Genomic DNA, 144179 nt, shown 5'->3' with positions numbered 1-144179 from the left:
ATTAGAAAATGTAGTCGTCCAGAGTAAAATCAAGGTGTATAAATATAGAAGGTGACTTTATGTCGCTTTGGAAGGGGTGCCATATTTGAGAAGAGTTGTGTCAAAAGCCCAATCCTTTTCCGATGCCCCCCCTCAAAACCCTCGTGAATACCTCAGAAGTGTAATGTCAAGTCATGAAATGTCATTTTACACTGGACGACTTCACCTTCTATTTTATACACCTTGGAGTAAAATGACATTTCATGACTTGACGTAACACTGCTGTTGGTATTGTTGTGAGTTTTGAAGGAGTATTGGAGAAGGTTTGAGCTTATGACATATCATTACTCAAATATGGCACACCTGCTAAAGCGAATTAAAGTCACCTTCAATATTTATGCACCTTGGGCTTGAGAGCCAAAAAAATGTGAAATAGAGACATTACAGAGTAAGAAGGAGCAAGTGGGAGAGGAAGTCAGAGAGACTGGGCGAGCGGGAATGAGAAAGAAAGAGAGTGAGAGAGAGAGAGAGGGGGAGAGAGAGAGAGAGGGAGAGACAGAGAGAGAGAGGGAGAGACAGAGAGAGAGAGAGAAAGAGAGAGAGAGAGAGAGAGGGAGAGAGAGAGAGAGAGAGAGAGAGAAAGATAGAAAGAAAGAGAGTGAAAGAAAGAGAAAGAGAGAGAAAAGGGCTGGGAAGCGTGTGAGATAGTGAGAGAGAGTGAGAGGGGGGAGGCGTGCGAGAGAAAGTAAGAGATGTTAGAGGAGGCAGCCTAAGAGGGGGAGAGGGAACCGTGCGCATTAGAAATTTGGTAGCAACGTGGTCAGTTAATTGGAACGCGCATCTACATGCATCCGCAAAACGAACAACGGAGATACATCCTTCCGAGAAACAAAGATAGCAAGCGTCGCAGTGTTCCGGCCTTCGAGCTGATACTGCGCCATTGACGAATTTTCACATATCCAGAAGGATCCTGCAAGATAGTATGGAGAGATACGGATGTACACCGGAAGTATCATCAATGTGTGCTCTTTACTTCTCTTAATTTTTGTCTCCCTTTTCGGAGAGGGTTTAATCAATGACCGATACAATGTGGCAATCGCATCGCAATCATGTGGATTATCATGCGTAGCAGGAGTTAAAAACCCGGCACTTTCAAAAGTAGAGTTGCAATGTGTTGTAACTTGGCTTGGCAATGAAGAAACCTCCTGCTGAATTAACCGAAAGGTATGGTAAACGTGATTTCATGAGCCATCGGTGATATTTGTATTTAAATTATAACCCCCATTTGACACAAAAGACCTTCTACAGAAAGAACTAGAAAATGTAACGGGGACGACATGAAACCTTCCATGGGATGGTAGGGGATCCAGGAGTTACCGACGGGCCAGGTACCTGGCCTCCAAAAAACTAGTCAAACATACTAATGATGTGTAACATTAAACTTATCAAAATGAATCGGGAAACAAAATAAATAATGAAACGACCGTTGAATGAATGAATGATAAACCAACACACGGTTGAAAACATTAAAATGAAGGTCTTCTGATTGCAGATCTGAGGCGTTCAACGAGCTTAAAATACATCCATTTTGGTCGTTGGTAGCATACATGGTAGATTTTTCATTGATTTTATTTGATTATCTGAGCCCAACGCTAGCAACCAGGCTTTTGAAATATGGTATTCTATTAAAATTAAAAAATATATATATTTCTATTTGATGTTGCCAGTTTGGTTGAGGTTTTTTAAAATGAACATACTAGAAATGAATATTGAAAACTTGCTCTTTTACTTCCTCTCATTACGGTTTATTTAGCGAATAATTATTCAATAATACAAAAAATAATAAAACCTAACCTAATTAGACTATACCTTTGGAAGTTTTTAAGAACCCAAAATGATTGTATATTTCGTAACCCCATTCGGATGATTTACATAAATTTGGTATCGATGAAGATAACGATAACGCACGGAGCTCCAGCGAAAGGTGAAGAAGGTATCAGTAGGCTCATATGCTGTCCAGAATTAGCACAAACCGCATGGCAAACCCGCTGGTTTACCTAAACTCAGCAGTGAAAGGCACCCCACATATGCTCCCACGGTTGCGCCGGTATCGCAACTGATTTGTAGAATTTGCATGCAAACCAAAAGGCAATATCGAGCCGATTGTCGGTTTTCCCACCAACCGCGGGCGGCTCATTTGCATTTCAAATGAACCAAATCAAAAAGGGTTTACTGCCAGAATTCTTTTCGCTGGAATAAATTAAATCGTGCACACGTTTATCTCCGCCGAGCCAGATCACGCTAAACACATCCCAGGTGCAATCACTTCCAGTGCTTAGGTGTATTTGATAATCATTATGGGTGAAATTTGCAGTTTCCTTCGATGGGCGTGTGCGTTGTCCAAATTTATTTCGAAGGAGAATTGAGACAACGTAGTGCCCACCGAATTCATCCTTTTGGGCGTCGCGTTACTCACTAATGAATTCGCGTTGTGTATCCGAAGATTTATCGTATCCAAAGTTTGAATGCATTATGCTGGCAGATTAAAAATGCAACTCACAAAGCAAACAAGGAAATGAAACGATGCTCATTTTGGCAGGATTAAAATTGCCAATGCAAAACTTACTGTCAATGAAGACAATTATGCATGCTTCCGATAAGTTTGTTGATCAACAGTAAAAAAAATTAGAAACGCCACAAATCTGAAGTTCCTCCGCATTACCACATTTCGTCGGTATGCGGGAGGGTCGGTAAACCAGAAGTTGGAACAGCTTAATGCCTTGCACCATAACATTTATTCTAGGTGTTATTTACATGACTGCCACCGCAGTCATAAGTTTCGGTAGATCTCATCGCTTTGTTTCCCACCATTTTCCCCGGGGTGTAGAGTTGTCAAAACATGGCAAGCAAACGGTAAGCATACTCTTACTGGTTGTTGAAGAAATGTTCATTATCGCGGACCGCATTTACCGTTCTGATACTCAGGATATGTTAATGCAAGCATGGGCCGGGGAAGAGTAAATGCAAGCTGCCGACACACTGGAGTGGAGTATGTTTCATCCAAATGAGTGTGCTATGGTACTTACAAGCATCTGGTAGTCGACATTACTTGTATTCTGGATAATTTACCAAAAGGAAGCAAGCATCGACCAAAGTGGTAATAATGCGGTAGTAGCTGAAGGGCGGGAGCGAAGGGACGAATATTCAATTCATTTTCTTGTAACGCTGTTCAATTGCAATAAGATTGAATTCGGTTTTGCAATCGATAACTCCTTGACTGACAAATGATTCAGTAAAATGTGCTCAATGTATAATTGATCCATCCAAAAATATCATTCATCCGAAACAACATTTGATAATGTGTTTTAGAATATAGTCCACCACATCGCATACACTTGCACCTTTCGTTGCGAGCATACTTTTAGATTAAATTTGTTTTCTTCAAAGCTTCAAAGGTTTTTGTCTATTCTTTTATCGATGCACAGAAGTCTTTTAATCTATAAAATGTCTTTTTATTTTCTTTAAACATACATTGTTTTCTACCTATGTGAAAACTGTGTACAGAAACATACATACATTACAATACATTGTAAAATCTTAAAGTTAAGTAGCTACAAAGTTAACACAGTAAGATTTTCCACAATACCAATTAACAGAGTGTACTTCATTTGCAACATAATTGTAGGTTATTCTTGAAAAACGGTAATGTTTAATTGTGCTCATTTGCGATTGCCATGTTCAAGTAGTCCATTTTAGTCATTCGTGATATGATCAAATAATTAAAATCAGTTCATTACAAAGGCAATTTCCCATGGAAAACCTCAGCCTCTTTTATGAGAACAGCCTGTCATTTTCAACGAGGATGGTCCCATGACGCTCCTTTCGGTGAATCCTTCCTACACTTCTAAAGGTACTCCAGCACGGCGTGCGTGTACCCCTTAGGTGAGTTTGATTTTATTTTGAACATCACTGTTTTGCGAGCGTTTTTCTCTTATTCGTATTTTTGTTTCTCTCTGTCACTTTTATACTCTGTGTTATGGTTGGCTCTTGTGTCTCTTTCCCGGTTGAACCTTTCAGCCACCTATCAGCAGCAACACGTACCCAACGACTGCTCTTTGACACGTTTTATCTAACGAAACCTGATGAAGGATGGAAATGTTGCGCTCCGTGAACCGTCGTAGGTCATTTATTTCGACATTTTCCACCACCTCGGCTTTCGTCCTTTGACATCAGCGCTTAGGGGTATAGGAAGCCCAGGGGATTTGGCGGAGTTTTCACTACAGCCGGCCAGCGCGTTCACGTCGCAATCGCAAATGAGGTACTCTGGCCATAGCTAAAAGTAGCATGTAAACGGAAAAGCGGAAACACAACCGGCCAACGCAACCGTAAGGTCAGATTTTATGTATTCACGACGCTTCCTAGCGAGAAGACATCAAAAAGAGAACATTAGTGCGACTTTTATTAGTGTCGTAAAAACACTTTCGGAGTAATTATTTCACCCTTGAGATTATGAGGGTGCACAAGATTCGGGGTTTGCGTTTACCGTGGAAAGCTGTCCCCCGGGAGATGGCCGGGGACATGAGTTGTTGAATTATAATGGGAAAAGTCTGGAGGGCGTGAGTGTGGAATAGGCCCTACACAAGGTTATGAGATGTGATATTGTGTTGTTTTATTTTTTGAGCCTATATTTTTAGTAAACAAGGACACCCCAGCGTTCCTGCAAGTTGTTGTACAGCTTATGATGGGCATCGCTGTCCAGACCCCGGACCTAATCTGTCCAGAAGATCTGGCAGGCTCCCTACGGGTAGCCTTTCTATTTCAACCTCCCCAGCGTAAGAACATGGCTGGTGAACGAATAAATAATCACTTGCCGCTACGGCTCGTAGATCGGTACTGGTGAGGCTCGAGAAGCAGTCATTTGCGGCTGGCAGGATTGTGGTCAACATAGGCCCGTTTATTTTGTTTTGACTAGGGACTTGATGTCACTTTCATTAAAGTTTGTCGAGAGTACTTAAGGGCATGGGACAACGCTATGAAACGTCCGGTTTTGTTGCGGCGGAAAAGAGCTGCAGCTTAAAAAGTAATTGTCCATTGTCTTTTGGAAGAATTTTAGGGTATGACAGTAAACTGCACGTTGATTACGTATGAAGCATGAAATTTTGCCTGGATATTGCTCAAACATTTGTGAAGCTTCCATTTGTTTATCACTTTAATTCAACAATAGTATAAATTAAAAAAGTTTTTAATACGATTTAATACACGAAACAATTTTCATATGATAAAAAATATTATTACTAGGGTAACTGTACCAATAGTGGTGCACTTAGTAATGTAAATACCAATTAGGTGTAATTTATGAGTGTTAAGAATGTTGAATAAATTTTGACTATAACTTATTTTTGAAGCATATTTCAAACAAAACGGTAAAATACTCCTTGACCAATGCGTTGTCATTGAAAACACTGTATTGTTTTACCGAAATATGTCCAATTTTAATTCATAAAAAATGCTCTGAATATTACAGCTAAAGCTATAGTATATGCTTTATAGCGTATCCTTCGCCCGCTTTCTTTTTACTTTTCTCTGCTTCTTCTGCTGAGCCTTTTCTTCAGTTCCGCTTTGTTTATTTTGTAGAAACAGAATAAAATCTCTAAATTTACCTGATTGTATTGGCCAAAACTGGAATAAAACTAAAATATACTTGTGAAAAAATCTATGGCTACTATAGGAACAACTTGGGTTTTTGTGCCTATAGTGGCACTATAGTAAAAACTATAAATATATAATAAAGTTATGCTAAAATGCACTTATTTCGTATAAATCAATTATATTGGGGTATATCAGTAGCGAAATCATATAGTTTTAATGATTTTGCAGTGATTTATAGCCTTAAAGAAATCATGATATTCGTTATAGATTCTTAAGGAATGCAGCATGTTGGGACAACCTGTTTAGAAAATATGAATTTTGGAACTTCTATATTACGGAATGAGATGGTTCATCTTTTTAACACTCCGCAGATGATCAAAGAACATTTCATAGAAGAACAAATAACTCCATTGTATATATATCGGCGTAGAGCTAGGATTTTATTCCACTACAACCACTATTGGTACTAGCTCCACTATGGGTGCACTTACCCTATCCAAAGATATAATGTTGTTGATAATCATTTCATAGTTTATAAAAATACTTGTCAGTTTCCATTATCCAAAGAATGAAAAAAATGTTTTAAAATATAACATGAGTAACATAACATAACTAGTACGAGTACCAGGAAGAGTGTGTGTTGCCTTTTGTAATTCTCCTTCTTAGTTTCTTCTTAGTTCCGCTCATGAATAGTGCCAATTAAAAATTAAAAGTTTTTTGTTAGAAGTACCTGACATGGTCCACATTATTCTCAACGGTCGGCCGGTATATCTATTCTTGCTTCATTCACTCTCCAGCATGAGAGCGAGCATTGAAATTATGGGAACCCATCATCAAAAAATTTCACCAAGCTGCGGCATAACACTAAACATCAACCTATTCCCGGAAGTGCACCATTGCAAACGTTGCAAAACTTCACGTAGTTCAGCGTCTAATTTCAATTGAAAACAAAGACAAACAACGGCAACTATTTGTGTTGCGCTGTGCATCAACCACTCGCTGCATCGGCACGAACTTTGGCTTTTGGAATAAAAAGTAAAACATACCAACTGACCACGCTATCACCGAGCAGGTATGCTTTTCACAAAGTCATAAATTGTATCTCTAGTGTTCTGTTTACGCCTTGCTTTGGCTGCTGCCAGAAAACAATAGAAGAATGAAGCTGCATTTCTCGAAAGCATTTCTGCTCGAAATATGTGCAACATCCCAGCCCAATAGCATACAGCTCTTTCTTACCAGAGTGCTTTACCATGGCTGGTTCAATTTGGCGAAAAACGTATTTTCCGTATATAACTGGCGCTGTACGGTGGTTTTCCTTCAGTCATTCTCAAACCAGAAGTTTGCGTGAAGTTTTGGAGCTAATTTTTTAAAACCCATATTTGTGCTGGAATGTTGTTTTATTGCGTTGTTGACATTATGTCTTCCATAAGCGTCTTCTATTTTTGAAACGAGACTCCTGTAATGTTATGCCAATTTTTTAACGGTATTCACGACTGGACACGAAGATAAGCATGTGTAGCTTAACAGTATAACATACTCAACTGTGGTAAATTGATGAAAATGTCAACATTATGAAGTTGAACTGAAAATATGAGAAAATTCATATATATTTATAGTTCACTAAAGTTTCTAGAAGTGAGAGATGTATATTTATGGAAGAACTTATTCAATCAATAAAAGTAATGGAACTTTAGCTGCACATTGGTATGAGCAAATGCCATCCCAAATCTGTTGTTGACTGATGCAGGTGAACGTGCATCGTCCTTCGTTCAGTCTATATTTGATCGGTATGTTAAGTTTTTTTTCGTTGACCTAATACTGCCCAAATCTGGAAAGGTCACCAAGTAAAAAGAGAACATTCTTTTACCAGACGGCCTTGGAGTGAGCAACCATGCGGCGTGTCTAACTGGTGCGATATAAAACTGAACTAATGCAGCTACACTAAATGTCTTCGGTGGCTACGGTTAGCCCTACATTTCCGGTTTCAGTCCTACCTCAGAGCATGTTCCAGTAATAAGCAGGTCTATGAGATGAAAATGAACGAGCGCTGAAGTATGGGACTCGGTTGGACGGACGGTTTCGCATCCACTTCCGGATCGGCGGAGAGCATGATACCCAACGGTCTTCGGACGGTAAGATGCAGTTGTAGCTGGTTAAACAAGCCCACCTCACTTACCCATTTGTGTCCATCCTTGGAAAGTCACGTTGTGGAGATTTTTCATTAAGCGTGTTTGCCTTTACCGATGAGTGGAGGCACGGGCTCAGGTCGTTGTTTCTTACTCTGAATTTTTCACACTAGTTGAGAGTGTATCTGTGTGTTTGCGCTGTGTGTTGCTGAAAGGCTTTTCCCACTTTCGTTTACTCTCTGGTGTTCTTCTGTACCTCACGGCTTCGTTCGCTTGATCAACAAATCTTTGTACGTTGTTTTCCGCTGCACGTCCATCTCCTTCCCAGCCGGTTCGTTTGCCGTGAGGAAAAGCAAAGAGTGAAAAAAGAACAACACCGCTACCGTAACGTACACCTCCGGGCAACACACGCGGTAATCGGGTAGGTCGCTCGGCACCTCGGCACCAATGGCCCCGCTAACCCTTTGACCCTCAATTTAAGACGGTTGTAGCGATACCAGTTTCACCAGTGCACCCTTATCAAACGGAAACGCTTGCTTCCCTTTCCGGTGGAGGTGGAAAGGGTGACGAGATTTTGTTGGATAAAAAGAAGTGCAAAGTAAACCCTCTGCTCTTTGCCCCTGCTATGAATGATTGTTGGCGTTAGTCATTTGGGTACTGCGGCATCGTTTATCCTTAGCGCCAGGAAGCAAGTGTTTCGAGAAAGGGAGAAAAGGAAACACCATTTTTCACCATTTGCAGATGATCCACAATTATCAAACAAAAAAGGTAACGTCCCACTTGGCCGCAGGGTGTGGATGAGTGTTTTGGTTGAATTAGGATTGTCTTTTGTGCTGTGTAATCGTTTTAATTCGGCGCTGTAACCGACGTGTAATAGGGCTGCAATTAAAGAACTTTTAGAAGAGTGCAGAACATGCATATCCCAAGCATATCTGAATCATCAGTACCGTTTCGTATGCTATTCTAACGCCGCCAACATTAACAAATCTTTGTGGATTGGAATTGTAAATAACCATTATATTATGGTGATACCATGCAATAATTTGGAGGTGAGAAAAACGGACAAAATTAATTTAAATCTTATTTTATGCGGTATATGATATTTGTTTTGACACTTCGTTAGTCTAAAAAATCAATTCTAAAGTGTAAATTAAAATAGAGCATCCCGGAATCGATTGATTCTTAATAAAGGTAGATAATAGCAGGATTACAATACGAGTTTTTTTTTCCTTGGATACATCGTTTATTCCAGCTTGCATTACGTTAAATATAGAAAAGGTAGATTTTACCCTTTTCCCCGTTTTGCAGACCATCAGAGAGAAAATCGACCGTACCGAACAATGTGGGATTTACATTTGTGTGCGATTTTACACGGAACGGTGAGAAAAGCTTCATAGAAGCAGTATCGAACCACGCAGTGAATGGTCTAATTTTGGTACTCTGGTCACGAACCTTTTAGTAAGCTTAATAATAAATGGCAAGCGCTTTGGATCGGGGTGTTTTTTGAGTCGTAGCGATAGATGGTGTGCAGTGACAGAACATTTGGGGAACCGAACAAAGTCCCACCGAAGACGCGTTACACAGTGTGTTGAGAGTGGCAATGGCTTGAAATGTTCTATCTAGAGGGATGTAGGGTAAAAAGCTCCAATTGGTAGTGTGAAGATAGATAAGATTGACTGAATCTTGTTCTGCATCGATAGCTCAAATTCCCATAAAATTTAAAACAATTGTTTCAATGAGCTGTATTCTGTTTATTTGTCTTAGTTTAAGCAATTTGCTCCTTACATATTGTTAATAATTTGTTGAAATGAACTCAGTCTTGTTGCACAAAAGAAAAGGTATAACTTTCATCCGCTAACAAATAAACCCTTAGCCGAAGCGTTAATAAATCATTCTCTTCGGCTTAGCTGAATGCTAGGCTTTATCTAGATGACCGTCTCGTCTTTTCGTTGGGGGCTTCGAAAAGTAGAATGAATGTTTGAAAAATTGCGTTGGTTGGTATGCGTGACCTAACAAGCACCATTTGTCTCATAAGAATGAACATTCAGATGGGTTAAATGGAGGCTTAGGAGAACAACAACAGATAAGAAAATCGAGGCTGGAAAGAAAGCAGACTAGAGAAAATTTGAATCAGTACACATGTATTTTAACAAATTTCTTTTGCCGAAGATATGGCTATCGCATGAGTTGGTTTGACTTGTATGAAAAGTATTTACTATTGTTTCATATGCATGAATAAAATGGATAAACTGATAGCGGAGGACAATCTCTTGTAAAGATGTTTCTCACACTTGGCTAACTTGGTCTGGATATTCTTAGCTCAACAATTCACGAGTTTTTACTCAAAAAAAATGGTTATCTTGCCTTCCTCAATCATACAACTATGCCAAAAACATGTATGTGTGGTTACATGGCAACAGATATGTAATGCCAACGCTGAGGTGATACCCGTTTTCAACTACCGGAAATAGTCTTCTGAAGCATTCGAGCGTACGTTTCTAGAGCTCAAATGAAATGTAAATACGAAATGAAAAAAGATAATTTCATCATCATCATGTTGGTGAAAGTGAAAAACAAAGAAAGTTTTATCATCGCAGTACTCATTACGGATTCGAAGTTCCAGCACATGGAAAGAGTGATCATTTGAGAAAGCAGCAGTATTTCAAACAAATTTCGTTTTTATATTCCTTACAAAACCGCTGCTCCGAGAATTGCGCGGATGCAACGTATTGTTGGTATGTCCAGTTGAGATTCATAATTATGGTTACAGGAATAACATCCAGCAGTGCGAAGCCGAACACATTGCACACAACAGGAAGGTACTTACCAACATTTCAACTATTTTACCTGGCACGTAATCTCTTTTGATCTCCCAAGGCACCCAAGGATTTTCTGTGAGTACAATTCGGCATAAGAGGCTTGCACACGTTCAGATAAGTCAACGTGGATGCAATAATTATATATGGAGAATGGAAAATTGACAATGAAGGTAGGATACTAACAACACGATGTAATTTATAATTGTAATGAACACAATATTTAACATGTTCGTACAAATTATGATCGAAACGCCGTTAATCTTTAAAAAATATCAATTTTACCATACTAGAAAGAAATCGTTAAATGCAGAAAAAAACTGAAACTGAAATTTAGTTTTGAAAAAAAGCAATTGAAATGACTGTGATGCTTTTCCGTTCTAGTTAAAAAATATGGAGAAATTTATAGGCTTAAACAAATTATAGCATTCCTTATAAATCCTTAAGCAATCCGGTTTTTGGTAAAACTTCGTAGAAGATCAAAGAATATTTCATACTTGTACAAGTACCTTTAGTTTATTTATTTATTCATAGAGCAAAAATTTTATTCCACTAAAACTACTATTGGCACTAGCACCTCCAAAAGATCACTTATCCAAGTTCTCTTATTGGATCGAAAAAAAAACAATAAAGAATTATTCATCGACCCATTATACATGTACAGGGTGTAGCAAAAAGTCCAGACGACTTGAACGGGCGCTATAGGCTTATTTAAATGAATGGTTTCCAAAATGTTGTTATAACATAAACCACATATGTTCGAACCAACCATCCTTTTAATCAAAAAAATTAATTAATTATGCATTCAAAAAAATGCTAAGGGTAGGTTTATTGGACATTTTTTATTTCGTCACCGATTCATTCATTTCATTCCAGCCTCAGTTGAAATCGACAGCTCTGGGTTGGAGCAATAAATCTCCCAGAACAGCACTTTATCCCCAGTTTATCTTTCATTTTCTACCGTTTTACTCCAAGCACGACAGCAGAGCTATGGTGTGATATAAATTTACTCAAGTAATTTCCTAGGTAAAACTTAGAGGCCCCGGAACGAGGAACATGTCTGTTCAAATAGTACGGATTATAAGCCAGGCTACGAAAGGAACTTTCAGAGTAAGATAAGACGGATTGAAAAAAGAACAGAAAAAGAACAGGACAAAGCGAAGGAAATTGTTCCCATGCTTCAAAGTGATTGAAAATTTATGGTCCTATAAATTCCAGCATGTCCTTGCCGGGTGGGAGACAAATTTTGTACATCCAGTTTGGGTTCGATTTTCTGCAACATGGTGCAAGCCTAACGTAGCATCGTATGCATGCACTGGATCATGGTCACTGGCCAAGGGCACTAGGGAGGATGCATTTGGTTGAATTCGATTGCCGAGACGTAGCGTTGCATTCGTCTTAGAGTCTCCATCTTCGACACCATGAAATATATTGATATTTGCAGAATATATGCAGCAAACAATGGTTGAAGGTAGTAACCAACGGTATGAAGAGACTTAGGTTTTCTTGTTAAAAAACGTGCTTGGGTTTTGTCAAGTGTTGAAACAGCTATCTTAAATCTAATTTCAATTCCAAATCCATCATGAAAGTGTTAAAAGTACTAGATTACATTGAAATGGCTAACTCTTCGGATTCAAAAGAAGGGCAGTTATCATTTCATTGTTATGCAGGATTTTTTAAATTCCGTCTATTGACTGCTTCGTTACACTCTTTTTGATCCCTTTGTGAGAAATTGGACCTTGAGAGAGGCTTACCTGTATAGAAAATGCAGTAAAGCAGTAAATTTATCCTACGTTAGATTCCAATATTTATCAAACAAATGTAAGAACTATCAATGCTGCACAAAGGCTTAACACAAGTTTCAATGCTCCACCAAATATGTTCATATCAAATAGAAAATTAACAGCATAATCATTAAAACATTGGGTTCGGAACAACAGTTTCGCTGTCTTGCCAGTGGCATCAAAAGATACCGCTGTCCAATCAGGCGTGAAATGCGGTAGGAAGCACCATTTCCATATGATTGCAGCATTATTAGGTGAATTTCGGTACAAGTAAGTATAGGTCTCTCAAATAGGGCACCCAATTACAGCAAATTGGTACCAGCCAGCAATGCATGGTTCAGATTATGCAAATAAAAATACTTAAAAAATTTATTAGACGGCGAAGTGAAATTCTCTCACTTTGCTTATAACTGTGAGATTTAAGTACTTCAGTACTTTATATAACAGTGTAGTTTTATTCGTTTACCATCCTTTGTTTGATCCAAACCAATAGATTGCTTCACATTGACGCATCCTCTTAACCACCATTTTGTGTCAGCTGAATTCTTAACGGCAACACTAATGACACCTTCTAGCACATCAAAGAGCAATATTTTGATTTATAATATAAATCAGCCTCAACAATAGTTACGTGTTCCTTCTGAGATTTGTTTCGGTAGGGTTAATTGTCGTCCTTCGTTGCATGAAGCGTTACAATTTCCACTACGATTAGACATTCCCTTGTGGGTGATGACGTGGAGCGCTTTATGCGGAACTGGTCATTTCCACTCGTGGATGCAAACGACGACAGTGAACGAGAGTTGCAAAAGTTTTGTCGATAGTATTGATGTGGGAAATAGGTTCGTGCAAACGAGCGTACCCAATCAAACACCACTGCGTGGAGGGCCCGACTTTACCGTGTGGGTGGTTCAGCACTGAAACTTACCACCGGAAAATGTGAAATTTTGATTTTTCCTAACCGACTTAACCAACGCCAAATGTCGAGCGTCTTCATCTCAAGGGGAGAAAACTTTGTTTACTTGGATGACGTGACTAAAGAATGGGTACCAACACAATCAAAAGTAATAAATGTAAGAATTATGCCATATCCGCAATCGACTTATGGATCGCACAATATAACTTACCCATGACAGAAACGATATAACAGGATGGCGAAGACGATCGATTTTCTCCCGAAGCTTTTCTTTTATTTTCGGAATACCATTTGATTAATTGTTCGTGCTCACGTGCAAATCTCTCTGTTGCTATTGTTCAAGGGTGTTTCTGAAGGTCCTGTGTTGTGGACGAAATCAAAGGTGATGTCGTCATGTCCGTGACCCGCTGTTGCCTGTAGGACAAATAAGACAAGTAAAAAGTTACAAAAAGGGAGGAAAGCCGAAGAAAACTTGTGCAGCCAAAATGTAATAACATTATCGCTTCCCTTTCAGCCTGTCTTGTTACTTTCTTTGGTTTTCCATTTCAATAGATTATCCATATTTAATGAGTTGGTTATGTTGCTTTGAAAAGTAAACTACTTAATCAGATGCTTTCAAGTTGATTAAAATATCTGCTTGTCTCTTAATTTCCCAAATTTCCAGTGCTAAACCAATTTGATTGTGAAAATTTAGCATTATTGTTAGAATTTGTTGTGTACAACAGAACCGTGTTTTGCGTTTGGGTTTAACAGAAAATTCTTCTTCACAAGTTACCAGCTGTTATCGCTTACAATTTGAAAATTGTCATGATAATAAATATCAAATATAAATCGTAAGAGAATTTTCCATGATTGCATGTAAGATTTAAAATGGACGGTATGACTGTACCTAATTTTAAAAAATTGGAAATTTAAATAGCGTTTACTTATTGTGTGATCCTTTACTGCAAAGTTTTCCAGACATACCATTCCAAATTTATAAAGAAGAAGATGTTTGAAAGGTGCATCGTTAAGTGAAAGTCGTTGTATCATGATCGTTAAGTAAAAGAACAAACAGTATCGTATTGAATATTTCACAAGCACTTGAAGGCTTTCAAGCCTTGCAACGATAGCATACCATGTCCCGTGTGGATTGGAAGGATTTCAATGGTAATAGAAACAGATAGAGATCTTCCACAAACGGCTTCGGTAGCGTTGCTTTTTACAACGCGATTTCGTGCAAACTGCTGCTACTCACATGTTGGCAACCTGGCAGCACGAGTCATTTCCGCATTTTCATCACTGCAAACACGTGTCGTAAAAAGAAATTCGCGTAATTATTATAACGCGTTCTGGTACGGTGCAGCGTCTGCCGAGAAGCGTAAGAACTGGTGCAGACGTTTGCTCTTCAAACATTGTTGGAGCGGAGAGCAACGAAAATATCATAAGAGCTGGCTCAAGCACAAAACCCAGCATTACAGCGTCAGAAGAAAATATAGAGAAGTGGAACGACAACGGCGTTACCATTCATAACAACAATTATCACAATGATTTGGCTGATGACGATGAGGCGCTAGATGAAGTTTGATGCTGACGACCGTTGAAAGAGAAACATTTCAACTATTTTAGAACCTTGAAAGTGGGTTTGCATTTTCAGTTTTTATGGCGACCACCAGAGAAGGATGTAACGTTGCACCGTTCAGTTTTTGCGTAGGAACTGTAGATATCGCAGTGCATTGGAAATGGATGACATCAAAGAACTTTCCACCAACGTTGCCGTTATACTAGCAGAAGGATATTTGATCGTGTGACCATTCACATATTATGTACGCAGATAGAGTATGGGAAAAATTGAGTAACACGACTGGTTGGATATTGTTTGCAGCATAGCGCATATATTTTTGATCGCTACTTTTTCGTCCTATAAATGACAAATGAAAGCTTTTTATAGAATTCATACAATTCCAATATAAAGATTGGTTTATGTTTACAACGTTGCATTCTACAAGCATGAACTTATTTTAAAAAAACACTTCAACTTAGTTTTTCGTTTGTTTGTAATCAAATTTGGTAGCACAACTTTGTTTGACAACACCGACCCTTTTTTAATTAACACGTTCACGGGAGGTATTGGGATGTTTTGCGACGTTCTGCTATTGAAAAAGCGTCCCCATCAAGCCCTTTTGTCCATCTTTTGAAAGCTCCCCACATTTATTCATTTGGGTAAGTTTTCGGAACTACAACGCGCGTAATGAAAAGCAAACATGCAATTAATTCAGGTGGTTTGTGGCGATGGGGACACAAACACAAAAGTTTGCTCCCCATCGCACCGAATTAGGTAGGATGACAGCGGCCCGAGGAAGACAAAAGTATATGTGTTTTACGAAAATGGCCCCGGGTTACGAGTAATAATGTTATGTGGTACTCGGGCCCAGCCTTTCAAGAGGGTTTAAATAAAGGCTTACGGTTTTATTATACAAATTTGTCATCAGTTGAACTTCTCTTCATTTGTCATAACTCACAAGGTGTGTCTGTTAATTTTCATTTGATATTTCTAAACATTGCTAAATATCGACGGGATAGGATCGTATTAGCTTGGGTACTTCATGTGATCCTGACATTCACCGAAGTCATATTCCATGGGCTTAAACACACGCCCACCACGCGGAATACGAAAATAATTTCATGAATAGTTGGACAACTGTTCCCACACGCACCAACAATAGTTGGATAACTGTTCCCACACGCACCAACTATCGTACTGTGCAGCAGATGAAAGGACGTTGAATTGTAAGCTCCACCGACCCAGCCGGGCATTGCGCGCGTTTTCCCACGACCCTCGTGACAAGCATTTTCAAACTTGCATAACACATGACCCCTGCTTCGGTCACGTTGGGACTGAAGAATTTACAACCCCACAGAGCCGAGGATAACAATCTTGATAGGCGGAAGTTATGCTCGAATTTCGACTGCAGTTTTTAACTTGCGTAGCCAGTTTTTCTAGTTGGACTCTATGTTTTCTGTACTCTGTATTTCCCCTCCAAGTGCTTATTTAGGTTATACACGTAACCGTTTATGCAGCTGCATAAAATGGTACATTTTGTGTGAACTGTTTCTTGCCCCGGGTGACCATTCTTGAATAATGACTGCATACCACATAGGCACACTCTGTCGTACAAATGCTGATGGTGTTGCAGCGACCTCTTGTTTATGATTTATTCGGACGTCTGGGACTTTAATCCTACGTACAGCTTTTGTTGAAGTAAGCGAGCTTCATTATGCTTGACTAGATCAACGATAAGAAAACGAGGTCGGCTACCGAATGACAGGAAATGAGCACAAATTCAGCTAAAAGTTACGTTGATTACAAAAAGTAGTCCAGAAAATTTTCAAATTAGTGTTTTCTTCCATAGAATATATCTGATTCTGTGGTATCACTGGCCCATTTTTTAGGCATCGCAAAAGATGTCCTGTTTAAACATTGTAAAAAGTAAATTTCAAAATTGAAAAAGCTTATATTGCAAGCGTATTTAAAAAGTATTTTACTTTTTTTTATCCCTAGAGGGCAATAAACATAAACTTTACATTGAAAAAAAAAACTCCTGATTGATCCGTCCTCCATCAGCAACTGAAAAGCTTATTTTGCCTGCTTATACTCTTCGTTGGCCACCTACTGCACACTCCACACGCCGTTTGTTGCGGTGCAAAGTTTGCCGCAAGCGACATAAATTTGAATTTCAATAAATGCAATGTCTCGTGACCAGCGTAAGAACTTCGACGAGCCATCGCTGATCGTAAGGCCAGGGTAAAATATTATGCCTCATGGACCAATCTGCTAATGTCATAAAAGTTATCCACACTTTCCATCAGCTGATAGCATTTGACCTACACGCCTGCGTTCGTTTGCGTGGGTAGTAGTAAACTTTATCTGTTTACTTGAATCATTTTGGCATTTATATTTCATAAAATTATGATATTACTTTACCAGCGCTCATCGTTTGCACCAAGAAAACCATTTGTTTACTTTAGAAGTAGCGAAGTAGAGCCTTTGAAGAATTTTATTAGGTTGAACGAGCGGCAAAAAGTGTCAATGTAAGTTGTGTTTAAAAACACTCAAACATTAAGATTAGTATTGGATGCTTCGATGACGCTACCGAATTTGGTTCTTTGTAAATTTTAAAATAGAGATTATTTGAATACAAAAGTTCTATTTTCTTCATATAAAAGAATCTATTTTGAGCTTTATTTTATATAGATACAACTATATTCTTTCCGATATAGATACAACTATATTCCTAGGGGGTGCCCATGGCGCAGCGGTAGCGCGAGGAAACACCACACCACAGGTGTGGGATCGAATCTCGAGTCTGGCACCCTCCGGTATTACGAACGGCTGACCACCGATCTATAATATACCGTCTTCCGGTCACACAAACTCTCTTCGGAGAGAGGCCTTGTCCCACTAGGGGATGTCGTGCCACAAAAAAAAAAAAAAAAAAAATATTCTTTCCGATAATGTTTTTTGTTCTATATGGTAGCATAAAAAGCACAGCATGATAATTTTATATATCTTAGCATAAATGGTGTTTTGAGCTGGACCAACAATATAAAATAAAAGCGAAAGGACGAGAATTTCACAAAGAAATCCACAAAATGGTATTTTACAGGGTTTAGTATTTAGGTCACTTACGAGTTCCAAATTTTTGCAAAGTTTTGTACCTTTCAATTCAGCGATAAACGCAGGGTTAATGCACCGCAAAATAACATAACACTTTTTCATGGACGGTGTACATAGGTAATCAATGCGTACGTCATATAGTTCTTCTTCTTCTTCTTGGCGTAACGACTTTGTTGGTCATGCCTACCCGTTAAGGGCTTACGAGACTTGTTGCCCTGTTGAACGTGGATAGTCAGTCCTCTCGTACAGGGGAGGGTCCGGTCTCGGTTGGGATTCGAACCCACGCCGTCGAGGTGGTGAGCCCCGGCGCTCATGGGCCGATTTTCGAACCGTTGCTACCGCTCGGCTGTCGCGGACCCCCAATATAGTTAATGGAAGTAATACGTCATATAGTTAAAGAAAGTAATATTGAGTAAAATAAGAAACTGAAATCTCCCATCTCCCATCGTGAGTTCTCTAAAAATCTCTTTTGTCAACAAATATCTTACTGTGCTGACGGTAGAGTTCTCATTTTAATAAACCATTTTACTAATGACAGGCAAAGCAGTTTTGCCTGACGCATTCGCAAAATGGAGCACGAGTATCTAAGATGAGTGTTGCATTTTTTTTACCGGAAACTTCATTAAAAATTCAATCCTCTTCATCCTGCATCGCTTTGAAAGTTTTGTCGCAAGCGCACTCGATGGGGTTTCTTGTCTTGTTGTTAAAAAAATACGGAGAATAAAAATTAAGGACGAAAGCTGCAAAATGCAAAAGAGAATGCTGCAGGCTAAACGAGAACATCTCGCATAGCCGCGCTATATGAAACTATTTTTATAACTAAGACTATGTGTCTAGTGTATAACGTCGACTAAGTACATTCAATTTGACACCACATCTATGGTAATTTAATAGTACACTTTATTTATTTGGAAAACCATTTTTGTGTTGGTTTTGTGAACGTTGTCTTCCATCGAGTGCACATAAGAATGATTTATTTTTGAATGTAAAATCAGAATGAATATGTTTTTTTGCTGAATTTTCTCTCACAGTTTCTTTGCTGAACTCACAGTTTTAGCAGGGGATGCGTGTTTAGCAAAACAGAATATTAGTGAATAAGTAAACATATTTTAAAATGTGGCTAAATATTTTTCTAGCTGTTGGAGAAGAGTGCAGAGTTGATGAATTTAACTTTTTAAGTTTTCTAATTAATTGATTTTAACTCACTTAAAATATTAAAAAATGATTAAAAATGTTAAAAAATCATCAAAATGATGCTAGACATCAAGTTAAAATAAATATCAAAGTTACTTCTGAAATCCATCAATTGCTATTCCATTTGTCAATCCTTTTGAACAGCACAAGCAATAATAGCTTGTTGGGACTGAAACAAACAAGACCAAAGTTCGTGCTCAAATTATTGACCCTGCTACCGCTGGCAACCCACTTTTCCATTCTTTCGGCGAGCTTTAGGTTAACAGTACGGATAGAATAAAATTACAATTATTCAACTTCTGAAAAGAGGCTCGAAATTTACCACTTCCGGTGCATACTATTAAATGAAGCCTAAGTGGAGACGAAGGAAAAGGTAAACCGTACTTCCTGTCATCCGCCCGTCTGCTAAGCAACATTTCGGCAAATCTACGTTGAGCTTTCTCCTGTTGGCTCCAACATGAGCGTTCCGACGAGTTCAAGTACCGCCCCTCGTTCCTATTTACGTACCGGTAAGTTTAATTTCGTATTCAAATTGGCCACTTTGTTATTTACCGGATGGGGCCTTCTCGGTTTTGGATGCCCCGCAACAACCAGCCCCTCACACTGCTGGCACTGGATTCTGTATATGTACACCAAGGGAAAGTCCGATGAGAATTTTCCGTCGCCCTACGCGACCACGGGTTCATTGTTCGAAGAAAATTTCGTAATTATTTCAATGTCGTTTAAACTTTTTCCCTCATTCTTTCGTTATTGTATTCTACCCGACCCGATTGGGCGCCTTAATTCTGGGCCTACGAAGAGATGGGTCACTCTTCATGTGTGTTTCGAGAACACATCGACCTACATGAACCTCGAGCTACAGCTTCCGCACTATTGTTTTCAATTGTGGTTGGGTGTTGGAGACTGAAAATCCGTGGATGATTTTTTCTTTTACCGTTAAGGGTCAGGTATTCATTTTCTAGGTCTAAAGTTGATGAAACATCAGTTTACCTTGATCAAACCTTGAAGACCTCGAGTATAGATTGAATATTTCTTTATAGCAAATCAAAATTTCTTGTTGATCTTCTGTGAAATGAATGTACAACATAAGTCAATCTTTACCGGCATCGCAATTCACTATTCTTTGTTGGATTTTCAGTACAAAATCTACTAAGTTCATTTCATTGCAATTTTGATCATTTAAATTGCAATTTTGTTTTCACATTTTATCATTATGACCAACATTTCGTATGTGCTCAAACGCTGCTGGGATTGTAAATGAGACTAAAGAAACCGATAAAAGATGTCAATATTATACACTTCGGTTGCAACCAATGGGAAAAGGCAACTGAAAAACTAGAGATTGCCACTAATAATGTCGTTAAAAGTCCTCTTTTTGCCTTCGGCCGAAGTTCTTCCGTGTACGTATTGCGTAGGTTTCGATGATGCTTTCACAATGGTCGACACAGGGTTCGGATCAAAAGTGAGTCGAAAAACTGAAACAAAGTGCACATTTTGCTGTCCAGTTTAGTGGGCAATAAAAAGCACAGAAAAAAACAAATCATCAGTAATATCATCGTGATCCGCTTCACGACTCCATTTTTGAGGCTTGACCGGTAGGACATGCAGCAGTATCCCGGCTTCCGGCGCTTGGATAATGCTGAGGGAAGATAAAAAGTGGCTTCCGTTGGCAACTTTTCTCGTTCATTGCTGGTTAAGCCGGACTAATACCAGCCCAGCGGGGGAAAAAAGGTTAATACACCCTGCTGGACGGAGGAACTATCGTTGGCGTTGAAAAAAATAAAATGGTCCACAAACCAACCATCGTTAAGCTCACGAGAAGATCCGGCATGATCTGTAGCGTCGTATTTTGTTCTGTTGCATTTTTTTTCCGGCTCACTGGAAGTTTTCCGGCTACCGGATTTAGATCCGAATTCGAATGACTGTAGCTGTTTGGAATTTAACGAAAGTATCTTTTACTATCGATCTACCATCAGAACATTGTGCCAAAGCACCGGTATTGACTGTTGATGACCGTTTGAAGTTTGATTGAGTGTCGATTTTGCTCACAAAGTGGGAACGGGAGTTTGCGCAATCCGTAGAAAGTGTTTGTTTCGATGAGTGCAATTGGTTGACAACGGTATGCAGAGAGCAGTGAACGATGTGGAGGCCGGAACCTAAATGGAAGCCGTTAGAACTACAATTTCTTGCACAGGAGATATGTCGATTCCTCAATGTTCCTGTTCTTTCAAATATATGCTACATGTATCATGTGCAACATTCGGTTTGACAATTTTCTACTGACGTTATATTCTAATTGTTGATTAAAAATCTAGGAAGGCAATTTGAGACTCTCTGGGGTTCATTAATCCTAGATGTTAGACTACCTTTTCAAGTAGTAAATTTGTTGGTACCATGAATAATTTGTCAATCACTTATACTTCCTTTTTTGGCTACAGATGATTTACCAATCAAAATAATCTAAACAAAAACAGATGGAAGCATCACGAGATACTTTACCCGGTGTAAACCATAAACAAAATCAATCAGTCTCAGTGAGACGCTGTTCCTACCAGACCCGAGCAAGGCCACAGATTGGTGGCAGCATGATTTGAACTTAATTGAATTTGATACGGTATTTTAACAGCACTGGTCCGTGTGGTATAACCAGGACGCTACGCGCCATTCTCCGGAGCTTCTCTCTCAATAAGGGAGATTCTACGAAGTCGGCAATTCAGTAGGTCCGAGCCAAGTTGATTCCGTTTTCAGATGCAGTGCACGTTCACGGGACAAGGGAAGCTGTTGCAGAAACCATAAAATTGTAATCTAAAATCTAATATATTCTGTAATGAGTATTTGCCGGGGATAACCTAAGTGGTCCTGGTCCATGCTCCCTCTTCCCACCGAAGGCCAACGAAATTACAGCAGGTGACGCTGTCGCAGTGCCGCAGTGTATCAAATTACCGGATGAGTAGAAATGGCTTCAAATGGCTAATGGCTTAAAAGGCTTGGCTCGAATATAGGAGTGCTAAATTGGATCGTTTTCTCTTTCCTCTTGAATATTTTGAAGCTAGGCTGGTGAACGCTACCTGTGGCCAGAAGGAATTTATGAGATGTCTTTTAAAAGAGAATGTCTGTCAGCGTGTGAGGTAACGCGAAAGATTGGCGAAACGTTGCAGCTGGCATCGAAACGCGCTTGTTTGTACTTGAAACGGTTTTCTATGTGAGATTGGATGGGATGTAATGATGCGACAATTTTAAACCAAACAGAATTCTCAGTGACAAAGCCTTAAATTTACATTGTTAAAAGCAAGAAACCTTTTTCATGGTGAAGCTCAAAATTACTTAAAAGCACAATGGGAATGTGTTTGATTTGATTGAATGAAAAGAATTAAGGGAAGGTTCAGTTCAGCGATGGTTTTGTAGTTAGCAACGTGTTTCCAACAAGCAGAAAGACAAAAAATAAATTCTAGCTTCCTTTTTGCTTTTTATCCTCCCAAATCACTCAACCACGACAAGATTTATGACCCGAGTTACCAGTTCGCAAGCATCTATAAATTCAATGGTTCTTGTTCAAAGATTATTGTCTTCATTCAAACACGATTAACATTCATAACTATATTACATTGAACATGCCATGGTATTGACCACCTGGTTTTTTAAATAAAGAAAACAAACATTTAGTAATTTTCGTTTACAAAACCCTGGTTTCTTCTACTGTTGACCATCGGCAAACCTCGTTTGGGCGCATTTGTAAGCTGTCCTTATCCGCACGGGTGACAAATAATAGCGCTTATTCTCAGATAATAAATTGTTCCGGTCACCCCTTTATTTTACCTTCGTAATTTGCAACGGAAAAGCACTTTCCAGTACATCCGCGCCATAGCTGTCCCTTCCCGAATCGATGCACGTCCGCTCGGCTCGAGTGAGTGTTTGAAAAATTTCTTCGTTAAGTTCCGCTCTAACAAGCTTCATTTATCACTTACCAGTTTGACCCCATGCGAACTAGCGGAGGGTTGCTGGGTTTTGTATAGGTTTTTTCGCCTTGCCGGGTCTTAGTTTCGTAGATGGTGTGCTAGGGTTCATATACTCAAAGCTGACGTGCGTGACGCTCCAGCTGTTAAGCATTCGATCACTTTGACAGGATGATTGTCGTTTGTGGTCACTATATTGGACTATTCGGGTTAGCCGTGCCAAAGAACTTCGAATTCAGATGCAAAGCAGCACGTATCTTTGTTGAAACAATATCCGAAATATAGTTTAACAGAGCTTCTGCAGGTAAGACGGAACGCATAAAAAGTTGGCCGATGAAAGCAGTGGATGGTCAAAGTTTGTTGAATGGTTGATCAATAATGGCGTGAGACAACATGTTTGACGGTTCAACATGATTATAAATTGATTTAAAGTTCGTTTGTTTAAAGTTTAAAATTCTACCGATTCATTACAAGCGGAAGGAAAACGAGTTTTGTTTGAATGAATATCGTTTGCACCCCATAAGTTGACGGTTTCGTGTCATACTCAAACCAAACCATGCATCTCTAACGTGGTGTGATCACATTTTAATCGCAAACAATGTCCGGACTGTTGAACATTGTCAATTTGGTCGCATTGTCTTACGGAGTTTTCCATACGGCTTTCATTCTCTGGTCGCAAATATTTCCGTTGTTGCATGTGATTGTCGCGTTGAAATGCATGTTTTCCCACCCCCACCGGCGGATCGATACTTTTCTCATTTATTTTCCTTTATCAGGAGATAATCCAACCGGAGCCGGGGTGCTTTTTGCTTTTTACTTGCACTCCACTGTGGAGCCACCGAGGGAAACTACATAAACTGCCGTTGTTTCATCCTGCATGGGCGTTTTTGCTTGGCACTTTTCACCAAAAGCGTCTTTTATTTCCATCCACGGAATGCTCCGACGACGATGAAATTCATCTCATGAATATTAAAATGGGTAAAAGTAGGACTATCCACCATTGGAGGAGAAACATGAAATGTTAAAAAAAAAATTTAAAGGCACCACCGCGTGTTCGTGCATACCAACAAATTCTCACACACAGCGCCATACAGCCCGATGATGTACATGCTACGGTGCCAATGACAAGAAGCTATCCATGGTAGCAGATCCGGAAAATAAGGAAGAGGTTGCAAAGTGACATTTGCTTCTGGTTTCTTTTTTCCTACGTTTACAAACAACACCCCTGGCAGTACTCCTGACAGCTCGGCAGTAGTGTGTTGAAATCTGCGAACAATGGAAAACTACTTTCTACTAAACTAGAGCGGGTGGATGTGCGTTGATGGTTTTCTTGAGCTTTTCCACCGGAATTTGTTGGAAGCAGATGCAAAAACAACTGCTCGTTGAACTCGAGCTTATATATTTGACTGCAATATTACCAGACTTTGTCGAGGCGCCTCACTATATTCAAATTTTCCGATGTGCCCTAGGCGAGAACACCAGCCGAATGCTAAGGATATTTCATTCAATGATAATTCGTGACGCCTACCTTAAGCCGGTGACAGTTGATCCCTAACTGTTAAAATCTAATATTAATAAAAAAAAATGTATGTGTGTTTCAAATAAGTATAAATTATACTTGAATGAGAATATAACCATATGGATTCCAAAAAAAGAATTTAAAAAATATAACATCATTATTTTAGTCTAATTGGCCATCGGATTTTCTTTGAACCAAGCTAGCGTATACCTGCCGAAAAACGAAAAGTTCAGTGACGGAAACGCACTACTGCTTTCCACATACCTGGAACAATGTTTTTCTTACCTTTCTGTTCCGTGTCAGCAGGCAAAAAAGCAACAGTCAGCAAGCATCGATAACATTGCATCGGCGTTGCAACATGTAGGCAGGGCAACCCAATGTGCAACGGTGAAACATTGTTTTACGAATGCATGCTGCATTCGGCGGTGGTGCAGCCAAAGAACATCGAAACATGAAAACAACGATCTATCGTTTCGAATATTCTCGTTCGATTGCCTATTACAGCTTGTGGAAAATCCGTTTTTAAAATGGGAGTCCTACGCATCGTAGCTATTCGGTGAAAGTAATCCAAGTCACCAGATAGAACGGCTGCATTGTGGTTGAAATTCGCTTTAGTTATCCACTATGTGAACAGTATGATGCAAGTAGAATGGATCGAACGTTTTCTCTTGTAGCAAAATTGTGAACTTTGTAGTTACTTGAATTTCTAAAAGGGAGTATCACACTGTCGGGATTTTTTCATGTGTAAGACACGTTGTTTGTTTTTAATTATGAAAGTTTTGTAGTCCACTATGCTGAGGCCCACTATTTTAAATGATTGATGGAATTGATTCGTCAAACAGATTATTCTCGTGAAAACTCAATTGATAATATTACCAATGCACTTGATCTTTAGGTGAATTTACTATTGCGGTATATACTTTTCTATATTTCAAGTAAAACATCTTATACAACGGGGCATTCGTAAGCGAGCGAGTTTGAATATTTATATGATTTATCCTCTAATTCTAGATTTATTATCTTGTTTTAGATGGATACATAATCAAATCAAATGTCAAGTCAATCAAAAACAACATGTAATTTTTAAAATTAAAACAAAACGAAAATGCAGTGACTCGAAAACCCTCTAACTTTTTAAAGTGATGCTTGATATAAACGACATAGATGCGTGTACCGTCGTCGTTGTCTTTGTGTTTTGCGATTAACATAAAGACTCGAATTTTTAGTTGAATTTGTGTTTAAATATTTACTGATGGTTAAAGTTTTTTAAAAATCATGTTGTAGAAAATTCAAAAAAATCAATATAGTTGTCATATTGAATGGACAGCGGTAGATGTTTTAAGTTACAATGCAAAACATAGATTCTTTTATTTTGACACAAATCTCTAACTCTAATTACCATGAGCACCTAGTCAAACAAGCCAATGTCGACGAACCTTTGGAATGACGAAGGTGCGGAAATGCCTTCCGGTATGGCACAAGTGTCTGTCACCATAAACAAGGAGCTCCGCGGAAAATGCGTGCAAGTGCCTTGTTGGACCGGAAACGACGGAGGCAGCAGGATTTCTGAACATCGAGAACCAAATTTATACTGGCGGAGGCCCTCACGTAAAATCGTTTGGCCGCGAGCAATAAAACGGATGCGCCTACATAAATAGATGGAATGGTGAGGAAAACGATAAGGATATAAACCAGCGATGCAGTGCTTTGCACAATTGTAAACATTGTGGTGCTGAATATCGGATATCTCTTTGACCAAATAAAAATCGACATAAACATAAAACACCATCATCGTAAAAGTGGTGAAACTCAACGCAGCAATGTTTCATGAATAATATGTATAGCATTCTATTTTCTTTTGCAGCAATTTAAGATAGCATTCTATTTTCAACTTTCTTGTGCAGCATTTTAAGCACCGTAAGACTCATCTTTAATGTTTGGAGGACCAAAATTCGTCTATTTTGTTCCACTTTTTCAAAAAGCTGGACCCGTAAGACTTCGGAGTCATTTTGTTCTCTATGGCGGGCTGGTCCTTTAGCCGTTTGGTCAATATTTTATGTCATTAGTTACAAGCGAAGCAAGCTTCTACCGTGTGTTTTGATCTTCTCGACTGTTTGCACCGTAAACGGTGGAGAAAAGCACTGAATCCACTGGGGAAATTATGTACCGACTAGGCGAAAGAGCAAGCGATCTAGAAATGGCGCTCTGAAAATGCTTAATTTGAAATCTGTTTACAAGCGGTTCGACTAGGGAAACAATCTGCTAAATTATGTATGCACTTCTTATTTGTATCCTTGCAGCGTGTGAGACGGCATGGTCAGTTGTCGGAGAACCAGGCCGTAGCCATCCCGTGACCCATACATAAATCTTTTGAACAGGCGCTTGCCTAGTAGGATGGATCGCTAATGTCCCCAAATTTATTTCACCTCGTAGAAAGATCCATAAATTTACACGAATAATGGCGGACGCGGTCGGTGTTGCTCAATCGTGCTTGTTTATGTTCTTGTAGACTGCTTTGAGGATAGCATTCATCCAAGGTGTTGTTACAGCATCTTGGAATCATCAAGAATTTGAAAGTTGCTTAGCAGATCTGAAGAGTGTCCATTGTATCTACCTTCTTATCGATGTCGAATGAATATAACAGAAAAAAACATTGAACAAAAGATTATTCAATGTTTGAAAACTAACAATGAGACAGAAAACAACCTTGCTGCAATTTTGCACGAAGATGTGATGTAAAGAACCATCTAAAGTCAGACAAGTCATATTTAACAAACCTCCATTACTTCCGCAGCTTTTGCAACAACTCCTATTATTTTCAGGTGCATTAATAAAGCAGGTTTAGCTTAAGAGGATCGATAGCTTGAAGTTTTCATCGTTCGAATTATGAAATCCCCCAATATTTTATATATTTTTCAAATGATGACATCACTTCTATTGTACGATGCTCATTCAATCCACCGAATACGATTCATTCCGTATCGAATAATCCACCGAATACGAAGCCGTGGATCGAATAATTCTGTTTTCCTCACACATAACCTCTCTCTCTCTATTTCGTTTGAAAACACCTCTCTTGGATCAAGGTTTGTCCTTAGATCCCAACCAGCTGTAAAAACCGTTGATGACTCAATTTTTAACTATACTATTTTGGGGGAATGGAAAGATGGTTCATTAACTACAACATCCAACGACAGGGCTATTGTGGTGAAACGTGCCAAGGTTTCACTCGTTAAGGTTGAGAGCTTACCGGTAGGCTCTAGTGTGCGATATGGCCGGCCCCCTTTTTCCCTACAGCACTCAAGCCGAACGCTGTCCCTGGAAACGATCAATAGTTTCACTTCACGGAGGAAGCTCTTAGCTCCTCGGCCTTACGAAAACCCTTAGCAGTGGCATCTGGATTACTCCTTCTCACCTACCGTAAACGTGAAAAAAGCTTGTCGCCGTCATAATGTGCCGCACAGGTAGAGATGCGACAACAATCCACCGTAAAAGGCCTGAACGAAAATTACCAACCTCACTCACGGTCTCAGCTTCCGGCCCTTTTCAATGGTTTTCCCAATGATTCGGCCCAAGATCCAGCCCAAACCGATTTGAATAGGCAACAAAAGGATAACGAAAATGGTTACATCCGGTCGTGAGTACATAAAAAGCCCCTCCACTTTGCGTGGAAAGGAGTGTGTATGTTAAAGTGGGACGGTCCAAATTTCCCCATGCTACTTTGCCTCCGGCTCATGCCCAACAGCGAACGTGCGTTCTGAAGTGGCGATGGTCTTTGAGAGGCTGCCATCAAATATTAGAGTGAAGCTGGTGCGCCACTTAGCATTTTCCGCCCCTACCGGACGGGAACCTTACACGTAATAATCTTAATATGACAAATGATAATTTCGCCCGTTTTGCCTTCACTCGTCGGTTCGGTAGCCCTTCCAACACCGTAAGCTTTCAGAGAAACGCGTTATATCTTCACAGTCCAGGTACTTTGCGTGCTTCCGATGTGTCTCCTTTTTTTCTTCAACGAACCAGCAAGCCACAGTGAATTATTTAAAAGAGGAGATTTCGTATTTTTCTGCTTCACATTTTCCGCTAATTCGTAATTTTAATTTGTCATCGTTTGCGCGCCAGCCGGAAGCGAACCGAACCAGTCTTCAACGCGAACGAACACTAGGTACATGGATGTCCTGGTGCGGATGGACGCTAATTCCACCAGAAAGGTTATTGGGCGCCATAAATCAAGGGAATCATGCTAGCGCCACACCGGACATTTCGCAATGCCGTGGTGGAACACCGTTAATATACGTCGCGTTCTGCCAGCAAAAGAACGGTAATTTAGTTGGCCTACGAGAAGGTATTTGATCCTTTTGTATTCTGGAAGCAGAAAAGAACAAATAAACAACTGATTTATTAAAGTGTTAATGGTGAAGGTTTAGCACATTAAAGTGTCCGTGGTCAGAGTGATTAGTTTTTGGGAAGACCTGAATATATCAAATTTGCATTTTTCATTTATGCTTATGTTAAACCTGTAGAATTTTGGTTATGGAAAATGATGAGGCTAAAGGTTAAAGACTGGATATATGAAACCAATTTGATTTAGAAATTCGTCCTGAGCTTTTAAAGCTGTTGTATGTGTCGTTCATAGCTGTAACATCATAAGATCAATGTTGGGACGACAACAACAGTTAATAAAAGTTTGCAGAAACAAAGCAAGCGGGAGAAATAATTAATTCGAAGATCACAAAAAAAAAAACCTTTAATCTTTTGTAGGTCTGTAATTTCACAGGTATTAAACAATTTTCCACACAAGTTATAGTCATTAAACTTAAGACAGTAAATTCAATTCAATACTCTTAACAAAAACATAGATGAAATCATTTTAATAACTTCATCTGATTTAAATAATTATAAGTCTGATTATTTTTCTCAATTAGTTTCATTACAAGTGCAAACATTTCTCGTGTTCCTCCTTGGTGAAATGGTGAGTTTACCATATTGTCGTTACATGTCGCAATTTACCATCACTCTATTCGTGTTGGGCTTGCTTCCGTCGATCTTCCTTCCGACGCCTGATTACAAATCGTCGCCTCACTGCAACAGCAAAGAAGCAGTGCAGTGCTCGCCGGTGTAATTATTTGCCCGTCGTGAGCCTGTTTTCTGCATTTACTTGAAGCCCATACGTCTTCCAATGGTGCCGATAGGATCTGTACCACCCTACTGTCGCATCATTTTAGCTCGGTGGAAATGCCCAATGCGAAGGGTGGAGGATGGTTGGTGGGTGCTTGGTAGCAATTCCTGCTTTGGTACATCAAGCTAAGGAGCACCATATGCAAACTGGCCCGACAAAGGTAAACAGTTCTAATGAAAAATACTATTTCCTGTGCACGGTGCATAAAGTGCACCTGCGGGCATATGTATGTGTGCATGGGTGATAAAATTGTTCGTTGGAGGTCGGGGTTAGTGTTGGTAATTTTATCCGACGTTTGTCTGCACCAAAGTTCAAGGATGGGACTGCTCAAGGTTCGAGAAGTAACCGACGTGCCTGGAGCCAACGGTTGCTCACTCTCCGGGACTCCGAGCGATGGTCTTACTTTTCTTCTATTATCCTCCTCGTCTTATATAGTGAGTTTGCGAACTAACCATGCATCTCGCATATTTTGCGAGATATTTTTTTTATTTTGGTACAAAAATGAGCAAATTCATATGCTTTTGCTCCTAGGTTTTCCTTTTACCACTTGGACCGTCAATAAACACAACGCGAAAATCGCCCTACGCGAACGAATAGCCCAGTTTCAGCAAGAAAATTCAGCGAAAATGAACTAGTTTTCCTCATCTGTCATAGTGGTATATGAGCAGTTTGTTCACGTTATTGTTACCGGCTATCCCGGGCTATGTACGAAAAAAATATAAAGTGAAGAAATATTATTTTCTTCTGGGGCAAAACAAATTAATGAAATATCCCAAAATATATAGTTGGTGATATAAAAACTTTCGTTAAAACTGACCAATTTCGTCCGACGGCACACAATTGTAGTTTCGCTGTTTATAAAAACAGCGCGAACAAAATTGAAATTTGTTTTTCACACGGTTTTCCACGTCGGGCTACGCAAGTCGCGCTGCCAGGAGCAATTTTCACGCTGTGTTTAGTGACCGCCTTGTCTACCTGTTTCCCGAAATACTGGGGAGACCAACTCATGAAAAGAAACCATGCAGTGTCAACAGAAGCAGACCACGTGAATATGGTGACGCTCGAATAACACCTACTGTACAGAAATTTGGCATCCTGCTAGCAAATTGCGGAACGCTTATCGTTTAAGCGGAGTAGAATAGCCTTCCAAGCAAAATCAGATTGCTTAGACATTTATGCAAATCATAAGAGGTAAAAATAACTCATAATTTCTGGCGGACTTAGTGAGTAAAACTAAATTTTACATAGCCTACCAAAAGTTTTTGATAGGGATAGATCATGGATTTGAATACAACAAATTTAATGAAATGAAAATAAAATAAGTTTTATGTTACTATGCAACAGTTAATCAAATGAATTAAAGGTCAGCGGTGCGCTTATAGCGGGTAAACACTTTTACAGCAATTTTATATGTGCTCTTAGCTTTGAATTAAAACCTTAAATTCATTTGCTGGAAACCGGATACCAATTTAGGACTACAATTGTCAAATGACTGCACGAGTGCCAATTTAATCCGAACTCTTTGTTACGATTAGACACACCTGATATCTTAAATTTAATCCATTTATTCGCATCAAACTCGTGCAATCAGCCATTTGTATTATTTATAGAGGATTTAATTTGCATTTAGTATCGTGACCAAACTTGTTCAAACCCTCTTTCCGGTAACGAATGTGTCAGATGAACGATTGCCGATAGATGGTACGAAATTAATCATCCCCGTCTAACATTGGCTAGAGGGAGAGTAAGGGTGGGCAAGAATCCCAAAGTCGAGCTGTACAAAATGCAGTTCCAGGAAAGTGTTTGAATTTTTTCCTTCCTCTTAACCAAAGTTGTAATTTGTTTGAGTGTCGTATTAATTAAAAAATACGTATAATAGCCGAAATGAACTGTGAGGCACACTGTTAGGATGGGATGTTAGTCTTGAAAGGGTTGAGTAGCTGGTATGGATGTTCACATGAGATAGTTATCCAATGTAATTAAAACCACCCTTTATCCCTGGTTGCGATTTAGGAATGCAGGTATTCACGTAGCTCTGCATTCTGACACGACGTGTGGTGCTATAATAATTATGCACCATTTAATTGGCTAGCATCATCTGGACTGTTGAATTTTACAAATGACGTCAAGCACGCAACCGTATTGCGAGGTTGCGGTTCAAATGAGCATTGTAGAATTTTGCACTTTGAAGTACAACAGATAATTAAGGAAAAATGTAACGTGCATATATATAGAATTGTTATTACTCTTTTACGATAAAATTTTAGCATACCCTAGAAAAGATGTCATAGTTTACGTACTATGTATTGGTCATTATTTGGAAAACAATATAACTGTAACAAACTCTCTCTGGTGTATTAAGTTAAAAGAATTGTAAGGAATGACGGGCTGAGTTAAAAAATATGTTTTTCTTTCTTTTTTTGTAAATTCAAAAATATATTATATTTCTTGATGCTTGTAACCGAGTATATAGCTTTTGCTTGTAATATTTAAAAAAACCCCCCCAATATGGGGTTTTACCCCGTTCTACCTATTTTTTGTTTCTAACTTTAATCTCGTTCTTTTAACCTTTAACAGGTGCTGTTAGAGCGAGTGTAAACTCTCGGTTACGGACTGTGTCCAACAGTAACAATGGTTCGTTAAAGCAACGCGCTGCCGTGACTATGAAAAATTCGACTATTCGAAAACTTTTTATTCTTTACAGTACCATTCATTAAGGATATTTATTTTACATTGGTATAACTCCAACAAAAGCGTTTTCGAAAACAAATAAATCCTAATCAGCCACATGTTCGTGCTCTTCAAGGAATACACAGTTATGTCAATTTATCATTGTTTAATTTATTCAAATTTCATATCAACTGGCGTGTTGCGTTTCTCAAAATTGCGGTAGAAATTTAGTTATTCATTTTCTTCGACTATTTACATCGATTGCGTGCAAGACTGGAAACACTTCAACATATTTTCCAACACGACAATCAATCATAATGAAGACCGACATATCGCGTTTCCGTTCGATGCCATGTTCTAAGGTATTTTTCAAATAATTGCCAAGGTACGTTACCAGTAAGACGTAACGGAATTCAAAGGAGTTTCATTCACATGCAAGATGATACTCTTTTCATGTAAGAAAATAAGCCTCTTTTGGCATTGTTTGTTTCTTTTTGAAAATTTTCCTGGTTCCTTGCTCCCCATCGTTTTAATGGGGCCACATGTATGTTTTTAGTTTTATTTCTCTTCGAAATGTTCACGGTCTACACACGTGCCTTCCATTGGTTTTGTTGTCGGTTACCAAAAACTTACTAACGGCACAAGTTTCCAAGAGAAGAAAACGCAGATCAAAGTAAGTTCTTGAGAACTATGAAAACGGCAGCATTTTTAATAGACTAGAACTAGAAATAAATAAAATTTAATGGAAATAATTTTGTGATCTATTTAGAGCAATATAACATTTTTATTACTCTACCAACATGCCTTTGTTATTCAAATCTAATGCTAGCTTAATTTAAAGTTAAACGCATGTTTGTTGGGATTCCGTTAGTCATTTAATTTAACCTTGTTCTTATTCCTATTGTATCACTCTTGTGAAAGAACATTAGGAAAGGATTAGTAGCTTTAAAACTGAACACTGAACACGCTTCCAAAACTAGTTTCCATCATTGGTCTCCTGTGCAAGAGTATAAAGCTAGTGAAAGTTACTTATTTGGCATTTTTCGCGAGGCCAGATCCCTTGGGAGCTATTACATTTTTGACTGTGATCAAAACTGATTCTACACTTAACGAGCCAGGACTGGGCGAGCATGGTTGGGCTTTTGATATTGTAAAGCCCAGCAGCGCGTTATGTAAAGAATGGATCGAGAAAAAAAAGGCTTCCACTGAATTTACGGCCTCATCTTTCGTAAATTGAATATAACAATCGATCTTATCTCTTTCGAATAACCGGCCACTTGGATGGTCTTTCTTGCTGAGTTGTAATAGAATCCAATGTTTACGAGTGTTCGAGTGCAAAGAACTTTGCGCAGAGAAAGTGTATTGACTTATTTTCAAAAGATGTATGCAGCCAAACTTAGTACATCGTCACGAGCCGGTTTGCACGGCCGTTTGTTAGTTTTGTCCATTTTATTTTAAAAGGAAGTTGACTGAGTTTTTTTTAACGGATCATCTCAATCAAAGAATATCATCACTTAAGTGGATGAATTTATTTCATTTTAAGAAATTATCAGTTATATCCACGCGTGATGGTAGGACTCGGGTAGGCTTTATACAGGTTTTATACATCGTCCCTACCACCTCCCTTGAATAAGGTCTCCAATCGTCAAGGAAACTTTCACAGAATCATGTCCTTGCTCTGACCCTCACGTGACAGATGAAAAAGAAAACGCGCAGGTTGTTGATGACAACCCAGCCCGTCACAAGTACCAACAGAGGTATCACCTTCCCCGGGGTCATAATTAATGATACGTTTATTACCTATCAGGACAGATGTCTCCTAAAGCTCTCCATCCTCCGTGGAAAATATTTTGACACCAACCAGATAGGGTGAATGATTGATGCCATCGGGTCAACCTTTTCGTTGCTTCGGTATACAAGCAACAGGCAATGACAGGCTGTATCCGTGTTCGTCTGCTATTGTCCATTTAACGATACTATTAGCTGCAATCCAGCTAAATAGAAATATCTCCCTCTGTAAGGATCGCCGTTCGACAGCATACCGAGTACTGCTAGAAAGACAACATGGCAACAAAAGACCTTTCATTCTTCGGCCGTGCTCATGCCACTTTTGCTTTCATTTAGCAGCACCTCCAGATAATTAAGCATTGCTTTGTCATCCGCTTACAAGGGTTAAAGGAGGGCAAGCTTTTTCAATCAGTTTTTCAATCAGTTTTTCATCTAGACCACCAACAATTCATTTTCCTCTCAAACCCCCGGAGGGTTGAACTTCAAAGGAGAACATATTTTCCTGGTGTTTTGCTTCGAGAGAGTGCTGATGAAATTTCTAAGAAGATTTTTGCAAGCGGCTTTTCTGTTGGAAAAAGGTTTTTGTATTCTTCTTTGCTTACGTAATTTAGCTCTAGTAGGCCCGAATTGCTTCAACCAACCGAATCTAACCAAAGATGAATGTGCGTGTGATGATAATCGATAGCATGGAAGCAGCTAGCCTGATTTGGTTTTGCACAACATGTATAAAAGCGCGTTTTCAAGCGTGCTCATCGTTCGCCACTGTCTGGGCACAGAACTCGAGCTGCCGGCACGAACTTGAGCATGTTAATTTAATCTAGCTTAACCACAATCCAGTGCAGTCGAGGCAATAATTTGCTAGCAAAGTGCTATGCATAAGTGGTTGAGCACATCATCTTAATTCTCTAATGGATGATGAAAATTCGTTATCGAAGAGGGATTAATTAAACATCGTTCCTCCGTTCGTTGATTCAACGGCTCCGTCACTATGGAAAAGTAAGTTCAGGTGGCATGTCCGCATGCTGTCGATGTTGCTTCCAACGACATCCCATGAAAAACGAAGACAAATTAATTGCATTACATGGTCTAGCGGTTGCCGGGGTAATGTTTCTTCGGCGGAGCAATTGCACAGCGAAATGGCAAGACAAGTTTTCGCTTCCACAGCTGGAGTGGAGGTAAATTGATAACAAAAATGATATTATGCAAATAACTAGCCAAAACAATACTGTTGCAGTCAAAAAAGAATTGTTTGACTAGCTAATTTGTTTGTGTGAGAATGTTAATAACAAAAAAAGAGATTAGTTTTTTTTAAATGATCTTTTCAGTGTATTGTACACCATACGTACACCAAAGAATAAAGGCTTACAAACGAAATGACATTGAACTAATTTTATTTGCGTTAATTCAAGCATGTAGCGTCCAACATGAAACACACATGCAGATTCGATTGGGTTTTGTTAACTTCTTTAGCCGTCAACAAACGTCATACTGGCTTGTAACATTAGCTCGACCTCTCAAGAATTCCCGTTAAACTTATTGATATGTTTTTATTTGATGAAGCCCCGACATAATGATGTTATGCACAGAGGCCATTGCTTATCAAAAGAACAAATTGATCGGTTGCAGATATGACTACAAACTACGAGTACCTTCGTTCCTAGATTCTGAAATAGAGAAGGGAAGTAGAATCGTAAAATATCAAAACTACCTCAACAATGTTCTTTTCAGAAAAGTCTCCTGATCGCATACTTTCTGCAATAAATTATATTTCAAACAATTTCTATTTTTCTGATGTTAATTTCTTGCATATATTGGATATGTGTTGAATCCCAATTGGAAAACAAATTGAATCATCGGCAAACCATCGGATAAAATCAATACATACGGTCCAAGTATCGTATGCAATATTATTCCACACAAACGAGCAATTTCAACTTGGTTTCCACAGCTCCTTCATATGGGTATCCATCCGGTGGATGCATCGATCTACCCAGTCGTGTTATGTCACTGCGATGCGCCTGTTTTCCTTTGCGTCAAGAAAATGGCCATAGTTCGAGACACTTTCTTTCGGCACCCGGGGTCGGATTCCGTTCGTCCGGGGATGCCTCTTGACAAACGTATTTACCCTTACGCCTTGACAGCAGTCGCAACATAATGCTCGGCGTAACGAGTCTCGAGACAGACAGTCAGACGGAGCTATTTTCAGCAAATTCCAACCAACCTCCTGTCTGGGAGACTAAACGACAGAGCCATCTTTCTTTGAGTGTCTATTGTTTCACTTCTCCATTGCTACGTTGGCACATTGCACTGTGCATTGATATGGAAAATACAGCCAGGTGGTGGTGCCATTTGTATTTTGGTTTTCAACGTTTCATTGATTTTCACTATCAATGTGCATATGTAAATTCGCGTGGTTTCCCGATCATATTACAAAGGATAGGGTTTTTCCAATGTCAAATCACACGTGAAAATATTGAAACTATTGCCTCGTTTATCACCAGCATGCAAATTCATCTATTGGTAGAGCATTGTTTGTTTTATTATGAATAGAGCTGATTGACTGAATTGATAAAGTTTTGAGATGAATTAAGGCTGATCAGTGAGATGTATCCAAGTTTCAGCTGTACATAAAATGTGTACGTTACAATTCTATTGCGCATATGTTGGTGAGCTGCATCTGCTCACTAATATTGTGGCTTCGTTCTAAAGACGAAAACATCGAATGAATTTGCTTATTCAACATCACCACCAAAATGCGTAGTTGCTCAAGTTTTGTTTTTTCAAATGTCAGTTGTGTCTAGTTCTCAAGTAAAATGATTTGAATTCAAAAAACACTTTTTTCATATAAATATTTGGTTATAGTGTTTTTTGCTTCAAACTGGATTGTAAAAAGTTTTTCATATGTCTTCAAAATGCACAATGTTTTGTTTCATCTTAAATGTTCGCTTCTACTTATATGAACTGTAATTTATTTGGTTTTTTATGCAAACACTTGTTGTTTCAAGTTCAAGTCATTTCCACATTCAAAACATGCCAACAAAATAAATAAAGAGCCTCTTTCCTCAAAACCGTCAAATCGTTACTAGCTGAAAGATTATTCCGATCCACCGAATCACATAATTCAACTACGATCGCGCAAATGTTCGCAACGAGACGGTATGATGAATAACATAATCGATTAAGACACGTTGACATATGCAGCAGTATTACATAGCCTTTTTTCCTTCTCCCAATGTTACCAAACCAAATGACACAGTGTGGGAAGGTACTCTTGCAACGAAAACCCTCAATCCAACGAAAAGACTCCTTGGTGTAAAAGTTTCACTGCTTAGTTAGAAAGTCGGTAAAGAACACAACACAATCATAAATCATGCTCATTTTCGACAAAAGGTGGCAGAAGATTTGTAGAACAACCGAAATCAAATCCAAAATTTAGTGTCTCATAAAAACGGTAAGTCACACTGTACACCGTTGCAAACAGTCGCCACATTTGAATTTCTGATGCTTAAGAGTTTATCTACTATGTCTTTCGGTAAGTTTAGAAGAGAACACGCAACAATAAGCCCGTGGAAAACTCCTTAATGGTGGTAAAAACCCAGATACTTTCATCAGCCTCTGGGTAATTTGTATGCGAGTACTTTTACAGCACTCCCACAGTGTGCATCACCCTCTGGATTGTCATTCGCTTATGACCAAGTTTTATTTTAGCTCTAACAGTTTGATTGAGTTTTCACTGCACCGGGTGATGGCGGAAAACGTCTTGAAAAATTTAACTGACCCTACCCAACCGCCTACGAGGCCGTGTTTGAACAGCTTGAGACCTCTGACGACTTTTCCATGGGAAAAAGACATCAGGTCATGAACAATTTATGGCGAGAATCGGAGTAAATAATAAAATAATCTCCCGCACTGGCGCTGTTTGGTTCAGGAAAAGTTAAGTAAAACTTAAACCGTTTCCACTGACCCTAGTAACGGCCGGTAATGATATAATTTCACTGTACTGTAATTTCACTGTGTTTGCTTATGCCTCGTATGAAAGTCTTTCACCTGAATAAATTCAAATAAGAAAAGTTAATTCGCCATCGTGAAGTAATAAATGCAACCAGTTCATAAAAAACTAAATTTTAGAGGTGATATTCTTGTCCCATCAAACAGAAAAAATAATTTACAATTTTTCTTTCATAACTATTCAAACATTTAAATTCAATAACCAAGATTCACCATTTAAATATTAACGTTTGTTGCACTTTTTATTCCGAACAACCTGTGATGTGCAATTGTTCACATGCTTCTCTGCGGCTTCGTTTGTATCGTCCATTTATTCCATTTATATTTGAATAACTCCTTGCCACCGCTATGAGCATACAATTCGCAACGTTTTATCGATGTTAGTGTATTTGTTTTTATTGGGTGCTTTTTCAGTTTTTAACGTGAATTTTTGCTTTTCGACATTGTTGCTCCAACCAACCACGCTTCGTTTACTCCATGTATCGTTACAATAGTTTAGCTCATTAGGGATTCCGAATTATGTACAGGATTAAAACAAATACTTCTGCTACCCATTGATCTGCTGGTCGTTTCTCCTATGTTCTACCTACTTGCCAAGATGATTTGCTTTCATGTACCACGTGTTGCGCACCTGGCTTGCGACAAGATTTGGGAGAAGAAGGTTGTTCGCATCGCACGGAAGATGAATTGTTGGTAGCTTACACTAACCTCAACCCTGGGCTTCCACTATTTCTATTTTGTTACATTCGAATTTTCTTGCTTGCATGGAATCTGTTTGATCGACGACACACAGTGGCAATTATTTCCTGTTTCTATCAATGATCTGTTTTAAAACATCCTTAGCTCAAAAACGCAGCTTTTGAGTTATGGAAAACCTAGCGTACAAACCTGGCAACGAAAAAGGACAACGCAAGAAATCACTCGAATGTTCAATAGAGGAAACACCTAACACGAACATGTTTTAACTGACCTTGGCAAGAGCTAACCTCACCAATCAATTTCTCCATATACCGCGTGGTAGCTTCGCTAGGTTAGGTTAAGTTTCCATTTATATTGTACACTACACAACGATTGTTCTTTCACTAGATTCCTCCCCGAGGCAGAAGAAGTGCCTTTAGAAATGTCAGTCTTTAGAAAATTCTATTAAAATCAAATCGATCATATTCAACAAAGATAAAATCTGTCCCCGACAACACACGAAACATTGCTTTGGTTTGCTTTACTCTGTCGTCGGTTTAGTTTTTAACGATACTTTTACTCGGTTGTCGTTCGACTTGCGTGTTCACAATTCTCTTACGGTGTTACTTTCTTCCTTGTTTCACGACTTACAAACATGCATGAAAGAAAGCATGATAAGAACATTACTAGCCTGTGGAACGCAGGGGGCGAGTGAAATTTCTCAACTGTGCTTTCCGTCCACAATTTTGTTTCCAGACAATTTCCAGCACACTTTCTTCCAATTCATCATTAAACCTTATGGTAATTTTGAAATTAAATTTGAACGCCTTTTTTATTTGACCACACGCAGGTGATTGTGTTTCTCCACATTTTATAGTTTTTTTTCTCATTTGTTAAAATGTTTTGGAAGGTTGATTTCCCTAAAAAACGAAACCAAAAACTCAACCAAAAATATTCCATCAACACTGAGCGAAATAAAAGCGTTAAAAAAACGGATGAAATAACTCGACCAGCATAATGTACTTACAGTACGACTTTCTTTAATAAACCTGTTATGCTGGTGGAATTATTTATCGCGGTTGGTTTCCATTCATTCCGTATTATTATTGCGTACTGGTTGTTCTTTATCCTGCCCGGGTCCGGAGGGTGGAGGGTTAAGAAACGTGTCGGAAACACATAGAAAATTCCATCGCAACTCACGAATCACAGAAATATGCTTTTGCCACATCCACCAAGCGTCAGTCAGGAATAATGAGATCGGAAAGAGAGGTCACAAAAGGAGAAAAAAACGCGAATGAAAAGGAAACCTTTAAATCGCATTCCAACCCCTTATCTGGCTCGTTATGCCGGCTTATCGAATACTTAATCAAAGATACAACAGGCCGGGAAATGTGCTTTCCCGTACCGGTTTCTTGCCTCTCGCCATTCCCAGCGTGCAAAATCGTCATGCTATCTCGTTTTGTTGTTAACAATTGTCAATTAGACAGAACGAGAAAGCACGATGATTTTGCGCACTGGGTTGGCTTCCATCCTTTTTCGCCCCGACGGTGCGAAGGGCAGAAAAAGGGCTGGTGGGGGCGTTTTGTGTGTGCTGCGGTGTTCGATGATGGTGATGTTCGGTGCCGTTTTGCTCCAGTTTGCTGCCGCCCGGTTTTCGGGAAGGAGTTTATTATGTACAAAGAGATTTTTATTGTTATTGTTATTATTTCCTAGAATTTATGACGCCGTCGCTTGGTCCTATATTCAAACAATAGAGCATTAGTTCTGTCCACAAGAACGAGCTGGTGATGGCGAGGTTGGTGAGCGTGCGAGGATTAAGCGATGGGTCTCTCGGTCGGAGATGCAAGGTAATGAACTGAGACCGGAAAAGCAAACCCCCGCTCCTTCCCGGTAATACTATCAATCATTTGCGGGAGGACAATGGGGGTGGAACAAATAAATTGCCTGGTCAAACAGTGAAAACACGAGAAAACTCCTGAAACAGCAAACGATCATAACCAAGGTGAATAGCATGAAACAGAATAAAAAGAAATCACCCTGGGATACAACCGCTCGAAGATAGAGGGAACAGACAAGCGACACAAATAATCTGCAACAAAAGGATTTCCGTTTTTCGCCGTTTGGTTTCTTCGCTGACAAACATCCTACCGGAGAAGGTAAAGTATTTTAACGACGTTTGAACCGACGGAGTTGCTTCCTGCTTTTGGCCGCCGTTTGGCAAACCGGTCGCTGCCATGGCTGCTAATAGAAACTGTCAACGGCAAAGCAAACTGAAAGGCGGAGAGAAATTTAAAATATTTTCCAATTAACCAAACCCTCCTGTTGGGCGAAATGCTTGAATCATTAATTGAAATCTTGGAAACCCAACCCGGGCGCGTGATTCGAGGAATGGGTGGATGGATTGATGGATGGATGAAGTACCATCTCTTTCCAATAAATACAGGTTTGAGCTTGGCAAGCGGAAGGTGACCTTTGACTTGTACCAGCTCCTTCCAATTAACAATTCTTCGAGCTTTGGTAGGACGAATAATTTAACTCCGGAAGTGTCACTGATAAATCATAACCGAAAAATCGTTTGATGCTTGATGAAGGCGTTGTCAGAAATGTAAAGTTAATGTGTTAATGTTTCCATCCAATCCTCTTCCGATGCCAGGATACCAGAAAAAATGGTAGATCGCCCACCAACGCCCACCAATCTCATCGCCGTTCTTGATTAATTACACCTGCTGCTGCTGGCAGCCGAAAATTAAAGCACGATTCCCACCGACGGCCCAAGTTAGCCCGAGGACCCACTTGAGCCGATTTTTCCGCTTTTCCAAGCCATCGCCATTCTGCCCGTCTGGGGCATAATTTTTGCTAATTATTCATAACCTATTGAAATTCATCATTAGCGTCCGCTCTCTCGGGTCGGACCGGTTGCAGCCGCTGAGTCTGTGCCCCTAAGTGGGGTACAAAAAGTGTCACCGCCGTGGGATTTGCGGGATTTGACAAGATCCGATTTAGTCCGAATGCTAGCGACGCGGCACGTCTACAGTGCGGTCGTAGCGCCCTCTAGCGACAGCGCAACCAAACCCTGCTCCCGGCCAGCGGCCATCCCCAGCGGGGCGCCCACAACGCACGGTCCCGTTCGGTCCTCGAGAGCGAACGACACTTAACGTCACACGCGCAGCTCATCCATGGTGACGTTTTGCGACGGATGCTGGCCGCCGACGCCCATCCCGGTCGAGTTGAGGTTCGACTTGACGCAGCTCTTCTTCGTCAGCGTCCCGCAGTTGCTGCCGATCAGCTGGAGTGCGGGTGCCGGCAGCATTCCGCCCCCACCCTCACCGCCCGTCGGGACGGACTTCAGGTGCTTCGGTGGTGGGGGAGCGCGCTGCGGCAGATCGGCAAACTCCGGCGGAGGCATCTGATGGTGCTGCAGGGCCGGATGATGGTGGCCCAAGATGGTGGCCGGATCGCCACTCTTCGCGTGGATGGTCAGACTCTCCAGCTCGCCGCAGATGTTGTTCGGCATCTGGCCGTTCTCGTTGCGCTTCTTGAGCGTCCCATGGCCCACACTGCCGACGCCCCCGTGGCCACCGCTTCGCGGTTCGTTCAAGCGCGTCTTGTCCCGCTGGTAGTACACGCCGGCGAAGATGAGTACGTTCAAGATCAACAGACTGCACCCGATCGCTATCGTGACGCTGAGGGCCGTGCTGTACGCGGCAAAGCCGTCCTCGCTGGAAGAAGAGATGCCACCGGTGCCACCCGCTCCGCCCTGGCCCGTGCCATCATCGTCACCACCCTCGGAAGACTCGGCCGTCACCGGGAGTACGGGCCGCGCTGGATGATGGCGGGTACCGTTCGGGAAGACACTGCCGTAGGAAGAGAAGTTGAGCAGCGAGAAGACCTGCGTGGTGAACAGCGAGAAGTTGCCATTCGCTGTGGAAGGGTCCCGCTGGGGTGGATTGAGCGGTTTCACCGTAGGCATGATGGGCGCCGGTTCCTCGTCGTCCGCCTCCAGCTCGTGATGCGCACTCGGGACGTCGTCGTTGCCCGGTTTGTGCAGATCCGGCACCAGGTTCAACCAGAACGACAACCGATGCGCCCGGTAGTGGTTTTTCAGCTTTGGCTTCGTGTCTAGCGGAGAATCAACGGTAAAACACCATCATTGACTTTGTGAGATGCTTCACAACAAATAAGGAGAGACAATCAGGAGCCTCCAAGGACAAAGCTAGCACGGTAAAGAGATAACTTTGCATCGGAACTGGATTGTTTTCTAATCTACCCACAACATTTCCCATAGCCACCTGCAATCGCAGCGGCACTCGACACTGATTGACCCATGCCTCCAAAAAGATGATAAAACTAAATCCAACAGAAACGAAAAAACTCATATGGAAAAGCTCTCCGTAAAGGATGAGTCTATTTGGTAACGTATTCGGTAAGTGTACGGTACGAGGCTGCCGTTTTCCTTAGGGACATCCCCAAATGTCTTCCTTTGTACGATATCCAGTTCCGATGTGACCACCGTGCGTGCTCTGGATCAAACGCAAAACTCGCCAATGACATCGTGTTTGAACGAACATCAGCAAGTTGAACTTTCGTCCGCGTTCTCATATCCCCTTTGTCACTTGGGTTGGTTCCTTTTTTGCTAATGTTCCAAAATCTTTCCGAATTTCCTTGACACATCTTGAGGTTCTACTTACCGAGATTGAGAAATTTTTTGTGGACGCTTTCGTACGGCGTCCATTCGATATTCTTGAACCGCGTCCGGTCCCGCACGTGGTCGTTTTCCAGTTGCTCATTTGGATTGCTAGCGTTCGGCCAGGGAAAAAAAACGAAATCAATATTTCCAAAAGTCAGACACAAAACACGTTCTGCAAGGCTGTGTTACTGGGAAATGGACACGTGCTAAAATGATCCTAAAACAACTACCCGAAACGAAGTTCCAGCTAATTCCACGTGAATTCGTTCGCAACGCGTGGGAGTTAGGATTTGTGCGTACATTTGTTTCTTCCGTCTCCTTCTGCACGTGATTTAAGCTGAAAGGAGAGATCGAAAACGCGCACAATGGTACCTACCCGGTGCGGATAAAGTTCGACCAGTAGATCATAACGGCCTCCGAGAGGGCGATTTCAGACTTGGTGTAGTTTCGCGTGAAATGATTGAACCCTCCGACCAGCGGTGCTCCGAACAGATACGGGAGATCCTCGCCATGGATACAGCCTTGTCGCTGGCGGCCGAGATATTTGCGAACGGGCGAGGCGACATAGATGAAGCAGGACGAAAAGAAGGAGAAGTAAAAGAAAAAAAATATTAGTGTTTCAGGGCAATGTGATAACAACATGGGTTCGACTTATGTTTCGAACAGCGTTTGCAGTTGATGTGCTTTTTTTCGGTCACTTTCCCGCACAAACGCCCACCGTTCACCAGGTTCGTTTTATCAGTGAGTTTGACTTCGAAAAAGGCGAGTCGAATTCTGAGAGAGCACCTCAGCCTGCCAACAACCAAAAACACGTTCAGACAGTTGTATGTGGTATGTTGATGGTTTTCCTGACCGGATTGTGCCGTGGCAACCACTCCAGAGGGACTTGCCCGCAGCTTAACCACAACGGTCCGAGGGATGGAATGTGATACGGCAAATCATCACATGAAATAAAGGAAACAAAACGCGTTCGCAAACGAGCGAGTTTGTGCTTATTCCCCCCGCGAATGGAATGATGTTGCCAAGCGCTGGGAAAACCTGAAAAAACTGGGGAACCAAAACCGAGCACGCGAATTCTACGAGAGTTAATGGGTAGATGTGTGAGTACAAAAAATAAACCGAAGTTGAGAATAGAATGAAAAAATCGAGGTCAAGAACGTCTGTCGTTGGAGGTGAAACGGCTTTCGGTGTGAGGCTGAATGAAAAAATGGCAGAAGTCGAAAGGCGCGGTTTCCATGCAAGGATTGTCTCCATTGGAAACGGATTATGAGGTTTAGGCCAACAGACCCAACGTTTGGCACGTGCCATTTGTGGTAATCACCACTTCCTTCGGTTTTGTTGATCTCGAAGGATTTTGTTTTTTCACAGTTCCTCATGTTTTGTTCTTCGAAGGAGCTAGAAAAGCATGGATTGACTGTAATAAACAAAATTTTTGTTTCATTTTTGTAGAATAATTCGATCGTAGGGAATATGAATATCAAGAGATTATAATCAAGTAGGAATAATGGGCAAGTGGGAATATAAACACTTTTTTGAAAGTGTTCGCCGATGGAAAATATTAAAATCAAACAGTGAAAAATAAAACAAACGCACCGAAAAAATGGCTAAACACACTATAAAGACTACATTTCAAGGAAACACATAATTTAAAGCTCTCAATGGAAAATCTGTTGATAATATAGAACGATAAATATAATTTCGACTCAAAAGGCAATAATAATTCAGTTCATGATGGAGAATAAGGCTCGGAACAATGGAAGCAGGTCATTTGACAAAAAAAGAGAAGCACAATGGCTAACCGGTAACTCGGTATCCGATTGCGGCCGATGGCGCCTCCGGCGAGACGTTGACAAGGTCTTAAAGTGTTCGCCACAACAGGATATTTAATCTTTTGGCCCTTTGACCATCGTACGGGTCGACCGAGAACGGGCGTTTGGTTTAGAGTTCGTTCCAGCGCAGATCAGACGTTGGACAGATTCGGTGTAATAATTTATTGAAACAGTTGCCTACCGTTTGCCTTCGGGAGGGGGTAATATAATCCGCTGGGAGAACTGTTACGTTACTCGGTGGCTAGTGAAGGAATTTCAATTTCAGGCAACCCACGACGGACGAAGAATTTGTGGCCAACGTTCTATTGTTTTACCCCGGGGGTTATATACAGGTTCGTGCATTTCTTGTTTTATTAATAACGAGTATTACATTTAGTTTTTTTTTGCAATTTTCAACAACGATGGAAGGTTTAAAATCTCTTACAATTAATATTCGTAACCAATAATTTAAATATTGAATGGTATTGAAGAACACCAGCCTAAACCACTAAGCTGCAAATAATTATCAATTGCAATTGATGGTTGAAAATATTTTACTTATACTATGTTGCTGATTTAAACTCTATTGCATCCAATGCAGAAAATATTTAAAATTGCTAGTAGAAGATTTGAGTTTATGTATGAGAAAAATTTATAGCAACCGTGAATAATATCGTTCTTATTAGTTATAGACAGCAACAATTCACTCGATAATAAGAAGATATAAGGAAAAGTGGTAAACCGTAATCGTATGCCAAGTCATGCAAGTAAATCATCTCTCTGCTAATACCAATGAAATGTGTCCACAGAAAAAACACCAGAAAACACATATATTTCAAAGTAATCTCACCAGAGTGATTTGATAAATAAATTTGAGTACAAGAAAAATAACGCATTGCATGTTGTGAAAATGTCCATCTTTTGATGGAATAAACACCATCTGCCCAGCGTTTCATGTTTGATAAAGTATTCCAGCGCAGCCATTTCACGACCTTCAGTTGACATCCAGGAGAGATTTTTCTTTTTTACACGGTCAGCTCAAAATCGTTTGTAATGGTTGTCGTCTAGTATCTGCTATAAACTTTTCAAAATGCGGGCTTCGATTGCATAAACTGCTGAGGTCAACAACATCAATCAGAATGCCCCCATTGGAACCATGGAAACTTCCAATTACTGTTCAAAACCAACCGTGTGAATGCGAAAAAGTGTTCCCCACTAGCAACGCAAAAAAAAAAGCAAATTTATCACCCATCATGCACGTATGTCGCCCTCCGCTTACCTGAGGAAAATCGCCGAACTTGGTCTGGTAGTCGAACACGTACAGGAACGAGTTGCGATGGTCAGCGGAATGTAGGTCAGCCGTTTGGACGGCCGGTGCGACGATCCGGGCATCACTGAGGGCCTCCAGCGTTTCATCTCTGCACAGAAGAGTAGAAGGCGAAAGTCGCACACGAAACAAATGGCACAAATTAGGGAGAAAAATGTGAGCAAATTTAGGCTGAACAAATGGAATCGAAGAACGGCCATTTTAGTATCGGACCTACCGTATATTGATAGGATGCTGCACCGGGCGCTCCCAGTCCGTGTACTCGTTCACGATCGTGGCGAGGATCTCGTTGAGGTGGAAGCTGTACGTGCTCCGCACGTAGTTCTTGAGGATCTTCGCCCTCCGGTCCGCCTCTATGCCGTACTGAACGTCCTCCGAGTTGAAGGCAAAGTACGCTTCCGCCCTCGTGACGCCCACGAGAAGGTCGTACCTGAACGCGAGCGAGAGAAGGCGATACTTGACACGGGCTAACGAGAAGTCTATAACGTCTTACCTGGACAATTTGTTAATAGCTAGTTTGCGCAACAGTATCGCGTTGATAGTGTTGAGCGTGTTGTGGATATGAGCGGATGGTTTCGTTGCCGACGGAATGCCATTGTAGTCGCTGTAGTGCGTCCCGTCCATCTGCTGGATCTCGCCGGTGTCTGAAGGACGAAGGTGAAGCGACACGTGTCGACAAATCATTCGAAGGTTCTCCCGACGGAGGTGAATAACTTACCTATAACAACACCGTCAACACTGGGCCCGAACGCGTTGCCAAAGTCTGGGGCACGCACGCTGGTGGACAGGATGTCCTCGAGCGGTTTGTCCCGCAAGCACTTCAGCAGCAGCTGATGAGGTAGGTCGGGCGAGCAGTTTACGTGGTGCGAGACGTACGCCGCAAACTTGGCCGGCTCCCCGACCAGCGACCACGGTGCCAGTCCCGATCCGGACATCATGATGGCCCGATGGAACAGTAATCCTAGTGAGAGCAGGAACGACAATCGGTTGGTACTAAATATTCCAATAATATAAACTATACCAATTACAATTCCTTTGGACGAAAGTGCAGAAACGCGTCCTTGAATGTGGCGCATTAACGCACTTCGATGTCCATTCACGCGTTTGCAATCCAACTCGATGCAACGCTTTCATTAAATACTGGCCATTGAAAACAGACTCCAAAGGGTCCCAGGAGTGCGTTGGATAAAAGGCCAAATTGGACCCCCGATGGCAACAGTTGAGGCCCTCGTGTAACGAACATGAAATGAAAATTGAAACGTCACTCAAGTGTGCGTCCGGAGAGCTTCCATTAATGGCGCCACTCTGCGCGCGAGTCCCACGTGTGGCTGCGGTTGAGTAGGGCTGCGATACTACTTCAAAACCGGACCCGGACGTAGCCAAACGTCCGTTTTACAATAATTACGCTCCATTTCGCAGAAGAGTTTTTTGCCAGGCCCTCGCTTCCGTTTTTTATCGATGTGCGCTCGTTAAAAGCACCTTTGATGCGTACGAAATGCGCTCGTGCGTCGGAAAAACGGCAATTGCAAATGCTTCCAGTAAGCACTTTTTTGTTGGGTTTTTCATATAAATTGTTTAAAAAAACTTGCAATAAACCAGAACTGCGCTCACGTGGGTGCGCAACATTTGCATAACGAGGCTAACGGCTGCCTCCGGCGTAAGTTAAAATCAACAATTCACGCATCAAGAAATGTTGTTAATTATGAGCTAATGGTGGATTTTCCTTTTGTTTCCGTGTACTTTTATTTCATTTTTTAAATTAGCTTTTTATGTTGCTTTAGCCACATTTGAAGTGGTATGGAAACATAAGCCAGGAGCATAAAATGGCATAATTGTCCAGATGGTTGATTGTTGTTTTACGTTGTGCAAATGACGGATCGGAGTGAAAAGCGGTACTTGAAAAAGAATCGGAAACATTTTCTAAACAAACAAACATGCCCCTTGAACTGTTTTTATAATTTTTCAATAGCTTTAATTTAGGTTTTTCTAATGATACATCAACACCGTGTGTTATTTAAAACAGGAACAGGTTTTTTAATTTACTGATGGAACTGAAAACTTCACAGCGACGGAGTGATGGATTAATTTATTTGATTTCCGATCATTGGTAGCATTGGATGGGAAATGTTTGCACAGCAATTGATTATTTTCAAACAAACTGATTATCCCCATCATAATAATAAGCGCGAATAAGCGACAGGAATTGAGATAAAGGAGCAGAATATTTTTATTACCATCTTTTTGCACATGTTCAACGTGCGCACGTGCAATTTATTGTACGTAAAACTTCATTAATAAATTTTAACTTCTTTCTACATCTTCCATTTTGAAATTGAACGAAGCAATTTGAAAAAAGTTTTTGACAAAGTGAAACTACATTGGGGTTAATACTTTTTATGCCTCGCTTACCTTCCGGAACGGCTGCGGAAGCAATCAGAAAATGCACACACGCCGCTCCAGTACCATGCCCCGCAAGGGTAACGCTTTTCGGATCCCCACCAAAGGCATCGATGTTCTCCTGTATCCAGTGCAGGGCAGCGATGATATCCATCAGGCCGTAGTTGGCCGGCGCTTTCGAGAACCGGTCAACGTTGGCATTTAAAAATCCTGCAGCAAAAGAATGAGAATAATTAATTAATTAGTAATTGTAAACAGTAATCGAAGCTTTAGCTATAATATTTTATGACTCTTCGGATTTTTTCTTCATCATACGAGACGGACGGTTAAACATCCAATATGTCCATTTGTTAAATGATTAATTTCATAAAAAGTTACAATCATGCTAGCTCAACAAATGAAATGTCCTCTAATTAGTTAGGGCCATGCACTTTCTTAATTTGAAAGAAATTTGTTCCATTTGGTGAATAAGAACTTTTGAGCAATCGTCTGCTCTGTTCGCAACGATATTGAAAATTTAATACGAAACAACCATAATGTATTCTATCTAATACGCTCTGGCAATTTAAATCAACTCAACTTACCAGTTCTATTGAAATGTACCTACCTAAAATTCCTAAACGATAATTGATTGTAACTACTAAAATTTGTCCATAGCTGGCTAAAACGGATCCATCGTATGGATTGCCGCTGTTCCACTCGTATGACTCGCCGTGGACGAACACCATCACAGCAAACTTTTGCGAGTTTGAACTCTCACGAGATCCGGCTGCAACGGGAAAAAGAAGCGTTTATTCTTCGAATTACCTCTATCGGCTGCGGCCCACACGTTTGCAAAGGTAGCGGAAGTGGTTGCCTCTTTTGATGTTATAAAGAACTGCCATTATTAGCTGTCATTTTGAAAGTGTCTTAATGGAAATTCGATGAAGTTACGAAATCATGCGAATCATCTTGAGTATGTTGAACGAATTTCTACGAAAAAAACCAAACAAACCACCGAAGCAAGTTGCTTTACGATTGGATCCCGTGTTGTGTCAACGTGCTGTTTGTTTGTTACGTGCCCAATGGTATATGTATATCCTGCGTGCAAATCCGAACCGAAGAGTTTGCTCCAAACCGGTAAAAGGATACTCATATTTGTGCAATCTCTGTTGCTTGTTTTGACAGGTGAATGAGCATAAATCACACTTGTGACGGATGAAGGGGGACATAAACAACAAGAGGACATCATGGAAGACACATCCGATTCGCGTATGTATGCCAGGATACGAATCGTTTCGTTCGTCGGCCCATGGCAGGAAGCATAGAAGCACTACGCATTTTTCCTTCGTCCCATCCCCTATTTACTCTCTCTCTCCGCATCCAAACTTTTACAAATTGAATTTTGTGTAATACTTATCGAGTACCTGCGTGCCACTTTTCCTGTGTGAGTGTTTTCGAGTACGCCGAGTCCACGCTTTGGGACAATTTTGGTTTCGCAATAAGAAAGAGACAATGTTTTCCTTAATCTATGGGATACCTCCCTGCGTTCGATGGGAAAGTAGACGAGCTAGTATATTTTACCTTGAGTTCGCTTAGGGAAGTTCGCAGAAACACTCTTTTTTGTACCGAATTTTCCCGGAACAGCATATAATTCGCTTATTTGTTCAGATACATTATGGTTTGAGCATATTTTTTCTTGCAAAAAACGCCATGCGACACGAAAACCTCATTTTCCGAAACATAAAATAACCAATCGTAGCGATTTTTATATTTTTTAAGGATAAATTATGCTTTGAAAAAACTGATGTTGCAATGTGCTTATTGTTTTTGAAACACATTGTATAAAATAGCCAAAAGCATGGTTTGTGGTCTTTGGATCGACGAGACCAGTTAATTTTCATACATTTTAAACAGCTTACCATTTGGACTCCATATCCCTTAACACAGTCAAACTTTAGACAATGTCTCGTTCAGATTGTTTTCTTAAAAATCAGACCCGAGGGCCGAAGCTCCGGCATTGAAATGTTTGTTGTTATGGAATTGCTATAGTCTACGGTCCTAGTCCACGTGTGTCGAAACAGTCGCACGCAGTTATGCTCTAAATGAGCTATTTTTTCCGTCAACAGATATTGTAGAGAACGGGTATGTCTATGTTTCTGAAGACCAGTTATTTGAAAGCCAAAAATAGTAAAATAAATGGCACTATCTGTAATAGAAGACCTGCAGATATGAAAGTCCTTAGTAAACCTCTAATTTTATGCTTATGTCATATTCTAATTTTCGCTCGCCGTCTTGCTTCATCGACAGAGGATTTGCTACACGTTTAATCCATTAGAAGCCTCCTTTGTGGTCATGAAATGTGGCTCGGTGGACGATCGCTTTTTGTTGCTTGTATCCGGATTTCTCGACACCAGCTTTTCCGGTATTTCCCCTGTCGAAATTTGATACCCCTACGCGCTGTCAGGGAGAGGGATTTCTGTCGTCGACAGAAAAGATGTTGAGCCGACGAAAAGACAGGGAGAGTTGTTCAATGTAACAATGCTTATCACTTGAATGGAATGCCAAGCTTTCGTATGGCTTTGCTTCGATCGTTTATGGGTTTGAATTATGATTCAGTTTCCTACCAAACTCGAACGAACGACCGGAAAAGTCATTTGGTGTTCGAGTGTCTCCTCGGTTGGTCTATTAAGGCATCGATTAGGCAAAAGAGGAAGTAGTCTTTCACTTTGGCAACAGCTTTTTAAGTGGCGATTGCGAACAGCACTTGTTCATATGTCACCCGTTGAGTGCAAGATAATCGTTCCGGATGGGTTGCGATATGTTGTAATGCCGACGGAAAACAGAGCTGTATCAATTACTCTTGTTCTCTCTCTTTCGATGCCGAAGGATCTTAACCAATCAGCCGGTGTTGAGATTTATTTAATTGATTTGCCCGTGGTAATCCAATAATGAAATCGAGCGTAGTGAAAGATGCTAAAGATTATCACAATGTATAAACAATTGCTGTTATACGCACAAAGAATCTATCTAGACTCAACACTGAACAAATCAAACCAGATTGATAGTGCTTTTTATTTGTGTGTATTTGTACGAGTCACAAATGTTAAAAAAATCTGCGCCTCTTCATGATGGGGCAGAACTTGGCATTAAGCCTACCAACACTTCACACATTTTTTTTCTTTCTTCACGCATTTATGAACTAATCCACAATTCCATCGCATAAATCTCTTCCACGAGGATTTGTACTGTATTTGTTCAATAAATTTCAATATGTCGCCCATATTTTTCCCACTTCACCCGCAGCGAAACAGCCCCATCAAAAGTCCCCAAAAAGTAGCCCTCAGGATTTGTTTCGCGTCAAAATAAGCTAGCCAACAAAAATCGTAAGACTTTCAGAAAGTATTCCAAAAACGGAACTTTGGAATCGACGCCACTGTCGAGTTTCTTCGCGAGGTTTCCTCCCCCATAGAAAAAAAAAATGGCAGGAAACGGGAAAAATTTATGATTGGCATGGCCGGACCTACTGAAAGAGCCACCGTACTTCACCGTACGGTGAATCAGAATTCGGTGGAAAATAGTAGCGCTTTTTCTTTTCCTCCCCTCGGTTGTTCAAATTCAATTTATCTCAATCCAAGTGCGTCTTTTTGTGGACCATATTGAGGCCAAGCGCTCCCACTTGAACCATCCACACACACACAAATACAAACTTTGGGGTGCCTCGTCGGGCTTTTAATTCGTTTTTCTACAAGTCTACTGGAAAGGACAGTTCGAATATGACCATTCGATAGCATTTTTGGCATGGTTTTATTTTTCAAAGTATTGGCAAACCTTGTCGTAATCAGAATTCATCTTTATTAAATTGCGCTATTAATAAGATATTCCACTAGGCCGAATTCAATATTGGTTGCTGTCAACTTTTTTTCAAAGGCATAGGAAAATGCTTGCTGAGGGATCAAAACGCTGCGGCTTATCTGAAATAATCGAACCAAAAGGCGAACCTCGGTGGACGTTCGGTCCTTTCGGCAGATCCTATGAACCACGATTTTGTTCCGTGTACCGTGAAGTCGTGAAGGGTCATCGGTTTGAGAGCAATCGAAAAACTTAATGGAAAAGAGTTCACCAGTTCACCCGTGACGTTCTGCACGACTAAATGTTTCTTGAGCAAATGTGTCCCTAGAAATTCGGTCCCCAAATTGAATACCTTCAGTGGGCACTATTTAGTTGGCAAGTTTTATCGGTTGTTGCAATGTTCAGCCAAGTAGATCGGTATGAATTAGACGACATTCATAAGCACGCAAGGATTTGTAGGCACCACCTTATCAGTTTCAGTTCCTACCGGTGCTTACACCATCGTTTAAATGTGGAATGATGATTTCAGAAGTCGATAACATACATACAGATGTCGACACCAGGATTTTAAGTAAATAAGGTTTTGCTCGGATAAAAAAACAGAAGGAATTGCATTCAAATGATATATTTGATATGATGCCTCGAAATGTACTCAGAACTGGTTGCAAAAACGACTAACAGTTTTGGCCAACAACAAGACAACAACAATTATAAACTTCATCCAACTACAGCAAGCCTCGAATAACCTTTAACCCGCACTTGGAGGGAAATTGATTGAAGCTTGGCAACAAATGACCTTTGGATAAATTTTTAGTATCGTTAAAGACTGTGAAAAACATAAAAAAGAAATATCAAAAACAAAACCATAGAAATTTGTTTAAATCGTTACATCACTGAATGGCGCAAACATTATCACGCGTATGGCATTTGGGAAATATTCTAGGCAACGACAAGAAGCGTCCTCTTTGGTCCACATTAATGAACAGTTGTACATGGAAAAATAGACATTTACTATTTAGGAAAATATGCCCTCTTCCCCGATTTCGTACTGGCATGTCAATAGCTAGGTATATCCCATACTAGAAGGTTTGATTATTAGTAACAATTCTTCTTATTTTTACCGCATTTACCAAAAGAACTTAAAGCGGATGTCAGTGCCAAGGGACAAATATGCAGAAAATAAGTGGGCAGATTAGAAAGCGGCCATTTATTTTGTTTTGTATGGATGATTTCCGTGCGCTGTGATTGCAATGCTTTCCCGTCGTTTTTGTAAAGAGCAGCTTTTATTAAATACCGTCAACAAGTGCAATCGTTTAGAAGTTTCTAACCATCACCACATCAAAAGTCCACAGAATGATTTAGAACAATACTAAAAAATATGGATAATGCTTTTCTTTTCTATGTTACAGTTGTTATTTTTGTATACTAGTTTATTTATGCGATGCTACTTTGTTTCTGTTTTCAGTACAGAATTCCAGATATTCCGTCATTTAAATTAAATTTTAAAACGATCCGCGGCAAAATAAAATAAAAACCCTCCACAAGTTTCCCAGTTCAAATGGAAATGGCCATTTGCCTACCTGTGGCAAATTGGGGACAACACGCACACCCTGTTTTGAAGCCCTTAAAGTCCTGGAAATACCATGACGTGATAACCCGCCATGAGCGATTGAGCAAACCGATCCGGGTAGAAGTGTATAGCCAATATCCTACACCTAAACCGAAACCGAACGAATCAATCAAAGTCAGCCTTTTGCGGCTTCGACTCTCCGACCAGTCGTCCCTCATGGCGCAACACAGATCGGTCGCTTCGAACGAAATTTATCGCTCCGGGTAACCCTATCTAGGGCGCACAGAATGCACAGACCGCCAGCCGTTTCGGTTGCGGTTGGAAAATATGTAAACTATGCCCATTTTTCGAGAATGCCATCGACGCACCCCGTCAGCGACGCTCATCCATCATGCATTTTCCGAATGTTGGCTCTGAAGTGCGTGCGTACGTCGTCAACGCGTGGAAGTGTGGGCGGAAGTTGTGAAACATTCAGCCCACAGTCAATACAGGGCTTCAACCCATCACCAGCTTTCTACGTTGTGGTGGGGTTGGAAAAGTTGGAAAATTTCCGGAAGTGTCAAGTCACGGGTGCAAAACAAGCCGGCGCCTTCCTGTCCCGTGTTGAACTGAACTCCCACTATTTCGCTGAATTGTCTATTGTTTTCTTGCACAGCTTTTATTTGTCTATGTGCTCCAGGACGTGCAATGCTGGACACGATATGTTGTGTGTATTTTCTATGCAAAGAACCGTCGCAAATTAGTATGTATTACCGTTACGCTGGATCTAAACTGGGCCGCACGCGTGGAAATGATAAGGTACACGAGTCAACATCTGAATCCTACGACCAATCCCAATCCCCTCGCCCGTCGTCGGTCGTCCACCAATCGAGTACCCGACCGGGCCAAAGTATGGAGAAGATTTATTGATCAATCAAACAAATGATTAATTGTTGGTGGAAACTGTCAGTTACGGGTAAATGCGTTTTCGCTTGTCCTCGTCATCGAACGGCACACTACGACGAGAAAAGTTGTAGCCACCCAGCGAATGCTTCGGTCTGGCGTCGTGGAAATTTAATTTATGTTAGCTAATAAGATGAGACGTCACATTCTAACCCTACTCGGGTATCCTTTCAAAATACAGGCGGTGCGTTGAAAAAGAGGCTTCAAACATAGCAGAATCTCGTATCCTCGGCGGATGGCATGTGTGTATTTATGTACGCCGGATTACTCGCCCAGTATCCGAAAGATTTGGGACTCATAAAACCCCAAGTTAACTACCACAGCATGATGTGTATAATTAATGACAGGTTTTATGGGTGTTACAATACTGACGCTCGTCTCGTGGCGCGACCGTCCTGGAGCGTAATTGGAGAAGGAAGACTGGAAAAGAAAGGACAACCATTGCGTACGTTATGGTGAGCATGATCATATTGTTTATTCCTGCTCAACGGATTGCCTCTTGAGCATGAAGGAAGCGTGTGTTATTGAAGACGATTGGAAGAAGCAGGATGACCTTGCTTTTGTTCAATGGTGCTTGAAAGTAAAATTTATTCCATTTCTAGTATACTATTAAAGTTAGAATGTTATTATGTATTTTCATGACGAAAAGGTATCATAGTAGTTAAGTGAGCAAAATACAATATTTGGCATATGTAATTCTGTGTTCTATTCGATTAAACTGCGCCATACTACATTGGAAACATTTTTTTCAGCATTAAAGCAACAAAATGTACAAACTGTAAATACTGGTCTTGATATTTTGAATGACTTGTTGAACTCAATGAAAAACACACGTGCTTACACTTGGACGTTTTAGGCAAGAAGAGAGATTTATTTGACACTTCATCAGTGTTGCCAGTAATTCATAATGTGAGCTCTCAAGTTTGACAGCTCCTGTTCTATTCGACTGTTGCGTGTTGTAGACTGGTCTAACACTCCTCCTCAACGCGGAATGGTCGGATGCCGATCGTTTCCCTCAGTTGTTGCAGTCTTACGGCTTGCAGTGGTTTTGTAAGCAAATCCGCTTCCATATTTTCGGTTGGGCAATATTTGACCTCTATTATGCCTTCCCGAACCATATCTTTAACAAAATTGTACTTCGTTTCGATATGCTTCGATTTCCGTTCCGATCGGTCACCTCTTGTCAAAGCTATGCAGCTTTGGTTGTCCTCGTTTACCAGGATGGGGAGAGCCAGTTGCACATTGACATCTTTCATCAACTTTTGTAACCATTTTAGTTCTTGAAGACACTCTGCAAGAGCTACATATTCTGCTTCGGTGCTCGATAATGCCACACAGTTTTGTTTGTGGCACCCCCATTCAATGAGACCACCGCCAAACTTAAAGAGGAAACCTGAATTTGATTTGCGATCGCTAGCGTCGCCCGCCCAATCTGCGTCCACAAAACACTCAAGCGTCTTTCCTAAGCTTCCTAGGTACAATACTGAGTCCTTTGTATACTTTAGGTACCGTAGGATACGTTTGGCCTCTGTCCAATCGGACAAGGATGGCTCCTTCATCCGTCTGCCCAGAATCGATGTAGCAATGGCAATGTCAGGTCTGGTGGTAACTGCGACGTACAACAAAGCCCCGATTAGACTTTGGTAAGCTTCCGGTGAATCCAAACGTCTATCATTCTCCTCCTTTTGTTGTAGGAATCCAGGATCCATTGGGTACTTAGACGGTTTTGCATCGTGCATATGAAACCTTTCCAATAGTCGTTCCATATAAGCTTGCTGGTCAATGCAGTACTGCCCGTTGACTAACCTAACACGCATACCAAGGAAAAACCGCAGATTTCCCATGACGCTAATCGTAAAGTGTTGCTGCAGTCCACCGACTACCTCAGCAAATTCTTCTTCCATGTCACAAATTACAATCACGTCGTCAACGTAAATAAGTACGAACATGCACTTATCTGATCTCTCCCGAATGTATAGGCATGGGTCCGCCAGTGACTGTGCGAACTCCATCTGCTTTAGAACTTCGTTAATTTTAATGTTCCAGACGCGTGCTGCCTGTTTCAATCCGTATATACTTCGTTGCAACAAACAAACTTCACCGTCGACGCCACTTTCATATCCCGGAGGTTGGCGCATAAAAATCTCCTCCTGTAACTGTCCGTGAAGATACGCAGTTTTTATATCGACGTGCTTAGTCATCATATTCCGCTGGCTTGCAACGGTCAACATTGTCCGGAATGTGACCTGCTTTACTACAGGAGCAAATACAAGGTCGTAGTCCGTACCGAACTTTTGGCAGAATCCCTGCGCCACTAACCGTGCTTTGAACCGCACGAGGTTGCCTTCCTCATCAGACTTGCACTTATAAATCCATTTTGAACCAATGGCTTTTCTTCCTGGAGGCAATTTCGTTAGTTTCCATGTGCCATTATCGTGATGTGATTGCATTTCGTCATCCATCGCTTCTTTCCATTTGGCACACTCCAGACTGGACACTGCTTCATTGTACGATCTTGGCTCAGTCACAATCTGTTTCGCCAAATTCACTCCTCCGGAGTACCTGGCTGGTGGAACACCTGCCGTTTTCCGGTGTGATCTGCGAATTTCTGTCGCGTTGTTAGAAGTAGGATCACCTTCATTGTCATTAAGTGACAATCCTTTCAGCCAGTCATCTTCGTTACAGTCATAGAAGTCATTCTCGGAATTTACATCACACTCCTCATTTTGAATCTTCCATTCATTAAGTGTCCACTCAATTTCACTGTTTGCGCTACCAAGATTCCGCTCGCTTTCGATTCCAACACGTTTCTCCTTAGATCCATCTCCAAGTTCTATGAAGCGAACATCTCTACTGATACTAATCTGTCCCGTACGCATATCGAGCATCCTGTACGCTTTGTGTTCCGCTGAATAACCCACAAATGTCATTTTTACTGCTTTGACATCTAGCTTGCTCCTTTTTGCCGATGGAATCAGTACATAGCCCGAGCACCCGAAAAGTCGTAGATGATTCAGTTCTGGTTTCCTGCCATACCACATCTCGAATGGTGTACGCCCTAGTGCTGCAGATGGTAAACGGTTCTGCAGATAGCAAGCGGTATTAGTTGCTTCCGCCCAATATCTCTTATGCATTCCTGCATCAACGAGCATGCAGCGGCTCATTTCGCATATGGATCTATTCTTTCGCTCCGCGACACCGTTTTGTTGAGGCGAGTAGGCTGTGGTATACTCTGCCTTTATGCCCTCGTCCGCATAAAATTTCCTCAACGATTTGCTGGAGTACTCTCCTCCTTGATCGGAACGAATTGCCTGTGGCTTGCGACCGAACTGGGTTTCAACCATTCTGACGTATTCCCGAATGCGATCTTCAACGTCAGATTTCTTCTTCAAGAAGTATACTTGGGTGTACCGGCTATGATCATCAATTAGAGTCATAAAATAACGGCACCCACCCGGGGTTGTCTCCTCCATTGGGCCGCACACGTCACTATGGATGATGTCGAGTACCTTGGTCGATGTTTTCTCGGCCACTTTCGGGAAAGAGGGTCGAGCCATTTTACATTCGATACAGCACTCACATGTCCAGCGAATTCCACAGTCTACAATTTCTAAACCGGTTGCCAAATCTTTTTTCTTAATCTCATTGAGAACTTCTGGATCCCGATGTCCGAAACGCCTGTGCCAAGTGTGCTGACATTTAGTGTTGTGCTGCTGGGTGGTCGTTTTCATCACTTTTTCTCCGGCAAGTCGAAGCCAATACATGTCACTTCTCTTGTCCGCTATGGCTAGCGTTGTTTTTTCAAATACCAATTTGCAGCCTTTCTCATCGAAAACTGTATTAACACCCTTTTCAGCAAGCTTTCCAACAGAAATCATATTGCCTTGCAAAGTAGGAACATACAGAACCTCTGTTAATGTAAGGTTAATTGTTTTCCCGTTCTCACTTGCACACTTTATCAAACAATTACCGACGCCTTCAACTCGATTTTCATTGCCATCAGCTACGGCGACACTCAAACAGCCTCCTAGCTTTAGGCCCGTGAACGCGTTCCTGTCACTACACATGTGTGACGTGGCACCCGAGTCAATCAGCCATGTATTGGTGCTATTTGCTGTTCCACACGTACGCACCATAAACGTGAACGATCTTGCATCATTTTCACGAACTAGTTTTACTCGATGATTACCGTTTGGTTTCCGCTGATTTTTCGGCATTCCTCCTCCATTCTTGCGAGCCAAGAATTCCTTACACTGTTGCTTCTTATGCCCGGGCTGATGGCAAAAGAAACATACCATGTGTCTGGCCTCGCTTTTTAGGACCCGCTCTTCCTGAGCATTGTTGCCGTACAGCTTTTCACTCTCATCGATCAATTTTGCTCGAACTAAAGTGATCGTCAGCTCCGTGTCAGATCTGCTTTCCAGAGCAGTTGTTAGAGAGTCAAACGCTTTCGGTAGGCTCCTCAGGATCATCGCCACTTGCATGTATTCCGACAGCCTCTCACCGGCATCTTCTAGCCGAGAATACAGCTCCTCCATGGCGTAAAGAAACTCCTCCATGCTTTCACCTTCCCGGTAGTTTGTGCTGCAAATTTCCTTAAGCAGCGAAACTTTACCGGTCAGGGTTTGCTTTGAGTGATGCGCTTTCAGCGTATCCCAAGTTTCTTTTGCTGTGGCCTTGTTGATGATGAGGTTGTGTTGGCTGTCCTCCACCAACAGCGCAATCGTGGCACGTGCTTTTGAGTCCCCTTCCGTCCAAGCCGGAGTCACCGGGTTAGGAGCACTACCCTCCACAAAACACCACGTACCTTCTCTCATCAGCAGCATCTGCACCTTAAACGCCCACGCACGGTAGTTTTTACCGTTTAGCCGCATCACGCTGATCTTGGCCAAATCCATTTTTGTTTTTAGATATCCACGAATTTCCTTCGCAAAGGCGCTGGGCACATAACCTGTTGAACTCAATGAAAAACACACGTGCTTACACTTGGACGTTTTAGGCAAGAAGAGAGATTTATTTGACACTTCATCAGTGTTGCCAGTAATTCATAATGTGAGCTCTCAAGTTTGACAGCTCCTGTTCTATTCGACTGTTGCGTGTTGTAGACTGGTCTAACATGACTTAGCTAAAATTATGTTTTACGCGTATTTTAGTATTTCAGATTTTGCTGTTTATTAGCTAAACTACGCCGCGTTATAATTAAACCACAGGTATTTATCTGATATTCCATTACCATTTCAATACGTGACAAGTTCAATTAGCCATCACATGTATTACGTGCTTGTTTTACAGGGTTTATTTACAACCGTGATAGTATCTAAACGTATTAAAACAGGTCATTATATAGTCGTTGTTACTAAACTTTATCTCGAAAGTAAGTTATCAGCTTCTGTCTCTCACGCATCTGAGTTTGGGTCTAGTTCATCGGCATTTGTTTTTTGACGAAACCATTTTAAGTATATTTTTGTTTTTTTTTCGAGTACAAAAGATGAATTTTGGGGATGTAAACTTATTTTTACAGCTGCTAAACTTTATTAGTTTTGTTTGTTTGGTCAGAAAAACTCCATTATTTGTTAATTATTATGTCTTATTTCCTTTTTGTATAAAATCCGGCGTTTTGCAATTCCTTACGTCCAATTCACTTCTGACCAGAGAAATCGAACGTATATAGCAAAAGATCAGTAAAATTTTATAGGTAGCGGTAGACATAACCGAATATGTTTATTGACATTAGAGAAGCAATCGATGCGCATGGTTAGTTCTAATACTCTCTAAAGCACTGCACCTTTCAAAACACTAAAACGACTTAGATTTTACATTTATCGAAATTAGATTTTCACGGGAACAACGTAGTACCAAAATCAAAGCAACCCGAACGAAACCTGCTTGAATTTTCTCACCGTTTATCGGTGGATAGGTCGAGATCAAAGAATTTCCGGGGTTTCCTCTCTATATCACATCACCTACGACTGGTTTATCCGTAAGAAATTTTTCCTATCGACCCCTCCATTCCGGTGTACCTTCGATCGGACCTTCGCTCCGGTAGAATTTCCAATGTCCCGTGCCTTATCCGTGCTGTGGGTTGGAATTCGTGAGTTGATTAAGAATCAGCCAGTATTTTAATGGAGACTGGAGAATGTGGCCACCAGAGGCAGACTACCTTTGCCAGCCAGTCGAGGAAGCCATCGGTCAGGAGTTCGTCAATGACATAAAATACCGTGGTCTACTGTTCGCACCCATTTGCCTCCTCTCTCTCTTTGTTCGGAACTAGATTATGATTTCATCGAATGCTTCGAAGGATGAGAAGCCATAAAAAAGCTACACAACACGAACATAAGCCGATGGTCGTCTGGTTCTTGGTGTCTGTGAGGCGTTTTTTCGTTTAACTTTTTTCCTATCTTTATTACGTCCTTCTGTGTCCTGCGCGTAGAGCATAAAAGCGGTCAACTCATCGACTAGGCAGCCGACCCTTCCTCTGTTGTCCAATTGTCCCAACAGAGGGAAAGACGCGCCTTGCTAAACCTTCGCTTACAAAACCCGTGCACCGACCGTAGGAGTTGACGAGTGAAGGATTTCCCAACGAAGAAAAAACACCCTCGGACCAAAAATCCCTCTCGATCCTCTGCCCTGGCTGGATATGTTCACCTTTTTCGGCTCTTTTTCAACATCGTTTTTTTTATCTTCTTTTCCGAGCCTCCTCGACGATGTGGGGAAAAGCCTTAACTCCAACGATACTCTGTCCACGGGTTTGGCACGTCGTCGTCTTCACCAACGATCGAGGGGAAGAAAAGTGTCCCGGTTTTTTTTATTTCATTTTGATGTCACAAAATCGATACTTAGCGGTGCTGCTGTATGTGTTGAGGAGATATTAAAATATAATCTCACATTCTTCGCTCACCATTCTGACGCCTGGGAGAAAAAGGCTCGAGAGAGAAAGCATGGCTGAGTGAAAGGATTTTTTAAGGGTAGGAATATATAAAATTCCCACCACCTCGTCCTTAGGGCCGGAGGAAATGTCTACGCCCACCCCTATCCCACCCCGGAGCAAAATCGACGGATTTATGTTTGGCGACCTCAGCTTACGGGTGGAAAGGATATTCTAAATCTCATAAAATCTCTCGCTTTCCACTCTTTGGTTCGTTTGAAGGTTTTTTTTTGCCAACCAATCTTTTCGTGCCCCTTTTCTCCCCGTGGGTTTTTCTTTGTTCCCTCCGGTAGGATATTGTTTGCTTGCATATTTTTCCTTCCTATGAAAATCCAAAATGACACTTACAGTGGCAGCCAGTGGGGTGTTTGTTTTTATTTTGTTTGTCTCCCTTTTAAGCTAGCAGGGAAGAGCGGTGTCCTTTGCCTTTGGCGCCTCGGATAAAAACGGCTTATTTTTATGAGGGCGTTTGATTGTTTTTCCGCTACCCGTTCAAGCGTTTTACGGCGCGGCGATAGTCTGTGGTCTGTTTGGAAGGGGCTATGGTTTTCGCTTTGTTTTCTGTTATGCAAACCTTGAGTCGGCACGTAGATGTTGAGATAGAGACAGTCCTCCGATTGGTTGCGCAGGTACGGTAGAAGCCGCCGCAAATACTCCAGCCGGCCGCGGGGCATCCGTTCCAGGGCGGCCGTTTCGTTGTAGATGTCGGGCAGCCGCTGCGGGCAGACGGGACTGAATCTATGGAGGAAATGGGGATTATGATGGGAAAACAAAAACACGAAAAAAGGCGTCACTCTAGCCCTCAGAAAAATCAGTTCGAGGACGGTTCAGTGAAGGTTCTGCACGAGAAAGCCCCGGAATTAAAGGAATCTCCCGGAAAACCCTTGCCGAAAACACGCCAACTAAACATCTTCGTCTTGCGATTGCGAACCCTTTTGCTTCATAAGCCCCCCAGAGAGACTCCAATGCTAACCTGTCTGCCTTTTTCACACCCGACCAGAGGGCCCCGGTCACCGGGGGCATGAAGCGCAGGTTGCCCACGGGCGGTGACGCGTACGGTATACCACGAAACGCCTCCACCGGATCCAGGTGGCGCCCGTCCAGGTGCTCGATCGTGCCGGAAACGGAACCGTACTTCGTGTGCACGATCCGCGAGCTGGTGGCTTTCTTGAGCGTTTCGTTCTCATCCATGCTGTTGCTATTACTATTGCTGCTGCTGCTGCTGCTGCTACTGCTGCTGCTTCCGGATCCGGCGGCACTAGTCGGAGGAATCACCAGCAAGACGGCGAAAACAACCACAACAATAATCACCGTTGCTGGCAGCATGGTTACTTTATTCGAGTCGATTCGGCTGCTGCGGCTGCCACATCGCTAGCGCAAATTTATACATAACACATATTGCACTACACGGTTTTGCCACCGCGATCACGTTGTAATCGGCTGTTCCACGCCGAAAGCACGAACCAGGTTACACCGCATGGATTCCAATGAACACAGGCATTTGCGTATGAGAGCCTTCAATAATCACCATTTTTCTGAGCACAGCATGAAACGGAGCTCTATATTTGATTTCACCGTATTATTTATCTTTCCTTTTGCTTATTTTTATGAACAACTTCGGTTTTCTATTACCACACTTTACATAACCACTGCTCCTACAACACACACTGCCGAACGGTATTCAACACTCACTTCTTAACCTCGTTTCAAACTGCTCAAAACCACTATTCTTATCCCCATCGACTAAATGCACACATTTACACTCCGTTGCACAAATTCTGTAAGCGAAATCCAATCCCTTTCGCTTCGACGAGACCGACACATGTTTAATCCTTTTGTGCTTCTTCTAGCCACACAGTTGGATGCTACCAAGATAGTGCTTCACTTTTCAAGCCGTTTTCCTCCCCAAAGAATCGTTGATGCATCGACCACGGGCTCTCTTCAGCACGAACTGAGAGTGCATCCTCAGAACGGAATTCTGCGATGCTGCGTTTTCGTGACACCTTGGCCACAAGCTTTTCTTTTCTTCTTTGCTTCACTATCGCACGCTCTCGCCCACTGTTTCACATGCACAACCAAACACGAACACAGAAATCCTTTCCATCTGAACACATTTAACCGTTGGTGGATGGAGCAGCGTGTGTTTTGCTGCCTTGTAATATTTTTATTTAATTTTCGTTTACTTGCATCATCCTAACATTATTCGTCACTTAACCACATTCGCACGGTTCTGTATTCATGCAAGGGATAGGCAACATTTTTCCCTCGAGTGCTAGAGAAAAAGCAAACCACAATCAACATCACCATACACTCAGCCAGAAGATTCTCGACAGTAATGACATGGCGTACACTTAATCCAACGTTTGATGTTCAGTAACGACGGCGACCGAACACTATCCATAGCCTTGGGCCTGTATCCAGCGGATGCCTCCCGGTGCTATATCCATTGCACCTTGCGACGGCAGCGACAAACGGGGAACGTTCTGCAAACGAAATAATCACACCCGTATGCCTCACGCGTAACACCCAGCGGAACTGCCCCCCTTTAGCAACGTAAAAGGCGTTTACGGACGATACCGTAATTACGAACGGGTCCTCAATAGCGCCATGCACCAGCGCAAGCCTATCTCGCACTTTGGCAACGCTTGACTAGCATGCGAGAAATTCACCAACCACACTGTGCACATTGAAATGGAAACGGGTACACAAAAAACGATACCAGCGCCCGATGGAGGCGCCTGGCCTTGCACGACCGAGCGGATTTAATTTGCCTGGCTGCAACGCGTCACGAGCACGAGCCTTTCGCCTGCTACGGACGGGCGGACGCACTTAGCACTCGCGACGTACGCGACATCACACGGCCGATTAACTCCATTGAAACCCTGCCCTCAAGCACGACGGACGGACACCCGTGTTTGCTGATGATTAGCGCGTCCTGTCGTCGAGCGGGCTGCAGATGATGCCGCTCGCGTACGATGGCCACCGATGGCGACGGATAACGGACGGACACACGCGGAACAGTGGCCCGAAGAACGAAGGGAACCAAAAGGGCTTATGTCGAACGGCGAACGGAACGGCATGGAACCGTGTTTCACTCAGCGTTGTCTCGTGTCCCAACTCCAACTGACCGTGGTGTGTGTGTTCCAGGTTTGCCGTCGTGCTGCGAAGGGTTTGGCCTGTCTGACGGATGGTTAGTGCGCTCTGGTGGCCGATAACTGAAGTAGGGTGGTTGAAGTGCGCATGACAACCAGCACCGCACAAGGCTGAGACGGTGGAAAAGTCCCCGCGGTGGATTGAGGATGGGAAACTGAGTGGTTTTCAGCTGTTTGATGAGTGCAACTGTGATAAAATATACGTTTGCCATAATCGTCAGGGTTGTATCAAACGCCAGAGTTTGGTTTTGTAACGGAAATCACTTTTTGAGGATATATAAATTATGACATTGATGTATCACTCAAGGAAATAATGAATAGATCATGGTGAAAAATTTTTGTATTTTAGTTTTGTTACTGTGTTATAAAGAAAATTAACTATGAAAAGTTTATTTCTTTTGAAACAATATATAAATTATTTATGAACGTTCAACGTGCCTATTTCGAAGTATGTTGAAGTATAAAAATCCAAAATAAAAAATCATGACATGTTAGACTACATTCTATACACTATATCAATCTTCCCTTCCTAATGTTTACAAATAAGTTGATGAACAAAGTTAATAGATTTTAATTTAATAAACGTTGAAGTTTATTTCAAAAAGTTTTTGTTTGGAGATCAAAGCACATCGCTTTCTTATTGAGATGTTTTGTGTTACACCTTCAGGATTCTTTTCTGTTTTGACAGTATAAATCTAATTAATCATTAAATACGATTGAGATTCTGTAAAACTGTCGTAAAAGAAACGTGTGAGTAAGTCAGTCCTTTAAGAAGATTCTGTTATGAAAAATTTTAAAGAGAAAATAAGCTCATTTTTAAAATTAGTCTGGGGCAAAAGGTTACATAGCACGAACTTATTAAAATTGTGTAAAATTTAGCTTAGTTGTGTACATTTTCATAAACCTCCCCAACTACCGGGGTTTTAGGGCTAGCCGCGCTTGTTGCTCGTAAACTGTTTTTTGTTAGCTCTTGGACTGCTTTATTACACAGTTGAACAAAATAAAGTTGTATTTAATAAAAGAATATTTAAGACAGCATATTTACAAAAACAGACAAAAAAACACTATAGACAACATATTTACAAGAACATTTTAAAATAAAACTCTAAGATACACGTAGTGATCACTCTAAACGTCCCACATGGGGCACCCTGTGCGTACGGGAATGTTTAAATTTGTCACCGATCGTGCCTGTCACCAGATGAATGCGATCGCGTCTCATCGGACTGTCGCGAGTGCGCGCATCCCTCGCGCAAAGTCAGTCTCCGATCGGTCGTCGCGTCGTCAACACGCGGCTCAAGATCAGCAGCTGGGTGCTGTGGCTTCCTGTTCCTACGATTGGCCAAAGCGCGCGCTACGTCCGTCATCGGCGGGAGAGGAAAACAAAAAAAAACATTCAACACACACAAAAACGCACCGACAATTCGAAAGTGAAAAATAAAACCGCTCAAAAGTATTCTTACTGTGGCAGCATAAATCTGTCCATATTAAGTCCTTACTCGCGAGACGACATTCGAAAACAAAAAGCGAACGAAAATCAAATCTCGTGTCTCGGATTCGATGGCGTCGCGTGCAAGATTCCTTGACGACCGAATTCCAAAGATTGAAGTGATGAAAAAAAGGCGAAACGATCGAGGCCACTGAGGATTCCCGAATGTGTTAAGTGTTTTGTGGTGAAGAATGCATAAATCATAAGAATGGTGGTGGTGTAAGTGTGTACATGTAAGAAAACAACTTATCTTCATTTGTGACCTTTGGTACATCTTTGCATTTCTAAACAGTCGATTGTGCGTGTCCTACATATTCAACTATGCAAAACATTGTGACGGACTCTACAAGTCGTCCCCAATTGATCCGCCTGAAGGTGGATAAAGAAAAGCACGACAAAACGGAGCGTATGGTGGGGAGGACCTAGATTTGACCAGTTGGAGGTGAGATTGATTAAGTTCAGTCACCTGGTGGAAAGGAATGTTATTGTGCGTGAGTTTTTTTTCTATTTGTTTTTGTGCCTATGTACACAATTTCGTAAAGAAAACTGCACCAGAGACCGCATGTCTTGGGTGCACCATACCCAGCATAAGCAAGCGATTTCGGTAACGAGAGCGTGCACGGCAAAACAAGATCACGTAGCTTCTTCCTTTCGAGCGTTTTATAAATAACGCCGCTCGATGCCCGATATGTGTGCTCGTGTGTGTGTGTGTGTGTGTGTGTGTGTGCGTGTATGTGTGAATGTTTTGAAGCCCTTCTATCCTTCCCTTCACTATCTGCCGAAGGAAAAGTGCTTCGTTTAGTGACGCGCGTGCATTAAGCCAACATTAGCTTGCGCAGCTGGCCAAAAGGCGCTGCCGAAACGTCGCCTTTTCCGCCTTTCCTCGCCGGATTTGAAAGACGCGCGTTCTGGTTATGGAGGGTTGGTGACGAGGAGGCGGCTGCAGAGCGCTAATGTGAGCGTGTGTCCGAATTGCTTCCCCCAAAAGAGGCTCGAACGTTCGCCTCGGCGCGGCTTAGGTGCGCTAAATTTATAAAGTGTCACGACGCGAGAAGATCGCGCTCTCGTGTGAGGAAAAGGGAAAATGTGCGTGCGTGTGTGTGGCGGAAGAGAAACAACAACATTGTGCCACAGCAGAACATTCTAACAGCTTCCGTGCGCGGGAAGGAGCGCGATGCCGGGGATGGACGCGAAAAAGTGGATCCCGAAGTGGATACGGTACGTCCAACCGGCGCAATGACACTAGATGGTGACACTAGGAAGTGGATTTAGGGGCACAATCTTCGTGCGGGCATGACATTCCTGCAAGCGACCCATACCAAACGTGGTAAGAAGCATCGGACACGCCGTACGCGCTGTAGAGCGTTGCGTATCCTCGGTTGGAACGAAATCAACAGTATAAAATATTCTGCGAGGGTGTTCGGAGTGCGGAACCATGTCCCAAAAAAAAAAACGGCACACCACGAAGAGCCTTTATCAAAGGTCAATTTTATGCGCGCCATGATTGTTACCATTTGTGCGAAATCCGTCACGCGTCAGACTGTAATCACGAGGACGAACGCGCCAACAATGTACCGCGCTGAGTTATGTGCTTGTTGTTTTCCACCCTGACCTTTCTCTGAACGCAACCCGTTTTCGCCCCCGCGCGCTAGAGAGGGAAACTCACTTTCTAGCGGTGTATTTCGAGAACTTGCTTGCCCTTCCCAGCCACCATCCAACCTCTCTTCCACTCCTCAGCGTTTCGTGATAATTATTTTTAGTTATCAACTACAAACTCTCCGCGTTGCAACGTTGATGTTTAAACGCCATTAGTAGATCCACCCCGTTCGCGTCCGTCCGCCGCCGGTTGACGGAAGGTTTTAGCGCTTCCCTTTTGTTTTCAACTATAAAAATACGTTCAACGAAACTCCCAGATGGTCCCGATCCGGTTTCCATCCTCGGCCCGCTGTGTACCATTTGCAGCGTGCAGCTCATCATCGGTTCGTTTGGTTGGCTTGAGGGCCGGATCCGGATGAAACGGGTGTGCGTGAGGGTTACGTGGATTACGCTATGCTACATTTACTGCCCCCGCGTTACCCTTTTCGCATTGGTTTATTTTTTGCCGCCTGCTTAAGTTGATAGTAAAATGCTCTGAAAGGGATAAAAACACATAACGAGCACAACATGTGCTGCAAGGCGTCCGAGGGGTTCTAGTTCTTGTTTTGGGTTTTTTTGGTTGGTGCTGAATCGTTCGGCTGGTGAGTCAGCAGGCAAAGCCTGGTTGGGCTGAGCGAGAATTAACTATCATCACATTGCAGAAGTCAGCATAGCCAGCTGCTAGTTGAATGCCGGGTGCAACCCAACGTCAAATTAAGCGTCACGCGCTCGAAAGAGGGAAAAATCTCCATATCACAATTTGCCATGTTCATCGCATCCGGAATTGTTGTACGAATTTGGCGGAGTTGGAGCATGAGTAAAGCAGCTGGGTATAATGTTGCCGAGGGCACTGGGAAAGAACGATAAGGATTAATATTGGAATGAGAAAAAGTTACTGTTTTTCCATTTCGCGAAATAATACATATTTGGAATGGGACAAATGGAACAAATCATTTTTTTAAATAGTGTATTCCATAAATACGAAGTTGATATAACTGAAATCAATTAATTTGAAGACGTTCATAAAGATATGAAAAGGGTTTGTAAAATAAAAAGATAGGAGGCTTATGTTAGTTGATGAGACTTTAATATCAATTAGAATAATCAGTTTAAAGTAGCAGTATGTGCAATTCCGATTCAGATTCATTAATTTGAGTGACTGTATCATTTCCAAGATTCATGAATCTTTTAACGAGAGTTTCTTGAATTCCTAGGATCCATTAATGTAAAAAAGACATAAAAGTGAAGCCTTGAACAATGATAAGAAACCTTTGTTTTTTTTGTCGCTTAATCCACGCCAACAAAAGAAACTTGAAAATTCGTAAAAGATTCATAAAAGATTTATGAAGATTCATTTCGATTTCGACAGATTCAACAATGTTTTGAGATTTGAATCCCAAACGATGAATAATTAATATGAATGAATCTTAGGTGAGGGCTTCATAGGAATGAATCTCGCCTAAAGATCCATAAGACAAAACGCTAGTTCAAAGTTGGTTAAATTTCTTGGTTATTAATTAACTACTAGTCTAACCATATCGTACGAATATGGCATATAACCTACTAGAGAAATACATTGTTTTAAAGTTGACTCAACTAAAACAGGAAATTTATCACTTTCAGGATTAAATCCAGGCGTGCCAACAGTTTACGTGATCCATTTAATTATAGCCTTGGATCAATCACAAAATTTAGGTTCGTTTGTTCAAACATGCCTTCGATTCGAACGGTCTTCTAAAGGATACTTAGCATCCCCGTGGTGTCTTTCCAGGATGCTTCGGACGATACGTTAGCTCCTTCCGGCCGTACGCATGTTTTCCCTCCTTTTTTCGTAGCGTTAATTTTAGGTCATCAAATATCCCCCCAGGGAACAGTCGGAACTACACGGAATCCCATAAATGTGGACGAACCGAAACCGAAACCTCTACTCTCCGCTCCCGTTCTGGGCCGGTGCCGGCCACACTTTACCTATCGTTTGTGGCTGAATGCGAACACATTTTCCCCGGTGGTGATACGAGTGCACCAAACGGGATGGCAAATGGATTTTACCGGAAAAGAGAACGACAAACATTGGGTGAAACAGAGAACGCGAGCGAACGAGTGAACGAAACCGACGACGACGACGACGACGACGACGAAAGACTGGCCATTATTTTTACATTTCTCGTACTTCCGACAAATAGACGGCACCGACCAGATGTTGGCATTCTCAGCATCATCAGCCCGTCCCCCTCCTGCTCCCCATGGAACGCAGAACGGGGAAGGAAAAGTTAAACCCAATCATGGGAGTTTCGGATTTCCGCCCGGGCGGCAAAAGGCAAAGGCAGCCGCACGCCCCGAGGAATGCACCCGAACTTCCTGTGCCGATCGAGGAACGGTGGGTCGAGGTTGCTGAGGTTTGCCTCAATTTCGATTAGTTCAACGAGGCATTAAGGGGGGGGCTCGAGGGCCGCAAACTACCTTTGCGCCGAAAAGGTTACCGAAAATTAATGATCACCTAATGGCTGGCGTAGTGTAGCGAGCCTTCAGCCAGGACTCGTTGGAACACGAGGAACTCGTTGCTTCCGTCTTCGGCGTCGATTCCGTTAAAAGATTTAGGTTCCCTTAACGCAGCAAGATACCGACCGGCATGATGCTGATGATGATAGGGCACGAATTAATTAGTAGTCTAGCCGAAGATGGTGTACCACCTTGTTTTGGAAGACCAGGAAGTCTAAAACCCGCAGAGCAGCTTGTGGTTGGAAAAGTGACAATCTTCAAAATATTAGCTTAGTGATTGCATTCCTCGGACAGGTGCATGAATGCATTTTATCTCGTGTCTGCCCGTGTTCGTTGTGTGCACTACGGTGTGAGGGTTGGTAAGGGTTGGCAGGCCGGTGTCTCTGGCACCATCTGGGCCTTTCCGGGACCTCGGGAAGGCTGGTTGAGAACAGTTTTTCAACAGTGCTTCTTATTGCCCACTCTCCCCTTTTTCCAGTGCTTGCTCATAGAAGAGAAGTAAATCAATCTTCCTCCACCAGCATCACCCCCTCTAGCCCCATCTTGTGCACTTTCCTTATGCTTCCCCGACGCTGTTTTCGTTTTGCTCTTCCGGGACATTTGCGTTGGGTTTTCCCTTTTTCGCCTCCGGCTACCGCAATTGACACACCCGGGTGCCGGTGATGATGAATGCTGCACGTGCCCACAGCTGCGTTAGCGTGTCGGTGTGCCTGTATGTGTGCTTTGCCTTCGAATCGGTACACATATGGTACGGAGTGCATTCCCTTTTCGCGAGGGTTCCGTTCGGTCACGGATTTGGTTGCCATTTTGCCCCGGACGAAGACGTACGAAACATGAGCGGTTATTGCTGCACTCGAAAGATGATGCATGCTAACGCAGAAACGCGAACGGGAGAAACCTACAACCTTTTCCTGTTTTTTTTATCCCCCCCCCCCCCCCCCCCCCGGCCCCCTCCACACGACGCATCCGACTGCGGATGGAGCGCCCTTTTTCGTAATTAAAGGAACAACGCAGCGCAGGACGTAGTACCACGGGGGGCGGAGGTAGGACTTTCCACCTGCGGTACCCTGTTCATGGCTGCGAAGGCAATAACGGTCGGTGCTATCATTCCATCCCAAGAACTGGCTGGTAGTTTGCAGCTCGAAACCCGTTTATTACCGTCAGGAGAAAACCTGGCAACCCGGTTTGAGCTCCAGTGGTTTGACTGAAGGAGGGACCATGCAGGGGTAGCGGCTCTAGCACGAGCCAAACCAAGGCTGGCGGGAACAGATGTTCCAAGGATGGCAGACGACGCCCAAGCACGGCTGGGCACCCGTACGAAGCGCATCGCAGCGGATTTGGAAATGATGGACTTTGACATCGAAAAAAAAGGAAAGCAAGAAAGAAGGAAAACGCATATTTCCTCGTGCCGTACCCCATCGTCCTCCTCATGGTTCACATGTCTTTGACTCGTCGATGCACTCGGGAAGAAAATTCCGTCCTTCCCGAGGGAACTATAAACGGGAAACGCATCCAACGCAACGGGAAAGCCTGGTTTAATTTTAGTTCAGTCACATCGACGAGACTACGAGCATCGGCTCCACGCCAAGGCACGAACCAAACGGATCCCTTAGTACCAACCTCGGTGGAACCTGGTGTGCTGGTGCGGATACTGACCGGATCAATGGGTCGGTCGTAGTTTTCGGGACGGAGAGCGTTACCGAAGTGGACGAACTTTAATTAATTGCTTTCGACGGCCATTGCCGTCACGAGATTCACGAGCGGCCAAGGAACGACCTCATGTGCACAGGGTCCCTATTCAAAAGAGTTGTTAAACGAATGCTATTTTGATCACCGGTGAAATATATTACCGTTTCGACAACGTTTCCTTCGCTTGGCCCAGCGCTCGTGATGAAGAGATGACATTTTTGCTGGTCCACTGCTCGTGCACGCATTCGCCGAAACCATTCGCTGGACACCCTCTGGGTCTGGTCATCTCAGGGCACGAAGATCCCGGCCCCCTAGCCCCGGAAGTCTGTGGCAAATTCGTTGACGTTTCATCTACGTTTTTTTTTTGCTCTGGTCCTTTCACATCGTATCGGTCGAGTTTCCTTAATTAATAAAGTTTCCTCCCAGCGCCCGATGGTAGAAAGTGGTCAAAGGCATCCGGTGGTTAGCGTTTTCCTCTTCTCGCTTTTTTTTTGTTTTTGGTATATGATCTCTGTTTCCATGACGGCAAAAGTGATGCCTGCAGCACACGTACATCAGCTCGATCAGTGGTGGTCAAGAGGCAACCGAGGAAATCGCTTATTTTTCGGCTCCGTCATAAGAGCAGAAAAAAGTAGAGGAGCACCTTTTTTTCCTTCTCCAACGGCTGCGGACCATTTCCTCTAGCAGAGATGGCCGCGGACTCAGCTGGAAAAGCACCGGTGGATTATTTTTTTCCCCCGACCCGACCAATAAAACTTGCCAACATTCATCAAGAAGTTATGTGCCCCTTTGAGTAATTTCCTCCGTGCGTTTCATCCCGTGGCCAGTTCCGCGTGTGTGTTGCCGGTTTACGGGGCACAAACACGTACCAACACAGGCGAAGGTGCACGCACCCGCGCTCGTAACAACACCGTTGGTGCGTTTGGTGCCATTGGGCGGAAGAGAAGGTGTTTCTATTTATATGGGGCGTCCGTTGATTGCCACCAACGGCACCAAAAGTAATGGCTCGCTGAAGATCATGCGAATTGTTAGTGGGAAATCGTCCAACGACGTGCTAGAAGTGTGTTAATTATTGTTTCAGACAACTGAATATGGTTATGAGTAAAAGATATGGCGTTGTAACGTACGCATGCGGCTTATCTACGCTAAATTTGCTGCAATATGAATATTGTGAGATTTTATTGCAATATCACTGGAAGAATTGGTTTTATTAATTATATAAGAATTATTTCATGTATGCATTTATAATATATTCTTGTTTGTGTTTGAGAGGTGGGTAAGAAAACCGTATGAAATGTTGATTTCTAACATTAGATACGTAGTTTTTTTATTTGAAATAATGAATGGTAAATTTTGAGATTATACTGATTCAACTCTAATGAAATTCTAAAAAGTGTCGGTGACAAAACCCCTGGCTATTATTAATGATGTTATTAATGAAATGTGAATTTGATAACAAGACTAGTATGTACGGAGATGGCTTTATTTAAATTAAACCAGTAGAAATGTATATTGAACTGAGCTGACATTGTGAGTATCGTTAAGTTTATTGTCAACCAATAAAATGTTTGCTTTGTTTGCTAAACATAAGAGTCAGCTACTTAAATGATTAGTAAATATCATAAACAGTGACCAAATGATTGAAAAGCCAGTTGAATGATGGATAATTTGACAAAGAAACTAGGACATAAACTGACGAAGTGTTTGACAATTATTGGTCCCTTCTGTTTATGTGGTAATGCCATAGCTTTACGATGAACTATTTAAATGCTATGAAATTGTTATTAGATTGCCATATGAACATTTTCCAGTTAATTATTGTCTAGCCCACAGGACGTAAAATGTACTGATTTTACGCCCATTTTCGGAACCCATCCCTTGTCCAAACCGATGATAACAAATTTGTATTGTGATATGATTGTTCGGGTGTGCCAAACACTTGTGCGTCCCACACTTCACCGAGCGGTCTGTGGGAAGCGTGGCAAACATGTAATTAAATTTCACCTCGACGTGTTGATTTTCTCGCCGTAAAACAAATGGCTCAATCAACGGCAGATGGTTCGCTAGAGCCCTCGGGTGATGGGTTGGAAATTATGACTAAATCATGGTTCCGTCGAAAAACACGCTTGCTCAAATGTTCCCAAATTACGCCGGGAGGTTGCTGGTTGCCTCAGCGCGAAGGAATGTTAACATGTGTCGACACAAGCAGAGATGCGAGTACAGTTACCGAGGAGACATTTTTGGTGCGGACACAACAAGCTCGGCTGAACTCATTACGGGGGCATGCGAAAGCGGATGCGTTTCTCGTGAATTGTTTATTGATTTATTCCATCAACAGCATGTGTGTGCGTATGCTGTGGCTTGTGTGTGTGTGTTTGCTACAATATAACTACGTTGTTGCTGCTGGTTTGTCAGAAATGATATTTCTCAATGAGCACGCGGTCCATTCAAGTCGGTAAAAACAACCTCCGACATCAAAACTGCTGCCCCTGGACGACGGACATGGTTTTCAAGTTTATTGATAAATCATAAACCATCATGGTGGCGATCGAATTCGACACACCCGAGTGATCCTTATGGAGTGTCGGTGTGTTTTGATGTAAACGAGCTGTTCCTACGAGCGGGCGATTCGGTTCACTACGCCATTAACTGATGAGACCGGCTTTTCTACTCTTCAAAGGAAGACGTAGGATCATTAAAAGAAGGTCGATTCGTTGAAATCGAATGATTTTACCTTACGTTTCGTCAGAATTTCTCCTATGCTTGACTGTTCTGAATAGTATTTTCCTTTTCATAGGAATTATTTTCCCTCATGAATTCAAGAGCACGATAACACCCATTTTTCACACAATCACGCACTCAATCTATCTCGTAGCATGTTGAAAGCGAGCGAAGACCTCTCGTCTTTTAGGATGCTCAAGACGCACTCCACGGAATCGTGGGGACAGGGGGACATCGGTGTGCTTAAAAATAGACCCGCACTAGATGGGCGGTGGGTTTATTTTTCTCTTATGTTTTTCCTCTTGATGTTCATTTTTAGTTCCACCTCTTGTCCGCACTTCTCTCCTGCGTAATCCTTTCCCCTGTACGACGATCGCATCCACCGGTTTGTGTGTGTGTGTGTTTTTTTTGTTTGCCTTTTTCATTTTCTCTTCTTCTTTCCACTGTCCAAATGCCAAACATCAGCACGCCATCAACCGACGGACCTCACTTAAAACCGGTTCGCGTTTCATCCCGTAGCGTAAACATCTGATTAGTTTGTTGCTCGTTGAGGGCCGGAGGGTCAGTTGCGGGGAAGAAGATATGTTTTTTTCTTCATCAGTCAACCCCTCCGAAGATCCTTCCCCCCAACCGTAAAACGCTGGGTGTACGTGAGGCAAGCGAGAAACAAGAAAAAAAAAACCATGCGGTGGATTATCACGTTGTGTCATCTGTGCCACCTTCGAACCCCCGAGGGATCCTCCGAGGACTCCGCACGTGCGGAATTTCCTTCGTCATTCTTGAACCATTTCGTTGCCGTTTCGCGCCGTTTCGGTTTACTATACAACGCGTCGGTCATGCGCCGCACCCTTCACCGTGCCACATTTCCCTGCCACCAAAAAACCGCCCGATCGATTGTTATTGCCGCGGCGTGCCTTATGTATATATGTAGTTGCCCTTTCAGTTTTGTAGGTCGCCCCAGCTACCGGGCATTGGGATCGTCATTGTTATGGCTCTATCTCTTTCGCAGGATCGTTCCGTGACGCAGAAGCACGGGCACTCCGCTCGCAAAGATCAACGCCGCTGAACCGAGCGAGTCTGAAGGATCGGTGAGTTTCCGAGTGATTAGTGAAACCGTGCGTGACGCTTGATGAAACGAGTAATGGTAGCGGAACCAACTGTCGAAGCGAATGTACGCCCGAGTGTTGGCAAGCGACGAAGAAATAGCTCGATCTTGGAAGATCATCTGTGCCCGGGCGTGTGATGGTGGCGTACGTAACGGTGTTTTACGTTTGAGTGCAAGCAGAAAGAACAAAAACAGCTGCTCGGAAAGTGTTGTGAAAATTCCATGTTCAAGTGCTCGCCAAAACAACGCGGTCCTTTTTGTGGAACTAACCGCAGTCGTGGATTATGATGAGTCTGTATGAGGTGATGTTGAAGAAGGTGCTTAGTGTTAGAAAAACACCCGTTCTATGTTGACAAGTAGTATATTTTCGTGCTGTAAAAAAGTTCACCCCACACAAAAGTCGCGAAGTGAGTGTGTACGCATACAAACAGTAAATTTATGCGTTCCGCTAGTCCAACGATAGCACGGCAAGCGAAATGGCGAAGCATATGCTAATGCTCCTGTTGAACCTGGTGTTTTCGCTGCGTGTGGTCCTCGCGCAAGTGGAAACCATCCTCGACAGCAGTGAGTACGACGATCTGGGACTGCCGGCGACAACGGTACGCAAGCCACAGATCGCCGGATTTCTCGCGAGTGACGGAACCGACCTCTACCCATCGATGTCGATGTCCAACGATGGTCCTTCCTCCTCCTCCTATCAACGTCCAGCGATGGCGAATTACGAAAGCAATCCGTTCATCGCACGGGCTGAGCTCTACCGAAAGGCTGCCGGTGCTCCACGACCACAAAGCCCTGTCCAGGGACAGCAGCAGCAACAACAGCAGCAGCAACAGGGCTATGATCCGCGCGACGGAACGCCCTACACGCGGGACATCGCCGTCAAGCAGGGCATCCTGCGGGGCTCTGTGCGCGTTATGCACCCACAGTCCGGCCTGAAGAACGTCGACCGGTATTTGGGCATACCGTATGCGGAGGCACCGGTCGGGTCCCGACGGTTCATGCCTCCCAGTGCTCCCATTCCCTGGAGTGGGTTGAAGATGGCGACAAAGCTGTCACCGGTCTGCCCGCAGAACCTGCCGAGTCTGACCAACGCGAACAACAACTACTCCAAGGGCCGGTACGACCAGATCAAGCGACTACTGCCCTTCCTGAAGTCGGAAAACGAGGACTGTCTCTACCTGAACCTGTACGTCCCGAGCTATGGTGAGTTTTGCTTGCGAAGAATTTTTGTCCGTTTCCTCTGATCCGGTTGCGTTCGACGTTGGTGGCCAATTGACGTCAAGTTGAACGAAATGTTGGAAACTTATGTTGACATGAAATGGCGAAAAAAACCCACACACAAATGACTTGAACCAAGAAAAAACAAACCACAACCCCCTACGAAGAATACCGCGCCCACCGCGCTGGGTGGGAAACACTCAATCATAAACCCAACGATCTCCCGCTTCCTACCCGGCGTCACCAGCGGACACCATTGGGCAAACGAACGATCGATTTAGAGCGTGTGCGAGCGCGCGCGAACGAAGAGCAAAGTCCTTGAAATGGGAGCACACCGAACAGCGCGCATAGAAAAGTGGCGCCAAGCACTTCTCCCCGCACGAGCTAGAGGAAGGCGAAGAGAGTCCCATCGCTTGGTGACATCCTTTCGAGCTGGCGGGGCTGAAGGGAAAGCCGAAAGGGAAAAAAAGATATGTGGGTCGCAAGAAGGCCAAATCGCTTCTGGTCCACTGTTTTCCTGCGATCGGCCGCGTTTGTTGGATCGGGGCCATATTCTTTGCTCCGCAATTCGGGATTTTAATTGGCCTCGGGCAGCGCCAATCGCAATCGCTTTTTATTTATTTTCCAACGTGCTAGGAGTGGAATTGAAGGAGGAATTTCTTGCTCGGGCTTAAGACGCATTTTTCCGAGCGCACCTTTCTCATCACCTCTGTTGCCTAGCTGAAGCATATTATGATGCTTGAGAAAACATTTCGGCGGGTAAATTTTCATAGTTTCGTAGACTACGTTGGTATGTACAAACAACACAACAAAAATAGTAAACTTTATGGTAATAAACCAGAAAACGAAAACATGAATGTATAGTCAAGTCATATAATCACATCTATAATTTGTGTAGTACTTTTATGCGAGCCGATTCCACTAAACCTATAACAAGTATTTTTGAAACTTGAACATATCTTTGAAAAAATCATGAAGAAAATCGATGACATCAATAGAAGAAATCAAAGTCAGACAAGTCTAAATGTCTCTATTTGATTTTTTGCTACATGCAATTATTTCCAATTTACTTGATTGTATATTGATCGATCGAATTAAAATAACATGCATATTATATTCTTTAAAGTAGCATTGATCAGAAGAATCTTAGTTGGTCTTAATGAAAAAGTACCAAGAACAATTTTCTATATTCTGCAATAGGAATCATTGAACGTGACACTTAAAGTTTTAAAGCACATTTTCGTTGAACCAATCGTTTGTCAGATTCAACTTTAAAACTACGCTGATGTGAAACATCTTTCGCTCAGTAAAAACTTTTCTCTGTTAAAGAAAATAAGAAAACTATCGCAACGTTAAAAAAACTGCGGCAAATGTGAGGCTTTAAAGGTCGACAATTTTCCCATTCACCTGCTCCCGTGATCCGGAAAAGCTTCCCAACGTTGGTCGTCAACACCGTTAGCGTGAAGTTCCTGGTCCAGCTTGTCACTGGCATAACAACAACCCCTCCTCTCCCGTTCCGGAGAATTCCTGAGTATCGGATGAAAGTGACGTACGAGGAAATGGTAAATGAGAAAACGTTAGTGACGGTTGAAAAGTTCGAGTTTTATTTTTGCTTCTCCCGTGCAGATGGAACCAACCGTCCTCGCACAACAACAAAAACAACATCGGTTTGTCGGTGTTTAAAGTACTTGAAGCTTGATGGAATGGGTTTAAAAACATGCACTTACAGATGCCAACCACGAGGGAGTTCTTGAGTGGATCGATATTGAGCTGAAGCGACTTGATGCAGTTGTGCTAAAAGATGCACGTGCTTCACCTGACCGACTGGCGCGGCAATGCAGTCGATGGTGTTCCGTGCTTGCAATGTTTTGCTTCTATTTTGATCGCTTGGGATGAAAATTTATGTTCGAATTATTCCGCGAGCGGTTGAGAATGAAATTAATTTACCTCCGTTTTACCCACATTCCGAAATTCTCGTTTTTTCGCCTGGCGTCTTGCCGCCCTTCCCGAATGATTTAACCGTTGCCGAGTTAAACTGAAAGGTTTCCGAGAACGAGATATGTTTTTTTTCTACCGATCTACCAGGGGAAAAAATGAAATCCACTCAGGTGTAATGAAGGGCGGAATAAAATTGTGAATATCAAAATAAATGAAAAACAACACTATGCGCTGTGGAAATACGAAGGGCCACGGGAGGCAGAAAGAGAGAGAACAAACAGGTGTAGTGGCATGCCGTACGAAATTGGAGGGAAAATATTATTATGCTCAGCAAAATTCAATCACTGACCCATTTCGCTAACGTGAAAATGATCACCCGACCTCGAGACGGAACCGTTCCACCCGCACGTCAGGCCCTTAACTCTGCTCAATGGAGAGCGGAAAGATCGGATGAGCTTTGACAGGAGTCGTTTTTGTGGTGTTTCTCTAGGGTTGCCCGCTTTTCATTTCTTCCACTAACGCGGCGGTGCGGGATTGGAATAACGCCAGTTCGGAATTTTATGATTTATACTGGCATCCGAAAACGGTCTGTTCAATAATTTGAATATTTCCTGGCAGTTTAATTACAGTGTTTTATTCTGTTTTCGAGCACCGGATGGTAACCAATTTGGTGTTGAAATAATAAATAAATAGGAAAAGAAGCAAACGTTAGATGCTTAAAAAACAACATATAAGTTAATTGAAAAGTGTTCTTATGGCTGCAGTATAAGTTACATATCTTGTTCATAGAACAAACCTATGAAACAGATAGTTGTTAAAAATGTGTATGCCAAAGATTTTAGAGTCTTCGAGAAGGTTAATATCGACCAGAAAGGTGTCAACTGTTCATAATCCAGACATCACCAAGTTTGCAAATAGGAATAGTTTAATATTTCTTGTTTTTCATTCAGCTGTGTCACACACTGGATTTTTTGAGTCAGTATTTAAACCCCAGGAAAACAAAAAGAATTTGTAGCGTTATATAGGCATGTATGGGTGGCATTGATGAGACAGTTTTAGATCTGCAAGAAGCGTTTTTACTACATAAATCATTAACATCTATCAACAGTATTTTATTTGACAGAAGTTTTTGCTGAGAAAACCCGTCCGTTGTATTTTGTGGTATTTGTGGTGTTCTAACTGCCTCGTTGTGTTCTTATTGGTTAACTTAAGACTTGTTTCACACACGTAATAGCTGACTATAAGGGCGATTTACAAAAAAATTAACCGAACCGATTTCAATAACATTAACATACAATTTCTGAAAGATGGAGGACGACGGACTGGTATTTCCTAAGATAACCATCCCGTAATAAATTACCAGAATAAAGATACATTTATTGGAGTAAAATAATTTTCTGCTAGTCAATATAAATCCGAGGAATTATTTTTATTCATTGCTAGTTACGTTCAACATTTGCAAAAAGCTTAGCAACTGAAAGGGTAGTAAATTCATGGTACAATTAGCATTTGTCATTACAAGGAATATGATTTTCTAAATGATACAACTTTAAACACTTTGATATCTACGAAAGCTAAAAGAAATTCTTTGTAAAACCTACCATGGATACGAGTGCAAAAAGAGCTGAATTCAAATAACTCCTAATTGAAATCGTTAAAATAATTCTTTACAACTGAAGCAATCGCTTGATTATACTGATTCAAACCCTATAATTCAATCCGCACCTATCTCGCGTTGGAACACCAAACACCCGAATGGATGTAACCTGCCGTTGAGTAAAAGGAAAAGTTTCCGAGGGGTGGGATCTGGAGCTGTAATTAGATATTGAATTTGCAACAACCAATGACGCACGACCAGGCAAACCTCCTACTTACTCGAATAATAATGTATTCACAGAAGGCATTGGACCGCAGAGCAAATATCCAGTGATCGTGTACATCCACGGCGAGTCGTACGAATGGAACAGCGGCAACCCATACGATGGATCCATCCTGGCGAGCTACGGTCAGGTGATAGTGGTGACACTCAACTTCCGCCTCGGCATCCTCGGTGAGTAACGCCCGGCCTGGGCTTCGACCGAAAAGCTATTCGTGGGTCTAACCGTATCAGCGCGTTGCAGGATTCATGAAGCCCGGCATCAGCGACCACACGACGAGCAACTTTGGCCTGTTGGACCAAATCGCCGCCCTGCAGTGGATCAAGGAGAATATCGGTGCGTTCGGGGGCGACCCCAAGCTGGTGACGGTGATGGGCCACAGTACGGGGGCAGCCTGCGTCAACTTCCTGATGGTGTCGCCGGTGGCCAAAGGCCTCTTCCACCGGGCGGTCCTGATGTCCGGTTCGGCCCTGTCGGACTGGGCGCTCACGCAACATCCGCTCCAAGCAACCATGCAGGTCCTGCAGGGACTGAACTGTCCGCTGAACGGCGAGAACGACGAGGTCACCGCGTGCTTGCGCCGGAAGCGCTACAGCGAAATTCTGGGCGTAAAAACGGCCTCCCCGCAGTTCTCCACACGCTTCGGGCCCATCGTGGACGGGCTGGTTATCCCGAACCTGCCGCACAAAGTCATGGGCCAGTACAGTGACATTTTTAGTGGGTAACCGTCGTGTGATTTATCCATTCCGTGCAGCAGCGGCCGAAGCAGCTCCACGCTTCCGGGCGGGCAAAAACACTAATTTTGATTTATCTTTTCCTTTTCCCGCGCCGTCCCCGCACCCGCCGGGTCGGTTATAGATACGACCTGCTGTACGGCATGACCGAGCTGGAGTCCTATCACATCCTGAATGCGGTTGCGCTCACGTACGGCCTGCTGGAGAACGAAAGAGACCATTTATTGCGCTTTTACATGCAGAATCGGTTCGAGATTCGGCCCGACCTCGCCCTGGCCGCCACACTCCGGGAGTACGTAGCTGGGGATGGTGTTGAACATTTTTACTATTTTCTACTTCCTGCACGCCTTGCTCTTTATCGCTCTCCGGTTCATGCAATGATTTAAATGACATCACCGCAAAACGCGAATGAAGCGGAAACCGAAAAGAGTGCACCAAGCGCGGGAGGAAAATTGATTCCGTTTGCAAAATGCATCGAAAATGGAAATCATTACCGACGCCGTTTCTCTCATCCCCCTCGCAGGTACACCGACATCTACATGGATCCGAACAAGGCCCTGGCCGACGAGCATCGGGACAATCTGCTCGAGATACTGTCCGATGCGCGCGTCGCCGCCCCGATGGTCCAGACCGGGCTCTATCTGTCGAAGGTCAACCCCAAGTGCTACATGTACGTGTTCGGCCACAATAGTGAGGCTGGGGAGTACGGACGGGTAAGTGGACCGACACGGAACGTGGTTCGGGAATGTTCCACAGACCGCGATTGGAATGATGTCTAATTACTACCCGACTGTTTTGTCCCTCGTTCCTCTCCATCACGTTCCGGTTACAGCTTTCCCAGAGCGTCGTCGGGGAGGATCTGGCGTACGTTTTTGGAGCACCACTTGGTCAGGTTGGTCCATTCCAGCACCACTACAACGCCCGCGAGCGACTGTTTTCCGAAGCAGTGATGAAGTATTTTTCCAACTTTGCCAAAACGGGGTAAGAGACAAGCGGTTGCTGGAATATGCGCATTTCAAATTGTTTGTGTCTATTTCGCTATTAATCTATTAATTAACCGATTCAAACCTTGTGCTACGTGAACGTTGCAATAATTTATTGTAGGAACCGATTTAACTGCTACTGGTTGCTAACTTTATTGTCCACTAATATTTATTGCTAAGTAGACAAGATTAATACTTTTTGATTTGTAAAACAATTCCGCTTAGTTGGAAAACATGTTACGAATAAAATCCTAAAAAAAAAAAAAAATAACGAATGAAAACGCAGCAAAGTAATTTTTTTTTTGACAAACTGAAAATCGCCAGAGGATCTTCATCTAAATGAGTGAACAAAGTCTTGAGGAAAGCCAGTCAAATGTAATTTGTAAATCAGTACTTACATTTGATTTTTAAAGATATTTGCTTTGTTTGGAGTGTAATATAGAAAATACTTTAAAAGATAAAATGATAAAACTGATACAGATTTTTTATTGTTTTGTTTGATGATGAGGCTTATCGATTTTGATTACCAGTTTATAATTGAATTGAATGAAACTTTTTTGTAAAGGTTGAGCGAGCATTTAAATCCCGCAAAATGCCTTGTTTATGTTGAGGGATGCTGTAATAAAACGGTTGATTAAAAAACTTTGTAATCAATGTTCTCATGTATGCAAATAATAGATAGCGTTAATTTACAATAGGTGCAAATCAAATATTTTAATTGCATGCGTTGCAACATGTTGCAAACTAACGCCATAACGTGTGTTTTTGATTTCCAATACGGTATGGAACAAACACCTGAACACTGACCCACCAAACACATATCATCGAAAAGGAAATTGGAAAGTAACTTGTGGAGAACTTCAATTGTAGTTGCACGTTCGTTTATATGCAAGCTTTCATATTCAGTTACTGCGGGAAGGAATGATAAACTTTTTCGAAGCAGGTTGAGTTTCTAACAAAGTCTCTTACTAAGTTACTTGATTGGCAAACTTTCGGCATGATTGGATTTTCTGTCCACCAAATTCTAAAACCATTCTTCTTCGAGTGCGAACCTAACGAGTTAAAGTAACTGAAGCACAACGCTGCAACATTCGATCAATGAACGAAGGAGATGGACTTGGGAAAAGTTTCCTTTTGTAAATTGTTCACCTACAGCGTAATCTCACTTAGTGATGCAATACCACTCAGCTGCATGGATCCGGATGTCCCTTACGCCAATCGATTTTCATCAAAGGTAGCTGGCTAATGGTCCATTTTCCTTTTCCCCTTTTGCAGAAATCCAAAAGCACCGTGGAAAGACCTGTTTCTGAATCTCAATCCGGAAGATTGGTCGTACTACGACGTCGACTGGCCGGAGTACAACAGCGTAAACCAGAGCTACCTTCACATGGGCATCACGCCCGTCGTGGGCCATCGTTACCGGCAGAAGTACATGAAGTACTGGAACGAGCAGCTCCCGGAGGAGCTGAAGAAGATCACGAGCTCTAAGACTCACGCGCCGTACTCGGATTTCTTCAATCCCACCACGAAGGGTATCGCTGGGCAGGGGAGTCGCGTGCGGGGAGGTACCACACCGAACCCGGACGCGTATCCCACCGGGCACATTAACGTCTATCCGATACGGGTGGACATCGAGCGTCCGACGGAAGACCCGTTTAGGGAGCTGCTCTATCGAATGAAGGACCCGCTGGCTGGCCCGGGGATGTACAATGCTCCGGCGACCTCGTCCGTCGCCGCCATTCCGTCCGGCCACGACAAGGGTCCCGCCCAGCTGGCCACGAGCGTTGAGCTGCAAAAGCACCAGAAACATCTGCAGCAACAGCAACAGGGACGCGATGGGTTCGGCCCGGACTCGGCGGATCTGGATGGCAACGCGGCGGATCTAATGAAGAGTGAGTCAACGCTCACGTTCCTGATCGCGATCGCCATCGTGTTTCTGCTGTTCAATATCTTCGTCGTCGTGGCGTACCTCGTGCGGCGTCATCTGGCGGCCAACCAGAGTGGCCCAGCCGGGCGGAAGGTGGTCAAGCGGAAGTACGACGACGCGATGCTGGAGAGTGCGGCCGCTGCCGTCGTGTCCGGCGTTGCGTTGGGCGAAAAGGAAGACCCCTGTGGGCCACATCACCCGCTGCACCATCATCACCATCATCATCATCTGCCCCATCTGCAGCAAGGTGGTGGCGGGTACATACTGGAGCACAGTCCCTCGACCGCGGCCATGATGCTGCGGAAGTCCAACTCCTACGAACCGGTGGCGAAGCAGCACTTCGTTGACCCACCGCCAGAGGGCGCACCGATCGGTTGCTCATCGGAAGCGGGTTCGCTTGGGCTCGATGCGGTTGACTCGCACACGAAGGTTTGCGACTGGATGGTGGCCTCGGCAGGCTGTCCGCGCGTTGTTCCTCCCGTCGTTCCTCCACACAAAATCAGTGTGGCCATCGACGCGACACCACAAGCGCGAAGTAACAGCGTCCTCCGGCAGGAACCGATCGAGATCACCAAGGCGAAGTCGTTCGAATACGGCTCGATGGACGAGGCGGACGGTTGCGACCTTCCCGACGGCCAACCATGCTCTCACAGTGGAAGCCAGAGTACTGGCACTGGCAGCACAGCCTCGTCATCCTACTCCAGCTCAGCCACAACGGAAGAAGCCAAACCAACGATATACTACAACTATCCCGACCGACAGCCGCCACCTTTCGCAGCCGAGCACGCACTGGAGGAAGTCACCAGTTTCATAGAGCCGGAACACGACCCTTCGAACGATATCAACGTGACGTGCCGGGATGCGAGCATTGAGAAGGATCCGCTCTCACCGGAGGAAGCGCTGCGGGTGATACAGAGGCGGAACTTCCCAAAGGTCCTACCGGATCATCCGCGCTCCGGTGGGGCAACCATCGGCGCGTCCATGAAGCGTCGCTCCCTGCCTCCACAGTCCCTGTACGGACCGCTTCCCCACGGCACGCACAGTTTACGTCGGGACGCGACGAACGGTGGCCGACTAGTTCCAGCCCCTCCGCCCCGCATCTGCTCCACCCTCGGACGGCAGGCACGCACGAGCAAAAACTTTATCAGCTCACCCCCTATCGTGGCCGAAGAGCCTCCGGTTGCGGAAGAGCCCCCGATCGCACTGAACACCCTCCACGTTGGGCCCCTGCTGCCGACGCACCAGGAGAGCACCTACATGACCATGTCCAGGCAGAATTCGGTCAGCTCGGAGTGTGACCCTACCGTGCCGAGCCAGGAAGGAGACGAGCAAGAGGAAGCCACCCCACCGGTGGACATTATTTGCATCGAACACAAGCCGGAAAGCCACTACAGTTACGTACGGCCCGTTGCGTTGATGCGAACTCCGTCGTCTTTCAAGTGTCCCGAGTTGGTGCGACCGCTTGATGACGGGGCACAAAGGGCGGTGGATGGTGGTAGTCTCGATGCTGATGACGCTTCCCGGGTTCCCGAGCGGGATAAACTAAGTTCCGATTCGTCCGCCACCGATACTACTTCCGGAAGCACCGGAACGATCAAGAAACTGTAGATAGAGGAAACAATGCGGCATGTTCAAACTGAGAGAGATAGGAACAGTGCATGGGGAATTGATTCACACTTGGATCGATTCACGCGCCCGGTTCGAACCGAATTGAGGGCAAGGACGTTCGTTGTTGGACGAACGGATGCTTTGCCGTGCACTTCAGAGCGGTCGAGTATTTATTCTAAGGATCACGTCCACTTTCAACAAAGCCTTCCGTAGGGTGTGCTACACAATGTCCCCGCATGCCCGCGGCTCCCTTCGTAACATTTGCCACCCAGCACCATCATCCCCGCAAGGCGCATCGACTGGCTCTTCGCCGGAGGCGGAGATATGCATTAGGACCGTATGAAGAGATTCCATTTATTGATTACATTAATCCACAAATCCAACACCGGAAGCTGAAAGCCACGCCGAACTGATCGATGTGCTTCCGCGTCCGCTGTGCCGGTGACCGGTATCGACTATTTATTAATGCTTTATTTGTACAGGGAACGAACGCAATGCAACACGAGTGCTCAAACACGGCGTAGAGTGTAAGCAACAATAATAGAAAACAAGAAAACAGGAACAAACGTGGAACGTATGGTGCGATGTGTAAGACAATAAAAACCACTAACTATAAAAGTTAAACTTCATGCTGATTTGTTTTTAGTTGCCAGTAGTGGGAGAAGGCTGAACATCGCCGTATGGCGAAACATAATGCTTAACACAATGGAAATCACTAATTGAGAATATTGTGTCTATTTTATGAATTTGTTCGGTAGTTTATTCAAATAATTATATTTTCCCAGCAAATAAAATAAAAATTATCTTAGTCGATTGATCCTGTACGATGTATAAGAAGGCATAAGTTTAGCGAAGTCTTTGTCAAAACTACATAATAGATTCTTTCTTCTTCGTAAGTTTCCATATTTTTCTAATGTCGGAAAAACTTAAAGTTCCGCCCAGGTTGAGCTTTTGGCGATGGACGAAACAAACAAGTTTGCATGCAAGAAAAACTTGCGTGATTTTCTAGCATGTCTTTTTATGGCACTTATGACCTACCATAAAACTGGTTCTTTGAAACATGTTTATAGTAACGTAAACATTAGCAAGTAATGTTATAGTAAAAATGAATTTAAATTTATATTCTTATTGGTTTTACACAAAACAAAGGTAAATATTTGTAGAGACGAACAACAACATGTTTCTTCTCTTTCTTTCTACCTGATCAAAGGTGCCGTTCGGTCCTCTCTTCCTCCAGGAAGGACTCGGAACGGCACAATCAAATTCAGCTCAACCTGTTGGTGGCAAACCGCTTGCGCGAGGCAATAAAGTAAAAGTTTTCGCGCGTACAAAAGTTTTTCCTTCATTAGTGCCGCGGGCAGTGCGCTCTCTACTGTCCAGTGTAACCCTAGCCTTCCGAATAAAAAAAAATGAAAACTAGTTACGTCCGAAATGGTTCCAGCACCAGGTGGACCAGAGATACGGCGAGCAAACTAGCGGGCAAAAGAAAATAACAAATATTAAAACCTCACGGTTAACCGGCAGCAGATTGCTGACTTCGGTGTGAGCAAGAAATGTGGATTGCACCGTGAAAGAAGGCAGCCATTTTTCAACGAGTAAATGAACAACTAGGCCAAACAAGGTGCTCACTGTTGCTGCTCGCTGTACATTTCTTATATATATAAAAATAAAGAAAGCGCTTCTCGCAGAATTTTTTTTCATTCCTGTCAGCGTGGCATAATAGCATTATAATGATCATTATATCGCTCATCTAGTATTCCACAGGGTATATGAACTAGTTAATAATGGATCGTCGATTTCCACCCCTTTAGCACGTTTTCGTCTCGTAATGGCGCATAGAGCTCCTCGTGTTACCCACTTAGTGCTAGAAATCACTCAAAACCATTTCAAACGGATTGTGTTTTGCGGATTGGGGGTTGTTTTTTTCCCTCAACCTCAAACAGTCGAACCGTTTCTTGGAAGCAATCAAAAAGACAATTCAAACCGCAAACACCACACCTTGTAATGGTTGAATTGGTAGGCGAATTGTTCGAAATGAAATCAGTAGCTAGCAGGAAGTAGTAGCTTTTCTTCGCAAACAGTTTCAATTGAAATTTCGAGTGTGAAGGTGCCAGAATGGACAGGACGGCCGAAAGTCGGTCAAACGCGGGGAAAACAATATCCCAACAACGAAAGCCGAGTTGAAACTATTCGCCCGGTATCGAGTGCATCCGAAAGAAAACTTGATTACCGACGGGTATTTTCGGAGCGGCTGGGGAATAGTTGCCCATTTGTTCGCCTGTGTTGCAGCTATCGATCCGCTGGCCTACCAGGACTACTACTCTCCGGTTCTGTTTCCTTTTTCTTTCCGCCAGGGCTTTTCCCTTGCTTTGTGCCCTGAAACCCCTGCAATACCGACAGTGTGTATCCCTTTGTCCGCTTTCCTTTCTGTCCGGGCAGTGAATTAATTTTTAATTGAGTTTTTCTCGCAATTCCCTTAAGCTTTCCTCTTCGATGGTGCTGCGCACTGTAGGATCTCCCGGTACTGAGCTTCAAAACGGGGTGGCCGACACTTCCGCCGTTCATTATACGAGTTACTTGCCGCGGCAGGTTCAGACCAGGCCCCACCCCCTTTACCTACAGAATCGTTCATTTACTCTTCCTGCTTTTCTTTTGTACACCAACGGAGTAGTTGGCTCTTGTTCACACGCGGTACACCGGTGGAAAATAATGAATCCGTAAGACGGAAGCTAACAAGCGGTACCGGACTCGATCGAAGCCGGATGCTGGCCGGGGCTTTCACTGTCAGGAAAGTTCAGGCTGCGCTTCATAAGACGGGTGATTTTATTTCCCGAGCACACTCCGTAAGCTGCCGAGATCGATGCTTTGGGGTTTTTCTTTTTGTTGTGTTTCAAAAAGCTGCTTGCCACTTGGGAATTGAGAATAAAACCAATGAGAACAAGCTGAAGCGCAACCAGATCGAACGGGATTACGAAAACTATCCTTTTTCGCCGTGAGCCCGAGCTGAGTAGAACAATGAGACTTTCTTTCAAACACTAACAAGAGTCTTGGAATAGTGGGATAATATGACGATGTTAGCTACAAAAATCGGATTACAGATTCAACAAATAACTCATGGTTAAATGGTAATTTGTTCATTTATTTTCATGAAAAAAAAAACATCCACAGAAGAGCTAAATAAAATATTTAGCTATATTCTTTTCACCATAAAGTAATTCTTTCGATTCTAGACCGAACAATACTTTTGTACCCTCGTTTTGTGTTTGTACATATTATTAGTTTCATCTGTCACTTTATTGACACATATAAATTCAAACTGAAACGGGAATTCCATTTTTGAATTTCAGCAAAATCATTTATAAATTTAAGAAACCAAACAAATACTGTAATCACATTAGGCTATAATCTAAGGATTTGAAACGATCCGCTTAAAGCTTGGTTTATTTTAATATTTCATTTTACATACAAATTGAGTTTCTTTTTACGCTTACAATTGTTTATTCGTTTATTTATTTATTTCATTAATCAACTGTATTTGATTAGTGATTAAGAAATTGTCTGCTTCTATTGTATGCTACCGTTGGATCCTTAGCTAACAATAAAGTAAGTATTTAGTCAAACAGAAATTCATACACTTTGATGGTCCAAATAACTTGGTAAATAGGTTAAAAGATTGAATATATAAATGAATTTATCAATCAAACTGTGTTCCAAACAAATAAAACAACAATTATTTCAACAAGAAAAACTCACCTCACTCATCCTTGCGCGCCTCATAGATTCACTGTGTCAAGACGGAACATTTGCCGAGAATGTCTCTGCGCTTCTTCGGCGTCCGTGTGAAGGTGTACCCCTAAGTACAATGGAACGCTGGTAAATTAAATTGTTTGCCAATGTTCGCGTTAATGGTGAATGGTAAAAGCTTGTTAGAAGCGGAAATGAATGGAAGTAAGCGTCTGTCGGCAAACCTGCACGAATTCCAATGAAACTTGCCTGAAAGTGGTTTGCCGAGTCTGTTTAAATTGTCTTCTCCTCAGTGCGTACCGTTGGCTATGGGAACGAAATAAACGCTCCGGAAAGGTGCGATGAAGACACGGCCACAGAGAACATTACAAGAAAAAAAGCTTTTCAACCGGAAAGGTGTAATTAGCTTCGGAGACACCTTGCAAGACAAATATGTGTAGTTCGTGCCTAACGGGGGTAATGCCATGTTTTTGGCGTACTTAAAGTACCTTGAAAACCGGTGTGGATTGGTTCTTTGTTAAGTCGGCTCAAACTTAACCGCCCATACACTTCTATAGCGTGCATATCTTTAATCCATCGTGGCGGTTGGTATAAGACTGAAAAAGGAAACCAATTAATATTTGTTTGTACCACATCACAAGAATGCAACACAATGAGGAATAAAAAGGGTGATATGGTTTCGGCCGGTGAGATGATTAACGCCAAAATTGATTTATGTTCCCCGGATGGCGCCTGGAACTGGATCCTTGATTTATCCTCAACCGGTTTATATATGCATATATAATTAAAAAATCAACCTGACACGCTGTTAATAGGGCCCGGCAGTTCGGTGAAGCATCAACACCGCCCAGTGTTACCATCTCGTTGGGGGTCCGGTGGAAGGGTTTTTTAAATTAACACTTTTTCCAACATTCTTTACCGATACCGTGCCTTCGGTGGGGTGTTTTCATTTATCTATTCTTTTCCCTTTCTCCTAGAGCCAGGATTATCAAAGGAACTTTTTTTCAAAAAGAGAATAAAAAACGCCAGGAGGCTCTTTGTAGGGATTTTGCTGTTATAAAAAGCCGTACCGAGGGATGCTCGAGTTGGCTTTTGCAGGAGCTTTTCGCCTTTTAGCATAATTAAATACTTCATTGACGATGTCTTCCGATGGGCTCGGGTGATGTGCACACATTTTCTGATGTTGTTCTGCACCAGAAGAGATTAAAGGTTGTTTACTGTAGTTTTATTCTGTTTCTTCTACTGTTTGCCTTTCTTTTAGAGAAATTGATTTATGTTAATAGATTCTTTCTCTATCGAACCATGTTTTCTACATTGTGAAAGACTTACAAAAGTTGTGTCACTTTCAATTCTCTTACCTAACCAAAGAGGTTGCTTCAATGTTTTCGCTTGTTTGGCAAGATCATTTTCACTTACGTTCGTAAATATGTACGTACGGTTAGCACACTCGCCTTCAACGATTATTCATCGCAAACATGATTCAGGACAAGCATTCGCAGTGATCCTGAGAAACACTCGGTTCCATAGGCTTGGAGGGGAAGCAACTAAGGAGTGAATGTGAAAGAATCGAACACGCAAAAGAATTGTTTCCAGTGCACCACAACCTCGAACCCTCACCGAGTGGGATGGTAGACGGTAAAGTATTCTTTACCATCGTGTATGTCATCGTTGTCATCGTACGATAAGTCACTCGATTCCTTTCCCACTCCAATCGGCTGGTGTTCGTTCTTCATGTTTGTCCCAGGAGGAAAACGAAATCCCAGTGCCGAGGGAGCTGGATAGATTGCTCACCCGAAACTCCCGATTCCACCCCGGAAGCGACAGTTAAAGGCACGGTAAAGTTCCGGGTAAGCCTTTGCCATGACCGTGTGCATTCGGCACCCAAACGACAGCGGACTTTTATGCTGCGTACGTGCCTCGGAAGAGGCTGCATGCCTGGTGGACGCTGTTTGAGTTGTTCACATCGTGCGCACACAAAGTGCCGGCACACAAACAACCACCTCCGGGATGGCATTCCGATACGTCGCCGTGGGAAATGCATCGAATTGAGTTAACAAACTCACATGCACATCGAAAGTCTTCGATTTCCCGAAGGCAACATAGTGCTAGCAGAAGTAAATTTAAGATGTTGAGTGTGCAAAACAAGGACTTTCCTGGACCAGGAAGTCCGCCTGGAGTTCCGGGCTCACGTAGCATTCAATTCGGCCCACCCTAGTGGTAACGTTATTAGCGGTCAAGTTATTTAAGTTGCGGGAACTTGCTTGGAGTGAAATTAAGCCATCACCGGGCACATACGATGCAGTTGCCCGGTGGCAAAAGGGTTGCGTACTGTCCCAGGAAGCTTCTAGAACTCTTGTTCTTTCCACTGTAAAGTTCACAACCTGCGACAACATCCTGCATACATGTTGAACAGAAACACTGTTTTTCCTCTTCCTAATAGGACCTTTCCACTAACCATGTTTCGTATTATCGTTCACTGGAATTCGCCTGATTTGCCAATAGGGCTTTGAACAGTTGAAGGAAAACCCATTACTTGCTAGCGTTTTCCATTACGATATTTTCCATCCCCTTTCATTCACTAACTTTCTCTCTCTTTCTTTATCTCCTTACGGTCTCTTTCACTCCACAAACCAAAGCCACCGGCTGCAACGTCGACTGGGCTGGGATTCCAATTTTGCGCCAGTCAACCCCGGTTTCCGAATGGCTTCTTTCCGGTGTTCGGGCGGCGGCAAGATAAGCGGAAGGTCAAATGACAGTCAAAACCGTTCAATATCGGTTGAGAGGAAATATGATTAAGCGTGCCCGCGGGAAGCTTTTTGCGGGGCGGATGTGGCCAATCTGGCGGAACCGGAAAGCGACTCACGGCCAACTCGATCTGTGGTCGTGAGAGTGAGAAGATGTGGAAATAAAAAAAAAACTTTAGCGATGCTGCCGAGTACCGTTCCGGAAAGCCCCGGAGGAAAAACAACAAGAATGCAAACGAGAGAGTGTAGCGAAAAGGGAGGAAGGAAATAGCTCGTGGTGAGTAAAAGAGTGGCCTTAGGAAAGGTTAGGAGTAAGATGGGCTCTCCACCATGACGGGCCTAATAACATCATCATAACGTATCGGTTGTGATGTGGAGCAGACGTGAAGATGATTGCGTTAGCATAAAAACACGGACCATAATGAAATGGATAGCCGTAGAAAGTGGCCCGACTCGTTGAGGTTGGGTGTTTTTTCTCGATTTCACCTTCTTGCCAGGGTCGTGCTGGATACGTTCTCACGCCATCTTTAACGTCTTTGATCGTTGTCAAAGTGACTCAATTCAATGTTTTTGTTTTTTAAACACCTCATAGAATTTGTGGTTTTAATTTACTTTTCTCTTTCTGGATGTTTCAAGTAGGCAGAGTATTTCAGATGGCATTCATTTTATACTGCTTTTAAATTACTCAAACAAGGGAGTTTTGAATTTTATCAATTTAATTCGTGTAACGCCACATCAAGGGAAATGTTCGACAATCATATTGGTTTATTGTTCCTAGAAAAAATCAGGTTCATATCCTTCAACCATATGAGAAGAAGCTCCTTCCCGGATTGCAGTTTTAATTATACGAGGGTCGGGTCCATATCTGCTAACGTTTGACCTTCCCAGAAAGCAACCGTCCTTCAAGGTAGGTAGCGCCGTGTCGAGCACGTCGTCCGACCATCAGGGCCTCGTGCATGGCGCAATCGACCTAAATGGCCCCCTTCAGCAACGTGCTTTCCTATCCGGTGTGCGTCCCGGGGTCGTAATCCGGTCACAAGCAATTTCGTCTTCGTAATGGAACGGTTTACTCGTCGTGTTTCTGGCGCAAAATCATTTCACCCGATTCGTTCGCTATGGAGTATTTTTTCTTTCTTTTTCCTTCCCCCATTTTTCTCGTAAGCTTCACCGTAATGACATAAACTCGAAACCGATCGGTCGGAGCGCACGAGAGAGGTAAAGGGAAAACAAATTCCACTGTCAGAACCGTTCCATTCGCCTCGTTGAAACGCGAACTCCACAGGATATTCCGGGCACCAACCGGGGCCAGGTCGCGTGCTCCCCCCCCCCCCCACCCCGTTTGCACCCGTAGCCCGTGCCAACACGGACCATAAGTTCGCCATCCGGCGGAAGCAATCGGTGGGCGATATTGTTTGCACATTAAACGATTCCGATTTTCGATCGTACCGGTCGAGTCGCTTTTCCGGTCTTTTTTGCAATTGTTTAATCCACGGGGGAGCATTTTCGTTTTGCGGAAGCGATTTTGAAATGTTAAGAAATTTGTCGCCCGACGTAGCGAGCACAATAAGTGATTTGTTGGGCGAACATTTGCTCCACTGATTGCCACAGTGATTGAGTGGAAACCCTCCTATGTTCCTTGGAATTGAATACTTTGCTTCACCAGAAAACCAGGAAAGACAGTGGATTAGTTTCCTGATCATAAAACGGGGACCTGAGATGATGTAAGATGTTTTGGTATACACTACTAGTATGTTTTTTTCATACTTTTTCGCCAACTCTGTAACAAATGTGACCGTTTCTTTGCTACGAGCAACAATAACAAACAAGAGTCATTACATGTTTCAAATTGCGTTCAATATGTTCATGCTATGTAAAATTACATGACAAATAATTCGGGCAGTAATTTAAAACAGGGGTTATCAAGTTTTAGTTACTAGGAAAAGGGGTTTTGTGTTGGAATGTTTCTTTAGAATTATGCTGTGTTTTTGGCCTTGTAACCGATCCATAAAGAAATAAAAATACAATATCATACAACACAACACCATAATATATACAAAACGACCGAACAATCAAAAAAAGGCTAAAATGTTGTTACTTAACAGCCTTACATATTTCTATAATATGTTGCATTGTTTTTATGACTACATGCATTCTGTTACATTTAGAAAGCACCTCATCATACACATTTTAATTTTTATAAAACACAGTCATTGAAAATACAATATATCAGATTTACAGTGCACTCATGCACTCATTGAACAATAATTTCACGTCAAATACTATCAACCTTTGATTAACGCACTTTGCCCGATTAGCTCGAGGCAATACAAAGTAAACGGCCGACCCAACGATTGTTTGCAAAATGGCCACATTATCGGGGGCACGGGGCACATGATTGGCTCGCACTCGGCACGCTGTTATCACACTGTGATTATCAGAATCGAAAACATTAGCGCTCCAAAACGGTGACCGTTAGTCCGCTGCCCATCAACAGCTCGGAACAGGCGAGTCCGATGCCGGGTTGGGCAGAGCGCTTGGCAAATATTTGGTCTTCAATTATCATTGATTAAGTTTGCTTCGTACAGCGTTGGGGCATGGCTTGGCCAGAGTTGCGCCACTAGATGCTGCTGACCGTACGTTTATTATTGTTAATTTTTCATGCTCCTTTTCCACCCTGCACACAATACCTGATGATGGGAAAAGATCACAATCATTTGTGATGATGTGTTTGTGTTCGTGTGTGTGAGTGATTGTGTAGATAGTGTTTATGTTGCCATTGCCCGCTGGAAGTCCAAGCTTCCCTCCCTCGCATCACGTCGCCCGCTGAAGCCGAAGCAGAAGCCAAAAGTCTCCGGAGCGTTCATGCATGAAAACATAACACACATTTAGCCCGGCCTCGCACGCAGCAGCCACCCGCGGGCCTCCCCTTGAACGGTTTAGCCAGGTAGTTCTGCTAAATTTCCGGCACACTGCTCGGATGTGACAAAAATTATAAGCCATCCTCCCGAGTGGGCCCGGGGTTTTATGTTTTTGTTTCAGGGATTTCTTTTCTCGGTTCGCCTTCGCTCTTCGCCATTGTTGACCTAGGCATGGCCCGGTTTCCCACGGCACTTCCGGACGGAAAGTGCCTTCGGGGGACGGGAAAACTAATCTGGTTCCCGTCACCGAAAGGATGGCCCGCCGGGTTTTCACGGACGAACCGGGATGCATGACAGCCGACGGGACGAAGCGGGCGAAGACAAGTATCGTTTTGATTTCTGGTCCTATCGCACGATGGCGTAGCGGTACGGTACGTTGGACTGTGGGACTTTGGAAGTTGGTTGGAGTTCCCGGATAAGAGGCACTCCGCAGGTACACGATGATATGCCGGTGATGATAGTCGAAAATTGTGCTCCAGCACTTTGTCGTACGGTATGACAGCGTGAACAAGCGAGAAAGCGAACGAGCCCAAGGACCAGCAGGATGTACGAACAAATAACATGGCATGCTCTCGAGAAGCCGGTCCCGGGCCAAAAGTTCACCCGCTTGGAACATGGAGAAGGCATTCCCTGGCATCGAGGAACCCCTCCCGAAAGCAACTTAAAGAACTCTCCATCGGACGATCGTATCGTAGATCGCACGAAGCATGCCATACTTTCGCGGAAACCTTCAATATCTGGTGCCTTCATCTTGTACCATGTGCGACGAACCACGGCGCCTACTTTCTATTTTCGCCCCGGCGTACAATGTCAGCCAACGCTTTGTTTTCGCCCCTTGCAGCCGGTTGTGTCCGGGGGTTTTCGAACCCTTTCCAACGCCTACTTTTCGTTGACATGGACTTGGAAAAAAGACAGATTCGCTGGTATTTTCATTTTCCCACCGCTTTTCATGTTCCTGCTTGAGTCTTCCTAGGAACGCTTTCGTTGGGTGTGCGAGCCAACACAGCTGTGCGATTAAAAACGATGATAAAAGTGCCGCAATTATTGGATGAAATTATTGGAGGATGGGGTGGTTTGAAAATTAGGACCATCGTGAAACAACAAACGCAAAAACCGCACGGAAAAGCAAAACAGCAAAGCCCAGTGCGGAAGATGCGGCTCGCGATTTGAATGGAAACGAATCTCCTTTCCAGTCTCAAGCGAGGACGCCAGCATTATCGAAAGAAAAACAAGATTTAAGGCACAACGCAAAGTTAATGGGGTTTGGTTTTTATTCGTTGATTTGTTGATTTTTGCCTTCTTAAGAGAGGGTTGCATTTGTCCTTTTGTTTCTTTGCTACCCCTTGTTGTTACGTTACACTCACGGGAGGCACAACGACGTACTTGTACCGCGGTTTCGCGGTCGGTATGATTGGTTTCATCACCTTCGGGCAGCACTTTTCGAACGTTTTCGAATCGATTGAGCTCGGTTGGGCGAACAGCTGATTGTTGGGGGCTGTGGCCTGTCGTTGAAGCGGGATAAGAAAGAAACCTTATTTACCCATTCGGTTCATCAGTGCACATCAAAGTGAAGTAGAAACTACGTACATCTTGTTCTGCCTCCGTGTACGAGATAAGACACGCCAGCACCGCCAGGAAGATGATGAACTCTTTGCCACTCATGTTGGATCGCGCGGATGCGAAAAACTACTTACTCCGGCACGAACCAACAGGGGGCTTTTATAGAATTCCTCCACTGACGCCTTCTCTGACAATGTTTCGCAGCGAATTGCGAACGTTGGTGCACGTGCGTTGGTAAACATATGCTGCGCGATGCATTACTCGAACCTCGATTGTGACTCGATTGCATAGGGCTGATTGCGTCGGCATGGGGCGAACCTTTTCGCCAGTATCCCGTCGAGCGCCGTGGTGCATCTTATCAGTCAATTCCCCACATTTCACCGAGAGGACGATCGTCCCTACCCTGCTCCCCTACCATAAGCGATCTGTTTTGATGTGCTTATCTTGGACGCTCCCATTCTTACCTCTCCAGTAGCTCATCGTTCTTGGAAGAAATTCTATTACCTCCCTCGCTTCCACGCGTCAGAACTGCTCCACCGTTGCACGAAAAGAAATTGCATTCGAAATGGCACACGGATCGTACTGTTTTTATTTACTGAAGTATGAATAATGTTCCAATGTTTGTTTACTTTGACGGCAGCATTTACGCTGGATAATGCAGAGCCCGTTTCGAATCTCAGTTCGTTCCCCGATGGCGTCCGTTAGCATCGAGTTGCTCTCGAACGATGGAGATATAATAAAAGAACCCCTTCAAAGTGGAGAAGAAAGTAAACGCACCGAGGACCGGCCAACGTTGGTGCTGGAAGCGAACGGTTACGGGAATTGAAGTCCGTGGTGTGCTTTCGGTGTTATTTATTTTCGTTTCCCGCGCTTGCCGACAAAGAGGGATTCTTTTTCCGTTGCTTCATGCTGGAAAGTTTGGCACTTTGCTTTCACCTCGCTTTGCTGATTCCAGTGCTGCTTCAGAACCGTTTTGGTTTTGCCAGCACGATTCGTTAAAGGACACACCACCACCGACGAGCAACTTTTGTCTTCCTTCGAGGGGCATGAATAATTTAAACGCGCTTTCGAGTGACGTTTCGTACAGGTTCCATTTTGCTTTCTTTCCCCGTGCAATGCGAAGGGAATCGTAATGCAGCGCGGTTTCGCTGCGCTTAGCTGCGTAACACAATTGACGGTCAGGCCGTCGACGTCAAGACGGTGAGGCGCCACCGAAAATTGGTTGAAAAAAAAACTCCGACCTGCTAAGAAATAAACTTCAAAATATTTGATAAGAATTTTGCACCTTGATGCTGAGTGAGTGACAACTGGAAGAAAAGCAAGGAAAGAAACGGAAGCAAGAGAATATGCGCGGGAGTCAACTGCTAATCAACTTCGAAATCTGTTTGGGCTTTGCTGGGTGCTATTTACATTCCATCCTAGACCAAACCAGGCACATCAGTGCTGCCGGGGAAACGTGACAGCGGTGGGGGAGAGGGAGCAAAATATCAAAAATCGCTGTCAAAGGAACGTGAGGAAGTGCACGCTACGGACATGCTGGATGGGGTTCGGGGAACCATCGCTCAGTTCCGTGTCCGCGATAGGAATGTTTTTCCGAGCGAATGTAAACCTGGAATGACAGAAAGCCATGATAAGAGTAGCGGATGGAGTGCAAACTCAGACAATGATCGAAGTCACAGACAATAGCGGTAATGAACGTTGCTGCTGGAGCATAAATCGATCATCTCTGTACCGAAGAAGTTCTGACTTACCGTCATTTTCGATTAACAGAAATCCATCTGAATATTGACGTTTACTAAAATATGCAACGTTTCAATCAACCAAGAATAATGTAAAAACTAGTCTCGATTTTTAAATTTTTTGTGTAACCTTGGAGCTTGGGTTCCTGACTTTTGTAAATCAATGTTAAGCTTGCTTTTGTTCATCAACGATGAATTAAATATATTTGGTGCAGGGCCATGTTCAACATTATAATAGAACCATTTGCGCTATTTTGCAAAAAAATAATTGTTTGTTTCTTTAACAGTTTCGTAAACTGTTATAGATACTCTTCCTCTTGGGGGTCCGCGACAGCCGAGCGGTAGCGCCGGTTAGAAAATCGGCCCATGAGCGCCGAGGCTCACCACCTCGACGGCGTGGGTTCGAATCCCAACCGAGACCGGACCCTCCCCTGTACGAGAGGACTGACTATCCACGTACAACAGGGAAACAAGTCTCGTAAGCCCTTAACGGGCAGGCATGACCAAGAGGTCGTTACGCCAAGAAGAAGAAGATACTCTTCCCATAACGTTGAATGAATTTTAAAATGGGTTGTTTGATTCGAGATTATTGCACGGTCCTTCCTTAAGATGAATAGTTTAGATGGTTCACTTTGTTCGCTCCGCTCACGGTCAAGCTTCTTCAAGGGAATCATCGACGTAGAATGATTGATGTGTTCTTCACGCTTTACCGCCACCGATCGTTCGAACAGACGATAGGGCCAGATCGCTTAAGGTTCGCCCTTGAAGATTGGTGGAAAGAAAGAGCAAAGAGCCACAAGGCGATAAAGAACTGCTCCCGTGTCCGTACATCAGTTGTTCAGCAACTACCAGTTGCAGTCGGATTGGGGATGCGAGATGCAACCTCACGAGTTGCCCTTTGCTCTGGCATTGATGCACCGGGTGGGTTATCAGTTCGCGTGACGAATGTACAATAAACGTGATACATATGGACGCATTTAAACTCGACCGGCTGGATCGTTCCGGCTGGACCCGGAAGTTAGTCGTGTCAGCGGCGTGATGTTGAGCGCAGGTTACCCGCTGACAACCAACAAAGGTGAGGTTTCGGTGCGTTCTCCATCATCTCCGTGGCTCCCCACGCCAGGGAAATCGATCACCAATTATCGAATTCACCACTCGATCGTCGAACGGAGAGTGAATCAAACGCGCCCGTTTCCATGGCACTTGGTGGCAATGCACGAAATTGAATACGAACCCATCATCAGGAGCGCCTTTTTTCGCGTCTCGATGATAATCAATCCGATCCGAAATTTTCGCCCAGATGCTTGTTAGTATTATTTCCTGCTTGCGGGCCTACCGTTCGACAGAGCAATTGAACAACCCATCGAGAAGGTGTTGCTATCGGAGTGCAAATGCCAGACCGTGCGATACGATGTGACGTGAAGGGTTCGCACTGGGGTGGAATCCGACCCCGTATAAAAAGCTCATCCTCGGCCGAGAAATCGATGATTCGATGAGTCGAGCCCGGATGCTAAAGTGCTGTTAAGGCAAAAAGTATCGGTGAAGTGAGATTTGGTGGTGCTGATTTTAAAGGTGATGGTGCTTACAAAAAAGCTCTGGCAGTCCGTTTGGTTCTAAAGCGTGAATATCGAAATATGTGCATTGTTCGCGTGTATTTTTCAAATTTGTTGCTCGTATCAAAGATCGAAAAAAAGAGACGGAACAAATTGATAAATATCGTTTCCAATTTTTTTCCACCAGTGAATCATTCGCCAATCAAAACTAGTGTTTATTTTTTTATGACTGAGATCTAACTTTTTCGCTACAGTGCTCGCACTTTCAATGGACTTGGAAAAATCAAACTCCAATAATAACCCAGCATGCCAAATCGCGGCAATCATAATGGCCATAAAAGCACTCGAGTGCATGAAATCGGCTACAGAATATTTTTCCTACACGCTCCAGCATGTTGGTATACGTTTTTGTGCTACCTCGTTAGATTTTGCACGCATCAGCTTCATCACGGATACGGACCCTACCTGGGTGTACGGGTTTCAGTTGATAGACTATTAATGATTTCACGGCTCCATCCCAGCAACGTTCCTCGGACGTGCCGTGGGGCTCTTGATGAATAGTTTATATAATCCTTCCACTTTTGGGCGAAGCGAAACTGCAGCGTAGCGTGTCCTTCGCAAACCCGCTCTGATCGACCGGTTCCGGCTTGATATTATTGAAGGTATTCAAACACTGATTAGCATGTGCAAACTATCCGCCCACATTCGCTTGGCGCGGCCCAAAGTTTCTCATCGTCAGCGCCAGGTTTCGGAAGGTATTGATTTTCATCTCGCATAATTTAGCACCGAAACTATTTCGTGCCGATGGAAGCTAGTTTCGATTACGAACTCCATTAAGCCTAATATTTAAATGTTTGCATTACTAAACCGAAGCCAAACGGGAGCGTTTGCACATTCAGGGCTCGTTTATGTGCACTCACCTTGGGGTACAAGTTTTAGACAAAAACAAATAGGGCTTTTAAGTAGACTTAGCTTTGAGTAGTTTTGTGAGCTTCTTGTTTTGCACAAAAAAATGTTTTTTGAGCCACCAAAAAAGTGTTTGAAGCCAATTGAGAGTCTGTCCATAATAAACCACCGCACTTCAACACAATTGAGGAACACAATACGGGGAAAACCTGGAAAACTATAATGGAATTAAAAACTTCAAAACATTGATCTTTTTTAAGCTTCATAGCACTTCAAACATAATTCATAAAAGTTGCAAAAAGTTCTTCTTAAGCAAATACTCTGTTTGTAGCAGTCCTTGCTGTATAACATACCTAGTTATCCAATTGGAGCAAGTACTTGGTATGAGCGTTACAAAAGTGTTGTGTTGCTGGGTGCATTTGTTGCAGCTCAAAGAAGGAAGTGGGCGTAAAGCTCTTTTCCGGCATTGGTTTCGACGCCCCACGTTTGAAACGATGCTGTGTTTGTTATTTATGAACGTTGAGAAAACTACCACAAAGTGAATAAGAAATAGCGTTAAGCGCGATGGTAACTTTTACGTAAGCTAGTGCTTTTACGTCCTTGCCTTGCGAATTTCTTTAAAGCTCTTATAAAAGTACGGGTGGTTGATGAGGTTTAACTGGCGATTAAAATTGCAACAACATTTTCAGAACAATCGAAGCACAGCAAGCTTTAACTTTTCAGGGTGGGTACTTACGAAATGAGCGTAGGACAACGCTTTCCCTTTTTATACTCGTCCGCACTGCAACCGTCATCACTGTCAACGAGCAATTGAAGGGTGGGGAGGATAGGGGTTGTTTTGGGGTGGGGCGGGAGAAAAATAGTGACCTGGTTTTTAATTGCTCACTCGATTTAAATGTCGCCCCAGATTAAGCGTGCACGATGCAGGTGTCATCCGTAACGTCACAAATGGCTTCCGTGAAGCTGACAACTCGGCCACCGGTCGGTCAGGCAAAAAGTGAACCATCGCCAGCCACCAACGGCATCAGCAGCAGCAACACCAATGACACGCCGACCGCCACCGCTACGACCACCGGAACCGCCGGTGCGACCGAACCGGAAATCGTCGATCCGTTCTGCAATGCGGACAATCCGCAGATAATCACCTTCCAGGACGTAACGTCGGCCGCGTTCAAAATCCGTAAAGGTGTCGAGCTGACGCCGTGCGTGGTACGTACGCTGAGCCGCCGCTCGCTAGCGGAAGCTTTCTAGTAAACCATGTCCCTTTTCTATATTTTTTGACACCCGTTGTTTGTCATGTTTTTCGCTGCCCGTCGTTTTCCGGTCCGCTGGCGCGCACGCAGAAATCCCATTTCAGCGACCTGATCGACATGGACATCTACTTGAAGAAGGAGTTCCTGCAGTTCACGGGCAGCTTCAAGGAGCGTGGGGCCCGCTACGCGCTGTTGATGCTGTCGGACGAGCAGAAAAGAACGGGCGTAATCTCGGCCTCCCTGGGGAACCACGCTCAGGTGAGTGTTTTTTGACACATTTTTTTAAAAATGTTTTCCTGTTTCCATTCTTGCGGTCCCGCAGTGAGGGTGGAAAGGGAAAAGGGCGAAAGCAAAAACGAAAAATAGCACGTAAAGAAGAACAAACCGATACGGGTGGTATCGTGCTGCTGCGGGGCTCTGTAAACGAAAGCCTAACAAACGCGTGTTTGGACGGCGTTTGGAGGACGAGTGGGTTGCAACGGAAATCCCCTAAACGAACCCCCCTCCCGGGAGGGGGAGGGGAACTTGATACACCCGGGACCCGCTGAGGGTGGCTTAAATTTATTCACTCGATGTTTTTCTTTCCCACACTCGTTCGTCGCCCTCGGATTCGCCCCAACCTTGGCTGATGAACGTGTACTTCCGGAACGTGCGGATGATTTTTTCCTCGACTCTCTCACACACACACACACATACACTCTTCAGGGACTGTCCTATCATGGCTGGAAGCTGGGCATCCCGGTGACGGTGGTGATGCCGATGAAAGCTTCGCTGATGAAAATCCAGAAATGCCGCAACTATCACGCCACCGTCGTCGTGCAGGTACGCCGATGTTTCCGAGGAACATGGAAATTTGTCCGAAATGTTTTGATTGCCGAATTTTTCGCTCACGATATGGACGCTGCCCCCCGAGGGGGCGTTTCCTCCATTTTTCCTTTCTCCAGGGCGCGGACATGGGTGAAGCGAAGCGTATCGCGCTGAAAATGGCCCACGACCGGGGCCTAACGTACATCAACGGGTACGACCATCCGCACATCATGTCCGGCCAGGGTACGATCGGGCTGGAGATCATCGAGCAGGTCGCGGACATTGACGCGGTGGTGGTGCCGGTGGGTGGCGGCGGGCTGATTGCCGGGGTCGCCACCGCCATCAAGAATCTCAGCCCGAATACCAAAATCATCGTAAGTTTATCCCTCCCAGGGATGCAGGGTGGGCGTCGCACCGGGCAGGGTTGGTTTTTCTCGAGCACGGTGGAATGTTTTCCGCCCGATTGCACACGCATCGTGGACCTTTTTTCTCCCGGGCGTAGGGTCCAGCATGCGCGCGGGCTCTAACACGAACATTCCCGACCGTCGGGGGTATTTTCCTATTATTTTTTTTTTTCATCGTCCTTTTTCCCGCGGTCGCTAGGGCGTCGAGTCGGAAAAGTGTCCCAGCTTCACGCGAGCGCTCGAGAACGGCGGGCCGATCTTCGTGGCGAACCAGGAGACGCTGGCCGACGGGTTGGCGGTGCCGCAGGTGGGCTACAACGCTTACGCCACCACCGTGCCGCTGATGGACAAAATGGTCGTCGTGAAGGAGGAGTGGATCGCGCTGGCCATCCTGCGGCTGGTGGAGCTGGAAAAGTGCGTGGTGGAGGGAGCGGGCGCCGCCGGACTGGCCGCCATTATGGCCGGCCATCTGAACGAGTTCATCGGGAAGCGGTGAGTTCCGAGTTCCGGGATTTTTTTCCCCCATTCCGGGTTCCAAAGTTCCGGGGGTTCGTGCTTTGCAAATGACATCTCAACAAAGGCTCCAAGCATTTGCCCTCATCTATTGTCCTGCTCATTCTAAACCGTCTATCTTCTTCTTTCCCTCGCTCTAGTGTGGTGCTGCTAATTTGCGGAGGCAATATTGATACGACCATGTTCGGCAAGTGTCTCGAACGTGGCATGGCCGCCGAGGGTCGCTTGCAGAGGTAGGAAGCCATGGGACCGCTGTTAGGGCCACCTAGCTGGAACGGTTTTATGGCCCGAACAGGGCCTGACGGTAATTACCTTAACCGTTGTTTTTTTGTACTGCTTTCTTCCCATGCTCTGTTCTGTCCACCCGTGTGGTCCATTCCGGAATCCGGTTCCCGTTTGGCGGTGTGTGGGATTTTACGAACATGCCTGCCCTTCAAAACCGTGGGCTGGATAAAACCTGATCCGCAGATTCACCGTGACCGTCAGTGATGGCCCGGGCGGAGTCGCCAAACTGTGCAATCTGCTGGCCAAGCTGGGCGTTTCCATCAAGGACATAATGCACGAACGTGCCTTCATTCGCGACATTCACCACGTCGAGGTAAGTTTCGAGCGCGATCATGCGTATAAGTGTGTGTGTGTGTGTGTGCTTGTGTGTATCAGAGGGCAAACAAAAGGCATTACGGAAGATGGACGCATTGTATCACGCAATGCCATTTGCCGGCCAAGCATGTACTTGTCGGCAAACATTTCGCACATTACGCTTTCGGTCACCGGTCGACGTGAGATTTTCCAAAAACCAACCCCCCTAAGCCGCGCACCGAGTGACAAATAAAATCGGATAGGATTTTATGTGCGACCGAAATCCACATCCATCCCGGTCTCGCCCGAGCGGACGTACAGGATGATGATGAGGATGGTGCTGCTGACGATGACGATGATGTCGGTGATAATCGGCACTGCCACGGGACGATGGGCAGGTCATTATGGTTTCATTTATGGACACCGGCCGTCAAGCACCGGCCGGCAAGGACACGCTTCTGTTAGCTTTGTAACGGCCGCTGCGGTTGACCCGAACGACACACTTCGTCGGTGGCACGTCAGTGTTTACCTGGTCACCGTGAGCACATGCTTCATTAGGCGCGGATAAAATGATCGGACCGGTGGTTTGGTTGATTGGATTTCAGCGACTTTCTGTGGAGCGTGTGGTTTTACAACCTCTTCTCACCACCCCTCCATCTTCCCCCCCGTACTAACCGTGGCTTTACTCAACTTCCAATTTCGTGATTTCCAATTCCATTTGGCTAGTGTGGGCTAATGTTACGGGCTGCTCTATTTGTTCTAGCGCATTTTTCCACGCAGAGCTCGTTGGTGGGCTAAGTGTTTGGTTCGGTTGCACACCGCTTTTGGTTCCATTTGAGACTGAATGCCAACGATTTAATTAGGTGAGAGTGAGTCGAATATTTGCACAAGTCCAAATAATGCAACGTGCAAATAATCCAATTCCGCACGACTGAATTATTGCATGCGCTTCATTGGTTTGCCATGCAAGTCCGGTTGTCATGCGTTATACTGTTCAAACCATGGTTATAAATAACTAATCGTAGTGTTCAACCAGAATTTCTCTCGTGTGTTTGTTATGACGTGCAATTCAAGAGAAATGTTCCACTCAATGGAAAACTTCGTCAAAAAAAATTGTTTTGATAATTTTATAAATCTTTCAATATTGTAAACCACTGGAATAAGAATCTAAGTAAAATGAAAAAAAAAGGCAAAATAATGTTATACCAACTACATGAGACACTGGGCGTCTCCATGAAAAAACTCAGGGTACCTCCATCATAAGAATCTGGGCGCCTCCATTCAATAGAATTCGAAAATTGTTTCTCATTGGTGATGAAAATAATATTTTGAATATAAAATTATAATAATTGAGCCCCATAAAACTATTAACAACCGGACTTGTATTATAAGTAAGCATGTAAAAGGCCGAGGTCCGTAATAGACGAGCGGTAGCGCTGCTGGTAGAAAATCAGCCCATGAGCGCCGGGGTTCACCATCTCAATGGCGTGGGTTCGATTCCCATCCAAAACTGAACCGCCCTCTGTACGAGAGGCCTTACTATCCACGTTCCTTAATGGGAGCAAGCATGACTAAGACGGTCGTTATGCCAAGAAGACATGTAAAAGATATTGTGTAAGTTTACTTGTCATTTAACGATAATCTAATAGGATGCACTAAAAACAATAAGAAATGATTCAATTGTGAATTGCAATATTTGAAAGGATGTTGACATATGTTTTTAAACATTGCTCATTTGACATTTACCGACACAGAAAAAATCAGCTCCCATAAGCAAATCATATCATATCAGAACAAGATCAACTGATATGAAAATTCTGACCTAACACTCTTTCATTTCGTTCAACCACCCTATTGCAGGTAAAAGTCATCTGCGAAACGCGAGATTGGGAGCACTCGAAGGAAATGCGCAAAGTTCTCCAGGAGACCTACAGCAAAGTACACTTCTACGACATGCCAATGGCGATCACGGAATAGCATTGGGCGACCCTATTTTGTTTCCGTTCCTTGGTAGTGTGCATGTGTGTGTGTGTGTGTGTGATTTAGTGTGCGTGTATACCAGTGGTGCCAATTTTCCCGATCAACTGTTGCAATTTTCCACCCACCTGAAGCTCAGTGCCGCGCATCATTGCATCGTTGTGTTCGATAGCTTCAATAAATTGACCCAGCACCCGGGTGAAATTGGCCGGGATCACCATTGGCTACCTCCGGTATGCATCCGGCGATGTTGCTCCGTTCGTTTTTCGTTCCATCCCGCTGGTTTCATGTTTCCACCCATCTCGTTTCACTCCCGGCTAGCGGCAACTAGTTAAGCTCGCCTGGAATCGATCTCCACCGAACGGTCGCCAACCGGCTTTATTTATGGTAATGAAAACGCGCTACGTGCAATCCGCGGACAGTTCGACAAAAGACCTGCCCATGATTGTGGCACTGGAGAGCGGGTATCCGCCCGAGCAGCCCACGTGGGCTGTAACTTCGATTCACACGGCAAAAATAAACGAAGGATAAAAAATGGTTCTTGTTGCCGGTTGGCCCCGAACATGAAAACTGCGTCCACGTATGTAAGAGAAACCTGCACCCGTGGCGAACCATTTGATAGCAAGTCAACGAGCTCATACGCACACGAGGCAGCCATAAATTTCTTAGCGCAGCCCCCACCACTGTTCCGGGAGCTCAACGGGCAGCCGGGCTTAGCACCGTGCCACAATTTGAAATAGTTGTTTTCCCATTCACAGCCGAGCGGTTGCTATCGACCACCGGGGTCCGGGGTTGGTGCGTTTATTTTTGTGTGATACGAATTCGCGAGCAACAATTTTGCATCCCTACCATGGTCACAAGTTACACGCGGTGCGGTTCGGTGGGGATAATTTATAGCGCATGGAACGTTTCAAACTGCTCCACCTTTAGCCTGTTTGCTTTGTGTGCTGGGCTGGAATTTTCAATCCAAACGTAAAAGCCCTTGTTTTGCACAGTTTCATCATTCTGACTTCCATTTTTTCCATTTTATTTCACATTTCTTATTAAAATCGGTGAAAATAAAAGATGCATGCTATTATCCTAGGCAAACCCTAACGCAAATAAAATCACAAGACTATCAATTTGGAGTGATAGATGTTTTATTGTGTTTCAATACCTGCTTACTTCATAGCTGAGTTGGCAAGTAAGTATTTTCCTTAACGGAAATCAAGAAAAACAATAACCACCAGGCGCCTCCATCGGACGATTAGGGCACGAGCACGAAGAGATTACATTCTCCTCGGATTAAAAATAATCTAAATAGAAGAAAAATACAAAACACTTCACGTCATTTTCACAGGAAAATGATTGCAAAACTTTTGTTTCCGAATTGCAAAACAAACCTGCCAACACCTACTACAAGCATCGTCTTCGATAATAATTTTCACGAAACACTATGCTCGTTCAACTTCATTACGCTAACAAGATCACAATTCCATCAACGTCACTTGAGGGTGAACTTAAAGGAAGCTTCGGCTGTCGGATGCCCACGCAAAGCTGATTAGCACAAGGAGCCACTTAATTAGAAACTTCAAACGGCTTCCCTAAATCGCACTAATCAATATATCGCGTGTTTCCGGCCAGTGATTGTTTCGGGCGAAGACAGGGAAAATGAAAACTGCCACCCTATGCCGGCAAACTGGAGCCAGCTCAGGCGCTAGCACTCACTGGTAAAAAGGCTCCCGCTCTGCGCCGGATGGCCTTTCCGGTGCCACCTAGCGCGGTACATTGATTGTTGTTAATTAACTGCTGGTGATCCGGTGTCATTTGTGAACAACATGCTGTGAAATTGTTTAGAAAGCCAATTAGAGGCAATTGGTTTCGCGTGAATATCGTGCTTCGTGAAATATCACCATTTTACATTTGAACAAAAAGCTATTTTATTTTGAATATTAATGGTTTTGTCTATCATTATTCATTGTGTAGATAAATGTCAGAATGATTATTTCAAAAAAAAAGCCATAATATTTTTCTTCAAGCCCAATCTTGCAATCACAAATACACAGAAGGATTTCCGCTTCATGCTATTCCCAGTACTACTAGACACAAGAGATGACAAATTGGGAAACATTTGTCGTCGGGCGTAATTGTAATCCTTTCCATCGGATGGCGCCTATGCGAGGACCAACTTCATCCCGCGATTATCTCTTACTTCAGGTGAAAACTGACGATCCCGGGCACGGTTGGTCGCATGGTTGCGCGTCGCCTAAAGTTAAAGATTATGACGTGTGGAGCAAACAAATGTGTCACCTGGCCGGCGACATCGGCTTAAACTCTTCGCAAACTAAAACGATAACTACCTACGAAAAGACGCCACAAACACCTCCCGGGCCACCCAATTCAGGCCACCGCCGGCGTCGCAGGTGTGCACCGTTGTTTTGCGGTTGCTTGCCAAACCCGTTATCATTGGCAAACACATACACACACACAAGTACACAAGTACAGGTTTTCATAAACTTTTCCGCGTGTTCAATGCTCGCACCTTCGAAGAAAAAAGAAAACGCTAACTTCCGTGGAATGAATAGCTCCCGCTTTCAGTTTGTAGGAGGATGCTTTTTCTGGAAAAAACAAGCAATTTTGTGCATTCAGGGTGTGAGTTTGAGTGTGTGTGTGTGTACGTTAAAAGTTTTATTTTTCGTACACACTTCCGTATTTTAGCGTCAGGTTTGCCGGAGTTTACCCTGCTTTTTGTGCCTTTTCCTCAACGACAGTGACTGTCGGGGTTTTCCAAGCAAAGCTGCTGAATAATGTGATCCATTCGAAGCCTCCCGGCACAAGAATGCCAAACGAACCAAAGTTTGCTGCTCACGGAATCTGGGGCTTGGACGGAAAGTTTTGCGACGAATTTCTTGTCCTTGTTGGTCTGAGTTTGTGCTCTCTTATATTTTCTTTCAATTTTTTTTTGTCACACGATATTTTGCTCGGGTTCCTTGTTTTTGCCAAAACATTCTCGGATTCGTAGAGTCGGGTGGCAGAGCGCACACTTTCATCTCACATGAGCACCTTTTCTGGCCACGGTGTGGGTGTGAAAATCATGCCAACGAATATGACGGCGCGTAATCGGTCGAGTATGAGGCGCCGAATGATGATTTCAGCACGCTATAAAATTGAGCGTTCAATCGATGGCAATATTTTCTTGGGAAAGTTTACCAGTTTGCTGTCGTGTTGGGATTATTTTCAACTTTTTCATCGTTCCGATATGCTTCGTGTGTATCGGATTGAGGAATAAAAACAATCAAAAATCTATCGATTGCCGAACGTTCGTTACAAGTCGGTTTGGAGATAGTTCTCTGTTTGCACAGTTTGATTGCAGATTGGCAAAGCGGTTACAACCATAGTACACTTTGAAAGGTGTTGTTCAAATGATGACCATGCAAACCAATGGAAGCGAATGTTTCCCTTTTACGTAAAAGTTTTCTTTCAATTCAGTTTGATTCATTTGTTCACTGGAATGAGGTTCTGTGGCAAACTTCAGAACGATTCATTCAACCATTGAAATGAAAATTGCAATCCAATCCCAACGCTCAACACACAAACAAATCCACTTCTGCCTGGACCGATCGAGCTGGCGAGAAACTTTTAATTGGGAATCTGTAGAATGAAGTGGTTTCGCTTTGGGATGGCTCTCTTGAAACTGGAGAATATCTTTTCACTGGCATCAATCGTTTCACGTCAGATTTTTCTAGAAACCCCAACGCCTAACGAACGGGCAATGCAAGAAAATGACACTTCCGTCGTCTTGGTTTTGCTCATCGTTTGCAGAAGAAACCAACCATCCGGTGCACGCCGGTAGCGCGTCTGCCGGATTAACAATATATTATTCAACGCAGCTACGTTTTTGTTGTTTGGTAAAGATGGCAGCTAGTGTTGGCTGTGGTGGGAAACCCGAATTCAAGAGAAACACAGCCAAATAGATGAACGTCAATCATTCGGTCGAAACGGCTGTGGCTTTCATCATGTTTCTTCTTTATTTTGTCGCCCCCATCTTGATGGTCACGTTGTTAACGGCCATTATTATCGTCAGTTCTGTTTGTTAGCGCGTTCATAACAGTATCCTTTAATGATGAGCCCGGCTTTTAGTCAATTTCAGCAATGCGATAGACATGTCAACAGAGTGTTTGTCTCATCTAAATATAGTTGAACGTTTGACTATTCAGTAGGAGTTTTTGTTCATGCTATGAAAGAAAATGTTTGGTGTGATAATAAAGCATCGATTGTGAAAAAAATCTTTTTGTTAATAAAAAAAACCAAACTAAGGAAACTTATAAACGTACGTTTCAATAATTCAAAAATAATGCATTAATCAAAACCTGGTTTGACAAGTAGAGACACACATTAACTTTGTCACGGTTGCAAATTGCACTGATTTGTGGTTTACGCCTCAGTGAAGATCGTTTCACCTTGCTTGCACCGGCGTCGAAAAAGATGAAAGGAAACAGATGTGCTTGCAGTTAAACCGCCAGATAATGAACTAACCATTGTTTCTGGAAACCGATTGAAGGTGTTTCGTTTGATTCTTAGTTAACACTTGTTTTGCCAACTTCTGATTTTCGTGGTTTTGTAGGACATTTAGGTCAGTTTGTTGATTTGTTGTCTTCTGCGTTCTATGGTTAAGATTTTTCTCATTTCATGTGGTTCAATCTGTGTCTGTCTGTTTGTCAAATTAACCAACTTCATTTCAACTATGCAGCAATTGAAGCAAATTAATTAAACATGGCGTAGGATTTAAGCTTTGTTCTCCACCATCCCAAAGCACCATACGTTTTATGTAATAATAAGTTATTGTTTATGGATGCAACAAAGCCCTTTATCACGTAAATACATGAGGCATAAAAAAACCGATATCAAACCACGGGGTAACCCTGGGCTACCAAGTTGTGTGCTTAAACCATCGGCTGCCAATTGGCCATTGTCTGCCGAAGCACAATAATAGGAGATAATCGTAATGAAATAGTTTCCGGATCTATCGGCAAACGGCTATCGGAGCATTAACTATCACCCAACCCGTTGGGGAAAACGGGACGTTTTGCGCTTTGCTTCACCGGGCTGCCAATAGACAAGCGGAACGTAGCCACTGACTGGTACCGGTATGGAAGCTGCTCAGTTTCATCGCAACAATAATCATCCGCTTATTGCTTGCGACCCAGACTGCTAATTTCTCGAGCGCACATGAAACGTCTTTCAGATGGGAGTGAATGTTGAACCCTACAGGCGATTCCAAATGGGGCGATTTAGCGTTCGCACGCTGATGGTGAAACTCACAAGACGGACGGTAAGATCCTCCTGAACCACCATATACGCTGATGGTGGATGTTTTATGTACCAATTGAGGGAAAATCAGAAACTGAGAGTTGTTGCTTCGTAGTGGCGCTGCGTCCGTTTCCTGGAAAGGTAGCCCAGGTCTTATGCCGGACCGTCCCTGGACGTGCCCAGAGATTCCCGTCCGATGGGTTTCATTTTATTGATTAACTTGTGCTCGCATGTGTATCGCATGCCAACCAGCATCCGTCCAGCACAGGCCGGCTGTGGTAGGCTTCTGGGCTGCGGTGGAGTTCATTTGGTCGATGGTTGAACCCCAAAGCCGGTTGTGGGGTTTGGGTGTACGGCTAATCCCGTGTTCTACCATGACCCATATTACACGTGCTGCCGGCTTCGTAAAGTTGCGCCTTTCAACGCCAACGGTGTTGAAGAATAAACTATGCTCCGTCACCCGTCGGTCGGCTTCCATCGCAGCTTCCATCTCCGCCTTGCTCATGCAAGGCGTGTAGGATGTGTGCTCATTTTCGAAACAGGATATTCGACATACAGAAATATACACACACACAACGATGAAAAACACATAACTTCATAAACCCTGTTTGGGTTGTTTCAGCTGGGAACTCGTAAATAAAAACACGATTGCCCGCTCCGCCCTACCGCTGGTCGCCCTCGTGAGAGCAATTCCTAATGAACGAAATGTGCAGAATCAATTGGCTCCCTCCTGTACGGTTTCCGTTTGTTTCGTTTTTTTTCCTAGCGACCCATCAGAAAAGCGGTGGTAGATACCATCGCAAGGGCAGAAGAAAGGTCGGAACAATTTAGAAGGCAAGCAGCTTGCGCAAACAGTGTGCCAAAAGAATGCTGCAAATGTGGCACCCACGCCGACCAACGTAAATGCTATTTGCCCTTCGATAAGCCCTTCGCTTTTTTTTTTTTTGTTTGGAGCAGGGTGTCCTACGGTCCATCCGGTTTGAGTTTGTTTGCTCCCGAGCTCGGACAGTCCCGTGCCGGGCCGTGTCGGGAGCGTATCTAAACAAGAAAATACACAACAAATCCGAGCGGGTGAAACTTTTGGCCGACTGCTCCATTTGACGGTTTGATTGATTGGTTTATTTGATCGAAACGTCCGGCCAGCTGCGACGGGCCGGGTAATGGAGCGATAGAACCGGCCACTAATTGGTTGATGAGTAATTCGATACAGGTGTACGATGCCATTTGGTGGCAACGGTCCAAGCGGTTCTTAGTGGTTGTTACGACACGAGTGGATTTTCGGGTCACCGAGTGGAGTTGGGTTTGGTTGATTCCACTCGAGATCGTCTTCCGGTGTGTCCTTCAAACAAAATTAAGTGTTCGAGATAGTTTTTTGAAGGAGTGTATTATTACCCCTTCACAGTCCAGCCAAGTCGAGAAATTGACTAAAACAATGTCGCTTTGTTGTTTTTACATTTTTGTATAGTTTTTGCTCTAAAATCTCTAATTTTTTAGGATTTTATTGATTAAATGATGGTCACTTTGCTTATTTGTAATTGGTGTTTGAGAGCAACTATAATTTGGCAATAATGAGATAACAATTGGGTTCAACTGCATCGATCAATATAAAAAAAATGAATAAACATTTTAAAACATATTAGAACGTGTTGTCGAAGCAGCTGCACTCGAAATATGCGTCGATGCCGATTCAGCATCTAAGAATTTTCTCCGTATCCCAAGAATTACATTTAATTTTCGTATCTGTAAAATCACAATTCAATGTCAACATGATTACTTCTCAATACGAAATAATAAAGAATCAAATAATATCTCTTCGACTTTGATGAGGTCTTCCTTAGCCATCGCTTCTCTCAGCGTAATTTATTTTTTTTACGGAATTTCGATGAAATGTTTTACATTTCATCAAACAAATTTCGCCATTTTATATCTCCTTCCGCTAATATGCCCTGACATTTACCGGCTTTCGAATGAAAAAATCATTGGCATTAACATAATTATGGCTGTAATTTCCAATCATATGGTAATCAGTAGAGTAAATAAGAAAAAAACTGACCTGACCCGAATACCACACGCAGGGAATATCTTGACGTGCCGAGAATCCCGCAATCTTTGCTACGAGGGTTTGTACGCAGCACGCACAGGGTCCCAGTGAATGTATCAGTCCACCAATCTGCTACACACGCACACGCTGCACATGTTTGCGGCAAAACAAGCAAACTCAATTACATTTCATGGGACAAGTTTTTATCTTTTCCGTTTTGGGCCTCTTTTGCGAAAAGCCGGTGTTGTCGGACGCGGATACATCCGATACCGAGGTGGTTGGTTTGCTTCGCTCGGATGGAGAGTGTGAGGATGGGAGGTGGGAAAAGATTGCGATATGGTTGAATTACAAACAACCCATAAGTAAATTATGACGTCGACGCGTCACCTTCCCCAACCCGGGGAACACATGTTGTGCGCTAGCATTACTCATGTTTTCCAGCTGCAAATCCAAACCCAATTTTGGACTTCGTTGGTTGGTTGGAAAATTACACCACACAGGGGGGCTGGAAAAGGGGCCGGGGGGAGGGACAGTTTTCCAGTGGCTGTGAAACCGCCCACCAGATGAATTGCGAACACGGTGACAGTTGTTTATGCTGACACTTTTCAGTGTTTGTTTCGAAAAGCGCACCAGTAGCTCTCTACGGGTGCTCAAAGCTTTCGGTGATCATAAATTCATCGTCGCGTAGCAGAGCGTCTTGCCGTTTTGATTTCCACCACCCACACGGTTCGTTGTTGCGCTACGGGTAACGACTTGTAGCACCATTAGCAACAACATTCACCACACCCATCCTCGGCCCCAGCGAAACGTGATCGTCCTTCGCAGCAAGAAGGAGCATCGTTATTACCATTCAGGTCAAGTTATGCATACAACTAGAGGGGCGTATTATCGATATTAGCATTCGCCCCCCCGTCAAACCCGCTGGAGGGTGGTCGGAGAAACAGGCGACAGTACAGTTCCTACAGCAACTGTGTTTGCGATTGTATATACACGACAGCACTGCCAGCGAAGTGCGTTTCAGTCCAAGAAATTAGCAGCAAGAAGGACATGGGAGCGGAAGCGGGAATTCGTTGAATCATGCCATGAATTTATAAAATAATTGATTCAATCTTTAAACACAACGTTGCGTTCAGGTCGAAGTAGAGGCGTGCGGTCAGCAAGGGAAGTTTGAAACGTTGAGAAATACTTTGGCATCGTACATCAAGCAGTCGTTTGTAATCATAAAACGAACTTATTGCGTACGGTTTTAGTTTTCACGGGTGGAAAACGGATTGCAGCCATGATCAAGCCAAATTCATTCACCGATGACCACATCAACCAGTGGATTTTGGAAAAAGTTTCGTCAGAAGTCGTCTCCCTGCGCGGAAAAGGTTAACAAGGAATGTTTTCTGATGGTGGGTAGAAGGAAGTGAGAATACAAACCTCATCCACATGTATGAAGCGGATGTTGGAGATTCCTCTCGATTAGCCAACGCAGTGAGGAAAGTATAAAACCCATAACAATGCAGAACAGATCAAAATATTTTTGCTAACCATCGCGTTGATGGAATTTATGTTTCCTATTTTCTTTTATCCTGTGTGAACAATGTGCATTAGTTTTCAAGCGATGTTTCTCGCCCAGCAACGGAGAAAGTTTTGCACAGCGTGATTTGCTACCATATGTGACTGTGAGAAGAACAAAGTTTGGTCAGTGTGGTCGTTTGCATTCCACGCCATGCAACGTTTACGCCTTTCGCAGCATTTACCTCGGGATAGAGCATATACTGAGAATGTCCCACCGAACGGCAACTATTCAGAAGCTTACAGGTTTTCGGTTTGTGCCATGTTTGCCATCCCGTTCACAGTTTAACTACCAACCAGCAAGTTTGCTGTTTTTGTTTTCGCTACTAATAGCCTTACTGGCGTGGATCGTGAGTGAAGTGCCAAGGCTGTCTGTGCTCCAAGAGCGCCAAGTGTACGGTGGGTAGAAATATGAATTTTAAATTACGTTTCTGCTGCGAGCAACGGCTTACCGCCAGACGGTGTTGGCGCGTCGGGAAAACAACGCCTCGTGGCAAAGGCGGGGATCGACACCGCGGCCGGAGTTTCCTGCGGGAAATCCGTTTCCCGCCGATAGAATTACCGAAGGAGAAGCTCAACGATGACGGTAGAGTGTGGAGTGTCGCATAGTAGCAGTAGCAGTATATGCTCAAGCAGAGGAATACTAGAAAACTTTCCCCCAACGGTAGGATCAGAAAATTTTAACCGCCGAACTAATGTGAAGATTTCTTTGGCATTGATGAAATTTAAACCGCAAGAAAATTGGCACAATTGGTAGGTGTTCATCCATTACAACGAATTTAAAACATTGAGAAGTAAATATATGACTGGATAAATGTATTGAACGCTTGAAACCATCAATTTAAAGTTTCGTTACCTATATAGTGCGTACGTATTTGAGTTCGAGTTTTTCGAACATAACCATAAAAAAAAAAATTCTACAAACATTTGAAGATTCATGAATGCCTTATTCACAAATTTAGATTATGTCAGTATGTAATTTTTCACCTTCATGCACATGAGCGACCAGTTTGCACAGGAACAATCTGTATTCAACCGGAGCAATTCGGAATCAATAGCGACAGCGGTGGTTCAAATCCTCCGTACTAGAAGACTGACCATTCATTTCCATAAAAGGAAAAAGGCATGTAAGCTCATTAAAGGTAGGCGTGAGCAAAGACAACCGATGAACCAGGCCGAAGAATAAGGAGATAGAGAAAAAATGACTTTTTTTTCTTGCCCAAACCTCATATCCTATGTGAACGTATCTATTACAGTAGATCCCGATTAAATTCCGAACGGAGTTCGATCGATCCAAATCCAACTACAGACCCGCCATACCCATCACTAATAGAAAAGATACCTTTTTTCATGCAAAATCAGTTAAAGAAATCCTTATTTAATGAAAATCTTTTTTATCGTGAATCTTATTCGTTTAAAGATTGAGTGAAAACAATAAATACACATTTTTTACAATAATACCAACAACGAATTAAAAGAAGAAAGCGGAAAAACAACTATGCGATGCTAGATACAGCCTTTTTTTCAAATCAAAAATACAGATCATCTGTAGCAAACTTGGGATGAAATCAATTGTGAACCCGCCAGCGAAACAAAATGAGGTAAAATGAGAGTTTTCCATATTGACCATTTTCAAATGAAATCTACTTTCAGTTTTCTTCATGGCACTGTTTTATCAAACATCAAATGAACCATCGCCTCTACCATCTGCACTTTATATTGGATGACATTTATTGGTGCCTTTGTGGAAATTTTGATATTGGAAAGCTGTGCTGTGGAAGATTATATAGATACAATAATTTTATAAATAACATCAATAACAATAAGACTTTTATTTTAGAAGATCTAAAGAAAATGATTTATTGAAATTGTTCTAATATTTACTCTACGCACTATAATGTAAAGGATAGGAATGGATAAAACTTCTCTCAGCGACATGGCTTTCTCCGTTGTTCGCTCGCCTGCGAATTGAAATTTGAGAAACACGTTAAAACGAACTTTTTTATAGCTTAACTCGATGTGCATGAGGGATATTTTCCTTCGCCATGCTGCCCTCGAAGCAGATAAATCAAGAAATATTCATCCCATTTGTCCGACGCCTTATTGGTAAAGTTTTACCATTGTGAGCATCCATTCCGGCAGCCGGGACTCCATGAAGCCAATCGCTATTTATTGCAACCGTCCTGCCACCGGACGGTGACATCGCCCTGCGAACGAAAAGCGAACCTCAGGTGCATCCCCATTTCCCAGCTGGCGGGCGGAGACTCCCATCCAGCGTACGGATAACACTTAGCCCTGGGTGTCGCAACAGGATACATTGAAATTTACGATATAATAGTCATCGTGGCAAATAATCGTCCATCACGTTCCCGACCATCCAGCACGTTGAACCGGTACGTGGATCGGATTGAGGCTACTTTCCATCGCTGCGATGAACGTCGCAAACAGATGATTTTCACTCGCCATTGACGTTCATCAAACGTGTACGAAAAAGCGTCGGCTGTAGGACCGGCGCGAGGAATTAATCAAATTTATATTGAAAAGTAAAAGACGACGTTTTAATCGTGTTTCCGGGTTGGGCTTTTTTCTGCTTTTCTCGATTTGACCTATCGCTCGAAACTGTATTCCATAATCTTCGTCCAATCGAGCGAAAATATCGAAACATATTTCACAACAACCGGTCCGGGATGTCGGTTGCCTGCTGTGCATTTTTGTTTCCAGCCTGTGGTTTTACGAACAAAACAAAAAAACCGAACCGAATGCTTTTCAATACGCTCCCTCCATTTCCACTGTTCCCTGCCGCATTCCCAGGGCCCATCGATGACCGACGAAATGCTGCTCATCGTCGTCAACGCTGAAAACGCGGTGGATCCATTCGACGCCCCGAGGGTTTCATGCATTCATGAAACCGACGGCCACCACCCTCGTCTCTATTACATCCTTTTTCAATTTCGCGATTTCAATCGATTTTAATCCCCCCGATAAGCTCATCGTTGAGATTGATTTTTAGTGTTTTCCTTCCGACGCCTCCGGTTGCTTGGGATTAAGATTTTTAATGCTGTTTCGCCGACCCACTGGGGGGGTTTTATCCGATGGAGCTGCCATTGACGAGATATTTTTGGATGGACGAAAGTGCCCTCCAAATAATGATTAGATCCAAATTGAATCAGCTTAGCTTCAAAGTCGTCTTTCGTTCGGCTTTGAAGGGATAGAAATGTGTCTCCTGGCTGGCATACTCTTTGCCACTTTGTGTTTGTATGTCATTTGGCCGAGGTGGGAAAGGATGGGAGGTACGAAATATGACATCATTGTGATGTGCAGCAGCCACGTGTTCCATATCGTAGTGATGGACATCCCTAGTGCCCAAATGAGCTCGCTTCCTGGAGAGGCGGCGAAGATCGTGTAGCTTCCGTACTGGTCCACATTTTGCTTCCAGTCCCACACCTCCCACCCACCCACCCACCCACTCGCTCCAAACACACACATACAAACACACTTTGAAACTGAAATTTGGCTGAAGCGCTTGTTGCCTCTGCCATATCGACATACGACCTACATTCATCATAAAGCCAAATTGAACCATTCGCCAGCGGATGAAGGATGCGGCCCCGGTTGAGGTGGAAGGGTTGGAGGGTTGGGCCGGCTGGCGTCGAACCGGCATCAGGATGAGCTACAGACACGCCGGCTCCGGCAGGCGGGATAATGATGCCCATTTTTCAAGCACTTTCTCACCAACCACAGCACGTAGCGGAAAAACGGAACCCGGGCCTTTGGGCACTGTAGCACGTCCAGAACATCCAGCACGAAAGCTGCCGTTGGTGGGAAGAGCGAATGGCAGGAAATTTGGAGCCTCCGGGTCGGTCTTTGGCCTTTAGCAGGACGATTATGGTACACCTGGGCCCACTGGACCACCGGGCTCGCTGGCAAAGCAGCGTCGTTACCGTTGATGGAGGTAATGGTTTTGAATATATTTAGATTATAACAACAGAAGTGCACATACACTCGGCTGAACATGACGGTTGGATTTGTGTTGGAACCCGATTGGTAGTGAAGGATGCGCCGGAACGCACAACCATGGCAGAGTGGATCTGTGCGTCAGCTACGATCATTTGTTTAATTCTTGTGAGCCCGGTGTCGATAAGGTGTGTTTTCGTTCATTCGGGAGAAGTTGAACCCGGAGGATCTTCTCCTACCAGTTGGTGTACGGTGGAGTATCGTTATCCCGCTCACACGCCAATTTTATACGTTCCCAACAATCAGTGCACGTTTCTTGGTAAGATACACCCATTATGGTAAAGAATACGTTTATTATGCAAGAGAATCGCATCATACACTTCTTCACCTCAGCACATTTTCGTTGTGGGATCGTTTTTGCTCTGCAGCGATTGCATAGTGATGCTGTACTTCGCTAATATCTTATTACCATATGCATGATAATGTTTGTACCGTTCGGTGATGTAAAGATTTAAACCATCTTCTGCGTTTTTGTTTTTGATACTTATTTTTTTTCGATGGGAGTTATTTTTCACATTCTTTAAGGGAGCTAAACATTTTTTCGAGGTACGATAAGGACCTTCACACCCTTTTAAAACGCACAATAGGTCGTTCTAATCAAGCTTCAATCAATTTCCCTCCAAGTGCGAGCCAATGATTGTGGGAGACTTGTAGTTGGATGAAATTTATAATAGAAATTCTAATGAATTTAATTAAAAAGCTTGAACCGTAACAATGAGCAACTACAAATAAAGTATGACCATAACTAAATTGAACCAAAGAAAGCGCGCTACTGTGGCGCCTCTAGTGGCGTCAGCCGGAAACTAATATTTTTAGTAGTATTAGTAAACAATAACAATGAAGTTGTGAAAGTTTCAGACCTGTACTATTTTTTTTTCGCTAAATGCCGTATAATGGAAATTGATCGACCAAAAATAGCTCCGCACAAATAACTGGAAAACCAAGGCAATTGAGCAAATTGAATAAGCCGGGAACCCATAAAAAAAAAACAATAAAAATGACAAGTATTTTTCTTTTGTACAATTATGCATAACGATTGTTATAAAAATAGGTTTTTAGTATTCTAATGTTCACTGTTCTTATAAATTCACGTATTTTGTGTTTCGGTTCCTGCATTAGCGCTCGTATCGTGAAAAGGGACACCGTTTTCGCAACGTCCGTTCACTTCTTCTTGCCAAGAACATCTCTAACTGTTCCAACACTTCGTCTAAAATGAAGTTTTGTGATTGCCCAGAGTTTTTTGATGGGGTGAAACTCTGGGAAATTTGGTTTTGGTACCAAGTGGATCTTATTGGTCCAGTACCACTCCAAGACCACCTTGGAATAATGGCAGGTCGAAAAATCAGCAAAATACTTCATGTGAATTTATAGGAACAGGGAACATGTAAATAGTAAAAACCTATTTTTAAAACTAACCTTATGTATAACTGTGCAAAAGAAAAATACTTTTAATTTTTCTTTGCTTTTATTATGGATTCCAGGCCTTGTCAATCTGTCCACCGGCGCTCCAGTGATTTGTGCGGAGCTATTTTCGGTCGATCAATTTCCTTTATTCGGCATTTCGCGAAAAAAAATAGTACAGGTCTGAAACTTTCACAACTTCATTGTTACTATTTACTAATACTACTAAAAATATTAGTTTCTGGCTGACGCCGCTAGAGGCGCTACAGTAGCGCGCTTTCCTTGGTTCAATTTAGTTATGGTCATACTTTATTCTTAATAACATTTTAACAAATTTCACATTCAATAGGCACATTTTGTTCCCGTTTTTCGGGAATTCGTTTTTTGTCAAAAAAAATCTCATACAACATCAAAGGAAAAAATAGATTCCAACCATTCTGCTCACAGGAACAATCGCAGCATTATCGAAAACGGTACTGTCCATATTTTTCGGGTCAATTTTGCATTCCACAGCAAAATATTCGAATGCCATCGTTCAAAGCAACCCTCGTAACTCAATTTACCTGCGCGCAGAACATTCTTTCCCCCGCAAACGATTGATCTTTGCAATCGATCCCGTGATTCTCCGAAGGAGTTTGGCGACAAACCATCCAACCGTTTTTTGTCAAAACAACATTTTTGGAGCCCCCTTGTTGACCATTTGAACCATTTTCCCCGGTCGGAAAAGGGTGCTGTGCGTTGCTCATAAATGCTTGATTGGGATGAATGCAAAGGAAAAATCTTCATGTAAAATTTATTGGACCGTATGTGACCGCACCAAGCTATTTGCAAAATACAGATTTTCGAGAAACTGATTTCAAAAGTGGATAAGCGTAACGTAACGTAGGTAAAAAGGATGAGCGTAACTTTTTTTCCAAATATGTTTTATCGCAAATTTTGCTCGTCCTACCTTCATAAAACCATTTTTGAATCACTTGTGATGGGAATGCGATTATCGTTTCACTTGCTTTTAACATTTTCACGAACATTTGCGCATGATGTCGGGGAGAAACATGGGTGAAAACATGTTAACAATGAATTAGTTTCAATCGTTGTTGAATAACACTGAAACGCCAATTATTTTCCCTACCTAAACGTAATAATTGAAACGATTAATTGTGAGCTTCTGATCCAATTAGGGGCAACTGTAACGAAATTGCTAACAGTTTCATTCCAAGTTACGCAGAATCCTTTGACAACCCCCACTCGTAAGCAAGAGCTGCATGAATGGGAGGATGAATCGGCGCCACGCGCCACTCCGGGTGTTCCCCAATCGATCCAATATAAATGTAAATGAGCACTGATAGAGGAATCTTTTCCACATTGGTTGTACTAAGAATACGAGTTGAAAACCGAGTAAGTATCCACAGGAAGCCTTCCTGTTGACAACGAACATGCTCGTACATTGAAGACCTCATCGTCATACGGAAGTGCTTGTATTGATGTATAAAATAAGAGCTTGTACCGGTTGATAGGGACGGTTTGGATGAATGTTACGTACTTCAGGCGTCCTGCTCGAATTTCGAGTAGAGATAAACGACAATATTTATCCTATGGCTAACCTTTCTGTTTCAAGTTAACTCGGTTGGAAACATGAATGTCAATTGGGTACTGGTTCATAATATTACAATTAGAAGTGCTATCTGGCAGAAAACGGAGCAACCTTTGGTGTAACCATGCCACTGGACGAAACTGCTAACAGAGTGCTTTAAAGATCTCTGCCGATCGACAATTTACGCCATTTCCTTCTCCAACGGACGATCCAACGTTTCCTCATGACGTCCTTTCATTGAAAGTTTCTTTTACGTTTCTAAATCGTTCCATTCTCGCATGGAAATGAATCATTCATCAATCATCGCCCCAAACGAGCCCGGCTTCTTTACCCTGGGGATTGAATGTTGCTCCAGCTATTTAACGATATTTGCCACTTGTATATGCCATTACCCATAATCCCCCTTCCCCGTGCTTCTTTCATCCCGTCAAACTTCAAATGGAATATTTTGCAATCGCTAAAATATAGCTCACTTTGCGCCACAAATGACCATTAATCATTCGCCACACTTGCACGGAACCGGGGCTTCTGATATCGAAACGGTGCGAGACACGATAATTATTGGCATTTTGTCAACGCTAACGAGTGAACAGTACTCCAACGCCAATTTGATGGGCCAATCACTAGCCCCACCGGATGTGGGTAGCCCCGTGCGACCGGGCGTTTCGGCGAACGGAACTTTCACCGGAACTTGGAAAATTGCCGGGCGGTTGAAAATTGCGACCCGTTTCCCCGTTTGGTGATGGTTAATCGGTCCGTTATCGATTGCGCTTGTTTGTGTGCTTGTGGGCCAATTCGATCGATGTGGGAAGCATGAAAAATAGAACCGTCGAACACGATGTTACACATTATACAATCTGTAATGTCACGCAAAAACAATCAGACAAATGCGAAAACGAACCAGTAAGGCTGCAATCGATCGCAACAGAAACTTTAGCCACTACAAAAGGGTGGGAAACTCCCAATGATACCAATGACTTTTGTTTCACTCGGATATCGAACGAATCGACTCGTAAACTTTGATTCCCGTTTGGGAAAGTTCTACTTGTTTGAAGTGGTTCGAAGCTTGCATACATGTGAAAACAGTGCAAACCGAAGGTGCATGGGATCAATTGCCATAAACATGCAGTTTACAAAAAGTAAATCAATATTTCCATGAAATATGCACCTAACTATCGCCTGGTATGCACATAACATGGTGAAAGTTGTTACTTTTATTTATGAAACAAAGAAGAGAACCTTAAATAAGGCATTTGGAGATGCACGCCCCAAAGGAAACAAATACTCAAATTAATTAAATTTTATTTATATTCTGTTTGTATGATAAAGCTGTTTGCCCTTGAGAATCTTTAGCTATTCGACAGCAGCTACAAATGTATTTACCCTACACCTTGTACGGTAGCAATACTTTTCTTGCTGCCGATCGCTAGAGTAATTATGTATTTCGTTCGTCCAGCAAAAGTCCTTCAAAACTCTTTCCCAACCTCGTAGCAAACCTTCTGTTGCCGTCCGAACAATCGCTTTCCCGTACCTTTCACGCTTGCACATAGAATACCTACAAATTTCTTATATTTCCCGAAACGCCAGCAGCTGAAAGGATTGCCACAATGTTCGTGGAAGCATCCGAAACACCTGCGCCGACAACGAAACGAATTCGTTCCAGCGTGGCCACGTTTTCATGACGGCTGCCATCGTGGCTGGAAAAACTAGCCGAACTTTTTGGCCATTTTGTGGCCTCCGCTACCGGTTCTAATGGGTGCTACCTTGGGCAGAGGCGAAACAAAAAAGCCAATTTTGAAAACTAAACCAAAAGTCTGACCCCCGTCTAATGTCTTGCAGAGCATTGGGGTGCTTGCGAGAATACAGAACAATTTGGGAACCTTTTTTTCGACGTGAAAATGATGAAAAAGAAGAGCGTCGGTGGGCAATGAAACGAAACCATAGTTCCGTTGTGAGCCGTGCATAAGTACGGGATAGGGTTAGTTGGGCCATTTGAATTTTTTCCATACTTTTGCCATATTACTCCCTCCAATTCAGTCAGTACCCACACACGGCTTAGCCATTCCAATGGATGGATCAGAGACATATGAATCCATGGGGTTAAAAACTGGCTTCGTTAGAACCAGGTCAGCTAAGAAAAGGCTTTGACTGCACTCGACCATGTTAATTGACACGGTAACCAAAGAGCTATGTATGAACTCTTGACCGAAGTAAAACCCATGTGCTGCGAGCGAAAAGGTAGGGAACGAAATGCTCGTATAATTTATAAGTTGTTCAGCATGGCTTAGAACTGGGTCGTGCAGGGTACTCACAAACTTGATCCTGCATCAAGAGTTTCCAATTAACCTCGGGCAATTTGGAGTTCGGTTTTCAAGCTGGGCATTTGCATGAAAATGTTTGCTGCATAAACGTTTTCAATAATTTGCAAGTAGCAAACGACTCACTGTGTTTACGTCGATGCATAGTGATACCTCACTGGTTCTACAAAAACTGGTTCAAAGCAGATGACTCTTTGGATTAAACAATCATTTATTCAATATATCGCGCATCGACTTTTTTTTTAATTTACTCAGTAAGCGTACTGTTTATTTTGAGAAAACATTTGCGATTATATCGCATGAATAATGTACAATGTAAAAATGTGTTTCCTCTTCATCAAACGATTCATTTCCGTGCATGCTATTGTTTATCCAGCGTTCCGTTTCAGTTCCATGTAAAGCTTATTTTTATTTCCAGCAGTAGCTCCCTTCGGCTGTATCCACGATCCGTCCCGGCCCGTAACCAACACCCCTCTTTGGAATGGTCCCATTAACTGCAGTGCACGTTAAAATCCGAACTTTGATGCTCTCGTGGTGCTTTTATTTCAGAATTCTCTTACTCGCAAACATGGCAACCGTTTTTCGACTTTGCCAGCTATCAGTCTGCAGTTTCGACTGCGACTCAGCTTCAAACGCGAGAACGAACGCAAATCGCTGCCAAACGGAACCGAGCCGGGTTTAAATGGAAGTCCATAAATAATCACCAGACTAGCCGGTAAGCGGTCATCGCCAGACACAGCAAATGGGGCCATTCTCGGGCGTTACGGGCACAGATATTTATGCTTTTTTTTATACAGGATCAGGGCTAGACAACTTTTTGGAAAGGTCGATCGATTTCAAACTTTCCTTCAGTCACAACGATGAAGCGGGAGCCTTATTGGGTTTCGAAAAAAATTTAAATAAAGTGACATAACATACACTTGTAGTTGTAGAAAACATGGTTTGAGAAGCACTGGATGAATGCAGTGCTGCCACAAATAGAGCCCGCTGTTCTTTATATCGCGCGTGGATGGCGGAAACGGGAAGAGTTGTCGCTAAGAACAAAGCAAAACAGATGCATAATAATGTGAATGCACAAAATGGTAACAATAGAGCCGCATCTATGCGATTGTTTACAGCGGAAAGTGTGTTTTAAATTTGCTTGTTCACAGCACTGCCACCATCCGGCGTTTCAAATCGGCTTCTATTTGCATCAATAAAATACGGCAAGGTCCGGGAAATAGCGCTGAGAGTTCTTGAAACTTTCACTTGGTTGCTTTCGCTTCTGAAGTCCCCATTTTTGTTATTAAGCTCAAAGTTTTGATGCTAAATAATATTGAAGTTTCGTAGTGGGCTGTTGAAATACCACATCAAACATACTGCTTTCTTTTGTAAATACTCTCTCGAAAAATGGGATGAAAAATCGAAGCGTCTTGCAAAGAACAAATGCTTTCCAATCGACGTCGATTTTTGAAAATTAATATTGTCATTATTTTTCCTCTTCAACATGGGCTATATTGAGCTAAAAGTACTTTGTGTGTGTGTGTGCCTGTGGCTTCCTCACTTAAATAAACACCAGCATATGTTACCCAAGTTGAAGAAAGTATTTTGTCTTAAGAAATGGCATTTCATTTTTTTTTATATCGCTAGTGACTTTGCTTGCTTGAAGTGGATTTTTATTTGGAAGTCGACACATTTCGTAGCGAAATACCGAATGAGCTGTTCAAACTGATAAAAATAATATCAATCATTCGCACGCTGCTGTATCAATTCAACAACAAATCTCAATCTGCAGAAAAGACCACACGTCAGGTAAGTCCTCGATCGATCTGACAGCAAAAAAAAGGATTTCCCATCTGTTAAAAGCACAATGGTTGTCGGTTAGCGGGATCGAAATTATTTAATATCTTACACCTTTCCAGCTCGGCGAACGAAACGTGCCATTGTTGGAAGGAAAAACCCATCCCAGTTGCTTCCATACAAACCCAAAGGCAATACTTTTTTCAGTTGGTTTTTCTCTAGCGCAAAAGAAGCTGACTCCGTTCGATGCGTAAGCAGGATGGATAGATGGTTGGGAACTGATTTTTTTTATCTCCATAGTTTGTGCACTGAATTGAACATGATTCGATTTGGTCCATGTGTGCTTGTGTGTGCCCACAATCTTGCTCGTCCCATCGCATTCCAGACCCGGTCCAACGACAGGTGATTCCTAAGCGCTAGCGGGCTATATGAGTCAGATCGGGTTTGATGATATATCTAGCATCAACAAATTCAAGAAGGTGACGCTTCTGAACGGCACAACAAATACTCGTTAATAGGAAAGGAGTCTTTCGCATCAATGGTGGCGTTAGCTTCATCGTTTTCGAAAATATTTCAAAAGAAAATCGGAATTGATGGTTTTTCGCTGACTGCAATGTTATGTATGCCTTTGCGATTTTGACTACAATAAACCAGTGATGTAATGGTGAAGAGCCAACAGAAAGTCTGTCGATGATTATCCTTGATATTCAAACACATTTTGTAAAAGTTTTAGAACTTTGCACCTAATCTTATAAAAAACAATCATTTAAATACCGTTATGCAAATAACTGTACATAAGGTTGTTTATTTATCAATAAGCCACATTAGCCTCTTGCAGTTTCTACGAATACAAATCCGTTGTGTTAATCTTGCCTACGTTGAACCAATTTTGATTAGCGCTTTTGCAGCTTCCGTGTGATATGTGCAATATACATTTCTGAAACGCAGCTAAAGCCATCACGGAGCCGCTGCCAGAAGAGTTAATCCTATTAGGCCGAAACAAATTCCGATCGAGCCAAAATAAACCGACTAAAGCCCCTTGACGGTTCAACGCTTGCCGGAGCTGGTCTGTGGCTGGACATTATCCGACGCTTTCTGGCCACACGGCCGCTCATTGGTGCGTGCGTGCAGCCTGAGACTATGTGGTCCAAAGTCGAGGTAAAATGCTCATGAGCTTCGCAAACGGTTGTTGCACTTTGTTTGATTACTTTTACTCCAACGGTCCCGAAAGGACCTTGCTAGGTACTAGTGGAATGCACAAACACCGGCCCATCCGGTACGTACTGGGCATTGCGATCCAACTAATGGTGGCTCCGTTTCCCCAGCTGACAGATTTGCCACGAGAGCCCTGCGGTGGGTGGAATGGAAACTAACTAAAAACCTTTATTTACCTTGCTTTAATTTGTAAAATGTTTGTGCTTGGCCGGGAAAAGTTTTTCCAACGATTCGTTGCATAGGAGTCCTGCAGGGTTGTGGTTCTTAGTTAATCTACAATTCAACACCAACTTAATCAAAACGGAAACTCGTCGTTCGCCGCCCATCACCGGCCGAGGGCATCCTTTTCCTCCGGAAATTCTTGGTTAAAAGCCCGAGAAGCTTAACAAATGTGTATAGAACATTTGTTCCGTTGGTTTTTTTGTTGTTGTTGTTGTACTTTTTAATATTTGCTGCAGGGCAATTCTGGTCGGAACCGACTGAACGAGAATCAGTAGTCCACCTGATGTTTCTCATCTGATTCTTTTCACGAATTTCCCACGAGGTTTTACCCGTTTTGCTTCCGGCACTTTTCCAAGCCGGCTCGCACCTCCTCGTGTTAGTGCTAGGTTGAAACGTTTCGAATTTGGGTTGTACAGCTTCCAGGGGTTTTTCGTATGTTTTCTGCGTACTTGCTCCATATGTTGAGCGAAAAAACATGTTAAATACCAGAGAAGCAAATCAAAGCATTTCCGCATCACTAAGCCACACATCTCCCACATTGGGTAGATGGCACATAGACGAGCTCAAAACTTGATAAGCAAAACTAGTTTTAGATCTATTTGTGATACCAAGGTATTATTACAATTGAATTTAAATGTGGTTTCAGAACTTAGTTGTTTACTTCAAAAGCCTTGTTAGGATGCTTTTTGTCGCTTAAGATATCCAAAAATATACGATTCACGAGAATTGCGTAATAATTCAATTGGAGGATGGGAACGCTGGAAAATGATGGGTGGAAAGATGTGCCGGTATTAACAATTCCTTGTCCATAATGAGTGATTCCACTGGCAAATGTCGGGAGAAATTTAATTTTAAACAAAACCCAACATTCCGACGCTTCTGCGAAAAACTAAGGAAAACTTCTAAATTAATTGAGTCTAAGGAGCGCGATCTAGGATTGGGACGCGGGACTTCAAGTACCGTTATGAATTTTAATTAGATTTTAAGGAGTTTTTTGTGCTCCATTCCGTTCGTTGGACGGTCAGAGATGAACTGGAATATAATGATGTTGTTCACGAAATCTGATGATGGTTTCTCAAATATACAAATATACAGCAATTTAAGCGACCTTCTCGCCAAATATCGTTAATTCTTTTTATTTTTTATCAAGGAAAATCGAAGGTTCAAGAACATTGCGGAACATGTTTTATGCATTGTGCAAAAGTAACAATGAAAGATTATTTTAGACTGAAGGATATTTATGTCGTCGGTTTTGATGTATATTTCGTCGGAAAAAATTGTTCAGCTTATGTCAACTGTGACAGACATCATGCACAATCTCTGTTCAGTGAAACAGTTCCTTGAAATGAAGGCGCATGAAGTTGTCTGGCGATTATGGAAAACTTCCGCACGACTTTTCCTTTCCGATAGCGAACCAAAGTCGCTGGCCACGAAAACTTTAAAAAAGCATCAAATAAAATTATCCTATCCGGAAGGCTTTGCAGCTCCGAAAAGAAGCAGAGGCGAACGGAATCTTGTTACCATTTTGAAAGACGAACCTTTCCGTCGGCTGGAAGCTGCTTTCTTTTCCCTTTCGTTCGCTTCGGAACGGGCCTGATGCTTCTCTTTCTTACTACCTTTCCGTACTTTTACCGCATCCGTCGAGCGAGTGATAGAAGTCGGTTGCTTGGTGGCCGAGATAAGTTTTCTATCATCCTTATCTGAGCTGAGCTGGCCCCGCACGAGGTAGGTGTTGGTCGCACCCATGCCGTGGGCGGGAGATAGAGCCTACGCAGCGAGGACCCGGGATGATACCCTCGGTGTCATTTGCCAGCATTTTGTGCCGACTCACCATACCCCCTGGACCCAAAACGACGGCAATCATCTTAAGATGTCATCACTTATGAATCGTCTGTCTCCCGGAGGGCTCACAGGCTGCCTTGTGCGCTAGGATAGTGGAAAACGCTAGAACCTAAGCCGGATGGATCGGTTGACTGGTTGACACTTCTGCAAGCTCCTGACTAGGTTAGGGCTTTTATGGTATTATATCGTCCACGGGCCGAAGGTGAACGGGTAGTGTTGACTGAAGTGCCAACGAGCGTGTGCCTTGTGATCTGTCGGATGAGTGTAGAGCCTCGGAAAGCTTTCGGCGATGGTAATCGCAATAAGCAAAACAAATCTCTAGAGAGAAATAATCAATGATTACTCACCAATAACAAAACGAAGGTGTCTCACTTGATTTAAAACCACCAGCTTGTTTCAATTCAGAGTAAACTAAAATTAAGCTAGTAGAAGTATCAAAAGGTATTCGAATAAAACAACACGCAATAAGATAAAAACATTATTGGAGAAAAACTTTTCACCATTAACTTTTCTATTTCCTTGCTTTCAATGTATTTTCTGTTACATTTTCCAGATCTATTACATCATTATTTAGGAACACATATAACTTGAAGTTATCCGCGGGGGGGGGGGGGGGGGGCCTACTTGAAGGGGTCCGCGACAGCCGAGCGGTAGCGCCGGTTAGAAAATCGGCCCATGAGCGCCGGGGCTCACCACCTCGACGGCGTGGGTTCGAATCCCAACCGAGACCGGACCCTCCCCTATACGAGAGGACTGACTATCCACGTACAACAGGGAAACAAGTCTCGTAAGCCCTTAACGGGCAGGCATGACCAAGAGGTCGTTACGCCAAGAAGAAGAAGAAGATATAACTTGAAGTAAAATCTGAAAGAAATGCTTATTGCGCCAATCACTCTGAAAACTTTATTTAAAAATTTGTTCTGTGCGTAATTGTAAAACTTTAGTTAAGGTTCACATTTGTATCCCTGAAATGTTTGTTATAAATAACAAAAAAAAAACAATAATAAAATGATGTTAAATGTAACCAAACACATTTTTATCCACATGCAATCTTGGGTAGGCAAGCCGGATATCCTGACAGTGGCGAAGGTCGGCAGGAACCGTTGACTAGGCCAAGTCATGAGGAAGAAAGTGCTTACTAGCAACCCCCAGAGGAGCTCTGAGGCCAGGATGGCTTGATCAGCACGAGGTGCTCAACTGTGGTCGAGTCAGGATATAAGAAGAAAAATAAGAAGAATAACCTGATGATGATGAAGAATAAGAAGAAGAAGAATAAGAAGAAGAAAGAGAAGAAGAAGAAGAAGCATAAGAAGAAGAAGTAAAAGAAGAAAAAGAAGAAGAACAAATGACAATCAACGGAAAAATGGTATCCAATATATTCTCATATCTACATTTAGGTTAATGTACTAATTTGTTTAGACGAGACATTGTTATTTTATGTTTGTCGTTCATTGTTCATGTTTTAATCAAGATGAAAAAGTTTAAGAATGAATGAAGTGAAAAAACGCCTATGCGACACGCTCGCATCGCGTTTGTGCTCTCCGATGAAATTAATTCATCCTAAAATAGTCTCAGGTGGTCTCTTAAGTCCAAGGATACTTCGAATATCAATGGAAATATTCCATTGTTTTACACATATACTATCCAAGCATGACCACTTTGGCCCATATCAGTACCGCAATCCTACAAATATGAGGGAAAATGGCGATTGAATCGCGGCGATTGGTTTTGAAAAACACGTGAACCTGGCAAAAGCTGACGGCGGTATTATTCCCAGAAATATGTTCTAATTAATTTAACAAACAAATGGAAAACATGGAAACAAACCATGAAAATCCGATTTAGCGTTATGAAACGTTTGATTTTTGAGTTTATATAAGAATTTGATACCGTGAAGGTACTGCGTGGAATACTGCGGTTTAATTGTTTTGTTCAATTTTCCATGTTATCGATAGTATTTCAGCTTTATTTTGCTTACCAACTGTGTCAGCCGCTATGACGGGTGATATAGTAATACGCTGGCGTGTGGTATCGTGATGCAGGTTCTAAAATATCATTTTTCTCGGATCGGAATTTGTTTTTATTTCCGAATTAGATCGCAAAATCTTTCACAAACTCGTCCAGTGAATTTGTTCAACATCTCCCGTAAACGATCGACCCTCCATCGCTTGGCCGGCGGCCGTTTATCCACTCGTTTAATCAACAAGCTTTCTCTCGACGCCGCCAAATAACAGTGCCACTGGCAGTTTTCTACTCCGAAACTCCTACGGTTGATGTAGTGCAAATTTTAGACACGATCACTGCAGCTGTCGAAACAACGTGGAACCGCACAGGAAAATTAAAAATAAAAACTACATACATTTCCCACTTCCTCTCGGTCCGGTGGTGATCGTTTCCTCGCAGCGCTTCGACTGCCATAGCAGCATCAGCACCTCCAGTTCATCGGATAAATTGCACCGGCGTGTATCGAGCGGCCCGGACTGCTTTCGGGATGTTTTAAGCCCGTTTGACGGGAATGATTGGCGGTTGTTGGTTGCGGGTGGCGGTAAGCTCAACCTGAGCACCCAGACCATGGTGTGTAGATAAATTTTCCTCCACCCTATTGTCTGGTGCCGGTGAGTTCGCGTCCGTGAGGGGGAATGGTCGCACGCTATTTTTCCATTTTTATGCTCGCAACGGATATTCCTATCAACCGTTCGCGCCCGCTGGGACGAATTTCGATATCGTTCCCAGCTCAAAATATACTCTTTCATGCCGAGTGCAATCTCCGATGAGTGGTTGTGCCAAATTCACGCAATTTGAAACTGCAGTGTAGGAGTGGGCGTGATTTTTGTTCGCCATCAGCCGAAAAGCTCAATTTGCCTTTGACGTGGACTGCCTCGGGGGAAGTGTATTTGTTGGTACGAACAAATGCGGCCGCACCAATTTTGCTGGTAAGCCCCTGGACGGGGATTTTGGTTTTGATAGTGGGTTGCAATGCTGGTACGAAAAATACTGTTTTGAAATATGAAACCTGACAGTTTTCTGCATAAACAACATCAATGTTGCAAATTTTGAGCTATTGTTGTTTCGGGTATCCAAAGTTGGCATGTTTAATACTTTAAAAGAATTATTCAAATTACTGGAAATGGTTACGTTAGGAATCAAAATGCCTGCAGAGATATATATATTCCCTAGTCATTGAAGCGAAGAAAACTCTGTAAAAATATACACAAAAAATCTTTAAGAAAACTCCTTTGATGGACGGAACATTGTGCAGCTAACCATCAATAAAACGAGCTGCAAATATTACCTTCGTAACAATTTTACTACCTTGCCATCCTTTTGTAGGATCAACCAAGAGGAGACGGATTTTTTGTTCACCTTTCTGCTTCATTTTTCTCTCCATTCTTGAGCTTGCGCATCCTAAAGGGTAAATGGGTCCTGAATAGTGGGGCATGCAGAGGCGAAAAGCTGAATATCTCCGTCTTGGCCTCGTTGATGCATAATGACGGGTGCTCTGCAGCGAATTGCTGCACAAAGAGAATTTTTCGACCGGAGAACAGCAGGTGTTTGACGGTGCTTTGAGAAAATATTGAATTAAATTACCACGAAATGAGCACAAAACGATGAACGAGACTGTACTGGTTGTGCGGATGGGGTGGTGAAAGGAGGTAAAAACTGGCGCTCGAGTTTTTTTACTTGGCGAACGAGATTGTGAGCGCTGACTTCCGTGGTTTAAAAAGCCAGTGCATTTCTGGAAGAAGAAAAAAATGGATGAAATCTTGGATGAGAAAGGCCAAGCGGAGTAAAAGCAATGAGCACACAAAGATGTTGATGGAGTCGTTTGATTTTATATAAATTACCGCTCATTATGCGAACCGTACAAAAAAAACTATGGATGAACAGAAACATTTTTTTAATTTTTGGTGGTAGGAAAAAGATTTACATAAAAAAAGCTCATCTTTATATTAAATTAGCCTCGAACTCTGTTCGAGGAGTAGTTCGGCTTTTCATGAAATACCGTTTTCAATGCCTCTTTTAATCTCTTCTGATCAATTTTAAACTGTTAAATAATTTAAGATGGATTTCCATATGGTTGCTAGTACGATATGCCTTTTGTAAAACATCCTAATGCATTTGTCTTTTCTCACGCTTCACCAATATCATATCTCACATGATTCGTGCATAAATCATCCGCCATCCACCGCTGCCAGCTGGCTGCGAGTCGTTTGATTTTATTTAACATGGTTTCCCCTCGTGAACAAAACCGTCGTTAAGCCATCACAGGAAGTCATCTTTTCTCAATCAACACCAACACTAGTTTGTGCGGTATGTGGCACATGGGCTTTGATGTCCGGGCAAGCCGAACGTTCGCGCATCCCGCGCAATCCAATTTTGCCTGATTGTCGATCCTTGGAAAACCCTTTTTCCCTTTCCCGTCGGGACGCACGCGGTCCGGGTGGCTTGCAAACTGGAAATGACTTTGTGGTACCACGAGGTCGCGTTTTGCTCGCTCCCATCTCCGGGGCATTATTATTGTCAACGGGCTGCGGTGATGTGCTGTGGTGCCGGAATGTTTCGCTGCTGATCGAGCAGCAAATTGTATGCCTCCCCCTCCCCATCGTAAGGCTTCCGGTGGGATAATGCGAAGCGGTACCGGAAAAGGCTGACAGCTAGCTGGTCTGCTGTCGGCTGGCGAAAGCATTGTTTGCCGGTGGCCATTTTATGTGACAGTCTTCGAAGTAAGGACGCCCTGCAACCCGCCTGGGATGTGAAACGAGTGGCTTAAAAGATGTTCCCCAGCCTTGAGTGCTTCCGCTGGGGCAGATCGCTCCAAATCGGACATATTGTCAATTATCCCGACCCGACGATGATATGCTCGATGAATAGCCCGCAACGCCTTTTCCGCGGTGAAATTGGAGACGTTGGCCTCGCAAGCAGCCACCGGGGCAATATTAGATGGAATGTAATCTCGTGTAACGTGGGAGCCATGTGAGGAATTTTGCTCTGTTTCCCCCCACTTTTCGGTTGAAGATGCTGCAGTCAAACTGGGTTGCAGAGGTTTTTCATGAAACAACATAAAACGAAAGAACAGTCTATAGGGCGTACGAGCAAACCAAAGCTGGCCCATCATCTGGAAAAGTTACGTTCCGAGATCCGCACTATCAAAAGTGAACAGAATTTTTCCAAAGACTTTGAATGAATGATGGAATCATTTTGTTGTGAACAAATTATTTTCTTCTATACATCGATTGATTATTTACCGTGAATTTTTCAAACAATTCCTTTGAATTCAATATTGTGAGCATTCCATTTAATCTAAAACAAGAATACTTATGGTTATTTCAGCAGGTAAAAACAAACTTATCGTACGCTTAATTTAAAAAAAAACATCCAGTTAAGTCACATATCTATTTAACCAAACATATAATTAAGTTTTTCCATGTAAGAAGTTTCTGAAGCTCGTCACGCAAAGATTTCTCGGGAAAAGGAAAGCCCAACATCACCAGGAACTTGAAATCCGACACGGCAAGAACAACCCGGTTCAAGGATGCACCAGCTTAACTTCCAGTCCGTGTTGGCACGCCAGTAATCTCCGACGCTTCCGGGCATCAAATGAAAGCATGTTCCACACGCTCGGTTATTTCATGCCGGCAAGGAATGTGTCAGCAATGGTCGTTTCTCTACCCTTTTTATATTCCTTGTCAATCGGCACCATGTGCACCGTCATTGCATACCGTAACTAGAGGAAAACATAAAATTAAACCCATAGTTTTAATGTTTCTTTTTTATCTATGCCATCGCAAAGGTGTCGAGTGAAATTTTCTTTTGCGGCAACAACTGCGGCAAACTTGCAAATATGAAGAATGAAAAGTGTGAACTCTGGTGCAATATTGCCCTCCTGCGGTCATGCTAGTACATCCTTTTGTTGCTTGCATGTGTTAATAGGTTTAAAATATGGTATTCTTCGGGCTTGTTGAATACTTTAAAGAACGAGGTGCTTGTTTTTCCTGCCATGACCTGAGCGTATAAATTGTATGCGTCAAGCAGGAAAAATCAGCATATTCGCACTTGAACACAGCAACTGGGTTCTAAAGAAACGCTTATAATGCAAGATAGGAAAATATATACAAGTACATAAGGTCATACGATTGTGTCTGGCGATGCTCGCTGCCTGGTAAACACAGCAACAATAAACAATGAAGTGTTGGTGCATAGTAAATCCAACATCGCTCATGCCCCGACCGATTGCTTGGGTTGCGGTCTAAATACCTTGCTGAAACACCTCTCGTTATCATTGCCCAGATGGGCTTTTCATTGTTGTGAATGTTTCATCAATCACTTAGCAAGTAACAGCACACCAAACAATCAAATACATATCGGCCCACAGGCGCTTCCGGTCAGTGTTTGACGGCTACAATCATCAGTCAACCGGTCGTCATTAATCCACGCTACATTCAGCCATGCCGGTCCTTCCTGCGTCGTAGCTTAGCATTATTAATTCATTGCTATCCGAATGGATCTTTTGAGTGCAAAGCTCTCCCCGAGGACCATGGGTGAAGAAGCATAACCACACGTCAAAAATGTATAATCCACATAAGGTCACCAGAATGGTTTGTTCGGACAATTTTGCAAGTCCGATTTATTGGAAAGCTTATCTACGATAACCATTTAGCATACTATGCCTTAGCCAATGATTTCGATGTCACTATGATTTTAATAATAACAATTCACGTTGTACTCACACAAAATTCTATTTGCTCGTTACTGTTTGGAGAGCATAGTTTATAATTACAATGTGATTATTTTGTCCAATTCGATTGTTTGTCTCTTCCCGTGTTGAAAAGTCGCATTTGGGTCAACATAAACTTGGCATAGAATTGAATTCAGTTATTGCTCATGGATAGGAAGAATTGGACGAAGATAAATAATCTTCCAAAGCCTTTAGGTTTGACACCCCATTTCGAGGGAAAGTCAACGTTGTGATTTCTAGAAAAACAGACGTATGATAGTCTCAACCCCGATTTCCAGCAATCTTGGAGAATGAATTGAATTGGTTGCTAAACACATTTTAGAGAATAGTTATCAAAACTGTTTCTATGTAAAACTGTACTTTCCATTTTTTGTGTTTATTTGTTTTTGTTTTGTTTTTTTTATTGATAAAAAGGATCCACTTCCATTCGACGAAAGTCAACCCTGATTTGCTGAATAAACAAAACCTTCGCAATTCTAACGCATTGGAACAAGAATGGTCGATGTGATGGCACAGGATGCCATTACAATCATATCTCGCTGGATACTTTATATGACAAATTTCTGGGTTATTATGTTTGTGCCGCGCCGGCGAGCTTCCTTCCCGGCCTTGGAAGCAAAGTTCATCCTAGGAATAAATCACCCTGAGGGGGTACGGGCGAAGATAATGCAAGCTCACTCAAGAGGAGCTCACATTCTTATTTTTATTTTTTCATCGTCTTCATCCCAAAACCTCCTTCCTTTGCTTCAAGCGAACCCAAATGAAGTCGTTTTAAGGTGCGCCTTGGTGCGGTCAAATTTTGTTTTGAAAAATATCAACAACATCCATTTGCGATATTTATGAGATCGTTACACACGATCGCTAGGCACGAGCTGCGCTGGGTTTGTGGAACGTAAGAACCGGCAGTCGTATGATAATATCAAGCATTAATAATGGCTCGGGTTGGAACCGGTGGTATGAAAGGACAATAATAAAGGCAAACGAAGATACGATGAGGTGCTTCTGAGTATACGCTGACCATTTCTACCCAAGGAGGTGGAATTTGCGGTAGAAAATTTAAAAAAAATCTGTTTTTATTTTTTGGTTTTTTTAAATTTTGTTAGTACAAAAGTATACTTTTGTGTTAGTTTAAAAGGCAAAAAGGTTAGGTTGTGAGATTTCTTTAATTTGTAGAAACAATACCATTCCTGGGTTAACACTATAAAAAAACATTAAGGAAACGTTTGATGTTTTCTGAAAAATTACCCCTGACAAAAATCACATCATAAAATCTATCAAAAGATTTGCGTAAAAACAATCAAATAAAGGCCAGATGAATGAAGACACTAAAAAGGTTTCGTTGCAAAACTGCTTACCCTCTCCCAATGGTCAGACAAAGTATGTCTTTCTGTCGCCTTTCTTCTGCAAAACGCAACGTTATGAAAAGCGGAAATAATTGCCCTTTACATGCCCGCGTTAGGGTCGACGTGGACAAAACACCGATCGATTTTTTTCCCTGTGGTTAAACATTTCAGACCTGGTTGCCAAAGACACAGTCAAATGCGTGCCTCTAGCAAATTTTCCCGCAGGCAATGTTGCTTTGACACTCGGTTTGCCCATTTTGAAGCGTCATTACGGAAGCACAAAATTGAAGCATCATTATGTGAGAAAACGGAACAGGAAGGGAATGAGTTTGAAAAAAAAAAAACAAAAAACTGAAACCTTTGACGTCCCAAACCGCTTTGTAACGATGAAACGAAGGAAGTGGTGTTTGTATAATTTAATTATGAACCTCCTCCCGAGACTCTCCTGTCGATCCAAAAGGCATGCCGATTTTCCGTCCAACAAGGACCACGCAAGGGACTTCCGGTGCTAAAGGGTCACGAACGAGTTGTCCGCCCAACGGTACGCGTTAAGTATGCGGTCGTAAAATGTTCCATCATCCTTTTTATAACCATTCTCCTCAGCCCCTTGCAGCGCTCCGTACGTTCTGGAGCTTCATCACTGTTCTGTATTTTGTTTCCGGTTTTTTTTTTACATTTGCATTCTTTCGTTTTTTTAATGGCACCTCAAAACTAACTGACTAACGCCGCTTCAGATGGTTTCCCGGTGAGCTTGGGGAAGGGACCGGGATCCGCCCATTCCCTGAATAGCATTATGGGCCCTCAAATGACGGTGACGTTTGGGTGGTGGGTATTTAATACTTCCATCTCACGCTTCGCCCCAGCTTCACTGCTTTTCATTACGGTCACCCGAAACCAGCGGGCCGCGTGGAGCTCGGAATATTTTACGCGAATCTTTTCCACCGCTGATGTATCTTTTACCATTTGTCACTTGTTTCGAAAAGGGGGTCTCTTTTTTGTGCCTTCCTCCCTTATCCCGTTTCTATGGTTGCCGGGTGAGGCAAAAGCGGACAATTTTTTACCAACACTCGCCGGTACATTCCGGGACCAACGGGAAATTGGGTCGCAGGGAAGGTGGAGAAAAAAAGTAAATCAGATTGCTCATCAAGTGCCACGAACTGTCCTCGTAAGGATATTATTAATTTGAAATGAATTCATTCCGGATGAAATTACAACTTTTAATGAAGCGAATGAATTATCATTCTAATTGACTGAATTTGTCACCAGGACGAAACATCGGGTTACCAAACCGTTCGGAGTGCGTTGATGTAGGTTTGCTGTTGCCAAGGTTTTACGGATCGCGAATTAAATTTACTTGATTTAATTTATTAGACCTGATGGAAATATTTGCTGCCTTCGCTCAGGCCTGCTTCACTCATGAGAAAAAAAAACTTTTGCTTGTTTAAAGACCCTTGCCAATCAAAACGAAGCTTAGTTTTAAAAGACTTTTAACAGGTAGCACGGTTTTAATTTTTTTACCTTTTAATTTATTCTTTCCCGGTCGTGATTTTTTGTAAAATTATGTTGACCAAATTGTCACTCTATTAATTTTTTTTAGATCATTTACTTTAAAGTAATTTATTACACAATGGATTTACACGAGGTTGGGGAAACACTACTTTTGGCATTATAGAGTAAAATAATATAACCCATTTAAATTGATGGCAATTACGTTTCCTATTGCCATTTCTGAAATATTAGACCACGCAAACCTGGGTGAAATAAACTTATTCACAAATCAGATTGACTGTGAAGAATTTCCAAATTTGATTTATACTAACCTTTTTCGCGTTTATGTCAGGTTTAATCAAGTCGTGCAGTAATATGATCCTTTGTTTATAACCATGTGCACAAAAACTGGGCTGAAGGTTTGTGTTTTGTTTTTTCACATTTAATATCTCCGTTTGGTGCTACGAAAAACACATACACAACGCAAAATCAGGCCTAGCGGGTACCGCGTGGATTCTATTCCAGGACTTCTTATTTGCATATAAATTGAAGAGCCGGAATATCGCAAAATGGGCCACCCCGAAAGGAGTTGACTACGGTACAAAGTGAATGTGAATGTATGTTCGCTTTGTGGGTTCGTTCATTCGTTGCTGACGAAATTTGGCATTTCCACAATTGTTTTCTTATTTACGCTAGCCGACGTACGAACATTTTCAAGGCGGGTCACAAATTCACGCATGTCGTTTCGATTATTGGTTCCAAATTATGTTTCGAAACATTTTAGATTGAAGTCAGTAGAATCCAGACATCATCAGCATATTCCGTACACACCATACGTTCAACGTAGATATTTGGCTAGCTTAGTAGCAAAAAATAAGGTGAAGAAAAAACAAATTTCCTTACCAACTCATATTTTCAGATAGGGAAGTCCACACCAAACTGATTCTCCATATTTTTCTCCGCATTTTGTGGACCATAAACCAGGCGATAAAAATATGTTTTAAATGCGACGGAAAAGCTCGTGGAGGGCAATGTAAAGAAATATTGCAAAACTTCGCAAAGGATAGCATCAGTGGAAGGAAATTGAATTCTGTCCCGTCAAAATTGTATGCCTCGGTGGCTTCGTCCGAGCCGACGCCTAGTAGCGGTAAGGATTTCGAGAAGTATGCAATATTTGCTTTGATGGCCCTCTACGGTTTTTGCAAGGGTATAATATGGCTAGACATATCAACCTAGGGATAGCCATGGTTATGTGTATTATGTTATTTATTTTATTTTTATGCTTGGTTTTTAATTTTTTTTTTGTTCAAAACATACCTGAATGGACACAATTTTAAAATAACTGCACATACCGTTTAAATTCATGAAGCAATCTTCATAAGTTTTGTCACTCCAAACCATCAGCAACCCCTTACCGGTGTTTCAAAAGTCAAAAGTGGTACTCCGAAGTTTAATTTTGGAACAAACATTCTCACAATAAACTTGTTGTGCACTCGGTGCCACGGCTGTAAACTTAGAGCCTCAAACCACCTCTGCTAATTACATTTACCCATTCCTTCATCTTTGACGATGAGCAATCTAAATTACACTTCAATCAGCTTTATCCGTCACGCCTTTTCTCTGTAACCTAGTAATACGGGGTGCGCACGGGTACAATGTTTGTTTTTGCGTGCCAAAGTTGACACTAGAGCTTGGCAAGAATGTGTTATGATTAAAACCGTTCCACGTGGAATGCTTCGGTAGTTGCAGTAAATTTTAGAATCGTAAACAGTGACGCCAATATCATGATGATACCTGGTAGGAGTTGGTATACACTCCCAGGGTTCTGCTTTATCGATTGATCCTTCTTGTTGTCTCTGTAGGTGATAGTAAAAAGTTTTGGAATGACAATTTTTAAGCGTTTGTGAAGTTTATACTATGTATTTACATAAAATATTTCTTGCAATGTGTTACACAATTTCTAATGTATAAAATACTGTCCTTGTTTCTATGAAAATACCATTTTTCTAAAATTTATAATGATGAAATTCTAAGCAAAACGGCCTTAATCATAATAGTAAGTGTAATAAGGATAACTTTTGGGTTGTTTGGATTTATCTTTTCACCAGAAGATACGAGGTACTTACCGACGCAATAGTGCTGTTGTTTTCATTTCGCTGAAGTCATTAGGATCAGTGGTAGAATATCTTTAGGTCCCCAAATAACGGCCTTCCAGCAAAGGCTGCGGACTCGATACGGGAGATTTGCTCCGTTATGTTCTAAAGCATATATGCTTCTGCAGATACTCCATTTCGGCCATTTCTTGGAACGACAGCTAATGCGATTACTGTGCCATAATTACCTAAACCAAAGTCCAAACCCCGGGCCGAAACTTGGCCTTGCCTCCCCTGCCCTTGCGAAAAGGGATTTGCGACTGAATCGAAGCGGGAGCTTCCGAGCAAAAAGATTGTACCGGAAAACCCAAACGGAAATAGAAGATAAGCGCCTCAAGTAACGAATGAAAATCGGTCGTTCGGTGTTGATTACGCTGGAAGTGCGTTGTGTTAGGGCCGGAAATTATCTGCATATACAATTGTACGACGATTTTCCGATTAAAAACACTTATCGAATAAATGGGATCATTATATAACGAGAACCTAGCTTGTTATTAACGATTTTTAGAATAGAATGAATATTTCAAAATAGTTCAACATAAAAAGTTCAAATGAATATTAATCATTTTGTTGCTTTGAAACTAGAAATATTCTTTGATGTAAAAATTAAATCAGCCTAAATCAAAGTCTGCAAATAAAAAATATTCGAAAAGTCTTTTTCACGTTTCACTGAACATACAAAATGGAACGACTCCCTACTATCTGTTTACATTCCGGATTCTCTTCTATTTTCGAATGATGGGATGTTAATTTGTCAGGAACGCTAAAACTTCGTCATAATGCGTGTGTCTCTAGTATGTCTGTCAAACCTCCACTTTCTTCACGACCATCCCTTGCCATGGCAAAAAACCTTCCGCCTAAGCAATGCTGTCCACTGCAGGAGGAAAGAAACGGATGTCACATACGGTTGGCCTTGCTGCACGAAAACGCCATGATCTCCATGCACCAAGCCACGCAAGCTCGCAAAACTAATCCGATGGTACAGATCCACAGACGGAGCCCCATTTCCATCGCAAACAGCAACCGTTCACTTTAGGCACACCCACATGCACAAAGAGAGAGAAAACATGATAAAAGCAACGCTTATCCTTTGGAGTGTTTGAACGCCGCACCGAGCTCCATTAGCTTCAATTTTGTTGACATCCCCCGGAACGGCGGCCACGGCGCATCTGGCGGAACGGGTTTCCGTTGTCCTTTTTCGGATTGCCAACGTTACAGATGTAACCGGAGCGGATGGAACCAGCGCTCACGAGGCCGCCAGATAAAACGTTTGCTTAAGGTCGGTTGGTCCCGGGAACGGTCGGGAAATGGGCGCACGTAGGCCGAAAGTTTCGTTCCGAGCGCTGATTATATCGCACCACCATACGAGACACTCATAATCTACACATTAGAGCGAAAGTGGGTGGGCAAAAGCGGTAGGTTCAGCAGTTTTAATGATATACTTTTACTTTCTCTACAAACAAGGCGCGCTGGAAAAAGCCAAATCCATTTGCCTTAGAGTGCTTTGTGAAAGGA

General features: G+C 43.0%; 3 protein-coding genes across 3 annotated transcripts; 2 read left to right on the top strand and 1 right to left on the bottom strand.

Annotated features, from left to right (window-relative positions):
• Positions 1–42070: 42070 nt before the first annotated feature.
• LOC131289216 (neuroligin-4, Y-linked) lies at positions 42071–63747 on the bottom strand. The gene is made up of 11 exons (XM_058318428.1): positions 63374–63747; positions 62975–63138; positions 49740–49901; positions 49145–49342; positions 47454–47696; positions 47229–47379; positions 46953–47165; positions 46688–46826; positions 43977–44128; positions 43602–43708; positions 42071–43032 (listed from the first exon to the last, which is right to left on the bottom strand). Exons 1-11 carry the CDS (start codon positions 63724–63726, stop codon positions 42071–42073), a joined length of 2844 nt encoding a protein of 947 aa, XP_058174411.1. The 5' UTR covers positions 63727–63747.
• Positions 63748–77178: 13431 nt separating this feature from the next.
• On the top strand, positions 77179–86975 carry LOC131287600 (uncharacterized). Its single transcript, XM_058316664.1, has 7 exons — positions 77179–77893; positions 81744–81896; positions 81967–82444; positions 82582–82749; positions 82981–83170; positions 83290–83438; positions 84716–86975. Exons 1-7 carry the CDS (start codon positions 77179–77181, stop codon positions 86973–86975), a joined length of 4113 nt encoding a protein of 1370 aa, XP_058172647.1.
• A 16085-nt stretch (positions 86976–103060) lies between these two features.
• LOC131287976 (L-threonine ammonia-lyase) lies at positions 103061–107672 on the top strand. The gene is made up of 8 exons (XM_058317071.1): positions 103061–103348; positions 103483–103650; positions 104098–104214; positions 104337–104573; positions 104803–105095; positions 105257–105349; positions 105585–105714; positions 107556–107672. Exons 1-8 carry the CDS (start codon positions 103061–103063, stop codon positions 107670–107672), a joined length of 1443 nt encoding a protein of 480 aa, XP_058173054.1.
• The last annotated feature ends 36507 nt before the right edge of the window (positions 107673–144179 follow it).

Source organism: Anopheles ziemanni, chromosome 3, assembly GCF_943734765.1.
Source record: "Anopheles ziemanni chromosome 3, idAnoZiCoDA_A2_x.2, whole genome shotgun sequence".
Lineage (NCBI taxonomy): Eukaryota > Metazoa > Arthropoda > Insecta > Diptera > Culicidae > Anopheles > Anopheles ziemanni.
Note: the sequence above shows the minus strand (reverse complement) of the source record. Positions and strands in the feature narration are given on the sequence as shown.

Excerpts from the sequence above, each read along its gene's own strand:
- LOC131289216 (XM_058318428.1), bottom strand. The coding sequence starts at position 63,726 with ATGCTGCCAGCAACGGTGATTATTGTTGTGGTTGTTTTCGCCGTCTTG. Across the intron at positions 47,166-47,228 it reads GCTATTAACAAATTGTCCAG|GTACGACCTTCTCGTGGGCG; the intron begins GTAAGACGTTAT and ends GCTCGCGTTCAG. Across the intron at positions 43,709-43,976 it reads TCGAACTTTATCCGCACCGG|CAATCCAAATGAGCAACTGG; the intron begins GTAGGTACCATT and ends GCCGAACGCTAG.
- LOC131287600 (XM_058316664.1), top strand. The coding sequence starts at position 77,179 with ATGCTAATGCTCCTGTTGAACCTGGTGTTTTCGCTGCGTGTGGTCCTC. Across the intron at positions 81,897-81,966 it reads CTTCCGCCTCGGCATCCTCG|GATTCATGAAGCCCGGCATC; the intron begins GTGAGTAACGCC and ends AGCGCGTTGCAG. Across the intron at positions 82,750-82,980 it reads CTGGCCGCCACACTCCGGGA|GTACACCGACATCTACATGG; the intron begins GTACGTAGCTGG and ends TCCCCCTCGCAG.
- LOC131287976 (XM_058317071.1), top strand. The coding sequence starts at position 103,061 with ATGCAGGTGTCATCCGTAACGTCACAAATGGCTTCCGTGAAGCTGACA. Across the intron at positions 104,215-104,336 it reads ACGCCACCGTCGTCGTGCAG|GGCGCGGACATGGGTGAAGC; the intron begins GTACGCCGATGT and ends TCCTTTCTCCAG. Across the intron at positions 105,096-105,256 it reads AACGAGTTCATCGGGAAGCG|TGTGGTGCTGCTAATTTGCG; the intron begins GTGAGTTCCGAG and ends CCCTCGCTCTAG.